This window comes from Hemitrygon akajei, chromosome 23 (genome assembly GCF_048418815.1).
Source record: "Hemitrygon akajei chromosome 23, sHemAka1.3, whole genome shotgun sequence".
Lineage (NCBI taxonomy): Eukaryota > Metazoa > Chordata > Chondrichthyes > Myliobatiformes > Dasyatidae > Hemitrygon > Hemitrygon akajei.
This window is the reverse complement of record NC_133146.1, coordinates 32,795,517-32,908,685: the sequence shown is the minus strand read 5'-3', so window position 1 is coordinate 32,908,685 and position 113,169 is coordinate 32,795,517. Positions and strand designations below refer to the sequence as shown.

The 113,169-nt window shown below is 41.5% G+C and overlaps 1 protein-coding gene across 4 annotated transcripts; it reads left to right on the top strand.

Annotated features, from left to right (window-relative positions):
• Positions 1-16,993: 16,993 nt before the first annotated feature.
• asah2 (N-acylsphingosine amidohydrolase 2) lies at positions 16,994-106,871 on the top strand. Of its 4 annotated transcripts, none has more exons than XM_073027336.1 (21): positions 16,994-17,194; positions 19,731-19,862; positions 25,237-25,325; positions 34,041-34,190; positions 37,091-37,267; positions 43,547-43,674; positions 46,359-46,436; positions 52,490-52,610; positions 54,902-55,027; positions 56,314-56,400; positions 57,663-57,767; positions 63,721-63,802; positions 63,949-64,064; positions 66,002-66,096; positions 67,675-67,714; positions 71,505-71,603; positions 76,115-76,210; positions 78,527-78,679; positions 83,398-83,457; positions 86,736-86,824; positions 106,399-106,871. In XM_073027336.1, exons 2-21 carry the CDS (start codon positions 19,745-19,747, stop codon positions 106,580-106,582), a joined length of 2,193 nt encoding a protein of 730 aa, XP_072883437.1. In that variant the 5' UTR covers positions 16,994-17,194; positions 19,731-19,744; the 3' UTR covers positions 106,583-106,871. The 4 variants fall into 4 exon arrangements, with proteins under 4 accessions (XP_072883437.1, XP_072883438.1, XP_072883439.1 ...); XM_073027337.1 differs by lacking the exon at positions 16,994-17,194 and adding an exon at positions 18,975-19,633; XM_073027338.1 differs by lacking the exons at positions 16,994-17,194; positions 19,731-19,862 and adding an exon at positions 22,463-22,570.
• Positions 106,872-113,169: the final 6,298 nt, after the last annotated feature.

Below are 113,169 nucleotides of genomic sequence, written 5' to 3'. Positions count from 1 at the left end.
TGTTTCAAGAAGATTTCCCCTCCACCCCCATCATATTTTCTAAACTCCAGTGAGTACAGACCCAGAGCCATCAAATGCTCCTCATGCATTAATCCTTTTGAATTCACGGAATCATCCTCATGAACCTCCCCTGGACGCTCTCCAATGCCAGCACATCCTTTCTTTGATATGTGGCCCAAAACTCCAAATATGATCTGACCAATGCCTTGTACCGCCTCAGCAATACATCCTTGCTTTTACACTCTAGTCCTCATAAAATGAGTGCTAACATTGTATTTACCTTTCTTACTACCATAGGTCAACCTTTAGGGTCCCTGCACTAAGACTCCTGAGTCTTTTGTACTTACGATTTTTGAATCACTTCCTGTTTAGAAAATAGTCCTTGGCTTTATTCATACAACTAAAGTGCATGACCATACATTTTCATACACCCACAAAATGCTGGAGGAACTCAGCAGGTCAGGCAGCATCCATGGAAATGAATAGATAGTTGACACTTCAAGCTGAGACCCTTCTTCAGGACTGAGAGGGAAGGGGGAAGATGCTAGAGTGAAAAGGTGGGGGAGAGAAAAAAGCTAGCTGGAAGGTGATAGATGAAGCTTAAGGGTGGAGAAGAATGAATTTGATAGGAGCGTGGACCATAGGAGAAAGAGAAGGGGAAGGGGGTACCCATGGGGGAGTAATAGGCAGATGAGAAAAGAAGTGAAAGGTCAGGGTGTGTTTGGGGGGGAGTGAATTCGTTTACCAAAAGTAGAAATTGATATTCATGCCATCAGGTTAGAGGGTAGAATCGCAGGTGAAGTGTTGTCCCACCTGGTAGGACAGTTTGGGGCCATGAATGGAGAATGAGGGAGGTGGTGTGTGGGCAGATGTAGCATTTGGTCTGCTTGTTGGAATAAGTGCCTGGAGGGAGATTAGTAAGAAGGGAGGAATGGACAAAGGAGTTGCAGGAGTATGATCCTTGTGGAAAGAGTGGGGGGATGGAGGTAAAGATTTGTTTAGTGATAGGATCCTTTTGGACATGGCGGAAAGATGCGGAGACTGATGGGGTGGTAGGTAAGGACAAGAAGAACTCTGTCACTTTTAAGGTGGCGGAAGATGGGATGAGCACAAATGTGCAGGAAATGGAGGCGATGCAGGTGAGGGCCACATCAATAGCGGAGGGAGAAAAATTCCATCCTTTAAAGAGAGAGGAATCTGATAGCCTGGAATGGAAATCAGCGTGTTGGGAACATATGCAGCAGAGGTAAAGAAACTGAGAACAAGGAATAGCATTTTTACAGACAATAGGGTTGGAAGAGGTAATACTTGAGATAACTGGGGATCAGTAGGCTTATAAAAGATGTTGGTTGACAGTTTGTCTCTAGAGGTGAAGCCAGAGAGATTGAGAAAGAAGGTGTCAGAGATGGACAAGTGAATTTAAGGGCAGGGTGGAAGTTAGAGACAAAGTTGATAAAATTGACAAGCTCAGCATGGGTCCATAAAACAGCTCCAATGCAGTCATCAGTGTAGAGGAAGAATTGGGGAGAATAACCAGGGAAGTCTTCAAAAATGGAGTGTTTTATGTAGCCAGCAAAGAGGATGGCATAATTGGGACCTATGTGATTCCCCATGGCTACCCCTCAAGTGTAGAGCAAGTGGGAGGAGCCAAAGAAAAAAATTGTTCAGGGTGAGGACCAGTTCTGCCAGATGGAGGAGGAAGGTGGTGGAGGGGAATTGATTGTTTCTTTTGTCCAGAAAGAAGCGAACAGCTTTGAGGCCTTAATGGGGATAGAAGTGTATAGGGACTGAACATCCATGGTGAAGATGCAGCTGAGGCCAGTGAATTTAAAGTTACTGAGGATATAGAGGGCATCAGAAGTGTTATGGATGTAGGAGGAAAGGGACTGAACCAAGGGAGATAGAATGGAATCAAGATACAAGAACACGAGTTCAGTGGGGCAAGACCTGGATAGTCCAGTTTATGGATCTTAGGTAGGAGGTAAACGCAAGCAGTGTGGGGTAAAAGAATTATGAGTTTCGTGACAGTGGATGGGAGTTCTCCAGAGTGTGTGAGGTCAGTGACAGTTTTCTGATAGTCTGGAGTGGGTTCTTCAAGGGGTAGGTATGAGGAGGTGTCGACTGGCCTTAGCAAGGTAGAGGTCAGTGCTTACAACAGTACCCCCTTTCTCTCAGGTTTGGTGGTAAGGTTAGGATTGGAGGAGGAAAGAGGAGTACTGCAATTGATATGGTTGGCAATTTAAGATTCCCATATACTGTGGGTCTTTGGATAAGAAGGGTGTAGATTCAAGTCTCATCCTAGAGGTGAACATAAAAGATGTGAGTTGATTCTCCAGTACAGAAATAAAGTGTTACGCAACTGGAATAATGTTCTTTTGGGTAAGAAATAGTAGAAGTGCCCCCTAACTCCCTTTTTGAGCCATCTGGCTTTCAATTAGATCGTAGTTGAACGGATTGTTGGTCTTAGCACCTCTTAATTTCTCTTAACTCTTTCTTCCCCATAGTCCAAAAAAGTCAACTATGCCTGAAAAACACAATGCCTCAGCACTCAATTTCCTGGAAGAGAATTCTGAAAGCACACAAGTGTTTGAGGAGCAATACATGTCTTAAATACTGGAAATGAACTATTCATGTTGAACACATCTCCCTTTCTCTAATGCAGGGTTACAACGAGGAAAGATCGTGTGCTCTTGCTGTAAACCCTGACCGATGTTTTTGCTCGTCTTTCACACACTACATTTTAATCTTTCTGATTATTCTTTGCCAGTCAGCACATAGCCTGGTTGTTAATCACACGATTACCATTTACCTATTTCTGCTTTTCACCGTAGTTCTTAATTTCTGATGATTGACAGAGTATTCCTCAAATTCTGCCATTGGCCCAGACATAGGTCATAATAGTTGAATATCCTGTCTGAAGTGTTCTTCCTCTTAATTTGGGGTATTCTTTATCCTTGTATCAGGAGTACCATTCTATGCTTTTGCTTGCAATATAGGGGACAGCACCTATTATAGTGACTGATGAGCAGGCTTCTAATTTTTTTCCGCCTACACCCCTTGGAAAGCTTTCTGCTCTGGTGCTGTAAGTAGTATTCTGTCCAGCCTTTGTAGGTAGAATATGGTCTGCCAGCAGAATAGAACCGTTATCTCTTTTGTCTACCCTAGAACCCGTTTTATCTGCTTGGCGGTTGCAAGTTCCTTTGTGCTTTAATCTGAAGTGTCCATGTTCCTCCCTCCCCTCTTTTCCACCCACTCCTCCCCCTTCCCATGTGCAGGATAATTGAGCATTACAGTCCAACTCAACACCTAAATTGAAGTGACTAAAGATGGTAATTTCTTACAGAGGCAGTTGTCAAAATATTCTGGCCACAAGTCCCTATGTACTTCAGTACAAATACGTTTCCTTCACAGTGTATTTATTATCAAATGCAATTTACTTAACAAGTGGTACTTAATTTTGAAAAATAAGCATTGTATGGACTTGCTGACACAAGTTAAGAAATTACAATGTAAGCAATTAAGTGTTTATCACTGATTTGCTTAAGTTTAGAACAACCATACAGAAATATGAATTGGTCAGTTTATTGTTTAAAAGATGCTTATAAAATAGGAATGTGTTTGCCTAAAATGCTTTACCGCCAGCCTCCTTGGAAAACCACATGGTCAAGACAAATGTCATACAGAGAAGCGATTTTTGTGAAATGGAAGAAAAGGTCCATTATTATTTGTAGGTCATACTCCTCAAAAGGTTTAAGCTATGCCATAAAATATTAATGAAAAGTGAAAAGATATTTAGGATGCATTTTAAAGGAAATCATAATTAATAAAGCAACAGTGGCCGTGCCTCTGGCACAGAGTCTGGCCCTGTGGCTCAGAAGGGTAGGGAAAGGAAGAGGAAGGCAGTAGTGATAGGGGACTCTATAGTCAGGGGTTCAGACAGGCGATTCTGTGGATGCAGGAAAGAAACTTGAATGGTAGTTTGCCTGCCAGGTGCCAGGGTCTAGGATGTTTCTGATCGCGTCCAAGATATCCTGCGGTGGGAGGGAGAACAGCCAGAGGTCGTGGTACATATTGGTACCAATGACATAGGTAGGAAAAGGGAAGAGGTCCTGAAAGAAGACTACAGGGAGTTAGGAAGGAAGTTAAAAAGCAGGACGTCAAAGGTAGTAATCTCGGGATTACTGCCTGTGCCACGCGACAGTGAGAATAGGAATAGAATGAGGTGAAGGATAAATGCGTGGCTGAGGGATTGGGGCAGGGATTCAGATTTCTGGATCATTGGGACCTCTTTTGGGACGGGTGTGACCTGTACAAAAAGGACGGGTTGCACCTGAATCCCAGGGGGACCAATATCCTGGCGGGCAGATTTGATAGAGCTATTGGGGAGGGTTTAAACTAGTTTGGCAGCGGGGTGGGAATCAGAATGTGAGTGCAGGGATTAAGGTAGAAGGACAAGGACATGATGCTAAGAGTTCTGAGTTGATGAGGAAGGACAGACAGGGGACAGAACATAATTGTAGCCAGTTAAACGGGTTGAAATGTGTCTATTTCAATGCTAGGAGTATTAGGAACAAGGAGGATGAACTTAGAGCATGGATTAGTACGTGGAACTACGATGTTGTGGCCGTTACTGAAACTTGGTTGGAGGAAGGGCAGGATTGGTTGATGCAGGTCCTGGGGTTCAGGTGTTTTAAAAGGAATAGGATGGGAGGTAGAAAAGGGGGTCAGGAGTGGCATTGCTGGTCAGGGTTAGTATCACGGCTGTAGAAAGGGAGGATGCTGCAGAAGGAGCGTCCACGGAGTCAGTCTGGGTGGAAGTCAAAAATAGGAAGGGATCAATCACTGTGCTGGGAGTAGTCTATAGGCCCCCAAATAGCCCTTGGGACACCGAGGAGCAGATAAGCAGGCAGATTTTAGAATGGAGCAGGAAATACAGGGTAGTAGTTATGGATGATTTCAACTTCCCTCATATTGACTGGCACCTCCTGAGTGCAAGGGGGATAGATGGGGCTGAATTTGTCAAGTGTGTTCAAGAAGGATTCCTGGCACAGTATGTTGACCGGCCGACGAGAGGAGAGGCTATACTGGATCTAGTTCTGGGTAATGAACCTGGCCAGGTGACAGACCTCTTGGTGGGGGAGCATTTTGGTGAGAGTGACCACAACTCCCTTAGATTCAGCATAGATATGGAAAGGGATAAAATCAGACGAAATGGTAAAGTGCTTAACTGGGGAAGGGCTAACTTTGAAGGGATGAGGCAGGAACTAGCGAGAGTAAATTGTAAACATGTTCAAAGGGGAAAGCACAGAAGTAATGTGGGAGAAGTTTAGGGACCACTTGAGCTGGGTTCAGGATAGGTTTGTCCCACTGAGGCAAGGAAAAAATGGTAGGAAAAGGGAACAGTGGCTGACAAAACATGTGAGGCAACTCGTCAAGAGGAAAAAGGAAGCATATGTTAGATATAAGAAGCAGGAAGTAGGAGGGGCTTATGAGAAATATAGGGTAGCCAGGAAGGAGCTAAAGAAAGGACTTAGGAGAGCTCGAAGGGGGCATGAGAAGGCCTTGGCATGTAGGATTAAGGAGAACCCCAAGGCTTATGTGAAGAATAGGAGGATGACGAGAACGAAGGTGGGACCGCTAAAAGATAAAGAGGGCAACGTGCCTGGAGGCAGAGGAGGTTGGGGAGGTCCTAAATGAATACTTTGCTTCGGTATTCACAAGTGAAAAGGATCTTGATCAGGATGAGGTTGAAGTAGAGCAGGCCTGTGTGCTGGACAGTGTGGAGATTAAGGAAGAAGTGCTGGATCTTCTTAAAAACATTAAGATTGATAAATCCCCAGGGTCGGATATGATACACCCCAGGTTGCTGTGGGAATTGAGAGAAGAGATCGCAGGAGCATTAGCCATGATCTTTGAATCCTCTTTGGCTGCAGGGGAAGTGCCGGAGGACTGGAGAATGGCAAATGTAGTTCCCTTGTTTAAAAAAGGTAATAGGGAGAAACCTGGGAACTATAGACCAGTGAGTCTTATGTCAGTGATATGCAAACTACTGGAAAGGATTCTTAAGGATAGGATCTAAGAGCATTTGGAGAAATACAGTCTACTTATGGATAGTCAACATGGCTTTGTGAAGGGAAGATCGTGCCTCACGAACCTGATTGAGTTTTTTGAAGAGGTAACAAAAGAAATTGAGGGTAGGGCAGTGGATGTGGTCTACATGGACTTTAGCAAAGCATTTGACAAGGTCCCTCATCAGAGACTCATCCAGAAAGTCATGAGGCATGGTATAAGTGAAACCTTGGCTGTTTGGATAAAAAATTGGCTTAAAGGAAGAAAGCAGAGGGTAGTTGTGGAAAGAAAGTATTCTGCCTGGAGGTCGGTGACTAGTGGAGTGCTGCAGGGATCTGTCCTGGGACCCCTGCTATTTGTGATTTTTATAAATGACCTGGATGTAGAGGCAGAAGGATGGGTGAGTAAGTTTGCGGATGACATGAAGATTGGAGGAGTTGTGGATGGAGCTGTAGGTGGTCGAAGGTTACAAGAGGATATAGACAGGCTGCAGAGTTGGGCAGAAAAATGGCAGATGGAGTTCAATCCGGACAAGTGTGAGGTGATGCATTTTGGAAGGACAAACCAGAAGACTGAGTACAGGATTAATGGTCAATTACTTAAGAGTGTGGATGAACAAAGGGACCTTGAGGTTCAAATCCATACATCCCTCAAGGTCACTGCACAGGTTGATAGGGTAGTTAATAAGGCCTATGGGATGCTAGGCTTCATTAACAGGGGGATTGAGTTCAAGAGTAGAGAGGTCATGTTGCAACTCTACAAATCTCTGGTGATACCGCACTTAGAGTATTGTGTTCAATTCTGGTCACCTCATTATAGGAAGGCTGTGGAAGCTATGGAGAGGGTGCAGAGGAGATTTACCAGGATGTTGCCTGAATTGGAGAACAAGTCATATGAAGCAAGGTTAGCAGAGCTGGGACTTTTCTCTTTGGAGCGTAGAAGAATGAGAGGGGACTTGATAGGGGTCTACAAGATTATGAGAGGCATAGATTGGGTGGATAGTCAGTACCTGTTTCCCAGGGCACCAATAGCAAACACCAGAGGGCATATATACAAAATTAAGGGAGGGAAGTTTAGGGGAGACATCAGGGGTAAGTTTTTTTACACAGAGGGTTGTGAGTGCCTGGAATGACTTGCTAGGGATGGTGGTGGAACATTAGGGATATTTAAGAGCCTCTTGGACAGGCACATGGATGAAAGAAAAATGGAAGGTTATGGGGTAGTGTGGGTTTAGTACTTTTTTTGAGGATTATATGGTTCGGCACAACATGAAGGGCTGAAGGGCCTGTACTGTGCTGTAGTGTTCTATGATTCTATAATAAAATAATAAATATAAGACATTCTGCAGATGCTGGAAATCCGGGGCAACACACACCAAATACTGGAGGAACTCAGCAGGTCAGGCAGCAATAATGAAAATCAATAAACAGTTGATGCTTTATTCTTTTCCTTAGATGTTGCCTGACCTGTTGATTTTCTCCAGCATGTTGTGCGTGTTGCTCGTAATAAAACTAGCTCTTTCATTCTTGTAGAATACCCTGGTCTAGCTTCACTGGGAATCATAGGAAATGTTGATTTTCTCATTTCATTGGTCTTCTGGAAGCTTTGAGGAACTAATATGAAGCAGGTACACCAGAATAATTCTGGTTTAAAGTAATTACTGGTTTGGTGAAAAGATTTTTGACCTTTTGAAAGTGTTAATGGTGACTGAGTACCTAATCACTTGGATGGTCATGTGAACTGAGAGTGAAGCAACCAGCAACCACAGAGACTAGGTATTGTAACCTAATAGTGATGTCATAGATCCAGGCTTGAAAATGTGGTTAGCCAGTCCATTAACATTGTTGTTTCTTGTACTCTCCTGGGTCAAAATTGTAACAGCCTGGGTTTCTATTGCCTCTCAGAAAATCACACTGGTTGGCTGGACTGAATGAAGTATTTTTAAGAGTTTTATATATATTTTTTGTGATAAATATGTAGTAGGACATTATTAATGATGGGAATTTCAGAAAAGTTGTTTGAAAATAATTTGAGATTGCAAGGATATTGTACATTTACACTCAGTTACTACTTTATGTACACCTGTACACTTGCTCATTAATACAAATATCTACTCAATCAATCATGTGGCTGCAACTCAATGCATAAAAACATGTGGTCATAGTCAGGAGATTCAGTTGTTGTTCAGACCAAACATCAGTGTGATCTAAGTGACTTTGACTGTGTAATGATTGGTGCCGGGCTGGGTGGTTTGAGTAACAAAGAAGCTGCTAATCTACTGGGAATTTCATGCACGATGATATCTAGAGTTTACAGAGAATAGGGCGAGAAACAAAAAAACATCCAGTGAGCAGCATTTCTATGGGGGGTGAGGGGGAACACCTTGCTAATGAGAGAGATCAAGGGAGGGTAGCCAGACTGGTTCAAGCTTGACAGGAAGGCAACAGTAATTCAAGTAACCACACATTACAACAATGGTGTGCGGACGAGCATATCTGAACACACAAGTCAAACCTTGAAGTGGATGGGCTACAACAGCAGAAGACGACACGGGTTTCCACTCCTGCATCTAATAAAGTGACTATTGAGTGTAAGTGACTTAAGTATGTTACAAGCTGGAACTCTAAATGACCTGCAGTTGTTATGGGAAGTAATTTAATAACATGGAATAAAAGGACTTTAGATCACAATTTAAATTTAAAATTAAAACACATTTGTTATCTATTGTTAGCTTTGGCAGTCAAGGTGAAGGATAATCCAAAGAGCTTCTACAGGTATATTAATAGCAAAAGGATAGTAAGGGATAAAATCGGTCCTCTTGAAGATCAGAGTGGTAGGCTATGTACGGAACCAAAAGAAATGGGGGAGATCTTAAATGGTTTTTTTGCGTCTGTATTTACTAAGGAAACTGGCATGGAGTCAATGGAAAAAAGGCAAACAAGTAGTGAGGTAATGGAACCTATACAGATTGAAGAGGAGGAGGTGCTTGCTATCTTGAGGTAAATCAGAGTAGATAAATCCCCAGGACCTGACAGGGTATTTCCTCGGACCTTGAAGGAGACTAGTGTTGAAATTGCAGGGGCCCTGGCAGATATATTTAAAATGTCGGTATCTACAAGTGAGGTGCCAGAGGATTGGAGGATAGCTCACATTGTTCCATTGTTTAAAAAAGGCTCTAAAAGTAATCCAGGAAATTATAGGCCGGTAAATTTGATGTTGGTAGTAGGTAAATTATTGGAAAGAGATAGGATCTACAAGTATTTAGATAGACAGGGACTTATTAGGGAGAGTCAACATGGCTTTGTGCGTGGTGGGTCATGTTTAACAAATCTATTAGAGTTTTTCGAGGAGGTTACAAGGACAAGGAAAGTGGATAAAGGGAAGGCAGTGGATGTTGTCTACGTGGAGTTCAGTAATACCTTTGACAAGGTCCTGCATGGGAGGTTAGTCAGGAAGATTCAGTCGCTAGGTATAGATGGTGAGGTAGTAAATTGGATTAGACATTGGCTCAATGGGAGAAGCCAGAGAGTGGTAGTGGAGGCCTGTGACTAGTGGTGTACCACAGGGATCAGTGCTGGGTCCATTGTTATTTGTAATCTATATCAATGATCTGGATGATAATGTGGTAAATGGATCAGCAAATTTGCTGATGATACAAAGATTGGAGGTGTAGTGGACAGTGAGAAAGGTTTTCAATGCTTGCAGAGGGATCTGGACCAGCTGGAAAAATGGGATGAAAAATGGCAAGTGGAATTTAATACAGACAAGTGTGAGGTATTGCACTTTGGAAGGAAAAACCAAGGTAGAACATACAAGGTAAATGGTAGTGCACTGAGAAGTGCAGTAGAACAGAGGGATCTAGGAATACAGATACAAAATTCCCTAAAAGTGGCATCATAGGTAGAGAGAGTAGTAAAGAGAGTTTTTGGTACATTGGCCTTTATAAATCAAAGTATTGAGTATAACAGTTGGAATGTTATGGTGAGGCCGAATTTGGAGTATTGTCTGCAGTTTTGGTCACCAAATTACAGGAAGGATATTAATAAGGTTGAAAGAGTGCAGAGAAGGTTTACAAGGATGTTGCCAGGACTTGAGAAACTGAGTTACAGAGAAAGGTTGAATAGGTTAGGACTTTAAACCCTGGAGCGTAGAAGAATGAAGGGAGACTTGATCGAGGTATATAAAATTATGATGGGTATAGATAGAGTGAATGCAAGCAGGCTTTTTCCACTGAGGCTAGGGGAGAAAAAAAACCAGAGGACATGGGTTAAGGGTGAAGGGCGTAAAGTTTAAAGGGAACATTTGGTGGGGGGGGGGGGGCTTCTTCACACAGAGAGTGGTGGGAGTGTGGAATGAGCTGCCAGATGAAGTGGTAAATGCGGGCTCACTTTTAACATTTAAGAAAAACTTGGACAGGTACATGGATGAGAGATGTATGGAGGGATATGGGCCAGGTGCAGGTCAGTGGGACTAGGCAGAAAAATGGTTTGGCAGAGCCAAGAAGAGCCAAAAGGCCTGTTTCTGTGCTGTAATGTCCTATGGTTCTATGTTCCATGCTTCTTTAAATATAAAATAAATAAGTGTTTTATGGTTCTATGGTTCTATTAATGAAAAAAGTCTCAATTTTGAAAGCAATTTTTAATGGTCTCCTGAAAGCCATCTTTTCAAAGGTAGGGAATAAATTTATTCCCTGACTTATGTAAACTGCATAATCAATTTGTATTGTTGGAAGGAAAGTTGAGGTTGATTGTATAGTTCACAAAGACCTTATTGGAACTGAGAACCACAACCCTTATTATAGTTAAAGAATTAAAACATTTCATTTTTCAGATACCTTAGAATATTCAAGTGGGAAAATACTTACTTGTTCTGTTATGCAGTACTATTGTGAACTAACTTTTCAATTCAAACTTATAGTTTTCACTATGTATTTCATTGTTTGTGTTTAGCTACTTTTATCTTACTGACTTAGAGTATCAAATGATAATCAAGAAATGTTAAAGGTAGCTACCTAAAAATCTAGGTTGTCTGTAAGTTTCTACATGTGATTCCCATTCGGAAAGTTACAGATCTTGGTTAAATCCAGAGGTACAATCTGTAGGCTTGATTCCTTACCTACTTAACAAAAGAACATAATCGGATTTATAATGGACGCATCTTCAAGTGCCTATTTTAAAACTGTAGTAAGCTAGAATGAATAGGCTTTCTGGTAATTGGAAAATTGTCTAAGGAGTAGAGCAAATAAGCCATAGGTAGTGGAAGGGAGTCAGATGAAGAAGTATGCACCATATTAACGCACACACCACTCTCTGTGTGAAAAACTTAACTCTGACATCCCCCTTGTACCTACTTCCAAGTACCCTAAAGCTATGCCCCCACGTGTTAGCCATTTCAGCCCTGGGAAAAAGCCTCTAGCTATCCCACATGATCAAACCCTCTCATCATTCTATACACCTCTATCAGGTCACCTGTCATCCTCCATTGCTCCAAGGAGGAAAGGCTAAGTTCACCCAACCTGTTCTCATAAGGCATGTTCTCCAATCCAGGCAACGTCCTTGTAAATCTCCTCTGCACTCTCTCTATAGTATCCACATTCTTCCTGAAATCAGGTGACCAGAACTGAACATGGTACTCCAAGTGGGGTCTAATTAAGGTCTTATATAGCTGTAACATTACCTCACAACTCTTGAACTCATCCCACAGTTGATGAAGCCCAACACACCATATGCCTTCTTAACAACACTGTCAACCTGTGCAGCAGCTTTGAGTGTCCTATGGACACAGCCCCCAAGATCTCGCTGATCCTCCACACTGCCAAGGGTCTTAACATTAATATTAGATCCTGTCTTCAAATTTGACCTACCAAAATGAACCACTTCACACTTATCTGGGTTGAACTCCATCTGCCACTTCTCAGCCCAGCTCTGCATCCTATCCATGTCCCTCCGTAACCTCTCTCAACCCTCCAAACTATCCACAACACCCCCAATTATTTTACTAGTAAACAGGTGATTAATCATTTTCTGTTTATTTCATCCCAAGTTTTAGGCCAATTCATCAAATAAATATGACTGGATCTTGACAAAATGCTTAGAGTCCTAGTGCTTTTAAGATCTCATGGAAGAATTTGATTTGGAAGCAATCTTTTAGGATAAGGGGAGTTTAGGAGATGCTTATTATGAAGGAAGCCTCACAAAAATTGTTCTTAGTTCAAAACATGATTGAAAGTTTGTGTATAGTGCCATATATGATATAAAAAGGCACTTAAGATAGACAAAAGTACAGTTTCCCCAATGCTCATTTGTCTCCCATCTCCATTTCAAACAGTTCAAATACTTGTTTCAGCTTGGCCAAAAAATGTTCAATACTTAACAAAAGTAACTGGATGAATATCTGTTTGGGACTGAAATAATGTCAAAGTTCAAAGTACCGGTAAATTTATTATCCAAGTACATGCATGTTACCATATGCTACTTTGAGATTCTTTCTCTTGCAGGAAGAAATACAATAGAGCTTATGAAAAATTATATGTAAACAAACAAAGATTGACAATGTTCAAAGTAAATGTATTATCAAAGTACATATATGACACCAGATACATACTCAATAAATCTATAGAATAATAAGTGTTACAGAATCAATGAAAGACCACCCAGCTAGGGCGTGCAACCAGAGTGCAGAAGACAAGAAACAGTACAAATACAAAAAGAAGAAATAATAATAATAATAATAAAGCAATAAGTATTGAGAACATGAGAGGACTAGTCCGTGAAAGTGAGTGCATTGGTTGTGGGAGCATTTCAACGATGGGTTAAATGAAGTTATCCCCTTTCATTCAGGAACCTGAAAGTTGAGGGTTAATAACTGTTCACGAACCTGGTGGTGTGAATCCGGAGGCTCCTGTATGTTCTTCCTGATGGCAGCAGTGAGAAGAGAGCAAGAACTGGGTGGTGGGCGTCCCTGATGATGGATGCTGCTTTCCTGCGACGATGCTCAATGTAGATGTGCTCAATGGTGGGGAGGGCTTTACCCATGTTGGACTGGGCCATACCCATTACTTTTTGAAGTATTTTCCATTCAAGGATGTTAGTGTTTCCATGCATGGTTGTAATGCAGCCAGTCAATATGCTTTCACTACGTATCTATAGAAGTTTGTCAAAATTTTTGATGTCATGCCAAATGTCCACAAACTCCTAATGAAGTAGAGACGCTGCTGTGCTTTCTTCATAATTGCACTTGCGTGTAGGGCCAGGATAGATTCTCTGAACAACCAGGAATTTAAAGTAGCTAATCTTCATCTATGATCCTCCAATGAGGACTGACTGGAGGATGCCTGGTTTCCTTCTCCTAAAGTCTATAATCAGCTCCTTGGCCTTGCAGACAAGAGTAAGAGGTTGATGTTGTGGCATCACTCAGCCAGATTTTCAGTCTCCCTCCTGTATGCTGATTCATCACCATCTTTAATTCGCCCTACAACAGTGGTGTCATCAGCAAACTTTTCTTTCTTACTTTTTCAATCTTTTTATTAGTATTAATAATATTATGAACAAAATACAATTGATATATTAATAAAGGGATTACATACAAATTCCCATTACACATGAAAGAATACATAAGCAATGAATACAGTATAAATAAGTTTTCCCAAAACATGAACCATATAGTATATATATGAACAAGGTAAATCTAGATATTTCATAATATATAATATAAAAATTTTTTTTAAAAAATAAATATATATATGCAAAGTTGACTAACCTACTAATCTAGTATCTAAGGGGAAAAAAAGGAAGCAAAAAAAGAAAAAAAAAGAAAAACTAAAAAAAGAGAGAAAAAAAGGGCTGTTTATAATATCTCACAAGAGTACATAAACATCAATGTCGTCAACTCCGATCCTCTCAACATAAATATGATTAAAGCTGAAAAAACCAATAAGCTTGGAACAGGGTCGTATTACATCATATGAAAATATTGAATAAATGGTCTCCATATCTTTTCAAATTTAATAGGTATCGAATACACCACTTCTAATTTTTTCTAAATTTAATCATAACATAGTTTGAGAAAGCCAATGAAATACAGTGGGAGGATTAATTTCCTTCCAATTCAACGAAATAGATCTTCTAGCCATCAAAGTGAGAAAAGCAATCATTCGACAGGCGGAAGGAGATAAATGGACTGAGTCCATCATCGGTAAACCAAAAATTGCGGTAATAGGATGGGGTTGTAAATCGATGTTCAGTACCGCAGAGATAATATCAAAAATATCTTTCCAATATTTTTTCAAAAGCGGACATGACCAAAACATATGAGTTAAAGACGCGATTTCCAATTGACATCTGTCACAAATAGGGTTTATATAAGAATAAAAATGAGCTAATTTATCCTTGGACATATGGGCCCTATGTACAACCTTAAATTGTATTAATGAATGTTTGGCACATATAGATGATGTATTAACTAATTGAAGAATTCTATCCCAATTCTCAATAGGAATAATAAGATTGAGCTCTCTTTCCCAATCATTTTTGGTCTTATCAAGGGGCACTGAACGTATCTATCAGCAAACTTGAATGAAGCATTGGATCTGTGCTTAGCCACAGTTATAAGTATAAAGCAAGTAGAACAGGGGACTAAGCGCACAGCCTTGTGGTGCACCTGTGCTGATGGAGATTATGGAGGAGATGACTGGGGTTTGCAAGTGAGAAAATTCTGGATCCAATAGCACAAGAGGGTATTGAGGTCAACAAGGCCAATGTGCAAACTCTGCAAATAAAAATAATACTGGAAGCATGAGTTGTAAAGAATCTTTGAAAGTGAGTCTGTTGGTTGTAGAAACAGTTCAGAGTAGTGGTGATTGAAGTTATCTACACTGGTTCAGAAGCCTGATGGTTGCTGATTAATGACTACTCCTGAACCTGTTAGGCTAGCAGGCATAATCGAAACTCGAGCTAAGACTTTAGATTTGTACTGCAAAGTAAAGCGAATGGTTGCTACTGGTGGAATTTCTTTCACAGTGGATGTGTCAAGCAATTCATTAAAGATATTTTAATGTGCAAATGATGCTTGCATTGCATGCTTAAACATAGGCCTCAAAGGTGAATCAGTGTTGTTTATTTCATTTGTTACGGTATACATATTAGTATTTCAACAACTATCCAAAATGTATACTTGCTTAATTATGCCCAGTGAACCAAAAACAGTATTTGCTAGGCTTCCTTCATGACAAGCATCTCCAAAACAATATTTTTGAAATCCTATTAACATGCCCCACCTTATCCCCTGGGGTAAATAACCTTTGATTTATATAGATAGATAGATAGATAGATAGATAGATAGATAGATACTTTATTCATCCCCATGGGGAAATTCAACATTTTTTCCAATGTCCAATAAATTTATTGCAGCAGATATTTCAAACCATAAATGGGAGCTGGAGGGCATTGGTTGGTACAATGCCATATGCAAAATATGCTTTCTTGCATGCTGTTGCAAACAAAGCTGATTTTTTTAAACAATCAGCTAAATTTTGCTCACTCCTGTTAAGTCTTAACAAGTCACTGTGGTAATTTATTATTTCAAACATGTATGGACCTGCAGACGATGATAGGAACATATGGTGAAAATCCTATTTTCCAAAATTTGGCTAAGTCATTTGTGCAGATTGGAATGTGCTATTAATGACCGGAAAACTTAGGACTGTTGCATCTTCCGTATAATTACACTTAAGGATTTGCAGTCTGATGGAATAAGGAATAATGAAACAAACTGATGGACTCCAGATAAAAAGAGGGCAATTGTTTCTGGCTTCATCTATTAAGCTAGTGTGTTTGAATTAACAAGTAACGTGATTTTTCCTTTAATGTTATGTGCAAAGGTAACTTAAACTTTATTCAAACTTTGGGATTGCTGACTAATTTATTTATGGAATAAGTAAGTCAGACATTTCCTTTGTATTTGCCCTTTTAAGTTGTTATTTGACTTTTATTTTTAAGTGGATGCTTCAAGTAAATTCGTTCAATTACAAAATGAGGTGAGGTTATGGAGAAGCAGTCAAATTGACAGAACCAAGAACACTAAAGACAACTAAAGATGTGTGATATTATAAACCAAAGCTGCTTATTCAATTCCACTACTGCGTAATGTTCACAGCATTAGTGTGTGGGTTAAAAATAAAATCAATGCATTTGTGATTGTGCTATTTTTCTAAATTTCCCATGAAATTAATAACTGAAGTCATAAATCTACTTATTCATGATGGAACAGTATATCTGGTCACATTTAACAGAATGGTGCCATTTATGCCCTCTGCTTCGAACCTCCATTTAAGCCTCCTTAACTATCTACATCTGGTCATTGAGACCTACAACTCTTTAAAAGTGTAGATTTTACTCATTTAAGCACACTTATTTAATGTGTGGTTCAACATCCCTGTATGGGACAGGTGCACAGTAATACACCAAATACAGATTCCTCTACGAGTTATCTAATTTCACTTTAAATTCTGTAATTTGCACCTTACAGAAAGGTTCAAGGATGTGGCTCACCACCAGATTTTCAAGAACAACTAGGAATGGGAAAGAATTCCTGTCCTTGCCAAACCCATGAAGGAGTAAAACAAAATGTTAGCATTCCAAAGTAAAGGGCAATGATCCATTTGATTCTGTAAGAGTGTAACTAAGCATAGTTGTACTTTCTTAACTCTTAAGATAACACAGACATCAGCAAAATTGTTCAAAGTACTCTCTTTATCAAGCTGATAATGCCACACTTAATTTGATATACTGTAAGGCAATAAGGTAACTTGTGAGGTTAAATGTAAACAAATTCATTAATTGCTTGGTATTTGTATTTATTAAACCAGTTTTAGAATGAAATGTACATGCATTTTATCTTTTCAAGTTGATTTGTGTTACGGAATTTAGAAGATACAATAAGCAATTCTCTTCAATGAGCTGAAGACCAACCTGTGTTAGCTGCTTTGAGCCTTCAGTGGCAACAGCATAATTAGAGACTATCTAATCAGTTTAAGGGCAATGTACAATTCCTAGGCTGGAAACGGTCAACACATCTCAACGCCCTGAAGCATCGACTCTACAGTCGAAGTAAATGGTTTGTAGTTAAGGTAAGATTGCTATTGATTAACGTGGGTTTTTTTAATAGATTTGTGAGGTAAAACTGATGTGCTTTATTCTGATGTTAAAATTATTCTGACTGAACATAAGTGGACGATTGAAAGTCATTGGAAGATAATTGTCAAATGAGCGGTTGTTGTATTTAATAAATGGTTGCCTGCTCTATTTTCGGTTTGACAGCATATACTTTCCAAAGCAACGTCTAGGCCAGTTGTTCAGCTTCTTAACTTGGGGGTTTCTAACCTACATTAAGGTTATTTGCTAAAAATGACTCAATCTGTGAGGCTTTGGGCTATGGTTTTATGTAGACCAATTAGAATTGTGGTTTGATTTGCACGCACCAAATGTTAAGCTTCTGAGACTGATTCCGAATATCTGATGTTGATGTATTTTCCAAATCATGGCATGTTTTGGGTTTTATTACCCTGAAAAGTTTTCTGGGATGTGTGTATCAGATGATTGGTAGGCAAATATCTGCTCCGGGATCCTGTAAGTATAAATGTGCACTGACTGAAACATTAACTTTAATAGTAGGTAAAGAACAACAAACTTACACCCAGTGGTCACTTTAATGAATATACCTGTACTCCTCCTTATTAGAAGTATCAGCCAATCATGTGATAGCAACTCAATGCTCAAGAGGTTCAGTTTTTGTTCAGACCAAACATCAGAATGGAGAAGAAAAGTGATCTATGTGACTTTGACTGCGAACTTATTGTTGGTGCTGGACAGTGTGGTTTGAGTATCTTAGAAACTGCAGATCTCCAGGGATATTCATGCACAGCAATCTCTGGAGTTTACAGAGAATTGTGTGAAAAACAAAAAACATCCAGGAGCAGCAGTTCTGTGGGGGGGGGAGCCGACCCGTGAATGTCAGGGGTGAATGGATAGATTGGTTCAAGCCGACAGGAAGACAACAGTAACTCAAATAACCACACATTACAATAGTGGTGTGCAGAAGAGCATCTCCGAGTGCACAAGTCGAACCTTTAACCTTTAACATAAACTCACTGTGGCCACTCCATTAGGTGGATGTGCATTGAAATAGCACAAAGAAATGCCACCAATGAGAAGGGCAGCTGACATGAGGCTGGTCATGTGAAACCATCTAACATTAAAAGAGTACAGAAAGAGGACATAGTGCGTTGACAGCACTAGAGAGGGTAGGACCCCACGATGCAGTCATTGCCAGTAGATGCGGAACTATTCAGACCAGAGCAGGGCTGATAAGTACATGAGTAACTTGAGAATGTGGCACCACCAGCACAGGGTGAGAGAGTTACTGGCACCATCCAGTGTAGAATGAAATGTTTACTGACACCATCCAGTGCAGAGTGAGAGAGTCACTGACACCATCCAGTGTAGAATGAGATGTTTACTGACACCATCCAGTGCAGAGTGAGATGTTTACTGACACCATCCAGTGCAGAGTGAGAGAGTTACTGACACCATCCAGTGCAGAGTGAGATGTTTACTGACACCATCCAGTGTAGAGTGAGAGAGTTACTGACACCATCCAGTGCAGAGTGGGGGCAGTTACTGACACCATCCAGTGTAGAGTGAAAGAGTTACTGACACCATCCACTGCAGAGTGGGGGCAGTTACTGACACCATCCAGTGTAGAGTGAGAGAGTTACTGACACCATCCAGCATAGAGTGAGACGTTTACTGGCACAATGCAGTGCAGAGTGAGGCATTTCTGGTACCATCCAGTGCAGAGTATGACTCTTAAAAAAGAATAAAGTAACAACAACAACAGCAAAAATAAGTTCCATTCCTTCTTCTCACACACTCACACATAGACCTCTAACCCCAGCCTCCAGCAGACCTGGCCTGCAAAGATTGGGCTTGGGGCTGGGACAACATCAGCGGACACCTCTGGTGAATGAGCCTGAACTTACGGGTTCCAATTCATACCTTAGGCTATGATCCTCGGCATCAATGCCAGGTCACGCCGTTTGTCAAGCACTAGGCCTTGAACTCTGGACTTGCTGATAATGGGAACCTGAGCACTAGCCCTCGCACTCTGGTTTCATCGATTGGTGAACCCAGGGCGTTTGTCGGAACTCGTCTTGTTTAAATATGCTCATCACGCTTGAAAGAATGACGTAGTGTATTTTTTCCTGAATTGCATAACTCTTCTCGTTGCCTGAATTGACCTGTAAAACAGTTGCACTTTCAAGAGGCTGAACATTCATGCTTTGCGGGAAGACATTTACTGCAAAAGCTGCCAAACCTGACGGAGGGCCACCAGCTAACTACCCCTCAGAAATTTATGACTTTGTACCTGCCAACATTACTCATATTCTGGGAGCCAAACAAATAGCTTACCTATGATATTTCTGACTTTTCTGCTTGCAGCTACAGCACAAATAAGTTGCACCTGTTTCTCAAGTGCATCACTCTAGGATAGCAGTGGTCAATATATGGTAACTTGGCCATTGCTATTATAATGCAAATTGTATCTTGTGGGTGGTTTAGATTGTTTTTTTTTTAACTAACTCTATTTGCTGTATTCCACATCAGGTTGGATCTGCGAAATGGGTTCTAAAAATGCTACATCCTTTCAGATCTCTTGTGCTGTTCTGTTTGTCCTCATGACGGTGGTGACCGTGGCCGTCATTGCAGTTTTCTTCGTTTCTGTCCGATCAGAAGCTGGTAAGTGGGCAATGTGGGTTGTGGGATGGTGGCACTGTTGATTATCACTTGCGGGGTGTAGTGTAAATTTTATCTGGATAAAGCAGCAAGGCAACTTCGGTTAGCACCGGCCGGTGGTCTAGTGGCATCAGCAGTGAGCTTCAAGACGAATGGTCCCGGGTTTGAATCTGGCTGCCTTCTTGAATGCTTTCCACCTGCGCTGGGTTGAGCACTGAGCTAGCAACTTAGCCTCGTAAAAAACAGACAAAAATTCTAAAGAAATGGCAAAATTGCCACCTGAAGCCAGCGTCACAAGGCTTGGAAAGGAAGAAAACAAGTTTTGTTACAAAGCGATGTTTATAGCAATACTGGGGCTACTTCATTAATAATCTATCATCAAAGAAAGAGATTGTGCTATAACATTTTTTAAATCTTAAGGTCAAATTCAAGTCCTTCAGAACTAGTTGGTTCAGCAGTACAGAGATCAATGTACACAAACTAATCTGGTAAATCACTGAGCAATAATTAACTAAGTAATCCATTCATTTAGAGATAATCAGACTGGATTCATGTAAACAGTGCCATACAGTAGTTGACATTCAACCAACCAAGTGTATAGGGCCGTTATTTGATTATGTTGAAACAGAATAGTCATGGATGTTAAGCTAATTTCCATGTGTTTTGGGTAAACAGCATATATGGGGGAATCTTGGCAGTGAGTCCTGCCTATTGAAATCCGCTTTCTCAATTCAAATAATTGAGCAGTTGAGGTGAACGTTCACTTGGAGTGATCACAGTTGTATTTAAAGAGATAGAATGTAGGTACAAAAGTTCACAGCTTTGGAACCTCAGCCTGTCATGAGTAACCCACCACAGATTGAATTGCTTCAGCATGGACTAGATGGGCCAAATAGCGTATTTCAGTGCTGTATTTTTCTATGACTCTAAAAGCACAGTGGCACAATTGGACCAACCATGGTAAGTCTAACACAATGAACAGTAGAGCACTGAGGTGTGTGGTAGAACAAAGGGATCTGGGAATACAGGTCCATAATGCATTGCAAGTGGCATCACAGGTAGGGAGGGTCATAAAGAAAGCTTTTGGCATCAATGAAGGCCAATATTGGAGATGGCATTTTTGTTGAAGTTGTATTAGATGTTGGTGAGGCATAATTTGGAGTACTCTGTGCAGTTTTGGTCACCTACCTACAGAAAAAGATGTAAACAAGGTTGAAAGAGTACAGAGAACATTTAACAATAATGTTGCTGGGTCTGGAGGACCTGAGTTATAAGGAAAGATTGAATAGGTTAGGACTGTATTCTTTAGAACTCAGAAGCTTGAGAGGAGATGCCATAGAGGTATACAGTACAAGATTATGTGTGGCATAGATAGGGTAAATGCAAGCAGGCTTTTTCCACTGAGGTTGGGTGGACTCTTCACTCAGAGAGCCGTGAGAGTGTGGAACGAGCTGCCAGCACAAGTGGTGCATGCGAGCTCGATTTCAATGTTTAAGAGAAGTTTGGATAGGTACATGGAGAGTAGCGGTATGGAGGGCTATGGTCCTGGTGCAGATCAATGGGAGTGGGCAGTTTAAATGGTTTCAGCATGGGCTAGATGGGCAGAATGTCCTGTTTCTGTGCTGTACTTCTCCATGACTCTAAAAGCAGAGTGGCACAGCTGATAGAATTGCTGCCACACTGCTCCACTGGTGACAGTTTCATGTTCTCTCTGTGACATCAGTGCTTCAGTTTCCAGCCACAACCCAGTACCTGTGGGGCGTTCGGCTAAATGGTCACCGCTGATTCCCTCTTGCATGTGGCTGAATGGTAGAATAGGGGAGGTGTTCAGAGAAAATAGGCTGCAGTGAAATTTTAATAGAGAATGGATTACTATATGAGCTGGAAATGTCACCAGGGATCACACGTTTTCCCACAGTGAAGTATTGGAAATTAGCTTTGCTGCTGTGTTCAGGTTTCTTTAAAGTGACCCAAAAGCACACTGTTCTGATCAGAGTCTATGACTAGAAACACAGCTGACATATAAAGTGAAGTCACTGGCCTGCTGATTTTAGAATAGATCACACGCTAACTCGAGTAGATTGTCTCCTGATACAGCTTGTGTTAAACCCAAGAAGCAGAAGTATATGTTCAGAAGCCTCAGAAGATGGGACATAACTGTCCCTCAATGTGGTACGTTGGGTTCTACTTGCATTTCTACAGAAGGGTAGAACAAACACTTTCTGAGCATCAGGCTCATCTGAACTGAGCCTGGCACAAGCAAAATTGTTGGGTTAACCACATAGCACTGACCATTCTAGTGACTGCACCAGACTTAAAATAACACAATAACTAACGTACATGAGCCGCAGACCAACGTATTGTACATGCACCACAGTTTCCCTTTTCGAAAATAAAAAAGTCCTGTATAGATAAGAGACCATATTCAACTTACCATCTTCCCTTCAGATCCATTTCCCCGTTTGTTTTGCTGAACTTATTCTTTCTCAGATACCCATCAACTCTTAAAAGGTAAAATCCCATAAGTCATAATTTCCCTCCATTTTACAGTCTACATGGATCGCTGGTTTCCTGCTGTAAAGGTCTTTGGCCAGAGCCCATGAAGATGAAAGAGTCGGCTGCCTTTTCATTAATGGTACATGCCATCATAACCACCTCTTCAACCAACTTAATCGCTCTCATTATTGCTGGCCATTTCCAGCTCCTTTCTGGTAATCCCACTTAGTTTTTGAAATGTAGTATTCTGAGTATTAATGCCTTATTCTGACTGGCAAATATGTGTAATAATCTATTATTCTGCTCAAATCAAAGCATGGTCAAATTGCAGTATCTCTCTTGGTTCCTCAAAAAGTGCTGGATACATCTCAGTCTATCACAGGCAAAACCATCCCCACCATCGAGCACAACGACATGAAGCATGGCTACAAGAAAGCAGCGTCCATCAAGGACCCACACCATCCAGGTCAGGCACACTTCCCACTGCTGCTATTGGGAAGGAGGGACAGGAGCCTTAGGTCCCACACTACCAGATTAAGGAACAACTATTACCCTTCAATCACCATGGATAAGTTCACTCACATCAACTCCGAACTGGTTCTACGACGTACGGACTTGCTTTCCAACTCATCTTCTCAGTATAATTCATTTGCTTGCCTATTTATTTTATTTGAACAGTTGTCATCTTTTACACAATAGTTGTTTGTCAGTTTTTGCATGTTGTTTTTCACTGACTTTATTGCATTTCCCTGTTCTACTGTGAATGCCCGCAAGAAAATGAATTTCAGAGTGGCATATGGTGATTCTTCTTCTTCTTACAGAAACATCTGCATGATGCTAAGCTAGAGCACATCATCAGTGATGTTATCTGGGGTTGTCAGATGCTTTGGGTCTTTCAACATCATACACCCTCACCCAGGCAACCGGACCGGGCTTGATCAGAACCCGGCCTGTGCCCTAGCAGCAACCCACAGATCTGCCATCTTGACGCTTACTCTGCTACATCTGTGGTGGTAGAAATGGCTCTCCTTCCTCTCTCTCCCATGATTCCAAATGCAGAATATACTTTACAGAGCAACTGGCCTGCAAAGCCACGACTCCCAACCTCCACGACATACTATATGGGTACTTTGACAATAAATTTATTTTGAACTTTGAAGTCACATCATAATAGTTCCCTCCTCTGGGCATGTGATGACATGTACTGAATTTGTCACTGAAACATTTCAGCTAGAACTAGGTTAAAAAGGTGACTTTAATTCCCAACCACTTTGTCAAGAGAGATATGGACTTTGTTATATGAAGCCATCAAGTTAACCAATGTTGTGTGAAGGTCCGAGCCTATTTCCTATAATGTCATGGAATTTTTTCGCTCATGGTTCACTGCATTTTGTTCCTCTGCAATTTTGCTGTAACCTCTGTGGTGTTATTGAAGAGTATATCTGACTTAATGCTAAACACTTATCGATTCTATCATATTTATCAAGTTGTCAGATGTTACCCTTCAACCATCAGGCTCCTGAACCAGTGTGGATAACTTCGCTCACCTGAGATCTGAACTGATTCCACAATCTCTGGGCTCCCTCTACAATTTGTGTTCTCAATATTATTCTTTACTATTTTTGTATTACACAATTTACCTTCTTTTGCACATTGGTTGTTTGTCAGTCTTTGTGTGTAGTTTTTCACTGACTCTACCGCATTTCCTTGCCCTACTGTGGATGTCTGCAAGAAAATGTATCTTGGGGTAATATATGGTGGCACATACGTACTTTGATAATAAATTTACTTTAAACTTTGATGTACTAATCCTTTCCTTTATTTGAGTCCTTTTTCTGTGCTGCTACTTAGTTCAGAATTGAGGAAATTGCCCTCTCTTTTAAATCACGTGTGCCTCTTTTACTTGAGCTCTTTGTGGTAAGTATTCATTCTTTTGCCAGTGTAGTAAATATGTTAATTATGGACTTTTAGAATATAATGTGAATTCATTTTGACCTAGAACATCAAGGAAGTGTGCCTTTATTGTAGATGTTGACTCTGTAAGTATGGCAGATTAGCATTGCTCAATTAGTTATGCGGCACCCTTTCTTAGGTGACAGTGACCTCACGGGTCTTAACGTAACAGCTAGTAAGCCATACAGCAATATACATAACCACACCCAGGCTCCAATAAGACTGAACATGGAAACACAGCTCTCTGATTGCAGATGCAACATTCTGGACCCATGAACTCTAATGGGGTGAGGCCTCCTGCTACACTTGATGCAGCAGGTTCTTCCACACGAATGATCTCTTCAGCTTCTGGTTCTCCAGCCTTGAGGGTAGATTGGCAGTACATCCGCACTGCTAGCAGAATTGATTGCAAAAATTCTCGGCCAGGAATGGAAGTCAGATTCTTCGAATAGTTGTATTTAAATCCTCATGTATTTGCTTAATTTTTTTTTCTTCCTGTCACTTATGTTTAAACTTCAGTAATGACATAATTCAAAAGATTAGCCGACACAAAATGCTGGAGGAACTCAGTAGGCCAGGTAGCTTCTATGACAGGAGTTCCCAACCTGGGGTCCATGGGCCCCTTGCCTAATGGTATTGGTCCCTGGCATGAAAAAGGTTAAGAACCCCTGACCTATGAAAAGGAATGGCCTGATGAAGGGTCTCAGCCCAAAACACTGACTGTTTATTTCTCTCCATAGATACTACATAACCTGCTGAATTCCTCCAGCGTTTTGTATGTGTCAGTCTGGATTTTCAGCATCTGCAGAACCTCCTGTGTTTATAATTCAAAAGATTGTAAGATATCAGCATGACAATGTGAAATTCAGGGATGACCGCTAAAATTAATGTCCACTGTCTCTTCTAACCTACTTGATTTGTGTTTCAGATTTAAAATCCACTGAAGAGCCCTCTATGCATTACCAGATCGGTGCTGGGCGTGCTGATTGCACCGGGCCAATTGCAAACCTACCTATGGTACGATAATCTGTTTCCAGAGCTGTTTGTTGTGTTAGCTTCTCTGTGCCAGAATACTTCTACAATTTCCAATGCCCGCCTGTTGGATCCTAATGCTTTTGCGATCCAAAGGTTCTGCAGAAGTCAAGAATGAGGCATAAAACTCGATGCTTAAGGCTGTTTTATTAAATGTTGCACCCATGAAAAATGAGCAAGAAAGTGCAGTTGTGGTCATCTCGTAATCAGACTAAGGATAACAAAAAAAATCCACCTATAACATTAATTAGCCTATAAAATAGCCAGATTCAAGTGGCATGGCACATGCTGCTGAAAAGTATGAACCACGAACTATGATGATAATGAACTATGAAATAGAAGCAAGTGTATCATAACTACTGGGAAATTCACTGAGCAATTACCATGTATATAGCTGATCATATAAAAATACAAGCAAGCATAGGAAGTTAAACTACAAGAAAAATAACAATTCGACACGTCAATCCAAGAAACCAAACCCACCCTTCCTACATCCTATTCTATCCTTGTTTTGGATTCCTCATCAAAAAAAATTCTTCTCTCTTTCTAAATTTTACTGGGTCCTCTAACCACTTTAAAAGTCCAAGTTAAATTTGTCCTCTATATTAAATACTACAAATAGTAAAGGACATAAAATCAGATTTATGCGACCTGCTTTAATCCTTTAAATCCTGGTGTAATTCTGGTGAACTTGAGCTGCATGTTCTCCATGGTCTGAGGGAAATGATTGCATATTTCCAAGCAGTACTTGGTGAAGGTTCTGTGCTGAAGGTTTAGAACTGAAGTATGCTTTTTTTGTGTGTTCTAAATGAAGCCCAGCATTACTCCAACCTTTTTTGTGACTTGTACCTTTAGCCTTTACTGGTATATAGACACACCTTTGATCCTGCGAAGTCAGTAATTTGTCAAATGTAGAGAAAAGTATTTTAAGTCCAAAGTGACTTTGTCAGACATTAGTGCACTGAACTTATTTTTTTTCCACAATGGTGTCTATTTACTTCATCTCTCTATTTAAATTTCTACATTTAAATTTCTGCTCCTCCCAATAAATTGGGTCAAATGTTCCAACAAACAGAAAGCTGAGTTTTCGTCCAGTGAGCTCTCCTGAGCTCAATTTCCTAGAAGGTGGGCAGCTTTGCATGGAACTTATTTGTGTACGAGCAGCTAGTCTGCCTCTGAACTGGCCCTAGCAGATGATGAATTCCTGGCCGCATGTTCCCCAGCTGTCAAAAGCGGTTACTGATCCAAACCCCTCACATGGTCTCACCTATCACCTGCCTGCTTGTACTCATTCCCCTCCCCGAGCTTCTTATTCTGGCTTATTCCTTTCCAGTCCCAATGAAGGGTCTCAGTCTGAAATGTCAGCTGCTTATTCCTCTCCATAGATGCCTGACCAGCAGAGTTCCTCCAGCATCTGCCAAATTCTTGAGTTTATGAGTTACTGGTCCCGGTCTTTAATTTCAATAACTAACTGACTATCTTTTAGTTACTGTGCTTATAACTTCAGATGATATGAGAGAGCCCTTTGGAAAACAGTTGTACTTCGTTCAATTTCTGATAGTTACATCTCACAAGCCACTTTTGGCTGGGTGAAGTTATAACAGGGAGATCACACGTTATTGATGGGTAGATTCCAATGTACAAAGAGGGGCATCAAATTTTCCAGTAACTAGTACACTCTTCTGTTTATTGCTGTTCATTTCTGAAAACAATAGAATTTCAGGAGGATTTTCTTAATTTGGGAACAATTTGATCCCTTTAGCTCTGTGTTGCCTTTTTTATTTTCAGCTCCTTCCTACTTTGTTAAATCTAGCATATTTCCTGAGTCTCTCAATGTAACAAGCCAATGAAGGTAATAATCATGGGTGTGTTCTGGAAACCCTTCCCACTTTAATCATAATGCTCTCCTGAATAATATTCCTTTATTATCTGTTAATTCACCTGGGTGGACAATGTATGAGCAGCAGCATCAGTTGAAAAGCCTCCTTTCAGTATCTGTAAACTGATCGCTGATTTAACCATCACTCCACCCATAATTCTCTCTCCCTCATGAAATGATAAAGATTGAAGTTCATTCCAGTGTGGCTCCTACCCACGTTCACACCAAGGCTGTAAATACAATATCCCTTGATTCCGGGACTGGTTTCATTCCTGACATTTTGCATTTATAAGTGTAAAAGCAAGAACTTCAGTTAAAAAGACTTCTTACCACTTCCTTCCGCTTCTCCCTTATTTACTCACAGTTCCTCTTTACGTCTCTTTTATACTGTCTCAAGTTTCTAAGCCAGCGGCTGCAGTGCTCATTCCAGGACACCACAGCCACGCAGCTAGTAAAGCCGCTGCCTTACACCCCTAGTGGCCTGGAACCCATGGAGCTTTCCCTGCACGGGTTTCCTCCCATTTCTCAAAGACACATGGGTTTGTAGGTTAATCTGTGACAGATATTGCCTAATGGATTGGTGAGTGGTAGAACCTGGGCGAAAGTTTGAGGAATATATATAATAAAGGACGGAATTAGTGTAGGATTAGTGTAAATGGGTGCCTAATGGTTAGTGTGGACTTGATGGGCCAAGGAATCTTTTTCTGCACTGTAATACTCCATAACTTTCTGAAGTAAGCCTTTCCACCATGAATATTAGTTTAAGGTTTCACACTAGGAAACTTGGTTTGGAATCCCTATATAAAAACTAATTCCTTTCCTGTTTATCCCCTTCCTCTTTGCTACATTCCTTTCCAGACTTAGATTTAGTCAGAAGCAGCTGAATTTAACTACCAGCTTTAAAATAGAGAGTTCTTTAAGAGTGAAAATAAATCTATGTACACAAAGCTACTTTTATAACTAGGCTTACTTTGTGAATTGGCTAGTGTGCCATATGAGCACGTTCCTTTAAAAAAATCATGTTTTAGACTTCGTCACATTAGTCTTATCATGAGAATATCAAAGCAATTCATACAGGAATTCCCCAGCTGCCAGAGCCTCATTGGTTAGCAGAGTTGTAAGCCTTACTAAGGATAGTGCAAAAATGATCTTTAGTTGCTATTGCTTGGCCTTTAACTATATGTCAATCTATCTTCGTATATATGCAGTGTCAATGAATGAGGACTGGTGGAGAACAGAAGCATCAAAGTTCTCTTCCATTCCTAGAAAATCCCAAAAGAGCAAATTGAACATGGACCTTTGTTTTTTGAGGTTAGAGTACAAGTTCTTCTTTAATTCTGCAAAGCTTTGATAATTCAATTTCTGAGTTCAGTGTGTAGTTTTGATACCAAAGGAAGAATACACATACTGTACCTTGGAGGCAGAGCAGCATTAATTTACTGGGTGAAAGGTTGCAGAAAAATTGAGCCAGGTGGAACTATATTCCGTGATAGTGAGAGGAATGAGTGACATCTTCCTTTTCGTACAAGAAAATCTTTGAACTTGCCTCCTTTGGCTTCTCCAAAGGCAACCTGATGTTAAAGTAAGAGCTAGTCCAATTATTAGTGGTGAACCCAGCATGGCTTCTTTGACATTATTGGAAACACGATGAAAGGCGTGGTGTTTGGACAAGCTCCACCAACAAAATAAGTGAAAAATAAAATCCTTGGGCTCAGCTAGCTGCCAAAGGTTTTTTTTAACTGAATGTCTAGTTCCATGAGGTAATGTTGCACCTCTATACAATCCTGGTTAGACCACACTTGGAATATTGTGTTCAGTTCTGGTCACCTCACTACCGGAAGGACATGAAAGCTTTAGAGAGGGTGTAGAGGAGATTTACCATAGTGATACCTGGATTAGAGAACATGTCTTATGAGGATAGATTTAGCAAACTAGGGCTTTACTCTTTAGAGCGAAGGAGGACGAGAGGTGACTTGATAGAGGTGTACAAAATGATGAGGCATAAATCGAGTGGATAGACAGAAATGTTTTCCCAGGGCAGAAATGGCTATTACCAGGGGGTATAATTTTAAGGTGATTGGAGGAAAGTATGGGGGTGGGGGGATGTCAGAAGTAAGATTTTTACAAATAAATTGGTGAGTGCATGCAATGCCTTGACAAAGGTTGTGCTAGAGGCAGATATATTAGGGGCATTTAAGACAGTGTCAGATAGACACATTTTAGGTTCAATGAGAAAAATCAAGCAGTTATCTGTAGAACTGGCAGTATTTCTCTACAAAATCAGAACCATAACATTCTGCAAAGGATTGATAATGTAATTGCCAAGAAGGTATTTCCCCTGACTGGGGAATCTAGAAGTAAGGACAATGTTTTAGGTCTAGGGGTTGAGCACATAAAACATAGAACCATACAACCATAGAACAGTATAGCACAGGTTACAATGTTGTGCCAAGCCAGCTAAAAAACAAATCAAAAACACTCAAACACTAATCCCTCCTACCTACACCACATCCATACCCCTCCATTGTCCTTACATCCATGTGCCTATCCAAACATCTCTTAAAAGCCTCTAATGTATTTCCCTCTACCACCACACCAGCCAACACATTCCAAGCATCCACCACGCTCTGAGTAAAAAACTTAGCCCTCACATCCCCCTTGAACCTACCCCCTCTCACCTTCAATGCAAGCCCTGTGGTATTAGACATTTCAACTCCAGGAAACAGATACACCCTGTCTAATCTATCTATGCCTCTCGTAATCTTATAAACCTCTGTCAGATCTCCCCTTAACCTCCGATGCTCCAGAAAAAAACAACCCAAGCTTATCTAGCCTCTCATGAGAGCACATGCCCTCTAAACCAGATAGCATCTTGGTAAAGCACTCTGCACCCTCCCAGAGCCTCAACATCCTTCCTACAGAGGGGTGATCAGAACTGTATGCAATACTCCGGATGTGGCCTAACCAGAGCTTTATAAAGCTGCAACATAACCTCTTGACTTCTGAACTTAATCCCTTGACTAATGAGAGCAAGCATTCCATAAGCATTCTTAACCACCTTATCGACATGTGTAGCTGCTCTCGACGAGCTATGAACTTGGATCCCAAGATCTCTCTGCTCTACAACACTGTTAAGGATCTTGCCCATAACACCGTACTGTCTCCTTGCATTTGCATTACCGAGGTGCAACACCTCACATTTATCTGGGTTAAACTCCATCTGTCATTTCTCTGCCCATATCTGCAACTGATCTATATTGCGCTGTATTCTTTGCCAGTCTTCTGTACAACTCCACCAATCTTGGTATCATCCACACACTTACTAACCCAACCATCTGCATTTTCATCCAGGTCATTTATATACATCACAAACAGCAGAGGTCCCAGCACAGGTCCCTACGGAACACCACTAATTATAAGCCTCCTGCTTGAATAAGTCCCTTCAACCACCACCCTCTGTTTTCTACGTGCAAGCCAGTTCTGAATCCAAACAGCCAGTTTGCGGTGCACCCTATGCATCTTAATCTTCTGGATTAAACTCTCATGAGGGACTTTGTTAAACATTTTACTAAAATCTATGTAGACAACATCCACTGCCCTACCCTCATCAATCTCTCTCATCACCTTGTCAAAAAACTCAAGTTGGTAAGGCACAACTTGCCCCCCTGGCTCTCCCAAATTAGGCCATGGGTTTCCAAATGCTCATACATCCTATCCCAAAGAATTTTCTCCAGCAATTTCCCTACAACTAACATGAGACTCACCGGTCTATAGTTCCCAGTATTTTCCCTTGTTCCCTTCTTAAACAGAGGTACAACATTAGCCACTCGCCTGTCCTCTGGGACCTTACCTGTGGTTAGAGAGGACACAAAGATACTGGTCAAGGCCCAGCAATCTCATCTCTTGCCTCCTTCAATAACCTGGGATAAATCCCATCAGACCCTGGGGACTTAGCCAACTTAATACTCATTAGGAGGCCCAGCACTTCCTACTCCTTGACCTCTAAACACCCTAATGTATCTATGCATTCAGCACTCACCTTCTGGTTCTTCATATCCTTTTCCTTGGTAAATACTGAAGCAAAGTACTCATTAAGTACCTCACTCACATTCTCTGCATCCAAGTGAATGTTCCCCCCTTTGTCCTTGAGTGGTCCCACACTTTCCCTAGTTTCACACGCTTGATGTATGTATAGAATGCCTTGCAGAGGACTTTTCATGGCCCCTCCTGGCTTTCCTAATTCCCTTCTTTAGTTATTTTCTGGCTCCTTTATAATCTTTGTGTGCTTTGTCTGATCCTGCCTTCTTAAGGTTTATATACTTTTTTGTTTTCTTCTTGACTAAATTCGTCACCTCTCTGGACATCCATGGCTCTCTTATCTTTCCATCCCATCCTTCCTTCAAAAAGGAATATGCCTCCCCTGTACACTGATCTTTGAACAATCTCCACGTCTGATGTGAACTTGCCAGAAAAATAGGCATTACCAAGTAACTGCCTCATGCCCTCATAACTTGCCCTACTCCAATTTAAAACTATCCTGAAAGTTAAGGATTTGTGGTCACTGTTCCCTAACTGCTCATTCATGAAAAAGTCAGTAACTTGGCCAGGCTCATTACCCAACACCGGATCCAGCACAGCCCCTCCTCTCATTGGACTGTCCACATGTTGATTTAAGAAGCCTTCCTACATATCTGTTCCTCAATGTCCAGTTGGCTATTGGGGGTGTGGAGTCTGTAGTGCAATCCCATCAGTGAGATTACACCCTTCCTATTCCTGAGCTCTACCCAATTGGACTCAGTGTCTGACCCTCCATTATGTCTCCCCTGAGTGCAGCTGTGATATTGTCCCTGATTAGTAGTGCAATCTCCCCCCACCCGCCCGCCCACCTTACCTGCTGCTCCATCTTTTTTCAAACTTGGAAAACCTGGTACATTATTCACACATTCCTGCCACCCTCTTAACCAAGACCAAGTTCCAGTAAAGGCTACAGTACTGTAGTTCCATATACTGGTCCATGCTCACCCTTACCCATAATACTCCTAGGATTAAAATAGGCACACTTCAAACTATCCAACCCATTGCACCTGTTATTTCAATTTTGCCTTTCAGTCCTTTCCCTGACATCTACCTTCCATTCCAATACTTTTCTTACTGACCTGGGTCCAATTCCCAGCCTCCTGCAAAACTAGTTTAAACTCCCCCAAGTAGCATCAGCAAACCTCCTGGCCAGGATATGGGATTCCTTCAGTTCAGGTGCAACTTGTCCCTTTTGTACATGTCACCCCTTCCCCAGAAAATATTCCAATGACCCAAGATCTTGAAAACCTGTCCAATGCACCATCTCCTCAGTCTCTCAATCTACCATGCTCTCACCCCAATCCTACCTGCATGAACCCGTGGCACTGGGGGTAATCCGGATTACTACCATGGAGGTCCTTCTCACAGCCTCTTTCCTAACTCTATATACTCATTGCGTAGGACCTCTTCCCTTTTTCCACTTATGTCATTGGTACCAATTTGCACCACAACCTCTGGCTGTTCACCCTCTCCCTTGAGAAAACCCTGCAGCCAATCTAATACATCCTGGACCCTAGCACCCAGGAGGCAACACACCATCCTGGTGTCTCTTTTCCAGCCACAGTATCTCCTGTTTGTCCTAACTATTGAGTCCCTTATAACTACCGCACTGCCTGATGTTTGAGCCTCAGAGATGGCCACAGTCTCACCAGCCCGGCTGTTGCTGCCATTCAATCCCACCGCCAAACCCCTCGGCAGTGTCCAAAGATATATTCTTGTTGCTGAAGGGAAAGGTCACAGGGGAAACTTGCACTGACTTCTTCATCCCCCTGCCTCTCCTGGTGGTCACCCATCTACTGTCTGAAACCTGTATTCTGGGTGTGACCACCTCTTTGAAATTTCTGAGACGATTTCTTCACTTGAAACTGCTAAACCTTTGGAATTCTTTGCTGCTGGATACTCAATAATTGTGTACATTCCAAGGCTGACACTGATATATTTTTGAATTAAATTAATAAAATTGGTTTTTAATTATTTTTAATTAAAATTAATTGTGAGTTAAATTAAGGCATGTGGTGATAGGTTGGGAAGGTGGATGAGGTAGAACACCAACCATAATCTTCCTAAATGGTACAGTAGGCTCAATGTGATATCATTAATTTCCTATTTCTTACATTTTTCTATTATGTTTTAAATTTGCATATATATTTATCAATCGTAATTAAAATGTGTGTAATTCAGTTCATTAGGAATGAAAAGATATGGAATTCTCCTTGTTTTTGCACTGAGCTGGAATTACCAATTAGCAGCAATTAACACTAACGTGAGATAAAGACAGTGGCTTATTTTTTATATGCTGTTAATATTTACCCAGCCTAAGCACAGGACTGGCTAAGCACAACTCCAATGCTATATTTAAGTTTGCCAATGACACCACTGTTGTTGGTCGAATCAAAGGTGGTGATGAATCAGCATATAGGAGGGAGATTGAAAACCTGGCTGAGTGGTGTCATAACATCAACCTCTCTCTCAATGTCAGCAAGACCAGGGAGATGGTTATTGACATCAGGATTAATGCTTATTTGTTTATTATTATTATTATTATTTTTCTCTTCCTTTTTGTGTTTGCACAGATTGGTTTTTTCACTCATAGGTTGTTGTCTGTCCTGTTGGATGTGGCCATTCATTGATTATATTTCTACTTACTGTGATTGCCCACAAGAATGTGAATCTCCGAGTTGTATGTTGTGACATATAGGTACTTCGATAAAAAACATACTTTGCAATTTTTTACTGACTTGTAGATGGGATATGCCAACCCAGACCAGACGGCTGCAGGACTCCATACCCGACTCTTCAGTCGAGCTTTTATTGTAGCGGACCCCAGCACTTCGAAGAGAGTTGTGTTTGTCAGTTCTGACATTGGAATGGTATCTCAAAAGCTCAGACTAGAGGTAGGCACCAACTCCCAAGCACTTCCTCTATGAAATTTATTCTATAACCCATGGTTCCGCTGTCCTTTAAAGGATCGTTACAGGTTGCTCTGAAAAAGGTAAGCACACTTTTCATTACTTTTACTTCTGTAGAGCTAGGAAGAAATTAAGTTCCATAAATAGATTGCAGTCCTCTGCTGGCATGGGTTCATTCCGTCCTTTTGTGTTGTCTGCATGCAGGCCGGATCAGTATTAGAAATCCCTGAAATTACTTGGAGCCCGACTGGTACACTGCAGTGGGGTGATCTGTTGACATTTTCATTTCCCTATGATGGTGCATACCAGGAGTAATGACCAGTTTTCAATCAGCCTTAGACCAAATTCTTCTGTCATGTTATTCCACAGTACTGGAAAGCAGAGAGGGTTAAATTCCGTGCTATATTTTACTTCTTGAATATAAACAAGAAATGCTGTAAACATTCCATGGATCAGGCAGTACCTGTGGACATACAAGCAGATGTGATGTTTCAGGTCCAAGTCCCTTCATCATGCTTGAATACCTTACCTTCCATCTGAGCAAGAGTCCATCTTATTGTACTAGGGAAACATTTGACAGTCTTGGCAGTGGAGTAGAAGCTGTCCTTGAGCTTGTGCTGCATGCTTTCAGGTTTTTGTCTCTTATCCCCAGTTTTCATAGAGTGTCATTATCTTTACTGTCACACACTTCACTGATTTCTCGGGAGACAGATTGGTGACCAAAATCTATTCCAAGCCGACATACTTGAATAACTATCTTGACAATATCTCTTCCTACCCTGCTTTCTGTAATGACTTCATTCCATTGTTCTGCTTTCTCCAGTTTTGCTCCGTCCTGTAGTGATTGTGGCAGGGTTCACACCAGAGGCTTTCCTTCTTCCTTGAACTTGGCTTCCCTCAGCTTACTGAGTTATCAACTAGTCTTATCTTCACTCTGCTCTCATCTCCACAGCTCACACTCAGAGTCTCTTGTCCTCACCTTCTACCACAATGACAGTCCTCCAGTCTTGGAATCCCTTTCAGCATTCCAAAGGGATCGGTATATTTATATCACCCTAGTTTGATCTTTCGCCTCCAGCAACATCTACTCTCCTCATAAAATGCCTTGTGTGATCAAAGAAGATGCAATAGCTGCCACCTTTACTACTTTCTTTCTCAACATCCAGGGACCTGAGGAGCATCACTTCCAGGTAGCCTCCATCCTAATGGCATGAACATTGATTTTTCTGACTTCCAGTAATGGTATTCTCCTCGCCTTTCCCTCTTCTTCACTTCCCAACTCTGGCTTCTTCACTTGCCTTTCACTTGCTCTGCTGCCCCTCCTCCTACCTTTTCTCCCATGGTCCACTCTCCTTCCCTATCAGATACCTTCTCCTCTAGCCCTTTGGCTTTTCTACTTATCACCTCCCAGCTTCTTACTTCATCCCCCACCCACCTGGCTTCACCCATCACCTTCTAGCTTGACCTCCTCCTCCTCCACCCACGTTCTTATTCTGGTATCTTCCCTTCTCCTTTCCAGTCCTGATGAAGGGTGTTGGCCAGAAATGTCGACGGCTTATTCATTTCCCTAGATGCTGCCTGACCTGCTGAGTACTTCCAGCATTTTGTGTGTCTTGCTCAGGATTTCCAGCATCTGCAGGATCGCTTGTGTTTATCTAAATCAGGGGTTCCCAACCTAGTGTTCGCAGACCCCTTGTTTAATGGTATTCGGCCATGGCATAAAAAAGTTGGGAACCCCTGATCTAAACAATCCTTCCAGCTGAAGCATTGATTCACTCACTTCGGTACTCACTTCCTACCAATTCGAATCCTTGAAACTGGGAAAACCAAGCACAGATTAGGTGAACACTTTGCACAACACCTCCACTCAGTCCACAAGAGAATGTCTAAACTTCCAATCGCCTGTTACTTTAATTATCCATCTGACCACAGCCTCCACCAACACTTTCTCTCTTTGGTCTCTGAAACTTCTCTGAGGAAGCACCAATAAATTTAGAAGAAAAGTACTCCATCTTCTAATGAAGCGAAACACTGCCCTGAGCATTCAACACTGAACTCGCCAACAATAACCAACATTTCCATTTGTATTAGAATTAGTTAATTCACAGGAAAAACTATTATCCTCGGATTCAGGATCAGGTGTATTGTCTCTGATGTAAGCCATGAAATTTGTTGTTTTGTGGCGGCAGTACAATGCAGGCAAAAAAACAAGTATAAATTACAGTAAAAATAAATAAATACTGCCAAAGAGGAATAGTGAGATAGTGTTCATTCGCTCCATTTTATCCTCTCTCCACTAATGCTGAGATTAGTATTTCTAGCCTTCTCACACAGGTTAGATTTGATCTGCAGCTACTGCAGAGCTTTGAATTTCACAGTTGCAGCATTTTTTTCCTGTTCTCTTTCATCCCATGCATCTTCTCCGTACAGAACAGCCGTGATTAACAAAGCTTCGCCACCCTCTGTCAGCCAGCCTCATCACCAGTTCCTCACGGTCTCCACTCTATCAACAACATTCTGTTTCCTTTCCCCTCACCTCTGTCTAAGTGAAATTATCTCCGAGTTCCCATGAAACATCAGCAGTCTGAAACACTAACTCTCTTTCTCTCCCTGTAGATGCTCTCTTTCTGCGGAGTATTTTCAGCACGTTCTGTTTGTATTCTCAGTATCTGAGGATTTTTTTCCCTTTCAATGTGCTCTTCTTGTTGTTTGGCCTTAATGGCACATGGTTCCAAATTACAGAAAGCTCTAAGTATAAGAATTGTTCAATTTTTCTCATAATCCATCTTCACATCTTGCTTTTTCCCAAGGTTCAAAAAAGATCACTAATAGGTTTAGCAATTGCTGTTTAAGTTTTGTATGACTAATGCCTTTGAACCTTTTAGGTTTTGAAAAGACTGAAGACCAAATATGGGAATCTTTACAGACAAGACAACGTTGTTTTGAGTGGAACTCACACACATTCTGGGCCTGCTGGGTATTTTCAGTATACGCTCTGTCTCATCACAAGCAAAGGCTACATCAAACCATCCATTGATGCCCTAATTAATGGCATAATAAAGGTTAGATTGTTTTCTAACACACTCTCGATGCATGTTAATGAGCATAAATTTAATTGGAGTGTTTATTGTGGTGTTTGTAGACAGAGTGATTTGCTAATGGATATTATAATTGGTAAAGTTGGCTCTGAAGTATATGAAGTCAAACCTCTCGTGGCACTGTTCATTGTTTAAAAAAATAAAATCATTTTCTGGTGATGGATCATGTGGATCTTTCCACACCAGTCCCTCATGCAGGAAAAGAATGAATGATCGGACTATTGATACCTGATGGAGTTGATCAAGGGAGAAATATTACCCAGAACATCACAGGACTAAATTGCTCCTTGAATGCTCATGGATTTTTTTAACCAAAATGTTTTCATGGTACGGTAGTGAAGTGGTTAGCACAAAGCTTTACAGTACAGATGACCAGGTTCAATTCCCACTGTTGCCTGTAGGGAGTTTGTATGTCCTCCCTGTTACCACGTGAGTTTTCCTCCGGGTTCTCTGGTTTCCTCTTATTGGATTCAATCGTGCGATTGCTGAGCGGCGTGGCTTAAACGGCTGAAAGGCCTATTCCGTGCTGTATCTCAATAAAATTAAACAAAAAAATATATGCCTTAGAGCAGGGTTTTCTCAATTGGCGTTCCGCGGAACCTTAGTATTCTGTGAGAGGTCCCTTGGGGTTCTGCAAGAGATCTTGATTAAAACAAATAAACATCACCTTTTGAACTTCACAGAACGTACGATGCTAGGACTCGCAGTGGCAGCAGTGACCGAGCAGCCTGTTAGCAATCTCACTGTGGGGTCTCTGAGCCCAGTATTGCAGTGTGCAGTGGGACAGTGTTTATTTGGTTGAGTCTATGCTCAGTTTTTGATGCGAGATAGGGGAGGCCATTGATAACTGGTGAGCGCTGTATTGTACAGAGGGGAGGACGTTAGGCTGATGAGGAGTGTGAAGTGTGTTTTCCGAGCACTGAACGGACTCGCCCAACTTGGGGTGTGATGTCAGCCTCTCCCTCCCGATGCACCGCCGACTGGTTTATGGGAGCAAACAAACTCCACTGGTGTAGTAGAAAATCAGAGGGGATTTTTCATTCTAAAGAAGGAATTTTTACACGCTGCAACTCAACTGCTGGCCTGCCACTTTGCTGCTGTTGTAAATGTTGCAAAGGGTGAATTTTGTATGTTAGAAGTAAATTGTATTGTGAAGCTTTTGTATTTTTTGCGGTTTTCTTGTTTATTTATTTATTATCCCATTCTTATTATGCAACAACGGACACAAAAAAAGTCCGTCTTTACAATGAAAGGTACTTAGCACTGGGTTTTACATGGACTGGGGATCCAAGTTGTCCTATTCCATTGTGCCCTGTCTGTGGCAAACAATGGCTCCTGCAAAATTGAAAAGAAACTTAACTACAAATCACAGCCGTATGACACATAAAAGTACTGATTATTTTAAATGGCTATTGGAATCTCAAAATGAACAGAGTAAAGCTTTTGTTAATAAAGTCACAGTCAGTAAAAGAATCCAGAAAGCAAGTTATTTAGTAGCAGAACTTATTACCCAAAAAAGGAAAAGTCACACAATTAGTGAGAATCTAATAATACCAGCATGTAAAATTACAGTGGGTAAAATGCCAGGATAAGACTTGTGCTCCAGAACTTGATGCGCCGTTAGCCAAGTTGTTCCAGTGCAGCTACAACACTAGCATCTACCCAGCAATGTGGAAAATTGCCCATGTATGTCCTGTACACAAGAAACAAGACAAGTCCAATTACTGCCCTAACAGCTACTCTCAATTATCAGCAAAGTAAGGTAAGGGGTAATCAACTGTGCTATCACACAGCACCTACTCGGCAAAACTGCTTACGGATGACCAGTTTGGGTTCTGTCAAGACCACTCAGCTCCTCATCTCATCATCTCCTTGGTTCAAACGTGGACCAAAGAGCTAAATACCAGAGGTGAGGTGAGAGCGATAGCCCTCAACATCAAGGCAGCATTTGACCGAGTATGGCATCAAGGTGCCCTAGCTAAAATGGAGTCAATGGGAATTATGGGGAAAACCCTCTGCTGGTTGGAATCATACCTGACACAAAGGAAGATGGTTGTGGTGGTTGGAGGTCAATCATCTCATCCTCAGGACGTCACTGCAGAAGTTCCTCAGGGAAGTGTTCAAGGACCAAACATCATCAGCTGCTTCATCAATGACCTTTCTTCCATCATTAGGTCAGAAGTGGGGATGTTCGCAGATGACTGCATGATGTTCTGCACCAGTTGTGACTCCTCAGATAGTGAAGCACTTCATACCCAAGTGCAGCAGGACCGGACAATATCAAGGCTTGGTCTGACAAGTGGCAAGTAACATTCGAACCATGCAAGTGCCAGGCAATGATCATTTCAACAAGGGAAGTTCTAACCATTGTCCCTTGACATTCAGTGGCATCACCATCACTGAATCCCCTACTATCAACATCCTGGGGGTTACCATTGACAGGAAACTGAACTGGTTTAGCCATATAAACACCGAGGCTACCACAGCAGGTCAAAGACGAGGAATCTTAAAGTGGGTAACTCACCTCCTGACTCCCCAAAGCCTGTCCACATCTACAAGGCTCAGGTCAGGAGTGTAATGGAATACTTGCCTCTCGCCTGGATGAGTGCAGCTCCATCATCACTAAAGAAGCTCGACACCATACAGTAGAAGGCAGCCCATTTGATTGGTACTCCTTCCACAAGCATCTAATCCTTCTACCATCAGTGAACAGCACAAAATGCACGGCAACAACACTCCAAAGTTCTTAAGGCAGCTCCTTCCAGATCTATGACCACAACCATCTAGAAAGATGAGAACAGCTCCACTTGGAAATCCCTCTCCAAGTCACTCACCATCCTGATGTGGAAACATACCAGTGTTCCTTTTTGTCGCTGGGTCAAAATCATGGAATTCCCTCCCTGGCAGCATGGTTTGTGTACCTACAGCTCAGGGACTGCAGCAGTTTACCACCACCTTCTCAAGGGCATCTAGGGATGGGCAATAAATGCTAGCTTAGCTTACACATCCTGCAAATGAATAAATTTTAAAAAAACATAAGATAAAGAGTCCTTGTAAGTGAGTCCATAGGTTGTGGACAGCTCAAAGATGAGGCAAGTGAATTTGAGTGAAGTTATCCCCTCTGGTTCAAGGGCCTGATGGTTGATGGGTAATAACAGAGTACCCTTTTAGAAATAGTTTTGAGAACTCCCAGACTATCATTTGTTTACTTTATCTATAAATACTGTATAAATCATTAACTTACTGTATATATCTGGCCATCAGTGAGATTATTAAAAATTTTATGTAACTTATTGTTCAAGAGCATAAAGGGGGCAATTTGTTCAGGAAGAACTTAATGCAAAGAACAATAAACAGAACATACACTTCACTAGTTGCAACAGATAAAATACAAATATGGACTTGAAGAATTAATCATGTCAAAAGTAAGACAATTAAAACAGAAGAGGCTTAAGAAGTTGAAGAACTGTGTAATATGCCATTGCTATAAAGTTAAGTGAGATAAATAGCAACTGGAAGGGCTCTATCCTAATGTTCTTTTTAGCCTGCTGCTCCTAATGGCATCTTTCCAATAATATCCTAAAACCTTTCCATTGCAAGAGGATTGCAGGAAGTGTAGGATGGTAGAACAGAAAGGGTTGTGAATAGGGAAGGAATTTTACTTCATGTTTGCAGTAATGATATGTACATACCATTTGATTCGGAGGGGAAAGGGAGGGAGTGTAAAACTGTTGGAAAAATACACGTTCAAAAGTACCATAAAAAAGCACTACTCACAAAAGAAATACCAATGTAATTGCTGAATTTTCAGATGATTTATAAATATACTTCCATGGCAAACAGCAGAATTAATTTTATGACATTAGCTATAATTCTATACATTGAATACATCTAAGTTTATAAGTTTGATCATCCCTTCCAGAAAATTTAAGCTATCACTTCTATTATTAGAGCATGGACACTGGCTCTCTGGATCTCCACTGTAGCACACTCAAAGTTATGGTTTTAACTTCTACTTAGAGAGAGTTCAGCAGCGAAATCTGTCCTGACATTTCAGTATGGAGGGCAGATTATATTGCTAGAAGTGCATCTTACAAATGAAATGTTAAACCAAGGTGCCATTCCACGGCACTGGTTCAATACCGAACACAGACGTTACAGGTGTCCAATATTTTCTGATCAATCAATATCACTACAATAGATTATTTGCAATAATGATACATACAGGAATTTCTATCTACAAATTGCCTGCAGAGTTCTTTTTATATAATACCATGTCTGGATTCAAATTATTTCATTGGCTGATAAGCACCTTTGGACATTAGGAGGTCACTAGTGGCATTATGTAAATCTACTGTCCCCTGCATTTTTTTAAATCCCTGTTTGTTAATTATCTATTTAATGGATGTGCCACCCCAATGGCCATTTAAATTCCATTAATTTTCTTTGTCTTTCATTTGGTTTCCAAAAGAATAGCCCATTTTTAAAGATGAGGTGGATAACATTTTTTGAAAACAGGATAAAACATGGATGACTTTAAACATATGATCCTCAAACATGGGGAGGCACATATAGGAAGCAAACAGGAAGCAGAATACATCCTTCCATAGCCAGCTCTACTGCCACGATGAGGCCACTCTCAGGTCGGATGAGCAACACCTCGTATTCCATCTGCGTAGCTTCCAACCTGATGACACAAACACTGATTTTTCTTACTTCTGGTAATCCATTATCCATTTTGGCTCCTTCTTACCCCTGCTCTTTTCCTCACCTGCCCATCACCTCTGCATGCACCTCATACACCTCCTCCTACCCTTTCTCCATGGTCAACTCTTCTTTAGTCCTTTACCTTTTCCACCTTTCATTCTCCAACTTCTCACTTCTTCCCCCCTCCCCCACCCACCCCCTTGTGTCCTGATGAAGGGCCTCGGCCCGAAACGTCGACAGCACTTCTCCCTATAGATGCTGCCTGGCTTGCTGCTTTCCACCAGCGTTTTGTGTGTGTTGCTTGAATTTCCAATATCTGCAGATTTCCTTGTGTTTACCCTTCCTCCTCACCTGGCTTCACCTATCACCTGCCAGCTTATACTCTCTTTCCCCTCCTCCTATAGTATGTTCTTAATTTGGTTTCTTTCTGATTCCTTTCCAGTCCTAATGAGGGATCTCACCCTGAAACATTGTCTGTTTATTCCCCTGCATAGATGCTGCCTGACCCACTAAATTCCTCCAGCATTTTGTCTGTATTACTCAGGGAGAAGAGCATGCTTACATTTTGGTTGAATGGCCTGACATTTCTGGATATTTGGCAACTCATAATCACTGTACAATAATCTATAGTTATTACTGTGTCAATTCTTTTCTGGGACATTTATGTGAATATACTTGCCTTTAATCCTGTGAAGGGAATCTGTAGAGTGTGGCTGCACTTATTTTTAATCTCAGTCAACCCTCCTTTCAGATTGCCGGGCAATTTGTGATTGTAACAACTTTATAAATCATTCCTCTCAAAGTAATGCCCTATCATTAACATTAAGCATGCAGCTGAGTGTTCTACCCTGCCTCCCAAATGTATGTCATTGGCTTCTGTGAAATGAACCTCCAAGGCAGACTATAATGTGCTGATGCTACAATATTTTGCATTTAGCACTAATGACCGGGGATCAAATTTAAAGCTATTATACTTAAAACAATAGCATTTCTAATATCAGATGCCCATTAAAGGAACTCAGCCGAGTATATCTTCCATGGAATCGTTTCTTAATCATCCTTTGCTATTATCGCTCAGAAAAATTATGAGAATAGATTGGAAAAAGATATTCTTCTTAGATAATGGAAAAATGTATTGCTCTCATTTAGTTTTATGGTAAATGGAAGAAGCTTGTTTTGTAATGATCTTTTTTTCCTACTAATTCTTATGCTCATTTCCAATGAGATAAAGCTGAATATAATTGCCATCATAAAAAGTTTTAAAATTCATTCTAATGAAATTACACAGAAGAACTTATTTTTAAAGTGCAGCATTTTCGGAAGTAAGAGTGGACTTCCTCTTTTATGTCTCTGAAAATGAATTAACTGTTTAACCTTGAGGGCCTACAAAAGTATTTTCTCTCAATGTAAGGATCGAAGATGCAACGTCTTTTCCTGGGCACTCTGAGAACCTACTACAAGTATCGATTATTCATTAAAAGATGCAATGAGGGCATTTTTGCTTTTCTTTATATTGACGTGCTTTTCTTTTAATAGAGCATTGACATCGCACACAAGAACATGAAACCAGGAAAAATATTTGTGAACAAGGGAACAGTTGAAGGCAGCAACATAAACAGGAGCCCATACTCTTATTTGCAAAACCCAAAAGAAGAACGAGTCAGGTATCATATGAAAGACGCAAATGAGTATCAGCCTCTGTAACGTTGATAAGAAATCAAGATAGCTGTGGGTTATGCATGCATCCGTTAGGATAATGCTCCTAAGTTTAAATACACTTAGATTTAATCTAGAAAATATTGTAACAATGTGGTTACATGAATGAAATTCAAGCTCCAAAAATCCTGAAGCTTCATCATAATATATAGACCTAATTTCTTTTCCATTTTCAATAATTGTTCTGAGATCACGTCTGTCACTCAGTGTTAAATGTAATTTTGGCTCCATCTAGTGAGTTGGTACATTTTGTGCACAAACAACTTTTTCCAATACCTTAAAGTTAACTAAGTGTATGCAAGATTTCTTAACTAATTACTTTGGAAAATAGTACATGAAATATAGAACAGTACAGGGAAAGGCCTTTCATCCCAAGATAACTATGCCAAGAATGATGCCATATTAAACTCATTCCTTCTGCCTGCATTCCTCCAATATCCAATATTCCTCTAACACCCCATACTTATATTCCTATCTAAAAGCCTCCAATGTATTTGCAAAACCACTGCCTTTCATATCTATGTGTAGACATCAACTTAAAATGGCCACTGTGTTTTCTGAATTACAATGCCAACCACATTTGGAAGTATTTATTTGGATGTTTTAAGAGTTATACATGTGCGTGCCTTTCTTTCTCATTGCTATTTGAAGGAATCCACTAGCTTAGAATATTTAGCATGTTTACTTAGGATGACAAATAACTGTCTGTTTCAAAATGATAAGGTGATTTTCCTTGAATGGTATGCAGCCATACTGCTTTATTTCATAGTTCTATTGCATAATATCTTAAGCAATATGAGTCTTGAATCTGTTCAGTCAAAATTCTGGCACCTTCATTGTCACTGTAGAACTAAATGTCCTAGAAAGTTGTTCCTGGATCTTCATCACTGCATTTGTGTACTAGTTCCATTCTCCCTGGGGAATCTTACGAGCTGGCATCACAGTCTGCTCTGTTCCTTGTAATCTGTGTTGCTTGACTGATGCAATGGCACAAGGTATGTATTTCTCTGCCAGTGATTTCCAAGCTCATTTAAGTTTGTTGCACCTCTTGCTTTTAAGCTTTCCTGTCAGCAGGCTTAAATCTCAGAAATTTGAACATAGAACAGTCCAGGCTCTTTGGCCCATGAAATTGTGCTGGCATATTAACCTATTCTAAAATCAATCTTACCGTTCCCTCCTAAATAGCCCTTCATTTTTCTATTGTCCTTGTGCTTATTTAAGAGTTTCTTAAAAGCCCCAAATGTAACTGCCAATGCCACTATCCCTGGCAGAGTATTCCACGCACCCACCACTCTTTGTAACGATCTTACCTCTGACATCTTCCCTTATATTTTCTTCCAATCACCTTAAGATTCTGCCTCCTTATTTCCACCCTAGGAAAAAGTCTCTGGCTGTCCACTCTATCTAAACCTCTTATTATCTTGTACATCTCTATCAAGTCACCTCTTATCCTCCTTCATCCAAAGAGAAAAGCTCTAGTTCACTCTACCTATTCTCATAAGACGTAATTAAAGTTCAAAGTACATTTATTATCAAAGTATATATACGACCTCTAAACTTGAGATTAGTCTTCTTGGAGGCAGCCACAAAACAAAGGAACACAATAGAGCCCGTATAAAGAAAAACCCCACGTGACTATCAAACACCAAGTATGCAAAAAAGAAGTACAAATCGTGCAAACAGTAAAAGGTAAACAAATAACATTAAATGCAGAGTCCCCATGAGTGAGTCGCCAGTGCTGTGCTGATGGTCGCTGGCCACAGCTGCAGAGTTAGTTCAGTGCTGAAGCAGCCCGATCAGATTACGCAATTGTAAAAAAAAAGTAAACAAAAAACACAAGGAACGTGAACTGCAGAGTTCCTGAAGTGAGTCCACAGGTGTAGAGTGCATTCAGTGCTGAGGCAAGCCCATCCAGAAGCCCAATTGCTGCAAGCAGCAACTACTCCCGAACCTGGAGGTGTGGGACCCAAGACTCCTGCACCTTCTGCCCACCAGCAGCAGCAAGAGAGACTGGCCAGTCGCATGCAGACAGTGCTAAACACCTGTTTATTTTCCGCTCACGTCCTCGAAGATTTTAATCTTGCTCAATGCTTTAAGCAATGCAAATAATGGAGCCAACCACGGGTTTGTGTTCCGCCATTAACAAATCAGCACTCTAAATCCCCCAGAAGTGCCAGATTATTTAGTCAGCCCAAAAATACATTCTTAAAAGCCAAGTTACAGTCTGCAATCGATTGCAGTTCAGAAAAAGAAGCACATGTAGCAGAAGAGTATCCACTAGTTTTAAAAGCTAGAAATGCCGTCTAGTCCAGGCACCATCCCGGTAAATCTCCTATGCACCCTCTCTAAATCTGCCACACAAACGTAAACTGTGCTGCTTATGAGTAGTTTGACCCAACTGAGAGGGTAGTAAGTTTTTGCCTTGGCTGTTGCCCAGCTTGTTCAAGATACAATTATCACAAGAATCAATGGCCAATGATTTACAGGAAACAAGATTAAGAAGCGGTGTGGGGGGGAGGACTTATTTTTAGATTTTTCTCTGTAAAAGGATTCAGAATAAAGTTTCTTTTTGAGTTACGTCATTGCTGATTTAAATATTGTCATTGAATATCTAAATATTTTGTTTTTATAGGTATAAATCAAATACCGACACAGAATTAGTCCTTCTCAAAATGGAGGACCTGGATGGGCAAGCCATTGGAATCCTGAGGTACTGGACCATGCCATTTTATTTGCCTACCTGCACTGAGCTCTCTCTCTATCTGCAACACTATATTCTGCATGCCACTTTTCATTTTACTGTCTTGATGCCTTTATGACATTATCTGCCTGGACAGCATGGAAACAGAAGCTATACACTGTACTTTGATGCACGTGACGATGCTAAGCCAATTACAAATAACTGTGCAATGAACTCGCCGGTCGTTCTGATTCTATTGTATTTCTTTATTTTCCTATAAATGCCTGCAAGACAATGAAAATCAAGGTAGTATATGGTGACATATACGTACTTTGATAATTAATTTACTTTGACTTGATTACAACAATAATTAGATTTGAATAATCGAATCAGGATATTGGACTGGGAACAAGATTAAGCAATTAGTTTGCAAGAAATTATGATTGCTTTTTGCTTTGCTCAGTGGTGTGATTCAAGAGCTGGGGCTGGTTTAATATTTGGTGACTTGCCAGTGAAGCACTATGGGAGTGTTGCATCATCAGAAAGTCTGTTTGCAGATGAAGCATTTGATTGAACTCTTGTGATTTTTTAAAAATATGAAATGGCCCAGAGCACTAATCAAAGAACAGTAAAGTTTCCCAGGTGTCCTAGCCAAAGTTAATTCCTCAACAAACACCATCAAGACAAATTAGCTGGCCTTATATTTCATTACTGCTACATCTGCTCTCACGATGAGGCTTTCCAGTCTAGGACATCTGAAATGTCCTCCTCTTTCAAGTAATATAGCTTCCCTTCTATCCTGGTTGTCAGAGCCTTTCCTTGCATCTCCTCTCTTGAAGAATTCTGCTCCTACCCCACTTCCCTCCAGACAGGACAGAGATAGTTCCCCTTAGTCCTCAAGTTTTACCCTACCAACCTCCATATCTAGTGCATCTTTCTCCATCATTTCCTCCTCCAGCTATAATGAGATCCCACCACTGGCCACATCTTTTCCTCCCCACTCCTTTCTGCCTTCTGTAGGGACTGCTCCCCCATGATGCCCTATCTTGTTCATCCCTTCCCACCCATCCATCCCTGACTGCCAGCACTTGCCCTTGCAACTGCAAGAGGTGCAGCACTTGCTCCTACATCCTGTCCTTCACCACCATCCATGGAGGTAAGCAGCCCTTCTAGGTGAGGCAAACATTCGTGTGAACCTCTTCTAAACTCATTACTGCTCTTGATGCTTCTGGTGTGGCCTCTTCTACAATGGCGGACTAGGTAACCGAACAGCAGGGCACCTGTGTTCTGTCTGCAACAGCTATTCCAGGCTCGCAATTTCAATTCCTCTCCCCAGTCTCCAGTGGCCTATCAATTCTTGGCCTCCACTACCAAGTTGGAACCCAATGAGGTTCCCCTCCAGCCATCAACCATCCACCCCACCCCACCCTGCAATTAGCTGTAATTGTCACCCTTCTGTGCCTGATTCCATTCACTACATCTTCCACCTCCCCTCCAATCCTTCTGGTTCCATCGACCCTTAATCCCCCCACCATAATAGTTCCCATTATTGCCTCCCTTCCTTATTTGATTACGGTACCAGTGGTCTTCCTAGCTTTCTCCATTTTTACCCTACCCTTCCCCTCCACAAGGCGCCATTTGTCTTACTTCTTTTTTGGCTTCCTCCATCTATCATCTGCCTGACTGTATCCCAGCTCCACTCTTTCCCCTCTCCTACCTGGGTCCATCTGTCCATCACCTTCTACCCTCCTTGTTCCTCCAATCAGCCACTTTCCCTCTCCTCTTTATACTGGCTCTTTCTCCTCTCCATTTTACAGGGTCTCCACTTGAAACGTTGGCAGAAACACCCTCAATTTCATACTCAGATGTTGCTCTGAGCTCCTCCAGCAGATTAGGGACAATCAACATGACTTCATGGAGGGCAGATCTTACCTTACAAACTTTTATGAGTTTTTTGAGGAAGTGACAAAGGAGATTGATAAGAGCAAGGGAATAAACGTTATCTGAATGGAGTTTAGTAAGGCATTTGATAAGGTGCTCATGGTGAGTTGGGTCGGGAGATGAAGATACAGAGGATCCATGGTGAATCACAAAATTTGGATTCAGAACTGGCTTGTCCATAGAAGACAGAGAATGGGCTATTATTCCAGCTGAAGGTTTGTAACCAGTTGTATTTCACAAGGATTGGTGCTGAGACCTATGATGTTTGTGATATAGATCAATGTGTTGGGTCAAAATGGATTAGTATGTTTGCAGATGACACCCAGGATTGATGGAGTTGTGGATAGTGTAAAGGGCTATCAAAGAATTCAGCAGGATATATAGTTCAGTACCAGACATGGATAGAGAAATGACAGGTGGAGTTCAATCCATACAAATATAAAGTGTTGCTCTTTGAAAGGCCAAGTAAAAGGAACGAGTATACACTTAATGGTAGATGCATTTATAACATTGAGGTGTAGAGGGATCTTGGGGCTCAGGTCCATAGCTCATTGAAAATGGCTCGCAAGTGGATGAGTTGGTAAAGAAGGCTTGTGCATGCTTGCCTTCATTGACAGAAGTGCAGCGTATAAGAGTAAAAAAATGGTGCTGCAGCTATCTCAAACTTCATGCAGACCACACTTGTCTGTGGTTCTAGTTGCCCCATTACGGGAAGACGGTAGAGACTGCGGAGAGGGTGCAGAAGAGGCTTCCCAGGATGCTGCCTGGATTAAAGGGCATGAGCAATAAGGAAAGGTTGGACCAACATGGGCTGTTCTCTCTGGAGCATTAGAAGCTGAAGAGAGGGCTGATAGGGGTTTATTTTTAATTTTAAGTGACATGGTAGATAGTCAGAATCTTTTCCCCAGGGTAGAAATGTCAAGTACCAGAGGACATGCTTTTAAAGTTCAGAGATTATGTGTGAGGCAATTTTTTATGCAGAGTAGTGAGTACCTAGAATGGCTTACCAGGGCTACTAGTGGAGTCAGGCAGCCTGGTGGAATTTAAGAGACTTTAAAAAATACATACAAGTAAGAGGGAATGGAGGGAAAATGACGATAAACAGGAGGAGGACATTTAATATAAATTGGCTTCAAGATTGTCACGGCATCATGAGCTGAATGGCTCGTCCTCCGTTGTATGTTCTATTACATTTCATTTGCTGTTTGTGCTTACAGAAGAGCAGTGTTACACCAAGACTAATTAACTGGCTGGAAGTCTTCGGGAATGTTCCAAGAAAGGAGTTCTTAAAAAAAAAATCAAGTTAAATATTTTTTATTTTTTCTTTGTCATTGTGAAAGCTTTGGGATTTGAACCCAGAGAAGCTGGATATGCACACTTCTGCAGGATGTTGTGGAGTAATAAGCCTCAGACTTCATCTGTGCGAAAGGGTTGTTGTGCACACATCAGCAACGGTGTCTGCCATGGGCCTATTGCCACAGATTTCATTAGCTCGAGACCCTAGCTGCTACTGATTCCCTTTTGCCATCCTCCAGAGATCAGGGTTTTGATTAGGAGAAGGGTGTCTGGTGCTCATGTCCATGGGGGCGGGGTAGGGGGCAGCTGGTTAACAGAGTTAAGTGTTGGGTGCAATATTGAATACTGGGCCTCAGGACTGTGGGAGGGAGTGTCATTGGGAGGTCATGGGTCACATTGAGGAAAGGGAGAGATGGTGAAAGATAGCAGGGAAAATTCTTCCATTAGGAGAAAACTACCACATAATCAAATGTCTAGGTCTCAAAATAATAGCTCAGAAGGGAATTATTTGCAGTTTATCTTTACCCTTTAGAAATGTTAGTATCAGCCATCTAGTCTTAGGGTGATTATGGATACCTGGTTGCAATGAAGCCAACTTAATTAAGTTGCAATGGTCATTCTTATCACATTAAGATCCACTAAAGTATCCAGCTGGGCCTAGAAATGAAGACAACTAAAATTCAAACCTACGTGATTATAATGCTTTAATTCTAATGTTAGTAGAATTAGGCCATTCGGTCCATCAAGTCTGCTCAACTATTCCATCATGGCCAACCTAATATCCCTCTTATCCCCATTCTGCTGCCATCTCCCAATAACCTTTGACATCCTTACTAATCAAAAATCTCCACTTTAAATCTCTGCCATTGACTTAGCATCCACAGTTGTCTGTGGCAACGAATTCCACAGATTCACCATCCTCTGGCTAATGAAATTCCTCCTTATCTCTGTTCTAAAGGGATGTCCTTCTATTGTGAGTCTGTGAATTCTGGTCCTAGACTCACCCACTATAGAAAACATCCTGTCCACATCCATTGTATCTAGGCCTTTCAATATTCAATCACAAACAAGATAGTATCTGCAAATGCTGGAAATCCAAGAAACACACACAAAATGCTGGAGGAACTCGTAGGTCAGGCAGCATCTATGGAAAAAAAGAGGAGTCAATGTTTTGGGCCTAAACCCTTCAGCAGGACTGGAGAAAAAATGTTGAGGAGTAGATTTAAAAGGTGGAGGAGAGGAAAGAGAATCACAAGGTGATAGGTGAAATGGGGAGGGGTGAGGAGGGATTAAGTAAAGAGCTGGGAAGTTGATTGGTGAAAGGGATTCAGGGCTGGAGAAGGGCGAGTCTGATAGGAGAGGACAGAAGGCCACGGAAGAAAGAAAAGGGAAGCAATGGGCAGGCAAGGAGGTAAGGTGAGAGAGGGAAAAGGAGATGGGGAATGGTGAAGGGGAGGGGTGGGCAGGCCATTACTGGAAGTTTGAGATATCAATGTTCATGCCATCAGTTTGGAGGGCTCCCCAGATGGAATATAAGGTGTTGTTCCTCCAACCTGAGTGTGGCCCCCACCCCTCTGCTTCACTATTCCCCATTCCCTTTTCCCTCTCTCACCTTATCTCATTGCTTGCCCATCACCTCCCTCTGGTGCTCTCCACCCTCTTACTTTTTTCCATGGCCTTATGTCCTCTTCTATTAGACTCCTCCCCCTCCAGCCCTATACTTCTTTCACCAATCAATTTCCCAGCTTTTTATTTCATTCCCCCCCCCCTTCAGGTTTCACCTATCACTTTGTGCTTCTCTCTCCCCTCCCCCACCTTTAAAATCTACTCCTCATCTTTTTCCCTCCAGTCCTGCCATGGGGTCTCAGCCCAAAGCGCCGACTGTACTTTTTCCCTTAGATGCTGCCTGGCCTGCTCAGTTCCTCCAGCATTTTGTGTGTGTTGCTTTCAGTATTCAGTTGGTTTCAATGAGATTCCCCTCATTCTTCCGAACTCCAGAGGTCATTAGCATCCTGCTGATATCAGTGATCCAATTTGTGGGGTCAAGTGCTTGCCGTGTTCTTTTCACTTAATTACTGATTTTGTTTACCTGAATGTCTCCAAATAATGTCCAATGCAACACAAGCAATGTATTTGTAATTCCACATTTTGACAGTAAAATATAAAATATTATTATTGTGCTTGGCTCTTTTCCTGGTTAGAAGTAAGCAGTTCAAGTCTCACTCACAGAAATGAGGGTGCACTTCTGAGGGAGTGCTGAACTGTCAAGGCACTGCTTATTCCAGAGAAGACCACTGGAGTAACCCTTGTCTTCTGTCCAGTAATCCAACTGTTGGGGATCTCCAACAAGGTTGGGGATGCCTTAAGGTGATGAAAGGTTTTATAAAGATAATTTGCAGTTTTGTTTCTAAATTCTGTTCCTTTTAATTTATGGACGCATTCTAAATTACTAACATAGATTATCTGCTCAATGCCACATTGCAATGTGTGGAAGCTTCAGTGACAGTTTTAAACTACCCACATCCTGTTCTGCAACATTTCAAGCAGGCGCTTGATAGATTAGAAAGAGGTTGGGGATGCCTTAAGGTGATGAAAGGTTTTATAAAGATATTTTGCAGTTTTGTTTCTAAATTCTGTTCCTTTTAATTTATGGACGCATTCTCTTCTCTGCTTCATTGAGATATATCATTGATATTTTGGGAAAATATCTAGACAAGCGAAGACTAATGATACTTGTTTTTGCCTTTCAAAACTCAGTTGGAAGTTCCGATCCACAATTTGTTAGCAATGCTGACTCATTACTCATTTTGAAAAATCACCTTTTTCTCCCTTCTGCCTTGTTGTAGCTGGTTTGCTGTTCACCCCGTCAGCATGAACAACAGCAACCACCTGGTTAGCAGCGACAACATGGGACATGCTTCATACCTGTTCGAGCAAGACAAGAATGTGGGCTGTTTGCCTGGGGAGGTCAGTACTCCAAGAGAGTGTTAATACTTGAGTAAGTCTGTCTCTCATCTTTATACTGCAGACAGAGACACTGTCAACTGCTCAGAGTTGTGGCCGCCACTTTGGAACTTATGGGATCGAGTTCCAAATGCTGAGATTTCACCGTAACGCCTAGGCTGATCCTCCACAACAGAAGAAGATGCCATGTTTCATATGAGATGTAAAACCAAAGCATTGTTTGTCCTTACAGGTGGAATAAAACACTTGATGGAATCATTTCACAAAAGGAGAATGAAGTTACCCAATATTTATCCCACAAAAAAAGAGAGACTAGCTTGCTACCATCAGAAGATAAGCTGGAACACTGCATGCATTTGTAGTCACCACAGTATAGGAAAGTCATGAGAATTCTGCAGAAGTTGTAGAGGGGATTCGTCTTCAATGAAGAAGTTCAGTTATGAGGAGAGATTAGAGAGGCTAGGTCCATTTTTGCTGAAGTGGAAGAAGTTAAGAGAAGGACTGGTTGAAGTATATAAAATGATGCGGGACATTGATAAGTCTGACTGGAATAAAATGTAAACCTTGAGGATATGGATTTAGGCAAGAGAGTTAGAGAGGAACTTTTCCTTTCAAAGGAAGGTGAGTACCTTGAATACAGTGCAGGAGAGACTGGTGGAAACGGAAGCACTGTCGGCATTGAAGAAGTGTCTGGAAACTGGAGGTACTTGCATTGCCTATGCATAGAGGGCTAAGGATGAAGTGCTAGAAGATGAGGTTAATAACTGATCGGTCCCCAGTGGTCAGCATGAACATGATGGGCTGAATAGCCTGTTTCCAAGCTACGTGACTCTTTATGCTGCTCAAATTATAATTAATTCACAACATCAAGCTCAATGAATTTCAACTTTATCATCTCACTCTTTGATTAACCAAAAGTAAACCAAATTGCAAATACTTCCACATCAATATAAAGAGTGCTTGCCATTTTAAGCAATTCCGGAATTTGAAATGGGCACCCTGGTTTAATAGCCAAAACCTATCTTAATAGACATGGCAGTGCCAAGCTCTTTTGAATTAAATTCAACTCAAGGACTATGATCAGTATCCATACTGTGCCACAAGCCAGATATAGATAGCTCAATGTTAATTTGTTACATAAAACTGTCACTTTAAAATATACTGTGGCCACTTAATTAAGTACCTCCTGTACTTGATAAAGTGACACCAAGTGTATGATCGTGGTCTTGTACTGCTGTAACCCATCTACTTCAAAGTTTAACTAGTGCATTCAGCAATTGTCTTCTGCACTCCACTGCTGTAATGTGTGGTTATTTGAGTTACTGTCACCTTCCTGTCAGCATGAACCAATCTGGCCATTCTCCCCTGACCTCTTTCATTAACAAGGTGTCTTCACCCACAGAACTGCCACTCACTGGATGTTTTTTGCTTTTCGCCCCATTCTCTGTAAGCTCCAGAGACTGTATATAGGAAAATAACAGAAAACAGCAGTTTGAAATACTCAAACCACGCTGTCTGGCACCAACAATCATTCTGCAGTCAAAGTCACTTAGATCATATTTTATCACAATATACCAATCATAGTTTGTATGTTCTGCCCATGACCATGTTGATTTCCTCCAGGTACCCAGCTTCCTCCCACGGTCCAAAGATGTACCAGTTGGTAGGTTAATTGGTCTTTGTAAATTGTCCTGTGGTTAGGCTAGGGTTCATTAGGGGGGCTGCTGGACAGGACAGCTGAAAGGGCTGGAGGGGTCTGTTCTGTGCTGTATCTCAGTAAATGAAAAAACATAAATAAAGTAATGTTGGATTGGTAATCACTCGGAATATGGCTCAAGATCATTTTTCAGATGAAAGAGATTATCTGAATGATTGGTGGAATTACCACATACATGTAAATATTAAAGATGGTGATTAATTGATTTCAAAGGTCACAATAGAATTACATTGTAGCTGGAAGAAATATAATTTTGAACTCATTGAACCTACTTTGTTTCACATAGGTTTCAGCAGTGTTTGTGTTAATCCTGTGCTTCCACATTTCCAGCCTTAATATGATTTGCAAATTTAATTATCTCTTCCTCTAAACTGTAAAATATTAATAGGCATAACATAAATTATGAACATGATATTAATGTAAGTTGATGAATAATTCAGTTGTTTAAGTATAAGTTATGTCCTCTGTTACTGATTTTTTTTCATTTCCCTTTTGGGGACTTAACAATTTGATCTGCATGTTTAGTCTGCAACAGCCGAATATTTATTACAATTTGATTTTTTTTTTACATTCACAGGGACCTTTTGTGGCGGCATTTGCTTCTTCCAATCTGGGGGATGTCTCAGCAAATACTCTTGGCCCTCACTGCATCAACACTGGTGAAACATGTGATAATTCTAACAGCACATGCCCTATTGGAGGAGTAAGTAGGATTGGAAGGCTGAGAGAGCATCCATGTTTGCATTGCGATCGATCAGCGAGAGTATGGGTCACACATCCCACCCACATAGGCACATCAGAGCCCACAAGCTTCGCTCCTGGTCTTTTTAACAGTTGACTTTCAGCTTGAACACATGAATGAAATGTTCCCACAATGTTATCCCAGTCAAATAGCAACAAGGAAAATGTTATTTTTCCTTTTTTAAATTAGTTTCATGTACAAAACTGTCTTTTACTAACTTGTGGAATGACTCAACCTTTAGTCTGTATTTCCATGCCTTTGGGAGATCAACTTTTTTCACATCAAATCCATTCACCTGCTTCTGAAACCTTCGCTTGTGTTTTTGTTACCTCTTGACCTGACTCACCCAAAGAGTGCCTCCCAGTTTAATCCTGTAAACTTGAGTTTGTGCAAAAATACTCCATTATTCTTCCATTTGCTGACCTACATTGGTTCTAAGTAACGTCTTGATATTAATATGCTCATTCTTGTTTTCAAGAACTTTCATGATTTAACTTCTCTTTTTCTGTACTTCAAGATACATAACTAAGCATCTCAAATTCTTCCCTCTTCAACTTAGATAATACTCCATCATTAGGGATTGTGCCTTCTCCAAGTCTGTACATCCTGGAACACGCTACGTAAACATCAGGACCTTCCTGCACATTTAAAAATTCAAATTTAGAGCAGTAGTAGGCTGTTTCACTCCTCAAATTTGCTGTGCCTTTTTAATAGGTTTGTGACTAACCTGACTGTAACCTCAATTCTGTATTCTGGCCTACCCAAGGTAACATTCCATGCCCTTTCTCATCAAGAATCTATCTACCTTTGTCTTAACGCCCTGCTTCCATTACCCATTGAAGAGGAGTGTTTCAAAGACACTTGTTCTTCTGAGAAAAGATTCCATCTCAGCTTTATTTTAGAATAGACAGTCCTGTAACTTCCTTTAAGGCTATTCATTTGTTCAAGCTTTCAAGCATTGATTCAATGTTTTCTTTTGTGGTTTGGTAACAAATTTTGTTTGTTAATGGTGTTATGAGGTGTCATGCTACATTAAAGCTGTTGTCAAGTTTGTTATTTGGTGAAGTTGGCTATTTTTGGATAGTTGACTAATCTCTCAGCACATTGGTTAATAATTGCTTTGCATGATGTAAAATGCGTGAGGAAATTAGTGCAACTTTTTTCTTCAAATCACACTGTGTATCGACCAATTTTAAAAGTATATGAGTTATGATGATTTTCTACACTTGTTCCCCATAATTTTACAGTCTTCAATGTGCATGTCATCAGGCCCGGGGCAAGATATGTTTGAGAGCACCGAGATCATTGGACGCAGCATCTACAATAAGGCAAAGGTGTGTAAAGTTCAGTGATATTGTGACCCAGCCACTCAGTGTTGGTTAAATCTAAGGGGTGAAACAATTCTATTGTAATCACTTAGAGGGATGAAAACAATGCTTGGTGCCTGGACTCCAGCAGTTCATTTTATTAAAATAAAATAGTTTGGTTTGCATTTATTTTCTGTCTGCTTTGTGCAAATGCTTCCCTGAAAATGACAAGAATGAAGAAACTTGGGTTTCCATCAGTGCCCTGATATGAGTGTTGTGAGTGGGACTGCTAGTCCTTGACATTATTCAAAATTCAATTTGCCATTCTTCCTTAATGCAAGCATAAAAGAGAACAAAATTATTGTTACCCCAGATCTGATGCAGCATAAAAAACACAATAAGCATAGAGAACACAATAAAAAAGCAAAAAAAAAGTAAATATAAATATAAAAGCAATCCAATAAAACACAACGTGCAAATAACTATTTAAGTGTGCCTATATTTACACAAGTTTAGCTCATATACAGTACCTAGACTGATTGTACGTACATAAAGTGATGCTCGGTGCAGGAGTATCTGTACATAAGTTGACTGACAGGAGATGATAAAGTGACTAAGTGATTCTTGGCAAGAGGGACTCTTCTAGATAGCAGCAGGGTGTATGAAAACATAGTGGCCTGGTGCAGGCTTGAGGTATGGAGTGTACGCGTAAAGTGGCAGTGCATGAGGGTATGAAGGGTCCTGAGGGGCTGTGGAGTGGCAAATGTGTATGTCGTGTTGGTGAGGGTTAGTGCAGAGGGTTGATGGACAGAAGTGTTGACATCCCGACAGCTTGGGGAAAGTAACTTACTCTTTTGAGTCTTGCATCCTCTTCTCTAATGGGAAAGGAGCAAACAGCCCATAAGCTCAGGGGTGGGATCCTTCATGATATTGCTGGCTCTTTTCCAATCCCTTTCTGTATATTCATATGTCTTCTGATGTTGATTTTAAGTTAATCAACTGGAATACCTCAAGTGCTTGGATAGTCACAATGCCAACAGGACATGTAAATTGGAGGTAAACAGTTTACTAACACCAGCTCATTTAGAAAAAAACATTTTTCTGAGCATGTGGTTGAGAACAGTGTCACACAGATTGTGGGACCTCTGAAGGGGATATTAGTTTGAAAAAATTGTATGTGATTAAAAATACAAATGTGAAATTTTAGTGCACGTTTTCTTTGATAAAAGGATGGATTGCTGCTGATGCAATTCTGGAATACCTGTATTTTTCATGTTGTTTATTTTCAGGAGTTATTCCGAACAGCCACCAGAGAAATCAAAGGTCCCATCAACTTTGCGCATCAGTGGGTCAACATGACAGATGTTACAGTCCAATTCAATTCAACACATAAAGTGAGCACTAGATTTTGTACCTCTTATGAAGATAATCTTTCTTTCTTTTAATTATGTCTGAAGGCCTCTATTTATTGAGAAAGTGAGGCCCATTTATTGCCAATAAGTAATGGCTCAAAACTGAAGCAAGTCTCAGCAAACTGAAGAGCAGACAGCTCAAATGGGAAGATCATTACCAACTAGAGGTTTTTTTTGGAGTATAACATAAATGCAGTGGGTTCTGGGCCAAATTAATCAAATTCTGACAGCTCATCACTCATTTTTACACTGATGGATAATTTGTCCAGGGACATCAATCTAAAAATAAAGTTCTTTAAAAAGTACAGCCATGGTGATTATAGTTTGTACTGTATGAAGCTGAAATAAAGGGAACTCATTTCCCAGCTATGTTATCAAACAAAAGACAATCAGGAGCAAAGCAAAGGATCAAGAACTAAGTTTCTTGTAATCCCATTTCTCAGTGAACATTTGACACTTCTAATCCACCTGATATTGTTAGCTATTATCTCTAAACTCAAACTATTCTGGCCATTTCTTGGTTTGGCATTGTTTACATATCAGCATTGAATGCTGGGGTTGTTATTGGCAAATTGTGGCACCAGCCTTAGTGGTAGCAGTGATAATGGGGAGGGAAGTGAGAGAAGTACTGAATCCTGCTGACTGTTGTCAAGGCCCTCCAAATGGTACCATTGGCATTCAGCCATTGAAATGACAGTGAATTCCATACTTTGTCCATCTGTTCTCAAACACTGAATTCTGAGCTTTACTGGTATATAGGTCAGATCTATTAGTTCATATCATTGTTGGAGTCCACATTGGTAACTTCCCTTTTTGGATGTTGTGCCAGGATATACTGTAAACTTCAGTTAATCCACTATTTATGTATCTAGAATTCTCATGAAACCATCAAAAATTTATTGGAATATTATACAATTTCCATTAGACCTTAAGATATAACAGCAGAATTAGGCCATTTGGCCCATCGGGTCTTCTCTGCCATTTCATCATTGCTGATATAATTGTTCTCTCAGCCCCAATCTCCTGCCTTCTCCACATATCCCTTCATGCCCTGACCAATCAAGAATCTATCAACCTCTGCCTTATAAACATAAAGACTTGACCTCCACAGCCATATGTGGCAAGAAATTCCACAGATTCACCACCCTCTGGCCAAAGAAATTCCTCCTCATCTCCATTCTAAAAGGACACCCCTCTATTCTGAGACTGCGTCCTCTGGTCTTAGACTCTCTCACTATAGGAAACATCCTCTCCGCATACACTTTACTAGGCCTTTCACCATTTGATAGGTTTCAATGCTATCCCCTTCATTCTTCTGTATTCCGGTGAGTACAGGCCCAGAGCCATCAAACCCTCTTCATATGACAAACCATTCAATCCAGGAATTGTTTTCGTGAACCTCCTTTGAAGCCATTTCAGCTTCATTCTTCCTAAGATAAGGGGCCTAAAAACGCTCACAATACTCTAATTCTTTATGAAGTCTCAACATTACATCTTTGCTTTTATATTCTAGTCCTCCTGAAATGAACACTAATATCACATTTGCCTTCCTCACCACATTCAATCTGCAAATTAACCTTTAGTGAATCCTGCACAAGGACTCCCAAGTCTTTTGTGCCTCAGTTTTTTTCTATTTTCTCTTCATTTAGAAAAGAGTCAACCTTTCATTTCTTCAACCAAAGTGCATGACCATATACTTTCTGACACTGTATTCCATCCGCCATTTCTTTTCCCATTCTCCTAATCTGTCTAAGTCCTGTTGTAGCTGCTCTACTTCCTTAAAACTACCTGCCCTTCCACCTATCTTCCTATAGTCTTCAATCTTTGCAACAAAGCCATCAGTTCCATCATCCAAATCATTGACATATAATGCAAAAAGAAATGGTCCCAACACAGACCTTTGTGGAACACCACTAGTCACTGGCAGCAAGTCAGAATAGGTTCCCTTTATTCTCACTCTATGCCTTCTGCCAATCACCCACTGCTTTATCCATGATAGAATCTTTCCTGTAATACCATGAGCTCATAACTTGTTAAGCAGCCTCACGTATGGCGCCTTGTCAAAGGCCTTCGAAAATCCAAGTACACATCAATTGATTCTCCTTTCTCTATCCTTTCCAGTCTTCCAGAACAATTCCTGAATCTAGTGATTTTTGAAAGATCATTAATAATGCCTCCACAATCTCTTCAGCCACCTCTTTCAGAACCCCAGGGTGTACACCATCTGATCCAGATGACTTATCTATCTTCAGACCTTTCAGTTTCCCAGGAACCTTCTCTTTAGTAATGGTAACTTCACATACTTCATGCCCCCTGACACCTGGAACTTCCACCATACTGCTAGTTAAGACTAATGCAAAATCCTTATTCAGTTCATCCTCCATTTCGATTTCCCCCATTACTCCCTCTCCAGCATCATATTCCAGCGTCCGATATCCACTCTCGCCTCTCTTTTATACACTATCCTCTTTAGTATAATTACCTAGCTCACTTTTGCATTGCATTTTTACCTTCTCAATTACTTTTTAGTTGCCTTCTGCTGGTTATTAAAAGCTTCCCAGTCCTCTAACTTCCCACTAATTCTTGCTCTAATATATGCCTTCACTTTGGCTTCATGTTGGCTTTGATTTCTCTGTAATTTCCTTTACTCCACTGTAAAACTGATACACTGTAATACTTTAGCTTGTCTCTCAAATTTCAGGATGAATTCAGGGCAATTTCATAACTTTTTTCAAAAATAGTAAATTTGAGAGTTCCAGTTTGCTACTGTTCATGCACTGCCCCCGGCCACCTATAGCAGATCTAAGTGGTAGACTCGCCCAATGCAATAGTCTATGCACAGACTTTGTTCTTATTAAAAACAAGCCCCAGGAGTGTATCCTATTTCAAGTGTTAGGTAATATAAGTATGAAGAGAGTTTTTAGTTCATTTATATTCATACAAAAGGACAGTGCAGTTGTGGCTGATTAGCAGGAACATCTTCTTCGAAGATTTGGCACTTGTGATTGTGGGTATGACCATTCACTTGAGTTATTTCTTCTGCATTTTAGTGTCATTTAGCTTTTAAGAAGAGAAAATGTGGCATAAACATTGTTATTTAAAAGGGTAAAGGAACAATATATAATTTAGCAATTTATTTAAAATTTATGCATTAGCGTGTGATAGTACAGTATTTTTTCAGCAATTCTCATGCAACTGGCAGAGCCTACTTCCCATGAATGTTGAATATCTGAGAGCTGACAATAAATGGGAATTAAAGGTCAATTGAGTCAGCATGGTGTTGCTACGTTACAAAGTTCTGATTGGGCCTCAGCTGGAGTGTTGTGTGTAACTACAGGAAGGATGTGATTGTGTTGGAGAGTTCAGTTCAGATTCAAAAGGATTTTATGGGGCTGGACTGGATTTGTTTTCCTGGAGTGAAGGAGGCTGAGGGGATGACCTGATAGAAGTATATAAGTTTATGAAGAATATAGATATAACAGAGACAGAATTTTTTTCCCATGTCAGGGGTATTGAAAAATTGAGAGGATCATTATTAGGCGAGTGGCAAGAGATGTAAAGGGAATCTTAGGGTAAGATTTTTTACATAAAGAGAGGTTGATATTTGGAATGTACTGCTAGAGGAAGTGATTAAATAAGATACAATTACAATGTTTGAGATGCACTTAAATGGACAAAGCATAGAAGTCCTCATGGCAGTCCTAATGTGGGCAAATGGAATTAATGAAGAAGAGCAAACATGTCAGGATGAACATAGTGAGCTGGATGTCCCACTTCTTTGCCATATGTAGCTGAGTGGCAGGCCTGATGGAGGGCAGGAATTGATGGCCATCTGTGGAGAATAATATGAAGTTAATGTAAGATGATGGTAACTGGGTGTTTCATGGTCGGTATGCATTTGGTGAGGAGCCCTTTTCTACATTACCTGCTGATCCAGACAATTTCGCCTACTTGGCTTGTATTTGTGCTTGCATTCCATCATATTCCATTCACTTGTTCCGACCTTCTCCACACCCCTCCCTCTTTATTTTATTACAAGGTATTAAGCTTTAAAGATTTCCCTGCTCTCCTTCCTTGCCCTGTATTGCTTTGATGGAAATGATACTGAATGCAGCATTCACCTGTTGTTTCTGTCCAAATACAATGGCCGATGGCCATGGTGTCATTGCCTGTATGGGCAGTGGAGACAGATGTCCAAGAGGTAAGAGAGTAAGTAATTCCACAGTCAGCCTTCCTCTCCACCCATTCTGATTGCATTGGCAGTTTGGCTTTCAAGACCTCCTCTACTATCAAGATGAAGCCACACTCAGGTTGGAGGAACAACACCTTATATTCCGTCTAGGTGGCCTCCAACCTGATGGCATGAACATTGATTTCTCTAACTTCCATTAATGCCCCTCCTCCCCTTCTTATCCCATCCCTTATTGATTTATTTATTATTTTTCCCCTTTTTTTCCTTCTTTTCTCTCTCTCTCTTTTTTCTCTCTCTGTCCCCCTCACATTCACTCCTTGTCTGCTCTCCATTTCCCTTCTGGTACTCCCTTTCTTTCTCCCCAGGCCTTCCGTCCCATTATCCTTTCCCTTCTCAAGCTCTGTATCCCTTTTGCCAATCAACTTTCCAGCTCTTAGCTTAATCCCTCCCCCTCATGTCTTCTCCTATCATTTCGGATTTCCCCCTCCCCCTCCCACTTTCAAATCTCTTACTATCTCTTCTTTCAGTTAGTCCTGACGAAGGGTCTCAGCCCGAAATGTCGACTGTACTTCTTCCTATAGATGCTGCCTGGCCTGCTGAGGTCCACCAGCATTTTGTGTGTGTTGCTTGAATTGCCAGCATCTGCAAATTTCCTCGTGTTTGCTTGGAGTGGAATATCCCACACCCTACCTAAAACTTACAAACATTGAAATACTTGTAAGCCTGTGATTGTTGAGGCATAAATATTATCACAGTGCTTTCAATTTTACAGGGCCATACTTGTAAACCTGCTCTTGGATATATTAAAAGAAGTTGCGGTGATTTCTTTCCGAAAGTTAATTTCACACTGCTGTTTAAGTATACTGTGTATGGAGTGGATCAACATTGACTGTCTGCTGTGAGCCCAGACATGTGCCTGCCCTGCCCCTCCCTGCATCCAACTCGTTTGGTGACAGGGTTATCAATAGACATTCTGTTCCTTTAATTCTAATTCCCTGCCAAAAACTGAAAATGATTCTGCTTTTCCTTGGCATTGCTGTTATTAATTTCAACAGACATTCATTCAGATATTCCAGATGTCTATTCCAATATTTACTCACTAATTTCCAATAATCATTTCAGATGTTCCCTGCCATGCCTAGTTTCTCTCAGATATAGTTCCTGTTTTACAAAACTCTCCTGATTTTATATTTTCACCCAGGCTGCAGTACCTTCGTGCACATTTGCTGACACTTGTATGACTTTTTTAGCTAGTTTATTTGTGATGATTTAGAAGACTGGGTGCAGGTTAGTTCACTGACAAGTTGTGAGTGTGAAAGAAAAAGGGATAGATTTAGTTAGAACATAGTGATAGCATGATTTAATCAGGAGAGATTTTCTTGTGAAATGTTTTCCAGGAGTCACTTAAACTCATATTAGATAAGTACAAGATTTCAATAATGCCAGTAGGGCAGCCAGTTTGTGCTGTTTGGATTTTCTGTAAATAATTTCAACAAAATAAATCTGTTGTTAAACATGCAGAGAAGCTCCTTTTTATTTGAATCAGACACCCCTCTGATTTCCTGTTCCCATGAGATAAATAAAGCTGATAAATATAGTGACTTTCAGTTTTAATCAACTACATTAACAGTTTGCTTGGAGTGACATATCCCACACCCTACCTAAAACTTAGAAACATTGAAATACTTGTAAGCCTGTGATTGTTGAGGCATAAATATTATCACAGTGCTTTCAATTTTACAGGGCCATACTTGTAAACCTGCCCTTGGATATAGTTTTGCAGCTGGTACAACTGATGGAGTGGGAGCCTTTAATTTTACACAGGGTAAGTCTGATTTTAAAAAAAGGCAAGAAATTTCAAATGAGCTGAAAACAAAATGAAAATGAAGCTGTGTGTTTAAAGTATAAAGTAAAATGCTGCCATCAGAGCCTATCATGGTTTGATTTGCAGTGTGATAAATGTCCTTGCAGGAACTGTTGAAGGAGATCCGTTTTGGGATGCCGTTCGGGATATGTTGCTGGGAAAACCCTCCAATGAAACCCAGAAATGCCATCACCCCAAACCAATACTTTTCAACACAGGCAATGTAAGTTTCATCTTTACAGTTACCTTACTCTAACCAAAATCTTTGAGCCTTTCCTCTGGCAGTAAGCTGTGGGAAGTTCAACCACAAACGTTCACTCAGATAATTGTCAAACCTCATTTTCCACTAGCTGTTAACTCCCAACGCTTGGCTCATATTCAGTTGGTGAACCCTGCCAATCAAAATCTACTTTCACTTACAAAAATATTACAGAAGGAGCTATGTACTAAAGGCCAGTCAGCTTTTCTAGAAAATATGCCGACTTTTTATGCTTCCTTTGCCAACAGCTTTATTCCCACCGGGTTGATAGTTTGCAAGGATTTTGGTTACACACACACACACACACACACACACACACACACACACACACACACACACACACACACACACACACACACACACACACACACACACACACACACACACACACACACACACACACACACACACACACACACACCCTGTTGATGGCACACGGCCCTTTCTCTGCTCACATTTCAAATATGCCATTTTTCTCCATATCTCATCATGAAGTAGGAGCTCATTTAGCACTTTGAGCCTATGCCAGCTAATGGTCATGCCACTGCAGAACTGCCAATTCAGTGTGGACCCATGTCCAGGAAACATCGCGTGACTGATTTCCACTGGAGTTCCTCACTTTTACCACTTGACTGGGGCCCTGACGTTTGAAGAGCAAGAAATAGCAATTAGTCCTGATACATTTAAAAACCTGTCATATCTTTGTCTTTGCTTTCTGGAAGTTTCTGAAAGCTTGCTTTAATGTATGTCTAAATGTAAAGTCTTTCACTGTGCACATCTATGCTAGCACATCAAGTTCATGGAATCCTTAGTGCTAAGGAAGTGGGAGATTCTTCAACTTTGGGGAAGCTACCTTGATAGATTTCCAGTTGAGGATATGTACCGAGCAGAACCCTCCTCAGATATTTGCCTTCATTAAAGGTCCCCAGTCAAGGAAGACTTCATCATCTGACTTGAAATGCCTGATTCATTTGAGCATTTTCAAATAGTAATCCCAGATGATAACTCATTCACAGCTTCTCTACTGAGTGGTTGTGTCTAATGATTTATTAGATGCCTTACCTGGAACAGGTGGATGTGGTGTGCGGTGACTTGTCATTAATGTTCTTAATTAGATTAAAAGCTGGTGTAATGTGTTTCCTCGTCCCCACTCATTAAGACCTTTGGGACATCCTTTATAAGTGGTGAAGCCAGGGTATCTTTTTATAATGCTTACTTAGAGATACAGCACAGTTACAAGCCCTTTCAGCCAAATGAGCCCGCAGAGGACAATTACACCCATGTGAGCAATTAACCTACTAACCCGTACATCTTTGGAATGTGGGAGGAAACCCATACTGTCATGGGGAGAACGTGCAAACTCCGTAACAGACAGCAGTCAACTGAACCTGGGTCACTGGTGCTATAAATATGTCACACTAACCATTACTCTCCCACGTTGTCAATTGTTCATGTGAATATTCCCACTTGGTGATAGTTCTCCTCTTTGTTTGGTATGCTTGCCTAACTAAGCCAGTCATGGATAATTGATAGCCCAGAGCTCACACATCCTTCCTATAATGAGGTAGCTAGAAATGAATCACTCCAACAGTGATCCAACTTGAGTTTTATAGAATGGCAACGTTATGTCACAGCTCTTGAAATAAATCCTCTGATTACTGAAGTCTAACATATCATACAGCCCTATCAACATGTGTCAAAATTTTAATCTATTGACACGGGCACTAAGATTCCTCTGTTCTTGGATGCAAAACTTTCCACCTTTTTGCCATGTATTTATATCAGCTGCAGATCTATGAATTATTGAAGCACATTAAAAATAATTGATGACTAGCTTAGCTACCATGGCAGCATAACGTTGAACAACAGTAGCAATATGAGTGACATCTCTTCACTTCCAGATGACAAAACCACTTCCTTGGCATCCGGATGTTGTGGACGTGCAAATTCTTACCATTGGAACATTGGCAATTGTGGCTGTTCCTGGAGAGTTCACGTGAGTCTTCCTCAAAAATCTGTAGACTGCTTCAGGCTGCCATTGTTATTGCTGCACCGGCAATGGAATATCTTTTTATAGTCAATATAGTTTTTTAAAAAAATTTCATGCCCCCATTTTTGTAATCCAGTTCGAAAGGAATGTTTTGTTTAAACAGAAAATGATGGAAACACTCAGCAGGGTGGTGGAAAGAGAAACAGAGTTAATATTTTGGATCAATGACCCATTATCAGAATTGGGAGAAGCTAAGTTAGCTTTAGGTCTGGAGTTCCCAACCTGTTCTATGCCATGGATCCCTGACATCAGCCAAGGGGTTTGTGGAGCCCAGGTTGTGGACCGCTGCTTTAATTTTTAGAGTGGACTGGGGATGGTTAGATTCTAGAAGGTGAGACCAAGTTTGCCCAAGTGATGCCAATGTTTACATAGTCCTAGTTAATAGGTTAATAAGGGCTGAGAGAGAGAAAAAAATGAATGAGCATGTTAAAGCTGTGATGTGTGGTTCAGATCTGGTGCTGAGACCTGAAACCAAACAGAGAAGCTGGAAATGCCCAACAGATCACGTAATCTCGGCAAGGTGAGAGAAAATGAGCCAATATTAAATATAGATAACCACCCAGCAAAAGTGGCCAATTTCCCTTCCACTCTGATCTGGTCCTGCTACTTTCTAATGATAAGGTCTAAAATAAGCTTGAGGAACATCACCTTCTCTTCGGTTTGAGCATATTGCAGGTTTCTGGATTTAACTTTGAATTTTCTAACTTTGGATAACTCATTTTCTGTGTCTGTGTCAGAACTGGATGGTTAAGCTGTAGGGAATCCATCTAAAATATTGACTCAGTCTGTCTTTCTGCTTTGGCCTCAGCTGATGGGTAGTTCTTGCAGCTCTGCATGCTATAACTTTTACCTTTCCCTATATCTCTGCCTTTATTCCCTCCAGCTTCATTCATCAATACTCATGAGTCATTTCCATGCTATCTTATTAGCATGGCAATCTCGTTTTGCACTATCAGAGATATCTCTTTGTCATAGAGAGATACAGGCATTTTAGACACTGAGTTCTCATCAAACACCCAGTTCTACACTAATCATTGTATTCTTCCTTTGTTCTATCAATTCCACTCTTACATCGTTGGTAAATTATATAATTTATTTTCTCACTTTCCCAGTTCTAATTTCGGGTAATCATCCTGAACCATTAACCTTGTTTCCCTTTCCACTGTTGGTGACTGACCTGCTGAGTGATTCCAGAGTTTATAATTTTATTTAAATTCTAGTAGATAATACTGGGACATTCCATCCCAACTGATTTTAGAAAAGGTATAATCCTTCAGAAGATTTACTATACTGACTGCTTGTGTCTATGTGCATGTGTAATGATAACGCTTACACAGTGGCACTTAGCATTTGCTGGTTTTCGAGCTATAGCATATATTCAAAGTTCAATGTATTGTTGGCTGCCAGGAGGAAGAAATAAGATGGATTGATCAATTGCTGATTATGTGCAGAGAAGCTTAATTTTCCTTGTGAAAACATGCTAATAAAGTCTTCAAATTTTCCTCATGACCTTTCCCCACCTAGAACTATGTCAGGAAGAAGACTGAGAGAAAATGTAAAGCGTGTAAGTAGCTAATTTATGTCAAATTATGCAAAATAATTCAGATGTGCTGTATAGAGATACAGACTTAACTGAGTTCCCTGTTAGCCTTGCTGAAGTAAATTGATTTAAGGTGGAATTTAGGCTGATTCATGGCCAGCCCTGAATTAACTAATCTCAACACTGACTAGTTTGTTATTCAGGCCATACGTGATGCTGTGGATGATAGTTGGGCTAGCCCACTGAACACTTCTTCCCCTCCAACCACCAGACACTTGATATTGTGCTTCATGGAATAGGCTCTTCTTCTGGATTCCTTGTCATTACAGTGATCACAGAACAATGGCATCTGAGATGGTTGCATAGAGTAATGAGATTTTAGGTGGGATTGGAGCAGGATAGCTCAAGGAGAAAGTTTGCTAATACTGCTTTTTTTTTAATCTAGACTTCAAATCATATTGATTTCCTTACCACTTATGCCTGATGATGGTGAACTGTTTATTTGTGCCTATGTAACCCATTACACATTAATTATTTTTTTTAATTAATAAAGGCATCCACCTGAGGAACATAGACATCTTGTGTTCTAACACAATGGCCAAGTATGTTGGAAAATTTCAGGAAAGTCAAAGTAGTTCCCAATCTTCCAATTGAGCTTTGCTTTGGTATTCAAGGATGGTGCTTTCTCTGTTCCAAGGACAATCCACTAAGTAGGCAGCTAATTGGAATTCTGGCAATGATACTGGCTCACTTGCTTCTGATCTGACCTTAAAGTGACACTCTATTCCAAAAACCACACTGTCTGAGACAAGTGGTATTCTAACCCTTCACCAATAATGGGAAATGGTTTACATAGGTGCAGACATTCATTTACAGACGTAGGGCATGCATATAAGGTGGGGGGGGGGGGGTAAGTTCAAAGGAGATGTGAGAGCAACAGAATGCGCTGTCCCATGGTAGTGGTAGAGGCAGATATATTAGGGACTTTAAAGAGATGTTTAGATAGGCACAAGAATATGAGGGAAATGTAAGGATATGGACATTGTGTAGGCAGAAGGGTTGGTTCGGTTGGCCATTAAATTGCTAATTTAGCACAGCATTGTGGGCTGAAGGGCCTGCTGCAATGCTGTACTCTTTGGTGTTCTATGTTCGATATGTGAACTGCCACAGTTAAATTGTGCACCACCATCCGGCTTAAATGAGAAGGAAATCAACATGATTTGTTGCCTAGTTAGAAGAAAACAATACTTTCAAACATTCTCCTTGTGCCTTGCATCCTCTATCAATTCTATTCAAATGGGGGGAGGGGGTATACATCTAATATTTATGAACCAAATGCCATTTTTATGTACAAAAGTCACTTCGTTTAGAATTGCTACATTTCCTTCCTATTGTTTGTTTTTCAGCGGGCCCCAATCTAATCCAAAAGCTGTTGACAGACTATGATCCTTTTTCCAGACGCTTTGCCAGAGCGCTCTAGCTAATGAAAAAAAGGCTCCAAAGCATTCGGGCTCTCACGACCAGACTGTGTAACAGTTTCATCCCCCAAGCTATCAGACTCCTCAATACCCGAAGCCTGGACTGACACCCTACTGCCCTATTGTCCTGTTTATTATTTATTGTAATGCCTGCACTGTTTTGTGCACTTTATGCAGTCCTGGGTAGGTCTGTAGTCAAGTGTAGCTTCTTTTTCTGTGTTTTTTTTTTACGTAGTTCAGTCTAGTTTTTGTACTGTGTCATGTAGCACCATGGTCCTGAAAAACGTTGTCTCATTTTTACTATGTACTGTACCAGCAGTTATGGTCAAAATGACAATAAAAGTGACTTGACTTGACTTGAAGTTTCCTGGGCTCCTCCATCACCTCTCCCATAATTCCCCATCCCAGCTTGTGCCCTGAAATTCGGTATTAGCTCTGTTAAACCTCCAGTGCAAACACTGAAACACAGCTCACTGCAGCTCAGATAACTCTTTCATGCACCATAAATCTGTTTTATTGCTATCCTATTAAAATCTTGAGTGCTGAATAAACCATAAAGTCTTCAAACTCTTCTCATAGCTAAATATCAATTACTGTGAAAAAGGAAGAGATTTATGTAATTCTTTCACAACCTTGAATATCCTAAATCACTTTTAAGTTATAATCACTATTTAATGTAGGAGAGATTACAGCTAATTTGTGTAGAGAAAGATGCTACAAGGTGCATTGTGATCATCACGTAATCAATTATACTTAGTGGTATTCAATTGGATATAAATATTGGTCAGCTTGCTGAGTAAAATTTCCTTTTTCTTGTTCGAAGCAGGGCTGCACGATCTCTCACTTGTACCTGTGAGGGCATGAGGGATATTGGTTTAATGTCTTTTCTCAAAAACAGTATATCCAATGCATTATCATTCCTTCTGTCATATTAATAGGTTTTGTGCTTGACTGTAGAGGATTTACTTCATTAATTTACCAGATTGGGTATTTCTGGCAAGGCTGGCATATTTGGTCCATCTCTGCTTGCCCCTGGTGCTGAGCCACCATCTTGAATCACTGCAGTCCTTCAGGTGAAGGTACACCCAGAATGCTGTTGGGCAGAGACATCCAGGTTTCAGACACAGCACTGAAGAGATGGCAATATATTTCCAAGTCAGGATTTTATGTGCCCATGCACCTGCTGCTATTGTCCTTATTGCTGGGAGCGATTGTAGAACTGGAGGTGCTGTTAAAGTAGCCTTTGCATTGCATTAATTATATGACTACACCCACAGTGAAGGTTTTGGGTGCCAGTTAGACTGGTATCTTGGCAGTGCCAGGATGAACTGCCAGATGTAAACAAAAGATTCTGTATTTGCTGGAAATCCAGAGCATCACTCAAAATGTTGGAGGAATATGCCACAACAGGCAGGACCATTTTAATTATACTTCCCATTCTGACACGTTGGTCCATGCCCTCCTCTTCTGTCACAATGAGGCCCCTCTCAGGCTGGAGGAACAACACCTCATATTCATTCAGGGTAGCCTCCAACCTAATAGCACAAACAGTGATTTTTCAAACTTCTGATAATTTCTCCATCTCCCCCTTCTCTCTTCCACAATTTCCCATTCTGACTCACCTGCCCATCACCTCCCTCTGGTGCCCCTCCTCCATCCCTTTCTCCCATGGTTCACTCTCCTTCCCTATCAGATTTCTTCATCTTCAGTCCTTTCCCTTTTCCACCAATCTCCTCCCAGCTTCTCATTTCGTCTTCCCCCTCATCTGGCTTCACTTGGCACCGACCAATCTCCCCCTTCCAGTGGCTTCACCTTTCACCTGCCAGCTTGTACTTCTTCCCCTCCCTCAACACCTTATACTGGCTTCTGCTCCCTTCCTTTCCAGTCCTGATGAAGGGTTTGACTGTTTATTCCTCTCCATAGATGCTGCCTGACCTGTTGAGTTCTTCCAGCATTTTGTGTGTTACTCTGGACTGCCAGATATATGGGTTGATTTCTTCTAGTGTGGATTCAATCAATATCTGGACTTCCAGCATATTGTTGTTCCTTTGATGTATCCCCCAACCCAGCAGTTTTGAGGCAGAAGCCTTCACTAGATGGGCTACAGTGGTTCAAGATGGCAGTTCAACAATACCAAGGGACAGTAAGTGCTGGTCTTACCAAGAATGCTTAGAAAATAAATTAAAAATCTCCATGAAAATATTTAGTATAACCTATCATAGAAATCACCTGAAATGGCACTACTATTAGTAGATTTTCATGCTCAAATTTTGTGGTGAAAATAGTTGTATTATAGTGTGGTGCTTATTTGAAATGCTTGCCTTTGTCCACCACAGGAACTTGAATCCACTGGGACTTTGAAAGATGTTGATGTTGTTGTTGCTGGGCTGTGTAATGTTTACACACATTATATCACAACATATGAAGAATATCAGGTAATTAAAAGCTTCATCTTACAAGACAGTTTAATGTTAGATATAGTGACATTTATCAAAATGTAATTGATACCAATGGAGTTCTGTGATTTGGCTATTCTTTTCCCTTCCAAGCTGTCTTAAATTGACTGCAGCTCTGAATTGGTCAGGACTTAGCTGGGTTCTGGTTCTGGCAGTGAGGACCTTATCGATTCCAGAATATGAGGGACCTGTGGGTCAGCTGGTAGCTCATCTTTCACCAGAACTGAATGATGTGCCAATTGGCTCACTGGGAGAAAAGCAGGCTCTCGTCTCCAGGGTGTCCTTTGCAACTTCAGGTCATCTCCCACTTGGAATATTGTGCTCAGTTCTGGTCACCTCACTACAGGAAGGATGTGGATACTGTAGAGAGAGTGCAGAGGAGATTTACAAGGGTCTCGCCTGGATTGGAGAGCATGCCTTATGAGAATAGGTTGAGTGAACTTGGCCTTTTCTCCTTCGAGTGACGGAAGATGAGAGGTGATCTGATAGAAGTGTTTAAGATGATGAGAGGCATTGATTGTGTGGATATCCAGAGGCTTTTTCCCAGAGCTGAAATGGCTAACACGAGAGGCATAGTTATAAGGTGCTTGGAAGCAGGTAAGGAGGGGATGTCAGGAGTAGCTTTATCACACAGAGAGTGGTGGGTGCCTTGAATACACTGCCGGCAACACTGGTAGAGGCAGATACAACAGGGTCTTTTAAGAGACTCTTAGATAGGTACATCGAGCTTAGAAAAATAGGCTATGCCCTAAGGTAATTCTAGGCAGTTTCTAGAGTAGGTTACAAGGTTGGCACAACATTGAGGGCTGAAGGGCCTGTAATTTGCTGTAGATTTCTATGTTCCAGCCCAAAGCATGTCAAAGCCAATGAAGTGCTCTTGAAGTGTAGTTATTGTTGTAACATGGTGTTCAATTTATGCACAGCAAGCTCCCACAGACAGCAATGGGTTGAAGATTGTCTATCTCTTGAATTCTCTATGATGAAGGGCTAGGGATGATAATGTGGGGTACATTTAAGGTTGTGATCATTAGATTTTCATGTATTGTGGGAATCAGAGTTTTTTTTGGGAATGTTAGGAAAATGGACAGCACTTAATTGAGTCAGCCTTCTTGAATGATAGAGCAAGCTCGAGGTCCAAGTGACTAATTTCTGCTTCTACTCATGCTTTATTCATTAGGGTTTGTAGAAATATTGAAAGAATGTTACAAGGGTGTATAATGTTCTGCAAAATACTCTTAGGGAATAATGGCTGAAAATACTCCCTGCAGTCTGTTCACCAGCTGCTGAGGCACTTAATGTCAGCAGTTTACTTCAAGGTGAAGCCTCTTAAGCTATGGATTTTCAGTATGGATTTAGATCTATGACTAATTCCTGAAGGGTTTTTTTTCATCTAAGAGGGAAAAGGAAGCTCAAATTATGGGCTTTTGCACAGATCCAGTCTGTGATTGTCACCTCTGGACGAATGGGATTCTCTTTGAATAGGACTCTGTAGGAAATCCGTTTCGGGCTTAGGAGGCTATTGAATGTGAAACTAAATGCACGTTAAAACTGATGTCACTGTCAATTCAGCTTGCAGACATTGCCATTTCCTGCATTTATAACCAGAAGTAGTGGTTCCAAGGGGAGCTACTGACAATTAGCTGAGGCTGCCTCGGCACCCCTTGGCCTTTCGTGTGTGCTCAGTGGCAGGTGGAAATCGGAGACGTGTTGAATGCCAGAAGCATCTGACTCTGTATTCCACCACAAGACTCAGTATTGCAACCAGTGACTGTCTGAGGAGAGGGTCTTGACAAACTCTACTCTCAGCTTTGTACCAGAAAGAGTGAGTGTAGGAATGGCATCTCCACTCACTGAACACCAATAAAGTGAAAAACTGAGGCATTTATTTATTTTACTTTATCTTAATGTGTTTTTTTTTATTATTTGTTATGTTTGAATGTGCTTTTAGCTAAGTTTTTATTAACTGTTTTAAACTCGAAAACACTTAAATCTCTAAGAACACTTTTTAAAAATACATCCAACTATAAGACATTTGATGCTCAGCATTCTGACTGGAGCCTCAAAATGCTACCACACCTGTGGCCTGACCTTCCTCTCTGGATGTGTCAGGGTTGGTAATGTGGACATCTAGATTGGTCACGGACGCACAGGAAGTGAGGACAGTGGATGGGGACTACAGGCAGGGTTCATAATGTCCATAATTCATTAAATTATTAACTTTACTCTTTTAAACAATTTTGTCAATCTACGTCAATGGTCTAAAATTCCTCAGTCAGAGGACCCTGCAGTCCGTCAATTATCTCTTTATCGTCCCATCCCTTACGTTCCTGAACTCTGTACTGCGCCGCAGGAAGGATTGCTTTAGCACAGTGCTCCATCTGGTGGCTAACCACAAACTAGCAGAGAGGCTGGAATCTGCACTTTGAGGCCTAGTCGGAGAAGACTCGTAGATCATGCCTTTACGTGGTCTGACCTTTTACTTTATTATTAGTGGCATCAGTGATGCACCATCAATAACTCACGCTGAGACTTAGGAAGCGAGATATCGGCTTTTATTGACTGGAAGAATAAACAGCACTACATCCTGGGGAAAATGAGGGAGAGCAGCAGCCCACAGTCGCCTTTATACAGGGGTCTGTGGGAGGAGCCACAGGAGCAGTCAGCAGGGTCTGTGGGAGGAGCCACAGGAGCAGTCAGACAGGTATATCTAGTTCACCACAATCAGTCTGAAGTGGATTGTACTCTTTTATAAATTACAATTCTGTAATCAGATTGCAAAGGCTCTCTTCATGCCTTCACAGATGAATCACTGGCCTAAATGGCATCCCTAAATAAACCTCTTTGCCCGTTAACATATCCATACTTTGAATTACATTTCTCCAAGTAAGTTTCTCCAGCCACTGTTCTGATGTGAATTTCTGTGATGGGGTTATGGCTTCAGCCTTATCTTCATGCTAAGGATGAGTTTTTGCAAAATTTTGAAACGTTTATTTGCATTGCTGGTGGGATTACAGCCAAGAAATTCGATCTGATATTAAGGTGTAAATTAGGAGCCCTTTTGTCCAACATGGTTTCATATCAGAAGTGTATCATATACAGTTCAGTAAAGTCAGTATTAGAACTGCTGTCTCTTAGCTCCAGTGATCCATTTCAATGATGATCTACAGTGCTGTCTATGTAAAGCTTGTATGTTCTCCTTATGACCTGGGAACTGCCGTTTCCTTCTACCTTCCAAAAGTCAATTGACCATGGCAAAATACTCCTTTGTTTTTAGATGAATAGTAGAAATGGGTTGGGGGAAGGAGAATTTAGGAAGAGTACGATGACATAATGAGGTAGCACATAGCATAGCAGGTAATGTAATGCTATTACAGTGATAGTGACCTGAGTTTAATTCCACATTCTCCCCATAATCACATGGGTTTCCTCCAGCTGCTCCAGTTTCTTTGCACACTCGAAAAACATACGGGCTAGTCGGTTAGTTGGTCACATGGGTGCAAATGGGCGGTGTAGATTCGTTGGGCCAGAAGGGCCAGTAACTGTGCTGTACCTCTGAGTAAAACAAAATTTAAAGAAAAATGTAAATTCTTGCTTAATGGTTTGTAGAAGCTGGATGGGATAAAGGTCCTGCTTCCATGCTCGGCAGAAGATACAAATTCCTGAAAGGACCTACCACCAGGCTCAAGGACAGCCTCTACCCCACTCTTATAAGACTATTGAACAGTTCTCCAATACGATACAAAGGACTCTTGACCTCACAATAAATTTGGGCTTGCAACTTATTGTCTACCTACATTGCACTTCCTCTCCAATTTCTTCCTGTTTATTCCTTGGAGCATAAGAAATTGAGTGGTGGTCTTAGGGAAGCTTATAAAATGAGGAAGGGTGAGGATAAGGTGGATGATCTTAGTCTTTTCCACAGACTTGGGGAGTCCAAAACTAGTGGGCATGGATACAAGATAAGAGAGCCTAGATTTAAAAGAGACCTGAGAGGTATCTTCCTTACACAAGGGTAGTGAGTACCTGGAATGAATTGCCAGGTGAAATGTTTGAGGCAGGTACATTTACAACATTGAAGAGGAATTTGGATAGGTGCATGGTGGGGAAGGGCTTGGGGGGTTATGGGCTGAATGTGGGCACCTGGGGCTAGCAGGGAGGATGATGTGGTTGGCATGGACCTTATGGGCCTAAGGGCCTGCTTCTTCGCTGCTCTGCGTCATCCTATGACTCAATGAACTCTGAGTCCATGAGCAAAGGGTTAGAGCCTGTACCTGAAACAGCCATTGGCATTTGTATGTATTGTTACGGGTTCTAATCTTTTTCTGAAATACCTCAGGTACTCAATAGATGTTTGAATGAGACTTGGGATCCAATATCTGAAGAACACTGAGCTTTCCAATGTAACCTAGGGATGAAGGGTAACAGGAGAATCAGCAGCTTATTCTTGAAACTACTACCTCACTGGATATTGTTACTTGTTTCTTCACCAGGTTCAACGTTATGAGGGTGCATCAACGATATATGGTCCGCACACTCTGTCAGCTTACATACAATTGTTTAAAGGCTTGGCTAAGGCAATAGCTGAGGTTAGTGCTGAAACTTTTTACTTCTCAGTTCTTTAACCCATGATGATTACAAAACTGCCTATGAAATAAGAATGTTCTAGTTTCTTTTAAAGGCTTTACATCCTGTTCCATGCAGAAGTCATTCTACATTGAAGACCATAATATATATCCAATCATTTCATTAAACCCATTTCTATTGCAAATTACCTTTGTGAACTGCCTCCAGAGATGCTGCCTGACCCGCTGAATTCCCCCAGCAGTGTTTTTTTTTATTGTTCAAAGATCAAAATCCAAAATGCATTTACTATCAAAGTATACACACAATATACAACCCTGAAATTTGTGTTCCCCACAGACAGTCACAAAACAAAGAAGAACCATGGAACCAATTCATTCAAAGAAAAACATCAAACCCCACCTCCTCCCAGAGCAAAAAGAAAATGGTAAAAAAAAAGGAGCAAAAACAGAATATAAGACACAGAAGGCATATTTTGGTACAGTTCAGATCAGTGTTTATTACCTGCAGGCTGCCCTGATTCAAAATTCACCCAAAAAGTAATAACACAAAAAGAGCGAGTAGAACCAGAACTAAAATTAGAACACGTCATAAAAACTGAATTAGAGACCAAATCTACAATCCACATTGATTAAGCCTCGCTCTGCCTTTACATATAATGTTTTACGTTAGAGTATCTGCTGACTCTTGTGTCCACACTTTATTACAAATGTCAGCTCCAGTTCCACTATTTGTTGTTGATTTGGGCAAATCTGCAATAATTGGTCATTATTGGACCCAGCAGTAGGTATGCTAGCATTGCGATTGAAGATACTAGCATTCGCTCACCCGGAAGACATTTTAAGTATAATCAATTTTGTGTCACATGGTGTTGGACTTAATTTAGTAAATTTAGTCAAATACAAAGCAAAGGTCAATAGAATTGGAACAGCTCTTTCTGTATACATAGTACAAACTCTCATCAATCTAACTGGGACACTATTATTTAAATCATAAGAGATTCTGCAGATGCTGGAAATCCAGAGCAACATATGCAAAATGCTGGAGAAACTCGGTAGGTCAGTCAATATTTCAGGCTGAGATGGTTCATTGGGACCGGAATGGAAAAGCAAAGAAGCCAGCATAAGAAGTTGGGGGAGCTGAAGGAAAACAAGCTGGCAGGTGATAGATGAAGTCAGCTGAAGGGGATGGTGGGTAGGTGAGGGGGTTGAAGTAAGAAGCTGGATGGTGATAAGTGGAAGAGGTAAAGGGTTGAAGAAGACGGAATTAGATAGGAGAGGACAGTGGACTGTAGGAGAAAGGGAAGGAGGAGAAGCACCAGAGGGAGCTGGGAGCACTGGATAGAGTAGACGACCAACAGAGTCACAGGTGAAGTGTCTCAACTTCTTTAAAATAGTAATTTCCCTATAATAATCAGGGAAAACTGATACAGATCCAGCCTTTCAGTTAGGAAGGTGACTCAAATGTGGAGCATCAGATTTAATTATTTTCCACCTTATTTACACTTGACGTGATGTCATTTTTTAAAAATTCGGTTTCACACCTCATTGTTGATTAACTTTAGCTTGCTCTCTATATTATACTGCCCTAGCTTGCGTAATGGCTTGTGATTCATGAAGATAGCTGGGATACTACATTGATGGTCATCCCTGACCACTGGAGGGCCTGAAAATGCTATAGATGCTCCTGTCTCTAGTTTGGAAAAAAATGCTAGAATATTGACAAATAAAATGGTTTTTAATTTCTTTATTCTAAACTATAGGTAATAAACACAAGAGATTCTACAGTTGCTGGAAATCCAGAGCAACACACACAAAATGCTGGAGGAGCTCAGCAGGTCAGACAGCATCAACGGAGGGAAATAAACAGTCAAAGTTAAGGGCTGACACCCTCATTAGGATATCAACTGTTTATTCCTGACCTTCCGAGTTCCTCCAGCACTTTCAGTGTGTTAAACTACAGGTGATAGTGTCACAATACTTGATTCAACTTGCTGTTATTTTCAGAACCACACCTTTGCATTTTTTATTGCCAGAAAATATAGGAAGCATTGAGCAGGTCAGGCAGCATGTGAGGAAATAGAGCACTTGATGTCACAAGTCTGAACCCCATTGTCAGAACTGGGACAGAGAGTCAAGAAGTTAGTTTTCAATAGCAGAGAAGATGGTGGAGGGTTTGTTTGAGCATTGGGAATATCTCTGATAGAATGATAACAAATAGGTTGATTGTGGCAGCGACAAGCACATTTTGTTTCTTTGTCTGTGTAATGTGCTGTTAATAATCGAGCTGTGGTAACCAGTAAACATTTTCTAATGCCCCAGAATTCTGTTGACAAGTTGCCTCAAGGACCGGAACCACCCAATTACCCAGACAAACTTCTGGTCTCATTACTGCTTCCTAATCCCGTTGATAAAAAGCCAACTAATACATCATTTGGTGATGTGCTTATAGATGTACAAGCATTATATAAACCGGTAAGTTAATATTATTGATCCATGTTTCTGACTTTATAGATAATTTGTTTTCTTATGGACTTTAGGAATGATTACCAATTGATTTATTCTTGAAATTACTGACAGCTTTTCTGAATTGGAGAAAATTTCAAGAACGTTGACTAGAGAATTTGTTTTTAAATTGCTTTATCCTGATCTATGGATCATAATTTGCTGAGAAGGCAGCAATACTTATTTCCATTTGAATTAGAATCATATCCTTCATATTATTCAATTGAATCCCCATTTCTATAAACTTCCTCTTAATTTTCTTTACAGTCTTTGACAGTGTTAGCAACTCAGACTGTGAAACATTCTGGTATAAAAACCATCGGTCATCTAGTATATCAATAATTCTTTATCTCAGTTGAACTGAGTTAATCCAAACTGGGGAGAAATCTGGATTGAATTTGATGTCACTTTCATTGACCAGTCATATGGATTGCTTCCAGGTATGGCAGGTTGGCCACACAAAGAGAGATTGAATAGACTTGGTTCTGTGTTCTTTAGAGTTTAGAAGAATGAGGAGTAATTTCAACGAAACTTTTTTTAAAAATCATGGTGTATATAAAGAGGAGATTTGTGCCAAGAGCTCAGGTAACAGATAGGACATTCTTCTCCACACACAGGGTGGTGGATCTTTGCAATTCTCTGCCCTGGAGAACTGTAGAGGCTCCATCACTGAATTCATTCAAAACAGAGATTAGTAGTTTTCTGAGTGTTAGTGAAATTGGGATTTGGGGTTAGTGAATAAAATGGAGTTGAAGCGAAAGATTGGGCCCAATTTTGATGAATAGAAGAGCAGGTGAGATGAGCTACTCCTGCTCCTACTTGGTGTTTTCTAATTTATATGAAATTTAAACAAGGGACATGTTTTTCAGCCATTCTAAACAAGACAATGAAAAGCAACACTGAGTATATCTCAGGAACATCTCAGGCAGGGCATTTTACCTATCACATAATTAGGGATAGACGTGTCTTCTTGAATTCAGGTGCTGCCTTGATTTGATCTAAGTCATCGTTGAGCACACGATCTTTAACACTGCTCCTTGCAAGACTCTTGGAGAAACACAGTCATATTGGGTATGGTGACATAAAGTTTAAATTGATGGACGAGTACCCTTGGGGTATGGAGTGAAAATCAGTATTACGTTTAAGCACTAAGTGGGGAAAATTAAATTTAGTTAACTAAATAATTTGAATTTCCAAAAGAATTGAGTGAGCTGGAACAACTCTCTGGTCACAAAGTCCTAATGACCCAAGTCCCTTGTGGTTGACTTGTTACTGTCTTCTGAAATATCGTAGCAAAGCCTCTGACCTAAGGATCAAACTGGGTGAACCATCCTGTATCAACAAAGACTCTGAATGCAAAGCAGCAGGTACATTGGAGCAACTATCTTAACAGTCTTCTCTAAGTCATGGACTATACTGAACTGAGATCATCTCCATGCCCTTTTGTCATCGCTGGTTTAAGTATTAGACCTCCCTATCCTCCATCAATATGAAAGTCCAGTGACTCACCATCGTGGGGATAGGTAATGAAAACTGGAAACAATGAGTCTAAAAACACAAAATGCTGGCAGAACTCAGCAGGCCAGACAGCATCTGTGGGAGGAGGTAGTGATGATGTTTCAGGCCGAAACCCTTCATCACCCTCCTGATGAAGGGTTTCGGCCTGAAATGTCATCGCTCCCTCCTCCCATAGATGCTGTCTGGCCTGCTGAGTTCTGCCAGCATTTTGTGTTTTTATTTATTTCCAGCATCAGCAGATTCACTCGTGTTAATAATGAGTCTACCTTTGTCATGCCAAAAGGTCAATGTTACAATAATAATAAGGGATTTCAATATACAGGTAGATTGGGAAAATCAGGTTGGTTCTGGGTCCCAACAATTTCTAGAATGCCTACAAGATGGCTTTTTAGAGCAGCTTGTGGATGAGTCCACTAAGGGATCAGCTATTTTGGATTGGGTGTTGTGCTGGAATTGATTAGAGCTTAAGGTAAAAGAACCCTTAGGGGAAAGTGATCGAATTCAGCCTGAAATTTGAGAAGGAGAAGCGAAAGTCAGATGTATCAATATTACAGTAGAGCAAAGGGAATTACAGATGCAAGAGAGAAGAGTTGGCCAGAATTGACTGCAAAAGAACACTGGCAGGGATGACAGCAGAGCAGCAATGACTGGAAGTTCTGGAAGCTATCCGGAAGGCACAGGATATATATATATATATATATTCCAAAGAGGAAGAAGTACTCTAAAGGCAAGATGACAGAACCATGGCTAAGCAGAGAAGTCAAAGCCAACATAAAAGCCAAAGAGAGGGCATATAATAGAGCAAAAATTTTGTGGAAGTTAGAGGATTTGGAAGTTTTTAAAAACAAACAGAAGGCAACTAAAACATCATTAAGAAGGTAAAGATGGAATAAAAATGTAAGCTAGCCAATGATATTAAAGAGAAAACCAAAAGCTTCTTCAGATACATAAAATCTAAAAGAGAGGCAAGAGAGGTTATCAGACCACGTGAGAGGTAGCAATGGGAGACAAGAAAAATACAAACTGAGTAAGTTTTTTGCATTAATCTTCACTGTAGAAGTGGCTAGCAGCATGGTGGAAGTTTCAGGTGTCGGGGTCATGAAATGTGTGAAGTTACCATTACTAGGGAGAAGGTTCTTGAAAACTGAAAGTTCCGAAGGTAGATAAGTCACCTGGACCAGATGGTGCACACCCCAGGGTTCTGAAAGAAGTAGCTGAAGAGATTCTGGAGGCATTAGTAATGATCTTTCAAGAATCACTAGTTTCAGGAATGGTTCTAGAAGACTGGAAAATTGCAAATATTACTCCACTCTTCAAGAAGGGAGAGGGGCAGAAGAAAGGAAACTACAGGCCAATTAGTCTGACATCTGTGGTTGGGAAAATGTTGGAGTTGATTATTAAGGATGTGGTTTCAGGGTACTTGGAGGCACATGATAAAATAAGCCATAGTCAGTATGGTTTCCTCAAAGGAAATCTTGCCTGACAAATGTGTTGGAAATCTTTGAGGAAATAACAAGCAGGATGGACAAAGAAGAATCAGTTAGTGTTGTGTACTTGGATATTCAGAAAGTTTTTGACAAGGTGCCTCACATGAGACTGCTTAACAAGCTATGAGCCATGGTATTACAGGAAAGATTCTAGCAGTGGCTGATTAATAGGAGGCAAAGAGTGGGAAAAATGGAGCCTTTTCTGGTTGGCTGCTGGTGACTGGTGGTGGCTTTGTTGCAAAGTTTGCAGACAATGTGAAGATAGGTGGAGGGACAGGTAGTTCTGAGGAAGTAGAGAGGTTACAGAAGGACTTGGACAGATCAGGAGAATGGGCAAAGAAGTGGCAGATAAAATACAGTGTTGCTAAGTGTATGATCATGGATTCCCTAAACGTTGAGTCGGTGGTGAGGAAGGCAAATGCAATGTTAGCATTCATTTCAAGAGGACTAGAATATAAAAGCAAGACTGTAATGTTGGGAACTTATAAAGCACTGATGAGGCCTCACTTGGAGTATTGTAAGAATTTTGGGTCCCATATCTTAGAAAGGATGTGCTGAAACTGGAGGGGGTTCAAAGGATGTTCACAAAAATGATTCCAGGATTGAATGGTTTGACATATGAAGAACGTTTGATGGCTCTGGGCCTGTATTCACTAGAATACAGAATTGATCTAATTGAAATCTCTTGAATGGTGAAAGGCCTTGACAGAGTGGATGTGGAGAGAATGTTTCCTATGATGGGAGAGTCTAAGACCAGAGAACACAGCCTCAGAATAAAGGGGTGTCCTTTTAGAATGGAGATGAGAAAGAATTTCTTTGGCCAGAGAGTGGTGAATCTGTGGAATTTGTTGCCACAGGCTTGGGTAGAGGCCAAGTCTTTATGTATATTGAAGGCAGAGGTTGATAGATTATTGATTGGTCAGGCATGATGGGGAGAAGGCAGGAGACTGGGGCTGAGAGGAAAATTGGATCAGCCACGATGGAACGGCAAAGCAGACTTGATGGGCCAAATGGCCTAATTCTGCTCCTGTATCTTATAATCTTGTGGTCTTACCATGGCACACACATTCTATAAATGAAGAAAATCAACTGAAAAATATGATGAAAGGAAGAGATTAGTGCTGAGCATTGAATCATACCTTTGGGCTAGTTTGTTACCTGCTGTAAAACAGTTCTGTTTCATGTGTCATTTAGTTTACAGAAATTGCAGTTGAAAAACATTGAAAATTTATATTAAAGTTTTCTCATATTTTAAATGTACAAAATTATTTTTTACAACAAATGGTTTGCTTGTGACTTGAATTGAATTATTAATAACAATTTAATAGCAATATTTCAATCCCAGCTTATTTCTGAATGTCATTTATTTCATTTATTTCCGTCACTCTGAATTCACTGATATCAATCATTGCTGCCTCACAGCTGTGACAATTTATGTTCTAACTTTCACTGCTGTCTGTGTGGAGTTTGCTTGTTCTCCCTGTAATTGCTTGTACCTCCTCTATGTGCTCTGATTTCCTTCCCCATTCAAAGTCCTAAATACATGCTGGTTGATAGGAGTTACAAATATGCTTACTTTATACTCCAAACCATATTCCAAGTTGCTTTATAAAACCTGTATTTCTTGATGCAGTGATTAACTCTGATTGTATATGTCACGTGCAATTCCTATATTTGTCATAGGGAGATATCGCAGAAGTGACATTTATCAGTGGGAATCCCAGGAACTCAGTTGCTCTTTTGGTAAGTCATTCAATCAAATGGATTTGCTGAGACTTTACAGGCCATGTGTTTTTAGTGGTTGCCAGTCATGGTGATTTGGGTCATAGTTTTTGGCTGGTCATCTTGTACTGTAGGCAGGTTTCAACTAGTGCGTTTTCAGACTGGATGAAAACTGGACATAGATCATAATGGCCATTTTGCTGACCAGACCTGTGCATGCCGAAGATTTATTCAGTCTAATCCCACATTCCAACTCTCCCCATAGCTCTCTGATTTGTAGCACCTAGAGCATATCTAAATACTTAACAATGCACTGGGTGTTTCTGCCCCTAAAAGCAATGGGATTGTAATTGTACCTCTTTTAAATATGTAAATTCTTGATGCTATTGATTTTAGGCGTAAATGAAATCTCATCCTTCCCATAGCAACTAAGATCACTAGTAATGGCCTCTCTTAAGCAAAATAGTTCTCCATATTTAGGACCTTTATAACTTTAAATGACATAGTTAAATCTCCCCTCAGTCTCTCCTGTTTCAAAGGAAGTAACCACATCCAGCTTACATTACCTAGTCCTGGCAAACTCTTGGAAAAGCTCTTTCTGAGGTGATGGCATCCTTAATGTAATGTAGTAAGCTAAACTCTATATGGTGTGTGTGTGTGTGTGTGTGTGTGTGTGTGTGTGTGTGTGTGTGTGTGTGTGTGTGTGTGTGTGTGTGTGTGTGTGTGTGTGTGTGTGTGTGTGTGTGTGTGTGTGTGTGTGTGTGTGTGTTTATACAGTTCTGGCATAAAATTCTTGCTTTCTTTTTCCCTGCCCATGGAAGAATGCCCTGTTTTCTCCATTGCTAACTCTTCTATCTGCCTTGGGATCTGTGGCACACACTCCAAGATCCTTGCATCACTCCAACCTTTTAACTTTTGAGCTAGTTCTTCCGAGCCTGTCCCTCAGGGTCTCGGATGACCTGCTCCCACTCCAATTCTGTAGGTTCAGGAGTAGCTGGTGGGTCCTACAGAGTCTACCAAAGGTAGGGCATATTCTGCTTGATGGGACGGATGAGTGTGCAGTTTTGGGAACAGTTCATATTTTCCACCATTAATGCAGATTTTGCCCATTGTCATCACCAATGCTGCTGGTCCATTTCGAACAGTTCTATTGTAGGGATTCCAAATATCTATCGGGGATGTATTATATTTATCACGACAAAGTCCTCTGCCTTCTTTTTAATATGTTGGTCAAGGAACTCAGAGGAGTGCCTGTTTCAGGAATCTGAAAGTAAGTTGGACCTCAGAGCTTGGTGTTGAGCTTGGAGAATTGTGCTGACATGATTCCCCTTCCTTGCTGTGAGATGCTTACTGTAGGTAGTCCGTATCTGTGAATCGAACAGAAGAGTAGCGATATGAGCTTCTTAGTGGACCATGAGTTTTTCTGAGTCTTTGTCCTGAAGGTGATGATGAAGTTTCTTATCAATGTCTGATCTCATTGAGATGTAGCTCCTGCAACATGAGCAATCAGAGGAAGATTCTGAAGAACTCTACAAATGTGACTGTGGTCCAGCCACTGCCCCTCAGCCTTCTGTGTCTGTGATGATAGTGAATGTGCACTTTCAAGAGTGCTGAGCTTAAGTGAAGACTTCAAGCCCCATCTGATATAAGTAGCTATGAATACCCTCACTTTAGGGAGATTATGCTGTGTCAATTTACACTTCAAGGGTTAGTTCATAGAAGTATTGTGCTAGAACATCAGGCGCACCATAACCAAATTCAGGAAAGGAGACCAATCTGCATGGGTAACAACGGTGGGGTCCATGCTGGGAAAATCATCACTGCTATCCCCTTCAATCATTTTCTCCCAGAGCCTCCCTCTAAATCACAGTCTAGATTCTGACCATTATGAAACACAGTGGACATAATCAAACAATAATTCCAAAAGGGAAGAAGCACTTAGCCTCAGCATAACCTTACTTTATCCTCTTACAAAAACTGTTGACCCAGTCCACAGAAATTCGGCTTCATTCTGTATCTCCTTCAGAATGGCATGCATGCCAAGATATTAAACATTGTGTCCACCACAGACTCAATCTCCATGCAAAGCAGGTTTGAAGCATGGCTGCATCACTTCCCAGTACTTTTCTCATCCCTTGGTTCAACACTGCCTGATGTTTCCAACAAACCTCCTGCTGGAGAGGAGCTAATCTGCAAGACAAATGGGAATCTGTTAAACCTACTTCTTGTTCAGGTGCGTCCGTCCGTGTGCATTCAAAGGCTGAGTTACAAGTCAATATTAGCCCACTTACTGAAACAACTAAGAGAATGGACCTTACACTAAACATCCATTAAACAACCCACCACTGCAGGGTATAACATCCACATCCTGCAACCCTATACCACCTACCCGCTCATCAATAAAGAACCATGATCCAACCCTGGAAAAAAGTATAGAATTATGTATTGATCTGACAGACCATTCAGTTAACTTAATTCCATTCAAGCAGAAAGAGCTACATTACCCCCCACCTTAACTTTCCACTTATTAACTAGTTTTGTCTGCAGTGCTCTGTTTGGAAATCCATTCTACATCTTTCTGAGTTATTTTAACCATGAGCATGGCTATAAAACATATCATGATGAATGGATATGTCATTGTACCAGCTTTCTTCTGCTTAGACTTCAATGGCACAGTGCAACCTTGTGCATTCAGCAACAATAAAATGGAATAGGGATTATTATACCCAGACATTAGCACTAAATCATTGATCAGTATCTTGCAATCAGAACCCTCTGCCATATTGTAATATTTTTACAAAAGATAGGTAACCAGAAAGTTTGTACAGCTTATAAGGCTAAAGTCAAACTGTGCTTGATGGTGGAATTAAACTCCAGTCAGATACATATGGACAGACCTATGGCTTTAGACCATAAACAATGATTGTTCCATTAATGCTATCGTTGTTTTAAGGATTGTTTCTGCTAGCCATCGTTGTTTTGGGATAGAAAGTTCCCAAACAAACCAGTTAGAAAGACATCACCTTTGCGTGTTAGCTAGATTTGTAAAAGTGTATAAACTTCCTTTATTGATTAAATTAGCAATTTCTATCAAGAGCTGGTCTAGACTCCTTTAACATTTTGTGTATTAGCTGATTAGACACCAATTGCTGCATGATCTCCAATCATGTGCTGGAGATGATCTAGAATGGCATCATGAATGATTAGGATTCCACTGTCATTTAGATTTAACATCAAACTGATTCCCAAACTTTGCTTTAATATTTTTTCATATTTATGTTATGTTACATCTCTTTTAGGCTGGAGGAACATTTCTAACAGTTGAGAGATATGACAATGTGACTGGTGATTGGACTGTGATGTATAATGATGCTTCCTGGGATACCAGGTATGTCTTTTTTTTATCATTTGTTATTATTGGCATCCAGGCTGCCATTAGAATTAGATATTTTGACACGTTATCCAAAGGTTTCCACACAATTGTGGGGGTTTGAGTCAAAAAAGCCTTTAAAGAAAGAATGAAAGCTTTAAAATACTGGAAATGTATAGTAGATTGAGTAGCATACCTAGAAGCTGGGTTACTTTCAGGACAAGGAGAAGTCGTGAATGGGATAAAACATACATTTACACTCAGTGTTCACTTCGGAATTCAGTGGAACTTGGTGTGGTCCACTACTGCTGCAGCTCATCCACTGCAAAGTTCAACTCGTTGTGCATTCAGTGGTGTTCTTCTGCAAACCACTGTTGTAACATGGGGTTATTTGAGCTACTGTCACCTTCCTGTCAGCTTGAACCAGTCTGGCAATTCTCCTCTGACTACCCTCATTAACGAGCCGTTTTCACCCACAGAACTGCCACACTCACTATTTTTGCCCACACCATTCTCTGTAAATTCTAGAGACCGTTGTGCATGAAAATCCCAGGTTTCAGCAGTTTCTGAGATACTCGAACCACCTCATCTGCCACCAACAATCATTCCATGGTCATTGTCACTTGGATCACATTTCTTCTCTATTTGGTCTAAACAACACATGAACCTCTTGACCATGTCTACATGCTTTTATGAATTGAGTTGCTACCACATAATTGGCTGATTAGAGACTTGCATTAACAAGCAGGTGTGCAGGTGTACTTAATGAAGTCACCACTGAGTTTAGCTGAGAACAGTTGAAGGGCAAGAGGATTTGGGAGAAGAGGAAAGATTGTAATGGCAGGTCTTCAGTAGATCGCAATACCAAGTTGATCAATTGACAAAGTCATGATGATGCATTGAAAAAGATCTGCCTTGAAGCCCAATGCATTAATCAAGCTTTAAATAAAGATTATCTACACTGGAACAGCTCATTCCTTGATTCCACACAAAATCATGGTCTTCATTATTCGGCCTCCTGCAGCATGAGGGTAAGCCCAAATTACTAGTTTTATCCACAGGTGTGGGACCCCGAGTACTCATTCATTGCTGTGCGATATCATGCCTTTAGGTTTTCATCCATGGGTGTGGGATCTAAAGTCTCTTGTTCTCTTACATGGTGTGGAATCCCAAGCCTCTAGTTCTTTATCCAAAAATGTTGTATGAGATCCCAAATGTTTAGATCTTCATCCACAGGGGTGGGATCTTAATCCACTATTCCTTCCCAATGGTGTGGGATCCCAATCTTATTAGCTGCTCCTCCTCATATGTGGACTCTCAATTCATCTGATCTTTTCATTATTGAATATGGAATCTCAAATCTCTAGTTCCTCATCCGTGGGTGCAGGTGATTCTCCAGTTCCTAACCCAGGGGAGTAAATGCCAGCCTGCGCCATTAGCTAAACAAATATCCCAATTCCTCCTGAGGCTTCCATGAGATGCCAATCTTGTGAATCACTACACTAAAAGTTTCAGTAGAAAGTCAGATTGGTCCTTATGATCTTATTCACCCACTCCTATTTTGTTCTGCTCTTCCTCACATTCTTCTTTCTCCTGGTGTTCTGACCAGTATTGATTACAGGCTCCCTCACAATCATTCTGTCCTGTCCTCCATCAGTGGACATGCTGGTGCTATGGTTTATATGAGTCATTGCAGGCCAATGTAGATATTTCATGTGAAGTGAGCCCTTCAAATCTATCTCACGTGCTGCTCCCTGCCTGGGAATTATCTTGCCATAGCTAGCTCTGAAATGGACATTCACAACTTGACTCTACATCAGCAGCAGAATTATTAAGCTTTGTGCTCCTTGGGCTTTCAAGATAATTTATCTATTAACCTGAATGGTTATCTGTCAAAAAAAGAGTTTGAGCTGTCATTCAATAATCAGGTTTCTGGGGTGAGAATTGAATGTTTTCACAAGTCCAGGACTGAATTTGCATCAGGCAGAGGAAGCTGACTTGCACTGCAATTGACCACATAGTTCACCTTTGATGAACCCACAGTGGACAGGCATGTCTCTACGTAGCTGAAAGCTTACAGCAACTCCTGTTCGTTAATGTTTGAATAGCTGTTCTGATGCAAGCCTAAACAACATTAGCTGCATGGTTGATTGTCAAATAGTGCAAAACTGAAAATGAACAATGGACCCGTTAATAATGGTTTAGATCTTGTGATTATTAAAGGAAATTTCCACCAAGTTATTACTTACAGGTCTGACTCCCTATGATCTGAGATATTCCTTATATTGTTGCTGAACTGCATTTTTTTCTGAGCTTGTGAGATCCAGCAATGACTGGATGAGACGGAGCAAGTCAAGAGTTTCAATCCTTTTCACTTTGCTGCTAAACTTTGCTCATATCAACCAATTGTCTTGCTTGTAACTTTCAAAACAGAACTGAAGCAAAATGTCATTTGGAGCATGTCTGTGAGGAAAATAATCCCAAGCCCCCCATCAGGCATTCAGTTAAATCAACTGGGAACTTCAGATAACAGCAACTTTTCATTAAAAGATCAAATATATATATATATATTTCATTCCAAGTGGAAACAATATTTCCTGTGCCAGTCACTTGTACTTTGAATCCATTCAAACACAAAAGTAAGCCAGTGCATCTTCTTATTGATTGGTTTTGAAACCAGTTTACTTATAGCATTAGACAATTCCCACAATCTATCAATCACTCAATAATGCTACCTCCAATGTGCAAGCAGCTCTACTCCAGTCTAAGCATTGCATCGTTATTTTGTTAAGATTTCATTCGGTTATAACATAATGACAAAATGGTTCATGCAGTATTGCAACAACTGTAACCCAATCTGTCAGATCAGTACATTAGCATAAAAGTATTTCTTTCGAATCTCAGAATTCGCCATCACAGGGATTATTTGTAGAATAGTTTCACAATCAACTCTGACCAACAACACATAATTCTACCTGTGTAATTGCCACCTGAAGTTTGTTACCTGTCTGAAGTAGTTCAGGTTTAATGGTTTTCAATCCGCAGTTAATCAGCCTACATTGGCACCATGGGAAATGCTTTTCCTGAACTATCCACATCCCAGTGCACTTTCTAAAAGCCTTTCTTCACTTCCATGTACCTCCTACCTAAGTATAGATGATGAACGCCAACTAATTACTATTTCAACTTAACTTTTGTGCAAGATGAGTAAAAAGAAGTCAAATAACAAATGTTAGGAAGAGCTCCACTGTGTTAGAATTATTGGAAAGGATTTTACAGTGAATGCCTGCTAGAAAATAGTGATATTGTAGCGGTGTGCTACACGCAGCGCTAAAATAACGACATGGAGTCGGTAAACTGCAATTAAAGAAGATTTTATTCGAACTTCACAGCCTTGCTTTAAAGCCTCCCTCATCCCACCCTCCCCGGGCGCGGATGCTGTAAGGGGCATGTACTCACAAACCCCCGCAGGCTTTCCCTTTGTTGGTGAAGCAGACCTGGCCTTTGTGCCGGCGCGCTGGCTATTTGTGAGCCGGTTCGAGTGCGCTAGGAAGAGGGTCGCCACATAACCCCCCCCCCCCCCCAGAACCGGTGATACACCCCCCCAATGTCCACAGTCTGGGCCGGACCCTGTTTGGGAGTTCGGCCTCTGCACCATGGTGCCGGAAACTCGACCGGTTGCGCCAAGTCCACATGGGCCGGTTTGAGTTGGTCCACCGTGAAAACCTCCTCTCTCCCTCCAACGTCCAGCACGAACGTGGACCCGTTGTTCCTGAGCACCGTGAGCGGCCCCTCGTAGGGCCGTTGCAGCGGTGGCCGATGCCCGCCCCATCGTACAAACACAAACTTACAGTTCTGCAGGTCTTTGGGTACGCAGGTCGGGTGCTGCCCATGCTGCGAGTGGGTATGGGGGCCAGGTTACCGAGCCTCTCGCGTAGTCTGCCCAGGACTGCTGCGGGTTCTTCCTCTTGCCCCCTTGGGGCTGGTATGAACTCCCTGGGGACGACCAGGGGTGCGCCGTACACCAACTCGGCCGACGAGGTGTGCAGATCATCTTTGGGCGCCGTGCGGATGCCGAGTAGGACCCAGGGAAGCTCGTCCGCCCAGTTGGCCCAAAAGGCTGGCCATAGCTGACCACAGGCTGGAGGTGAACTGGGCGCCTCTGTCGGAGGTAATGTGGGCCGGTACACCAAAGCAGGACACTCAGGTGGTGATCAGTACCTGGGCGCAAGATTTGGAGGTGGTGTCGGTGAATGGGACCGCCTCTGGCCATCTTGTGAACCGGTCCACGATAGTCAGGAGGTTCCGCGCGACACAGGCAGGGGGCCCACGATATCCTCATGAATGTGGTCGAAACGCCGGTGGGTGGAGTGGAACTGCTGCGGCAGAGCTTTGGTTTGCCGCTGCACCTTGGCCGTCTGGCAGTGCATGCACGTTCTGGCCCATTCACTGACCTGCTTGTGGAGTCCGTGCCAAACAAACCTGCTGGAGACCATCCAGACGGTTGTCCTGATAGAGGGGTGCACCAAGTTATGAATGGAGTCGAAAACGCGTCGCTGCCAAGGTGCCGGGACGACGGGACAGGGCTGGCCGGTGGCGACGTCACAGAGTAGGGTCCTCTTACCTGGGCCTACGGGGAGGTCGTGGAGCTGCAAACCGGAGACTGCGGTTCTGTAACTCGGGATCTCCTCATCTGCCTGCTGCGCCTCTGCCAGCGCCTCAAAGTCTACCCCTTGGGAAAGGGCATGAATGTTAGGGCGAGAGAGTGCGTCCGCCACAACATTGTCCTTACCCGAGACGTGCCGGACATCCGTTGTGTATTCAGAGATGTAGGACAGATGGTGCTGCTGGCGGGACGACCAGGGATCGGACACCTTCGTGAACGTAAAGGTAGGCGGCTTGTGGTCCGTGAACACAGTGAAGGGCCTACCTTCTAAGAAGTACCTGAAATGCCGGATTGCCAGGTGTAGTGCCAACAGTTCCCGGTCGAAAGCACTGTATTTGAGCTTGGGTGGCCGCAGGTGTTTGCTGAAAAACGCCAGGGGTTACCAGCGGCCCGCGATAAGTTGCACCAGTACCCGACCGACTGCCGTGTTAGATACGTCCACCGTGAGGGCGGTAGGGACGTCCATTCTGGGGTGCACTAACATTGCGGCGTTTGCCAAGGCTTCCTTCGTTTGAATGAAAGCAGCAGCGGACTCCTCGTCCCAGGTAATGTCCTTGCCCAGACCCGACATCAGGGCAAACAGGGGGCGCATGATTCGGGCAGCTGAAGGGAGGAAGCGGTGGTAGAAATTGACCATACCTACGAACTCCTGAAGGCCTTTGATCGTGGTGGGTCGGGGGAAATGGCGGACCGCATCTACCTTAGCGGGCAGAGGGGTTGCCCCATCTTTAGTAATCCTGTGGCCCAGGAAGTCAATGGTGTCGAGCCCGAACTGGCATTTGGCCAGGTTGATCGTTAGACCGTATTCACTCAGTCGGGCATAGAGTTGACGGAGGTGGGACAGATGCTCCTGACGACTGCTGCTGGCTATGAGGATGTCGTCCAAATAGATGAAAGCAAAGTCCAGGTTGCGTCCCACCGCGTCCATCAACCGCTGGAACGTCTGTGCGGCATTCTTCAGGCCGGTCGACATGCGGAGGAACTCAAAAAGGCCGAATGGGGTGATGAGAGCCGTTTTGGGGACGTCGTCCGGATGCATCAGGATTTGATGGTATCCTCGGACGAGGTCTACCTTGGAGAAGATCCATGCGCCGTGCAGGTTTGCTGCAAACTCCTGAATGTGCGGCACAGGGTAGCAGTCCGGTGTGGTAGCCTCGTTCAGCCTGCAGTAGTCGCCACATGGTGTCCAGCCCCCTGTCGCTTTGGGCACCATGTGCAGGGGGGAGGCCCATGGGCTGTCGGACCGCCGGATGATCCCCAATTCCTCCATCCTCTTGAACTCCTCCTTTGCCAGTCAGAGCTTGTCCGGGGGAAGCCGCCGAGCACGGGCATGGAGGGGTGGTCCCTGGGTCGGGATGTGGTGCTGTATGCCGTGTCGGGGCATGGCTGCTGTGAACTGCGGTGCCAGAACCGATGGGAAATCCGCCAGGACTCTGGTGAAGTCATTGTCGGACAGCGTGATAGAGTCGAGGTGTGGGGCTGGCAACTGGGCTTCTCCCAGGGAGAACATCTGAAAGGTCTCGGCGTGGACCAGCAGGCTGTGAGCCCACAAAAAATCCACACCCAGAAGCGGTTGGGCTACGGCGGCCAGTGTGAAGTCCCACGTGAACCGGCTGGAGCCAAACTGTGGCTGCACCATACGGGTGATAGATAGATAGATAGATAGCTACTTTATTCATCCCCATGGGGAAATTCAACATTTTCCAATGTCCTATACACTTGTTGTAGCAAAACTAATTACATACAATACTTAACTCAGTAAAGAATATGATATGCATCTAAATCACTATCTCAAAAAGCATTAATAATAGCTTTTAAAAAGTTCTTAAGTCCTGGCAGTAGAATTGTAAAGCCTAATGGCATTGGGGAGTATTGACCTCTTCATCCTGTCTGAGGAGCATTGCATCGATAGTAACCTGTCGCTGAAACTGCTTCTCTGTCTCTGGATGGTGCTATGTAGAGGATGTTCAGAGTTATCCATAATTGACCGTAGCCTACTCAGCGCCCTTCGCTCAGCTACCGATGTTAAACTCTCCAGTACTTTGCCCACGACAGAGCCCGCCTTCCTTACCAGCTTATTAAGACGTGAGGCGTCCCTCTTCTTAATGCTTCCTCCCCAACACGCCACCACAAAGAAGAGGGCGCTCTCCACAACTGACCTATAGAACATCTTCAGCATCTCACTACAGACATTGAATGACGCCAACCTTCTTAGGAAGTACAGTCGACTCTGTGCCTTCCTGCACAAGGCATCTGTGTTTGCAGTCCAGTCTAGCTTCTCGTCTAACTGTACTCCCAGATACTTGTATGTCTTAACCTGCTCCACACATTCTCCATTAATGATCACTGGCTCCATATGAGGCCTAGATCTCCTAAAGTCCACCACCATCTCCTTGGTCTTGGTGATATTGAGACGCAGGTAGTTTGAGTTGCACCATATCACAAAGTCCTGTATCAGTTTCCTATACTCCTCCTCCTGTCCTTACTGTGCTGCCGTTCACGGCCCTCGGGGGGGACCCGGTGCCCTGTTGCGGGTGTCGTAACTCGTCGGAGGTAAGATGCTGATCTCTGCACCAGTGTCGACCAAAAAACGGCGTCCCGACCTCTTGTCCCACACATACAGGAGGCTATCCCGACGGCCAGCCGCCGTAGCCATCAGCGGCGGCTGGCCCTGGCGTTTCCCGGGAACTGGCAGGGCGGGCGACAACGGCGGGCTTCTGTGCCCCACCGCTGGTGGTAGAAACACCATTGCTCGTTGGGCTCCACACCCTGGCCTCTGGGGTTAGCTGGCTCTGCTGCCGGTCCTGGTCTGGTCTGCTGCTGGAAGCGTGGCCTGGTGATCTGTGTGATGGACGCCCCACTCACCTTCTTGGCGTTTCACAGCAAGTCCGCCCGGGCTGCCACCTTCCGGGGGTCGCTGAAATCCACATCGGACAGCAGCAGGTGTATGTCCTCGGACAGCTGCTCCAGGAATGCCTGCTCAAACATGAGGCAGGGTTTGTGTCCGCCGGCCAGAGACAACATCTCATTCATTAAAGCCGATGGAGGTCTGTCCCCCAAACCATCCAGGTGCAGTAAGCGGGCAGCCCGCTCACGCTGTGAGAGTCCGAAAGTCCTTAGGAGCAGGGCTTTGAATTCCGTGTACTTGCCGTCCGCCGGGGGAGACTGTACGAACTCCACAACCTGGGCCGCTGCGTCCTGGTTGAGGGAGTTCACCACGTAGTAGTAACGTGTGTCCTCTGAGGTTATCTGCCGAACGTGGAATTGGACTTCTGCTTGCTGGAACCAGAGGTGAGGTCGCAGCGTCCAGAAGCTTGGCAATTTCAACGAAACCGCATGAACAGATGCGGCGTCGGTCATCTCTGGTCCAAAAATTGTTTGGACCGTCGGGGTCACCAATTGTAGCGGTGTGCTACACGCAGCACTAAAATAACGACACGGAGTCGGTAAACTGCAATTAAAGAAGATTTTATTCGAACTTCACAGCCTTGCTTTAAAGCCTCCCTCATCCCACCCTCCCCGGGCGCGGATGCTGTAAGGGGCACGTACTCACAAACCCCCGCAGGCTTCCCCTTTGTTGGTGAAGCAGACCTGGCCTTTGTGCCGGCGCGCTGGCTATTTGTGAGCCGGTTCGAGTGCGCTAGGAAGTGGGTCGCCACAATATATACATACTTTGAACTTTGACCTTTGAGCTGTGACAATGTGGAATGTTTTTGTTCCTGATGTTGATGTTTTGTTGATGTTGTTAAAAGGATATAAAACACTAAAACACTTGATTGGCTATTCAAGAATTAAAGCTTTCTTTTGCAACTTCGTAAATGGTTGTTTCTAGAGAGCTCTCAAATGTCTGTGGCCCTTGGGTATTGAGCACGTACAATGGTTTCAGGTATCCATTGGCACCCCTGCAGAACCAGCCGTCAATCTGATCACCTTCCTCAAAGGGCTTCATCCCATTGGCATGGTTTGGGATGAAAACATTCTGTAGATTGTTCAGAATATTTGGATAATATTCTAGGGGTGTGACCTATCGACTACACCTCAATAGAAAAATAATCCTTTCATTTTTCAATTTATTATCCAAATTTTGCAGATCCTTAATGGTCTGTTTTACTTTAGGTAACCCTATTTTTCAAAAAGGTGCTGCTGTCAGCACAGTCTGTAGTGAAGTAGATAGATTTGTCTTAAGAGTGAACTAGGGCTATTCTCTTGGAGTGAAGGAAGATGAGAGGCAACTTCACTGAGATGTATCAGATGGTAAGAGGCATAGATCAGGTGAATATCCCCCTGAACATAAATAGCTCAGCAAGGACCTGGACACATTGCAATTTGCCTAGAGCCACGATAGATCAACGGCAGACGCAATCTCAATGGCTCTCCACACGGCTTTAGACCATCTGGACAACATAAACACCGATGTCAGGATGTTGTTCATTGCCTATAGCTCAGCATTTAATGCCATCATTCCCACAATCCTGATTGAGAAGTTGCAGAATCTGGGCCTCTGTATCTGATGCACCATCAATAACTCACTCTGAGACGTAAGAAGCGAGATATCGGCTTTTATTGACTGGAAGAATGAACAACACTACATCCTGGAGAATGAGGCCGGGCTCATTCACCTTTATACAGGAGTCTGTGGGAGGAGCCACAGGAGCAGTCCAGACAGGTATATGTAGTTCACCACAGTATCTCCCTCTGCAATTGGATCCTTGACTTCCTAACCAGAAGACCACGGTCTGTGCGAATTAGTAAATAAGATATCCTCCTCACTGACAATCAACACTGCTGCACCCCATGGGTGTCTGCTTAGCTCACTGCTCTACTCTCTATATACACGTGACTGTGTGGCTAAGCATAGCTCAAAAACCATCTACAAATTTGCTGATGATACCACCATTGTTGGTAGAATCTCAGGTGGTGATGAGAGGGCATACAGGAGTGAGATATGCCAACTAGTGGAATGGTGCTGCAACAACAACCTGGCACTCAATGTCAGTAAGACGAAAGAGCTGATTGTGGACTTCAGGAAGGGTAAGACGAGGGAACACATACCAATCCTCATAGAGGGATCGGAAGTGGAGAGAGTGAGCAGCTTCAAGTTCCTGAGTGTGAAGATCTCTGAGGATCTAACCTGGTTCTAACATATCGATGTAGTTATAAAGCAGGCAAGATAGCAGTTATACTTCATTAGGAGTTTGAAGAGACTTGGCATATCAACAAATACACTCAAAAGCTTCTATAGTTGTACCATGGAGAACATTCTGACAGGCTGTATCACTGTGTGGTATGGAGGGGCTACTGCACAGGACCGAATGAAGCTGCAAAAGGTTATAAAACTAGTCAGCTCCATCTTGGGTACTAGCCTACAAAATACACAGGACATCTTTAGGGAGTGGTGTTTCAGAAAGGCAGCGTCCATTATTAAGGACCTCCAGCACCCAGGGCATGCCCTTTTCTCACTGTTACTGTCAAGTAGGAGATACAGAAGCCTGAAGGCACACACTCAGCAATTCAGGAACACCTTCTTCCCCTCTGCCATCCGATTCCTAAATGGACATTGAATCTTTGGACATTACCTCACCTTTTTTTAAAAAAGCACAGTATTTCTGTTTTTACACATTTTAAAAATCTATTCAATATATGTAATTAATTTTTTTTAAAATTTTTGCTCTGCTAGGTTATGTATTACATTGAACTGCTGCTGCTAAGTTAACAAATTTCATGTCACATGCCTGTGATAATAAACCTGATTCTGATTCTGACATAATTTTAAGATGATTGGAAGAGAGTATGGGGGATGCCAGACTAAGTATTTTTTTATGGGTGCATGGAACGCAATACCAAGAGTGGTGGTAGAGGCAGATATATTAGGGATATTTAAGAAATTCTTAAATATGCATGTGGATAATAGTAAAATGGGGGGTTATGTAGGAGGGAAGGGTTATATTGGTCTTAGAGTGGGTTATAAGATCGACACAACATTGTGTGCCAGATGGCCTGTCCTGTGCTGTAATGTTCTAAGTTCTGTGATTTAGCTGCATTTACCCATCTGTTTGTCAGTGTTCACTTGGTACTGCAGGTGGGTTGCTTCTGCTCCACTTCTGTGGTTTTTGAGGCCGGTGTGGGAGACATAGATTGTACCACTCATGAGCAGGAAGTGCTTGCAGAGGCAAGTTTGGTAGCTGTGCATTCATTCAACCATATCCTTGTCCTTTTCCTTGAAGATAGTAATCAGCGATTGCTCTTTCACCATGTTCAGAGGTTATAGAATTCCCAGCAGTTGGTGGAAGTTACACATTTTCAAAGGAGGCTTTGAGCGAATCTTTGGACCTTGCCCTGTATCTGAATGGTAATCTGTTGCTATGACAGACCTTGGGTTAAAGTGTTTAGGGATCTGGCACTTCATGGTCTATTCTCTTAAAGGCTTAATTCCAAGATTTAAGCTATAAGACCATAAAACAAAGAAGCAGAATTAGGACATTTGGCCCATCGAGTCTATTCCACCATTCCATCATGGTTGATTTATTTTCCATCTGAACCCCATCCTCCTGCCTTCTCCCTTAGCCTTTGACACCCTGATTAGCCAAGAGCCTGTCAACCTCCACTTTAAATGTAGCCAATGATTTGGCCCCCTTAGCCATCTGTGGCAATGATTTCCACAGATCCACCACCCTCTGGCTAAAGAAATTTCCCCTCATCTCTGTTGTAAAGAGATGTCCTTCTATTCTGGGACTGTGGCCTCTGGTCCTAGACTTGCCACTAAAGGAAACAGCCTCTCCATGTCCACTCTATCTAGGCTTTTTAATCTTTGAGAAGTTTCAATGAGATCCCCCCTCGTTCTTCTAAACTGCAGTGAGTACTCCAGAGCCATCAAATGGTTTCTCATATGCAGTGCATATAACTGATTGAAAGCTTTGGCTGATTACATTTTGCTCCCTCTGAATGAATAACACAGATGGTTCTGGGCAGAAATGTTTTATATGCATCAACATTTTATTCACACAACTGTTATTATATCGGACATAATGAGGGTGAGAGAAAAGTAAAACATTTTCAAGTTTGAATTCTGTGCTATTTATTGAGGAAGTACTTACAAACCATTTTTTTAATGTGTAAAACACATTAAGTGATGATGTGGGCATGACTATTTCCTGTTGAAACCACTTGATGAATGTCAGTCAGCCAGTGCATGTGTTATGGCAGGGTTCCCTTCCTGAGAACACATTGTTAGTCAGAAATGAGTACAAATAACATGTAAGAGAGGATCACGGAAATGGTTGGGTGGGAGAGTGAGGAGGGTGCTGGGAAGATAGCCGCAAGCTTGACTCACTAATTCAGTGAACGAGTGTGTCAGTCTCTGCTCTGCGCTGCTTTGCTCGGCCCAGCCCCGGATTGGAGGGGGGAGGTGGTGGCAGGAAGAGAAGAAACACAGAAATGTCCCAATCCCACCCGGTAGAAGATGCCTCCGGCCCCTCTATTTTACTGATCTCCCGTAGGCTTATTTGAATGTATGAAGGTTCATAACCAGGGGAGGACCTGTACTGGAGATCTCTGGGTGTGGTAAGGTCCTGCTCTGGACGTGGACTTTGGAGCAATATCCATGCGTACATAACAAAAGCAGAAAAGGTGAGTCAACACCTTGCACCTGTGTCCGTGGCAAGTTGCTCCTGTCAAGAGCTCTTATTCATTTATTTTCAAAGTTCAAAGTAAGTTTATTATCAAAGTATGTGTATACTGCCCTGAGAATCATTTTCTTGCAAGCATTCACAGTAGAACAAAGAAATACAAGGGAATAAATGAAAATCTACACATCAACAGAAACGAACAAACATAGAAACATAGAAAATAGGTGCAGGAGTAGGCCATTCGGCCCTTCGAGCCTGCACCGCCATTCAGTATGATCATGGCTGATCATCCAACTCAGAACCCTGTACCTGCTTTCTCTCCATACCCCCGATCCCTTTAGCCACAAGGGCCATATCTAACCCTCTTAAATATAGCCAATGAACCGGCCTCAACTGTTTCCTGTGGCAGAGAATTCCACAGATTCACCACTCTCTGTGTGAAGAAGTTTTTCCTCATCTTGGTCCTAAAAGGCTTCCCCTTTATCCGTAAACTGTGACCCCTCATTCTGGACTTCCCCAACATTGGAAACAATCTTCCTGCATCTAGCCTGTCCAATCTCTTTAGAATTTTATACGTTTCAATAAGATCCCCCCTCAATCTTCTAAATTCCAGTGAGTATAAGCCTAGTCGATCCAGTCTTTCTTCAGATGAAAGTCCTGCCATCCCAGGAATCAATCTGGTGAACCTTCTCTGTACTCCCTCTCTGGCAAGAATGCCTTTCCTCAGATTAGGGGTCCAAAACTGCACACAATATTCTAGGTGCAGTCTCACCAAGGCCTTGTACAACTGCAGTAGAACCTCCCTGCTCCTGTACTCAAATCCTTTTGCTATGAATGCCAACATACCATTTGCTTTTTTCACCGCCTGCTGTACCTGCATGCCCACCTTCAATGACTGGTGTATAATGACACGCAGGTCTCGTTGCATCTCCCCTTTTCCTAATCGGCCACCGTTCAGATAATAATCTGTTTTCCTGTTCTTGCAACCAAAGTGGATAACCTCACATTTATCCACATTAAATTGCATATGCCATGAATTTGCCCACTCACCTAACCTATCCAAGTCACCCTGCATCCTCTTAACATCCTCCTCACAGCTAACACCGCCGCCCAGCTTCATGTCATCCGCAAACTTGGAGATGCTGCATTTAATTCCCTCATCTAAATCATTAACATATATTGTAAACAACTGGGGTCCCAGCACTGAGCCTTGCAGTACCCCACTAGTCACTGCCTGCCATTCTGAAAAGGTCCCGTTTACTCCCACTCTTTGCTTCCTGTCTGCCAACCAATTCTCTATCCACATCAATACCATACCCCCAATACCGTGTGCTTTAAGTTTGCACACTAATCTCCTGTGTGGGACCTTGTCAAAAGCCTTTTGAAAATCTAAATATACCACATCCACTGGCTCTCCCCTATCCACTCTACTAGTTACATCTTCAAAAAATTCTATAAGATTCGTCAGACATGATTTTCCTTTCACAAATCCATGCTGACTTTGTCCGATGATTTCACCTCTTTCCAAACGTGCTGTTATCACATCTTTGATAACCGACTCTAGCATTTTCCCCACCACAGATGTCAGACTAACCAGTCTATAATTCCCTGGTTTCTCTCTCCCTCCTTTTTTATAAAAGTGGGGTTATATCAGCCACCCTCCAATCCTCAGGAACTAATCCAGAATCTAAGGAGTCTTGAAAAATTATCGCTAATGCATCCACTATTTCTTGGGCTACTTCCTTAAGCACTCTGGGATGCAGACCATCTGGCCCTGGGGATTTATCTGCCTTTAATCCCTTCAATTTACCTAACACTACTTCCCTACTAACATGTATTTCCCTCAGTTCCTCCATCTCACTAGACCCTCGGTCCCTTACTATTTCCGGAAGATTATTTATGTCCTCCTTAGTGAAGACAGAACCAAAGTAGTTATTCAATTGGTCTGCCATGTCTTTGTTCCCTATGATCAATTCACCTGTTTCTGACTGTAAAGGACCTACATTTGTCTTGACCAATCTTTTTCTTTTCACGTATCTATAAAAGCTTTCACAGTCAGTTTTTATGTTCCCTGCCAGCTTTCTCTCATAATCTTTTTTCCCTTTCCTAATTAAGCCTTTTGTCCTCCTCTGCTGGTCTCTGAATTTCTCCCAGTCCTCAGGTGTGCCGCTTTTTTTTTGCTAATTTATATGTTTCTTCTTTGGACTTGATACTATCCCTAATTTCCCTTGTCAGCCACGGGTGCACTACCTTCCCTGGTTTATTCTTTTGCCAAACTGGGGTGAACAATTGTTGTAGTTCATCCATGCGATCTTTAAATGCTTGCCATTGCATATCCACCGTCAACCCTTTAAGTATCAGTTGCCAGTTTATCTTAGCTAATTCACATCTCATACCTTCAAAGTTACCCTTCTTTAAGTTCAGAACCTTTGTTTCTGAATTAACAACCAATGAGCAATTGATTATTTGGAGATCCAGCACAATAATAGGCTATTCCAGTCCAGCAAGTCCACACCATCCAATTACACCCTTGTGACTGATGAACCTACTAACCCTTAAGTCTTTGGAATGAGGGAGGAAACCAGAGCACCAGGAGGAAACCCACACAGTCATGGGGAGAACATTTAACTCCTGACAGATGGTGGTGGGAATTGAACCCGGGTCACTGAGCAGTAATAGTGTTATGCGAAATGCTACATTACTGTGCCGTCCCACTAAGTTTCTAAAGCTTGATGGAGCCAAGGGCAGAACCTTGTGGAACACCAGATAAAGCCTGCCAAATTAGTTTTATAAAAATGTGGGGAGTGGAAAAGGTAAAAGGCTGAAGGAGAAGGAAACTGAGAGGAGAAGAGATCTGCCTATTACCTCCCAGCCCTCACTTAATCTCCCCTTCCCCACCCACCCACCTTCCTCACCTAGTTTCACTTTTCATCTGCCAGCTTGTGTTCCTTCTCCCTCCCCCACCTTCTCATTCTGACCTTCGACTTCTTCGTTTCCACCCCCAATGAAGGGCCTCAGCCTTTTAAAAATATTTATTATTTTCGAATTCCTTTTGTTATTTTAATTGCAATGTTTTCCCCCATTGTCCTTGATCATCAACAGAAGAGAGCAACAGTAGGAAATAACTTCAGATAGCACACTCTCTCAGAAGTCAAAATGTATGGTCAAGGAGCAGGGTCTCCGTCTCCACTGCCTGTAGGTACTCAGAGACCAATCCTGTTTGAAAGTCACAGCTGTGAAGCTGTATGAATAGTGGGAGACAAGATAGTGGGATTTAAGTGACCCAGAGAAAGACAATGATAGATATATACAAGTGCAAGCTGTATGCTTTGAGTATGATTTGGGCCTTTAGCACTTTTACAGGGCTTACTTCAATTGGGTTAATATGAGATTTATAAATACACTGAAAAAGTTCAACTGAAATTGAGAAACTGAAGTCCAGCTGCCCTGTGGAAGCTAACTTGCTTAATCTAGTTCAATGACCTTTCACAGTGCTCTTCTGATTGGTTCAGAGGTCTGTGACAGCCTTTCATCCTGGTGAATATTAACAGAGCCCTGCCGATGTTCTGCAATTGAAAACTTCATAATCTGTTCCTGATAACAATGCTATCATATGTGTTTGCATCAGGAGATTATCACTGTTCAAAACATTCTCTGCATGGAGGGGAAGAGCAATGTGAAATAGCTCCCAAAGCCTGAAATGATTTAAAATCAGAATGAAGTATGTTGGAAAATGCAAGCTCATCTGCCAGTAGATTGCGGTACAGTTTTAATATATTGGTGTAGTGGAGAGGAAGTGGGTATTGGTAAATGGACATAAGGTGTTCTAGAGCAGATGGATTGAAATGATCAACCAGCTGAACTGAAGATGAATCATGGAAGGAGAAGAGTAAAACCCAAATGTAGGAAAATATTCAACTGGTTGTGCAGTAAATGGAAAGAGAAGCAGTTAACATTTTGATTTGATGATCTTTCACCAGATGAGATAATAAAAGGATAACTGTTAACAACTTGAAACACTGATGCTTTTCTCTCTTCCCAGATACTGTCCAACCTGCTGTGTATTTCTAGAATTCTCTGCCTTTAATTTTAGATTGCTAACACTTTGCTTCTTTAAGCAAGAACAGGATTTATTCTGTTTAGTTACCCAAAGCTACAGTTCAGAGATCATTGTACTTTAGCTGTGGTGTGAAAAGTCTCTGCTAAGAATATTGGTTCAGACCCTAGTGCTCCAGGTCTCCCTAGAATCTCCAAGGATTGATCTAACAGGCCCTGATGTGACTATGTAGGTTTGGAAATCATGAAGCTGATCCAAAAAAAAAATCACCTTACATATTCTATTTCTTAGTTATAAAAGTATTGATGACAAGGCTAAAAAGAAAAGTGATAAACAGTCAAAGTCATCTTTAGGAGTAATGAAGACACTGGTTATCCTCTAGTTGATGTGAGGACGATTATGCAGCAAAGCAGTCAAGTGAGCCATGGGGGTGGGACGGTTAAAGATTGGACAACTTGTGGTGAAACTTTTAGAAATTCATCCACCCCAGGGTTAGAAACATGATTGCTGATTTTCAAGTCAGAAAATGGCCTCTAAAGACAATTATGCAGTGCAATCCAGAGATGAACCTTTGCTAAATCCCTCCTGCGAATGAGGCTGTCAGAGGCTTCACATAATTTGCTAAGCGCTCTAACTTCAAAGTGGTCTTTAGTCTCTCCAAACTTCATTTGCAGTGCCACTGTCAACTGCTTTCAATTCTCTGTGCATTGAGCATATGAGAATAGGGATGTTATACTGTTTCATTAAAGAAAACACACTTCTGAGGGTGCACAATATATATAGATGCTGGGAGGGTGCTTTTCCTGGATTCGCAATCTGGAACTTGGAAAGGGAAACAACAGTCTCACGGTGACAAGTTGGACAGTTTAACCCCGAGATAAGTCTTTAGTCATTAGAGGGTTGTAAATTTCTGGACTTCCCTACTCCAATGAACAGTTGAGGCTGAGCCATTAAATATGTTCAACACCTTGATGCATACAGCCCAGTACATCACAGGCAAAGCCCTTCCCATCATTGAGATCATTTGCAAGGAGCACTGGAAAAGCCAACGTCCATCATCAAACACCCCTACCATCAAGGCCAAGCTTCTTCTCCCTGCTGCCATGAGAAGGAGGTACAGGAGCCTTATCTGTGTGAATTCCTGAAGGTGCCTCATATTTTGATGGTCAAACTGAGCATAAAAGGCACTGAGCACATCTGGGAGTGAAACCTTGATGTAATCAATGATGTTTGGTTTCATTTTGTAGGTGGTAATAACACTCAAACCCTGTCACAGCTGTCAAACATCCTTCAGTGATTCAAGTTTGGTCTGAATTGCCACTTTGCATGGGAGCTGGCTTTCTAGGGATTGTACCTAGATCTCTTCTATTTTACTCTTTCTTCAGACCTGAATACCACTGATCTGGGCCTCAGCAGATTGAAGATCTCATGGTTCCTCCAGGACTTCTGGTTGTGGAACCTGCCTGAATGATTTTCTGGGGACACACGCCTTTACGACTGTTTTTATGAATTCCGTGGCAACTGTGATGTATTCGTTCAGATCTTCTGAGTCCTTGAATACGGTCTAGGCCACTGATTCAAAGCAATCCTGTAGATGCTCCCCTGTCTCCTGCAACCACCTCTTTGTTGTGCTTCCCTCTGGAGCCTTTCTCTTTACTCTCTACCTGTATGCAGGTGGGAGGAGGACAGCTAAGTGATAAGATTCTCCAAAATGCAGTATAGGGATCAAACAGTAGGCATTCCTTGTGGTAATTAACAGTGATTAAGTGTGTTGGGACCCCTGGTGCTGCAGGTGATATGTTGATAATAATTGGGCAGAGATTTCTTCAAACAAGCGTGATTGAAGTCCTCAACAATGATCTGCAAGTGTCAGGCTAGGCTATTTCTTGTTTGCTAAAGGGGGCATTCAATATCTTGATTCCTGCTTAACGTAGGTCTTTAGTGGTAGGTAAAGTGTGGTGAGGATCATGGAGGAGAAGTCTCTTGGTAAGTAGAATGGTCCACACTTAGTTATTAGATGCTCCAGGTCGGGGAGCAGGTGTGTGTCAACACCATTACATCTGAGCACTACAAAGGGCTAATCATGAAACGTAGACCCCCACCTTTTGCCTCCTCTGAATCAGCAGTTGAGTCCATCCTGTGTATCAAGAAGTCCTCCAGTCTGTTTGCCATACCCAGCATGTCTTCAGTTAGCCGTGTCTCTGTAAAACACAGAGCATAGCAATCCCTCATTTCCCTCCAATACAGCAATATTGCCCTTAGGTTCTCAGTCTTGTTCTCCAGTGACTGTAAATATTCTAATAAGATACCGGGTAGGGAAAGTTTCATACCCCAGTATTTCAGTCTGGTTTGGAGTCCTCTCCTCTTCCCTTACTTACGGCCATAGTTTAAAGGTACCATACCTGCATTCTTTTTTTTCCCCGTTGAATTAGTTTAATGTTTTGAAGTTACAAAACTTAACACTTATGAATTTTTTTAAAAATAAATTTTTTCATTGAATTTTCAAATAGGTTACAGAAAGAAAAAAAATTATCAACCCTTCCCCCCTCCCCTTAACCCCTTCCCCCCAACATATCCCTATAGAAAGAGAAAAAAAAAGAGAGAAGAAAAAAGAAAGAAAGAAAGAAAGAAAGAAAGAAAGAAAGAATGCCTGGATATCGGAAGATCCCCACATGCTCCATGGAGTTCATAATAGCTTTAGTATATATATTTATTTATTTCCAAGTACCTGCATTCTTGAGAACAGGGATAACTTGACTCAACTCAACTCACTTTCATGGACTCTACCACTCATGTTCTCAATATTATTTATTTACTTTTGTTTTACAATTTGCATAGTTTGTCTTCTTTTGCACATTGGTTGTTTTATGTTCTTTGTGTGTATATTTTCATTGATCCTATTATATTTCTTCATTTTCTGTGAATGTCTACAAGAAAATTAATCTCAAGGTAATATATAGTGACATATAGATAATTTTATAATAACTTTACTTTGAATTTTAAGATATTTAAAATGCATGGGAAATCAAGAGTTCTGGTGTTCATGGAAGAGTCAAGGCCAGATTGTGATCCTGGTGAATGGTGCAGCAGGTTCAAGGAGCCATGTGCAAATGTTGATCAAGACAAATTGGCAGCCAGTGTCACCTGGAGAGGGATAATAATGAAGGATTCTCTCAGCTGATGGCATGAATTGGAGGAATTGATTATTTTTGCATTTTCTGATTGATGTTTGTTTTGTTTTTAGATTGTACTGGAACAAAGGACTTAAAGGTCACAGCAATGTCACAGTGGCCTGGCATATCCCATACTCTGTGGAGCTTGGAATTTACAAAATAAACCATTATGGTCATTTTAAGACTCTTAAATTGATTAAACCAGTCTTCCATCCTTACTCCGGTTCCTCTTCTCCCTTCGAAGTGAAGAAGTGAAGTTCCCAAATCAGAATGTCATGTTTTTGTTGTACAATTTGAAAATTCCAGCAGATTTCTTATTCAAATTCCTTACAATGGGGGAAAGCAGGGAAATTAAAAATACTTCACTAATTTGCCATTGGCAGAGATTATTCCTGATATCAAAGTAACCTTTTGGGACTCTAATGTCACAAAAGAATTGTGAGTTCTGTAAATCATGAGAGATTTCACAAAAATACTCATTTCCTCACACCACATATCCAGACTGTAAAATTAATAAAATGATATCTGACAAAACTTTAAAAAACATTGCCGATGTGTTCATTTTGTAAAGATTTTGATGAGGAGAACTGTGCAGTCCACAAAAAACTTGAAATTTTGCCTAACATAAGCAAGTCATCACCTGAAAGTATCCTTAAGAATATTAGGAATAAATAGTAGTATTGAGAGCAAATGAAATAAGTTAGCTTCATTAACTTGCTTTTGATCCGGGTTATCTAATTCACAACACGTTATTAGGAATTTACACTATTATTTTATCATTCAGTTCTTCCATAATAATGCACAGCTGAGTTTGTTCTTTCCTTCTAAGCCGTCATGATGAATTAAAATTCATTGATGAATATCTCTATTTATTGTGAAAGCTATTAAAATTGGCTTTACTATTACAGGCATGAATTCTTGATAAACAACTTCATTACTCCAGGTTAAATGAAAATTGACGCTGAAAGATGGAGACATCCCTGTAGAAAGCAAATAAATTTGTTATGTGTAAAATTTCAAAGCTGCACATATTCTGTCTGAATTGTGAGATCAAAGAGATTTAAATTGAAGTGTAGCCTACTAACAAATAACCCTTATTTTTAGATTAAAGGAGGAATTCAAAAACAAAGGTGCTGATAAAATACTAGTTGATGGCACCTTATTTCCACAAACTGGATTGTATAGTGATGCCACTGGCCTTGCCAGCACTTTGCAAGAATGCCTAGTTCCATAACTGTCATTCTGAATTAATTGCCTGGCCATTTCTTTCTACTGATTAATACTTACACCAAGACAGATCCCACTGACATACAATACGTTGCAAAGCATAATTCATCAAAAGAATGGTGAATTCAAATTTAATCACTGAGATTTGCAAATGCCTGTTCTTGATTAACTTGTAAACATTGTAAAATAAAACTAAGAGTTCCCAGGTTGAAGTCTTATATAATGCCCTCTTACAGCAATTGAAGGATGACTTGTAAACTGGAATTGAAGAACTGGGCCATGGGACTGAGAATTGGTGGCAGTTATGCATATCTGAATATGGGGAACTTATTTTAGAAATTTAGAATATCATCTTTATTAGTTAAAAAAATGTGCAAAAAATAACTAGAATGTATCGAACAACAGACAAAATGCTGGAGGAACTTAGCAGATCAGGCACCATCTACAGAAGGAAATACCAATCGGCATCTGAGGCCAAAACCCTTCATTGGGACCTCAAACTAATGAAGGGTCTCAGTCTGAAATGTCAACTGCTCAGTTCTCTTCATAGATTCTATCTGACCTGCCAAGTTCCTCCAGCATTTTGTGGGTGTTGGTAAAAGTTTCCAGCATCTGCAGAATTTCTTGTGTCACTAGAACTGATTAATAGCTTCAGCATTATTGTACACATGAGAAAGCTAGAAATATTAATTGATATACCTTTTAGTGTGATAGCACAGTAATCCTCAGCTACTACATATTTGATATGAAAATCGATGGCTTTTGTTTATAGAAAGTTCGCAACTTCATAGCTTTGTCTTATTTTATATCATTTCCTTTTATTAAGGGATGCAGTGAATCAGCATTTAATTTGTATATCATCTGTTAATAGATCAAAATGCTCTATAAACAATATAATACAGCAAAATCATTGAGGCAGAGAGATTTTTTTCAGAAGAGGTATCTAAACAGTGAAACTCCCTGGTTTCCTTGGCTGCGTAAGTCTAGCGAAGACACTCTCCGGTCCCGCCCAGCTCGTGAGATTGAGACGGCTTCTCCCACCCCAAACCCCAGTTTGTGAGGATGCTGTGTAATTTGCTACCCTGTTACAAATTAGTACCACAAAATAGCAGACAGTAACTTGCATATGATTAGAGGAATTATATTTATGAATCTTAACTAAAGGGTTAGTAAAGAAAAACAATAAGAAAAGGGTTCATTTTAATTAAACAGTCAACTGTGCACAACTTGGAGCTCATCTTGAACTTCTCTGTCACTCACGTGCTGGGCCCTCGGTCAGTGTGAAAGCACACATCACCTTTCGAACATCGCTCACAATCCATCGCGAACAAACGTGTCTCCCTCTGGGATGTTTCCTACCACCGGTTCTCTCCTCTCTTCATCTCCCCACCAGACCAAAAGAACCTCAACACTAACCGTAGTATCCCTCACCAAGTAAACCTCCCCCTAATTCTACCATCCTAATTAGATAGTACACATTCCTCAGCATCCCTTATCTTCAACAATAACTCAAACAAGCTGAATACAGAACAGACTGCTCTTACAGAACTGCTAAATGAAATATGTACAGCATAACATAGAAAACCTGCAGCACAATACAGGCCCTTCAGCCCACAATGCTGTGCCAAACATGTACTTACTTTAGAAATTACCTAGGGTTACCCTTGGCCCTCTATTCTTCTAAGTTCCATGTACCTATCCAGGAGCCTCTTAAAAGATCCTATCGTATCCGCCTCCACCACTGTTGCCGGCAGCTCATTCCACTCACTCACCACTCTCTGAGTAAAAAACTTACCCTTGACATCTCCTCTGTACCTACTTACAAGCACCTTAAAACTGTGCCTTCTTGTGTTAGTCATTTCAGCCCTGAGTAAAAGCCTCTGACTATCCACACGATCAATGCCTCTCATAATCTTATACATCTCTATCAGGTCACCTCTCATCCACTGCTGCTCCAAGGAGAAAATGCCAAGTTCACTCAACCTGTTCTCATAAAGCATACTCCCCAATCCAGGCAACATCCTTGTAAATCTCCTCTGCACCCTTTCTATAGTTTCCAAATCCTTCCTGTAGTGAGGTGACCAGAAATGAGCACAGTATACCAAGCGGAGTCTGACCAGGGTCCTATATAACTGTAACAGTACCTCTCAGCTCTTGAACTCAATCCCACAGTTGATGAAAGTCAATGCACCGTATGCCTTCTTAACCACAGAGTCAACCTGCGCAGCAGCTTTGAGTGTCCTATGGACTCGGACCCCACGATCCCTCTGATCCTCCACACTGCCAAGAGTCTTACTATTAATACTGTATTCTGCCATTATATTTGACCTACCAAAATGAACCACCTCACACATATCTGGGTTGAACTTCATCTGCCACTTCTCAGCCCAGTTTTGCATCTTATCAATGTCCCACTGTAACCTCTAACAGTCCTCCACACTATCCACAACACCCCCAATCTTTGTATTATCAGCAAATTTACTAACCTATTCCTCCATTTCCTCATCCAGATCATTTATAAAAATCACGAAGAGTAGGGGTCCCAGAACAGATCCCTGAGACACACCACTGGTCACCGACCTCTATGCAGAATATGATCCATCTATAACCACTCTTTGCTGACTGTAGACAAGCCAATTCTGGATCAACAAAGCAAGGTCCCCTTGGATCCCATGCCTCCTTACTTTCTCAATAAGCCTTGCATAGGGTACCTTGTCAAATGCCTTGCTGAAATCCATATACTCTACACCTACTGCTCTACCTCCATCAATGTGTTTAGTCACATCCTCAAAAAAATTCAATCAGGCTTGTAACTCACGACCTGCCTTTGACCAAGCCATGCTGACTATTCCTAATCATATTATGCTTCTCCAAATGTTCATAAATCTTGCCTCTCAGGATCTTCTCCATCAACAATAAAAATATGAACCAGGGCATTACAAAGGTAAATTAAAGATCAAGGAAAAATGCAGGGATTGAAGGAGAAAAATTCCACAATTGGCAAGGCAGTTTGCAAGGAGTATGAGTGGGAGAAGCCAATTAAATATTGTGTTTGAAATAAACTTGCTATGATTTAAACAGAAATCTAAAGCACAAAATTAAATTGATGCAAAAATGGAGACATCAAGACTGAAGCCATGACTTGGATCTAATCAATTATGACTGACGCAAGACTGGCTGTCACGAGAATGCAGTAAGGGGGCAATAAAACTGGAATAGGGAACACGTTAGGTAGATTCAGTGAACATAAAACACTGCAATGTTATTGACCTGAAATGTTAACTCTGTTTTCTGTCCATTGAACTGTTGATCCAGAGGCTTGTTTGAACCTCAGTGATATCTGATGAATTTAAAAACATGCAATTGAATAAAGTTGGATTAAGAATTTGCTATCTATAGTGGAAACTGCAAAGTTACTGCACTGTTGTTAAAAAAATGTGGTTCACATTTTGGAAGGTTGAATTTGAAAGCAGATTATAGGGTTAGCGGCAGGATTCTTGGCAATGTAGAGGAACAGGGATCTTAGTGTCCATGTCCATAGGGCTTTCAGTGTTGTCACGCAAATTGGTAAGGTGGTTAAGAAGTCGTATGGTGTGTTGCCCTTCATTAGTTGAGGGGATTGAGTTCAAGAGCCATGAGGTAAAGATGCAGCTCTATAAGTCCTGGTTAGACCACACTTCAAATACTGTGTTCATTTCTGGTCATCTCATTATAGAAGGATGTGAAAGCTTTAGAAAGGGTGCAGAGGATGCTGCTTGGACAAGAGGGCATGTCTTATGAAGATAGGATGAGTGAGCTTGGGCTTTTCTCTTCAAAGCAAAGGAGGTGGAGAGGTGACTTGATAGAGGTATATAAGATGGAAAAAGGCATAGATCAAGTGGACAGTGAGAGACTTTTAGAAAGGGCAGAAATGACTAATAACTGTAGTGATATTTAAGAAACTCTTAGATAGGCACATGGATGAAAGAATAATGAAGGCCTCTCTAGAAGGGAAGGATTAGACTGATTTTAGAATAGGTTAAAAGGTTGGCACAACATCGCGGGCCGAAGGGCCTGTACTGTGCAGCTATGTTTTCTGTTCTATTAATGCTCTTTGGGGAAGTGTATCTTCCATCTTTAACTGGTCTGTTTTGTATGTGACTGATCTTTGCAATGTGATTGCCCTTTGAAATGATTTAGTAACCTATTCACTTCTGGTGGACAACAAATTGCTCACTGTGTCAACAATGTCCACACCATGAGTGAATAAAAAAACAGCATTTTTGTGACGTTTGAAAGATTGTGGAAAGACTTTCATGATGTTGAAATGGCAAAGCTAAGACAGCTAAAGGTTCTGCCCTTTAGTGATGGAGTTGGCAGTAAGGGTTGGCGCGTGGCCTAGTGGGCAAGGCATCAGACTAGTAACCTGAAGGTCACTGGTTCGAGCCTCAGCTGAGGCAGCGTGTTTGTGTCCTTGAGCAAGGCACTTAACAACACATTGCTCTGCGACATCACCGGTGCCAAGCTGCATGGGTCCTAGTGCCCTTCCCTTGGACAACATCGGTGGCGTGGAGAGGGGAAGGCCTGCAGCTTGGGCTACTGCCGGTCTCCCACAAAACCCTGCCCAGGCCTGCGCCCTGGAAACTCCAGGCGCAGATCCATGGTCTCTCGAGACCGACGGATGCCACCACTGACAGTAAGGGTATGACAGAAGTCTGATAGAAGGGAGTTATTGAATTTTCCTTTGAAATGTAGCTAAGGACACAATTTAGTACTATGCATTACAAGACACAGGTACATCAATGCTCTGAATTGTAAAAGAGAATATAGAACATAGACCCTAAAGCACAATACAGGCCCTTTGGCCCCCGTGTTGTGACAGCATCTAAGACCAATCTAATCCTTTTCTCTTACACCATCTTTTTCTATCATCCGCGTGCCAATCTAAGAGTGTTTAAATGCCCCTCTACCACCAACCCCTAGCAGCACGTTGCACCACGCTCTGCGTAAAAATCATACCTCTTACAGCTGCCTAGAGTGATAATGGAATCATTGTTAAAGGGGGTATTGCAGCATTATATGTTATTGACAGCACTGATATGACAGGGTATATTCACCACTTGTCTCTATGTGGAGAGATGGCCTCTGGGGACTGGTGGTGGACCTGCTAGGCAAAGCCTGGGGCTGCTCGGTGCTGAGACATGGGACTCAGAGCACCAACTTTCAGAATCAGGTTTATTAACACTGACAGACGGCACAACATTTGCTGATCAAAACAAAGCGCGAACAAAGAATAATGAAGTAGTGTTCACGGGTTCAAGCGCCATTTGGAAATCTGATAATGGAGGGGAAGAAGCAGTTCTAATGGTGAGCACGGCTCATTGTTGGCTGTTACGTGTGATTTCCTATGTAGATCCATAGGCCTTCCTCATCCCTACCCGTTAGCTGTCTCTTTGTTTGCCTGCACACCTCTCCACAAAGAGGTTGTTACTATAGAGAAGCGTGGCAAGGAGGACAGAGTTCAAACTGTATTCCTGGCAGCCTGATTATTTGTTTTTTTTAAAAAGTAAAAGTGACAATATACCTGTAAGCATTCACACTGACTAAGAGTGTTATAACAAGTCAATTCTAGACAG

What these genes read in the sequence shown, in the direction of transcription:
- asah2 (XM_073027336.1), top strand. Translation starts at nt 19,745, where the DNA reads ATGGGTTCTAAAAATGCTACATCCTTTCAGATCTCTTGTGCTGTTCTG. An exon ending in GCTGTTCCTGGAGAGTTCAC is followed by an intron (nt 66,097 to 67,674) that starts GTGAGTCTTCCT and finishes TTCCCCACCTAG; the next exon opens with AACTATGTCAGGAAGAAGAC. An exon ending in GGAACTCAGTTGCTCTTTTG is followed by an intron (nt 83,458 to 86,735) that starts GTAAGTCATTCA and finishes CATCTCTTTTAG; the next exon opens with GCTGGAGGAACATTTCTAAC.